Source organism: Bubalus kerabau, chromosome 6 (assembly GCF_029407905.1).
Source record: "Bubalus kerabau isolate K-KA32 ecotype Philippines breed swamp buffalo chromosome 6, PCC_UOA_SB_1v2, whole genome shotgun sequence".
Lineage (NCBI taxonomy): Eukaryota > Metazoa > Chordata > Mammalia > Artiodactyla > Bovidae > Bubalus > Bubalus kerabau.
This window is the reverse complement of record NC_073629.1, coordinates 38,970,329-39,114,507: the sequence shown is the minus strand read 5'-3', so window position 1 is coordinate 39,114,507 and position 144,179 is coordinate 38,970,329. Positions and strand designations below refer to the sequence as shown.

Here is a 144,179-nt window from a genome sequence, read left to right as displayed (position 1 = left end):
CCATAACAAACAGATGGTAACCACTCAGAGAGAGAGAAAGGAAAAGAAAAAGCGGGGAAAAAAACCACTTCATAAATTTTTAAAGCAGTGTAGAGCCAATTTGAAATATATTTTAGCCCAAAATTTAAATAAATGATCAGCCAACATCAATTAAACATGTCTGGCTCTCAAACTATGATGGCCCAAATGTGCCACAGAGCCTTCCTAAACCTCACTTGTCATGTGAGGTTTAGGATCTCAAGCATATTTTAAGAAAATATAACCACTTAAAACTTTTGTAAATTATATAAGATACTATAGTTATCTATTAATCTTCAAAAATATTCACAGGTAGAGTCAGCAAATTTAAAATGCTCAGATAATATTGTTATAATTTATATTTATAGGAAATATAATAAATGAAATGTGGTATAATACTTCTATAGCAAGATTTCTCCAAATAAACATTATTAGTTATATAAATATGATGCAAGCAGATGAGATAACAGTCAAATTCTTCCCTGTAGACTATTTTAAATCTCCATGAGCAGTAAGAAAAGTTATGACCAACCTACACAGCATATTAAAAAGCAGAGAAATTACTTTTCCAACAAAGTCCATCTAGTCAAAACTATGGTTTTTCCAATAGTCCTGTATGGAGCTATTCCAAATCCTGAAAGATGATGCTGTGAAAGTGCTGCACTCAATATGCCAGCACATTTGGAAAACTCAGCAGTGGCCACAGGACTGGAAAAGCTCAGTTTTCATTCCAATCCCAAAGAAAGGCAATGCCAAAGAATGCTCAAACTACCACACAGTTGCACTCATCTCACACGCTAGTAAAGTAATGCTCAAAATTCTCCAAGCCAGGCTTCAGCAATATGTGAACCGTGAACTTCCTGATGTTCAAGCTGGTTTTAGAAAAGGCAGAGGAAGCAGAGATCAAATTGCCAACATCTGCTTGATCATGGAAAAAGCAAGAGAGTTTCAGAAAAGCATCTATTTCTGCTTTATTGACTATTCCAAAGCCTTTGACTGTGTAGATTACAATAAACTGTGGGAAATTCATCAAGAGATGGGAATACCAGACCACCTGATCTGCCTCTTGAGAAATTTTTATGCAGGTCAGGAAGCAACAGTTAAAACTGGACATGGAACAACAGACTGGTTCCAAATAGGAAAAGGAGTTCGTCAAAGCTGTATATTGTCACCCTGTTTATTTAACTTATATGCAGAGTACATCATGAGAAACGCTGGACTGGAAGAAGCACAGGCTGGAATCAAGATTGCCGGGAGAAATATCAATAACCTCAGATATGCAGATGACACCACCCTTATGGCAGAAAGTGAAGAGGAACTCAAAAGCCTCTTGATGAAAGTGAAAGTGGAGAGTGAAAAGTTGTCCTAAAGCTCAACATTCAGAAAAGGAAGATCATGGCATCTGGTCTCGTCACTTCATGGCAAATAGATGGGGAAACAGTGGAAACAGTGTCTGACTTTATTTTTCTGGGCTCCAAAATCACTGAAGATGGTGACTGCAGCCATGAAATTAAAAGATGCTTACTCCTTCGAAGGAAAGTTATGACCAACCTAGATAGCATATTCAAAAGCAGAGACATTACTTTGCCAACAAAGGTTTGTCTAGTCAAGGCTATGGTTTTTCCTGTGGTCATGTATGGATGTGAGAGTTGGACTGTGAAAAAGGCTGAGCGCTGAAGAATTGATGCTTTTGAGCTGTGGTGTTGGAGAAGACTCTTGAGAGTCCCTTGGACTACAAGGAGATCCAATCAATCAATCCTAAAGGAAATCAGTCCTGAATATTCATTTTAAGGAAGGATGCTGAAGCTGCAAGTCCAGTACTTTGGCCACCTTATGCAAAGAACCGACTCATTGGAAATGACCGTGATGCTGCAGAAGATTGAAGGCTGAGAAGGGGACAGCAGAGGATGAGACGGTTGGATGATATCACCGACTCAGTGGACATGAGTTTGAGTAAACTCCAGTAGTTGGTGATGGAGAGGAAGGCCTGGCGTGCTGCAGTCCATGAGGTTGCAAGAGTTGGACATGACTGAGCGACTGAACTGAACCGAGCAGTAACACTAGATATGCACACAAGTACTTACTTTAATTTGGACTGCTTTTTTAATAATTGCATATTTATAGGACACAGGTCCTCAATTTAATTCTTAAAGCTTTAAAAAAACAGATGAGTGGCCACCATTATAAAATCTTGATTTATATTCTTGATTCCAGCTTTTGGATATATTTTAAGGAATTATATTTACAGTTTATTTTAATGAATCAGTTGGAATTGAAAATCACCTTATTGATTAATTACATTTCTATATATTATTGTCTGTTCAGTTTGTCAGCTTAGATTTTAAAAAGAAATATACCTTCCTCCAAATGATTTTATAGGTATTATTTTTAAAAAATAATTGAAATTTGTTTGCCTGACTTAAAGTAATACATAAAAGAAATAATTGTCAGTCAAATATAGTGGACGTAATAGTTCCATTTGTTTTTAATTTCTTCCTGAATCCCATAAGGATAGCAGTAAAGGTAATAAAATTGAAGAGATGTCAATGTAAATTGTGGTGTTGAAAATTAAATAGAAATTCTAAATGATTTATGTTTCAGCTTTCTCCATTTGGATAAATACCCTCAAAGGAGGAACCAACCAAAATCAAAATAATTTATAATGCAGTTTCTCAGAAAGATTCAGGAATTAGAGACATCAGTTATCTCTGAAGGCTGAAGTTTTGGGAATTGAAAATGAAGGATTTGAGTGAAATGTAAGAATCACCTAGTGAGACTCCCGATACCATTTCTCTACCTACACAGGCAGCAAGTGACTCTCATACTTAAGCAGAAGACAGAGGTTTTACTGCTTGAAAAGGTTGATACAGATGGTCTCTAAAATCAGCTCTGGGTAGAAAGGACCCTCACTCATTGAAGGATGAAGTGGATATTTGATATCACAGATTGAGATTAAAAGCTACTAGATTAACCCTATTCTTCCCTTTCACCCCCCTATCAAGATATTGGATAATTTCCACTGGAGTAATTTCCTGGTTCAGAAAGAAATTCCTATGGATATTTGGAAGCCCCCAAAAGACACAGCTTGATTCCCACCTGAACATCATTATAAAGATCTAACAATTAGTTCACCATGTCCACCAGTTTATACAGAATTTCATCTCAGTTTTAAGTTGATTCATTATTGAATATAGGAAGGTAACCAACAATCATCTGTCCTTTGAACAGAGGTTCTAAGATAAAGAGAAAGAATAAAATATCTAAAGAGAAGAATAATTGCATATAAAACTGAAACTTGTAATGTGGAAGAAAGTAGAAAAATAAATAAAATCTCCAAAATTAATTTATAGTTGTTAAGTCACTCAGTCATGTCCAACTCTTGGAGACCACATGGACTGCAGCATGGCAGGCTTCTCTGTCCTCCTCTATCCCTTGCAGTTTGTTGAAACTCATGTACATTGAGTTGATGATGCGATCCAACCATCTCATCCTCTGTTGTCCCCTCCTCCTGCCTTAATCTTTCCCAGTATCAGGGTCTTTTCCAGATCCCAGAAAAGGGTCTTTTGCATTTCCACATGCATTGGCTATTTGCATCAGGTGGCCAAAGTATTGGAGCTTCAGCTTCAGCATCGATCCTTAAGGTGAACATTTAGAGTTTTTCCTTACTATCCACTGGTTTGATCTTCTTGCTGTCTGAGGGACTCTCAAGAGTCTTCTCCAGCACCACAGCTCAAAAAGCATCAATTTTTTTGGTGCTCAGCCTTGTTTTTGATCCAACTCTCACATCTCTGCATGACTATTGGAAAAACCATAGCTTTGACTATACAGACCTTTGTTGGCAAAGGAACGTCTGCTTTTAATGCAGTGTCTAGGTTTGTCATAGCTTTTCTTCCAGTGAGCAGACATCTTTTAATTTCATGACTGCCGTTACCATCTGCAGTATTTTTGGAGCCCAAGAAGAGAGAATCTGTCACTGCTTCTACTTTTTATCTTCTATTTGCTATGAAGTGATGGGACTGGATGCCGTGATCTTAGTGTTTGAATGCTGAGTGTCAAGCCGATTTTTTTTTTTTTTTTCACTTTTCTCTATCACCTTCATCAACAGGCTCTTTCTTTAAGTTCTTCTTCACTTTCTACCGTTTGAATGGTATCATCTGCATATCTGAGGTTATTGGTATTTCTCCTGGCATTCATGCTTCCAGCTTGTGATTCATCCAGCCCAACATTTTGCATGATGTACCTTGCATATAAATTAAATAAGCAGGATGACAATAGAAAGCCTTGATGTACTCCTTTCCCAACTTTGAACCAGCCTATTGTTCCATGTCCAGTTCTAATTGTTGTTTCTTGACCTGCATACAGGTTTCTGAAGAGGCAGGTAAGGTGTTCTGTTTTTTCCATCTTTTTCAGAATTTTCCAGTTTGTTGTGATCCACACAGTCAAAGGCTTTAGTGTAGTCAGTGAAACAGAAGTAGATGTTTTTCTGGAATTCCCTTGTTTTTTTCTGTGATTCTCTGGTTGTTGGCATTTGATCTCTGGTTCCTCTGCCTTTTCTAAATCGAGCTTGTACCTGTGAAAGTTCTCAGTCCACGTACTGTTGAAGCCTAGGTTGAAGGATTTTGAGCATAACCTTACTAGCATGTGAAATGAGTGCAATCATACTGTAGTTTTAACATTCCTTGTCATTGTCCTTCTTTGGGATTAGAATAAATACTGACTTTTTCCAGGCCTGTGCTCACTGTTGACCAACAAATTTTCAAAATTTATTGGCATACTGAGGGTAGCACTTCAACAGCATCATTTTTTAGGATTTTAAATAGCTTAGCTAGAATCCTGTCATCTACACTAGCTTTGTTCATAGTGATGCTTCCTAAAACCCATTTCACTTCACATTCCAGGTTGTCTGACTCTAGATGACTGACCACACTGGGTCATTAAGATCTTTTTTGAGAATATCATTCAGTTCAGTTCAGTCACTCAGTCGTGTCTGACTCTTTGCAACCCCATGAATCGCAGCACACCAGGCCTCCCTGTCCATCACCAACTCCCAGAGTTCACCCAGACTCACATCCATCGAGTCAGTGATGCCATCTATCCATCTCATTCTCTGTCGTCCCCTTCTCCTCCTGCCCCCAAACCCTCCTAGCATCTGAGTCTTTTCCAGTGAGTCAACTCTTCGCATGAGGTGGCCAAAGTACTGGAGTTTCAGCTTTAGCATCATTCCTTCCAAAGAAATCCCAGAGCTGATCTCCCTCAGAATGGACTGGTTGGATCTCCTTGCAGTCCAAGAGACTCTCAGGAGTCTTCTTCAACACCACAGTTGGAAAGCATCAATTCTTTCAGCACTCAGTTCAAAAGCATCAATTCTTTGGCGCTCAGCCTTCTTCACAGTCCAACTCTCACATCTATACATGACCACAGGAAAAACCATAGCCTTGACTAGACGAACCTTTGTTGGCAAAGTAATGTCTCTGCTTTTGAATATGCTATCTAGGTTGGTCATAACTTTCCTTCCAATCATTACTCCATCATAAATGTAAAAGAAATGTTACATAAGAAAATTGAGGACATACTGGAGGAAGTAGATTGAGATTCAGTGTTAATGGTGAGTAAAATTAAAAGAGTAGTCCAGGACACATCACAGGGAACTTATATGTGTACCAGAAAAAGAAAACAAGGAAAATATAGGGATGAAGTGTCGAAGAAAAAAAATTAAGACATGCTGTATTTGACTTTTATAGAAAGAAAGTGTCCAATAAAAGCTGAACATGGTTTATGAAGACCACGTTGTATCCCTGTGATACTACAGAAAACTTGGAAATGATTGACAATGCTAAAAAGTTTCAATGGGGGAGAATGTATGATCACATACATCGGGAATCAGAATAGCACTGTGTATAAGCAGCGAAAAATAAGGCACAATAACAGTGTTGCTGAAATAATGAGAGAAAATAGGTTCCTTCCTGGAATTCTGTACCCAGCTAAACCATCACTAGCTCTTTATACACTTCTGCCTATACCATTTTACATTGTTCCTTGCCTAAACATAAAATTCAAGGTCTTTGAAGATGTTTAGTAACTATGTATTAATTTTTCCTTTGAATCTGCAAAAAATGCATAATAAGCTACTATTTTTTGTTGTTAATCTCCTAAACATCCCTTAAAACTATCTTTACCACATTTCCTCCTAACAGTAATGTCTAAAATAAAGCTAGATGTCTCTTCTTGGTTCTCACGTAGCTTATTGTTCATATTTCTATTACTATGTTTTCACATTAATTTGTAATTATTTTTTAAATATCAGTCTCTTCTGACTGACATAGTTATCTTAAATTGAGAAATTTGTACTTGTTTAATCACCACCATTATCTAAGGCAATGCCTACTGTATAGATTACAAACAAGTATTGAATGTAAATGTGCAAAGGCTTGAAGTTTAAACCAACATATTAAACAGATAAAAAGGTAGGTTTCTGGGGATGGAGGAAACTTTCTTTATTGACTTATTTATTTTAGAATCCAGATAAAAATTCAACTTGTCAATTCTATTTGTATCATTTTTTAAATGAAAAGTGTTAAATAAATTTTATTTGAAATTAATTTTTATTGGATTTTACGTACAAATGTCATAAGTGTGATAAAGCCTCACTTACCATTGATGATCCATATTGGATAGATACTATGCAAATACCATGAATGTGTGAAAGTCTTTTTTAAAAATTATTTATTTACTGTTATTTATAGTTGTTTTACAATGTTGTGTTAGGTTTTACTGTAGCGCAAAGTGAATGAGCTATATGCATACATATATCCCCTTGTTTCAAAATTGCTTCCCATTTAGGTCACCATAGAGCATGGAGTAGGGTTCTTTGAGCTGTACTACAGGTTCTCATTTTAAAGAGAAAAGAGAACTCTCAAACCATTAGCTGCAGGAAATGGAGCTCCGTGTTTCTACTAAAATCAAGTTGAGTCTCAAATTTTGAAATGAACAGATAGTGTTGTTCATTCATTTAAAAATATAATGAATAATTACCATGGAAAGGAATTAAAAGCAGGGCTAACATTTGTTTTCAATTTTATATATTCCAGAGCAGGTAGGGGATTGGAGAAAACAAACAACAGCACATAAGGGTTTTAGTGCAACAAAATTTTAATGTTATCTGTGACATTCACAGAAGTTATAAGTGCTGTTTTGAGAAAAGAACATTTTTCTAACCTATTAGCAGCATCATAAAAGCATCTGCCGGCACACATTCAGATAACTAGGACAATTCTACTATTGAAATGAGAAAGTGTGAAAGGCTTCTGGAAGCATGCAACACAACAATGTCCACCCCTATTATCCAGACATTCATGTCAATTCAGTGAAAGTAGTTTGGAATATTACGAGAAATTTTCAGTACTCTAGGTATGTTTTATACTACATTTTGCCAAATGAATTAATAGCCTGTTTGTTTGAAAATTATCTAAACTTTAACATTTTAAGTTGTGAAAACAGAGGAGCAATCCATAATAAAATGAATAATTCTCTCTCTTACAGTATTAAACCTAATGGCATAATTAAGTTAATGATTCCTCTTTATAAAAACATTGATAATTGCAAACAAAGCAGTAGAACAATAATTACCAAATTGTTAGTCAGTTAATTGTAAGTTCAGTTCAATTCAGTCGCTCATTCGTGTCCGACTCTTTGTGACCTCATGAAACGCAGCATGCGAGGCCTCCCTGTCTATAACCAGCTGCCAGAGTCTACCCAAACCCATGTCCATTGAGTCAGTGATGCCATCCAATGATTTCATCCTCTGTCTTCTTCTTCTCCTGCCTTCAATCTTTCCCAACATCAGGGTCTTTTGAAATGAGTCAGCTCTTCCCATCAGGTGGCCAAAATATAGGAGTTTCAGTTTCTTTTCTTTTTTTTTTTGCTGTTACCTATTTTATTTTATTTTTTTAAATTTTATTTTATTTTTAAACCTGAAACACTGTATTAGTTTTGCCAAACATTCAGTTTCAACATCAGTCCTTCCAGTAAACACCCAGGACTGATTTCCTTTAGGATGGACTGTTGGAACTCCTTGCAGTCCAAGGGACTCTCAAGAGTCTTTTCCAACACCACAATTCTAAAGCATCAATTGTTTGGTGCTCAGCTTTCTTTCAAGTCCAACTCTCACATCCATACTTAACTACTGGAAAAACCATAGCCTTGACTAGACGCAACTTTTTTGACAAAGTAATGTCTCTGCTTTTTAATATGCTATCTAGGTTGGTCATAACTTTCCTTCCAAGGAGTAAGCATCTTTTAATTTCATGGTGGCAGTCACCATCTGCAGTGATTTTAGAGCCCCCCCCCAAAGTAAAGTCAGCTACTGTGTCCACTGTTTTCCCATCTATTTGCCATGAAGTAATGGGATCAGATTCCGTGATCTTAGCTTTCTGAATGTTGAGCTTTAAGCCAACTTTTTCACTCTAGTCTTTCACTTTCATCAAGAGGCTCTTTAGTTCTTCTTCACTTTCTGCTATAAGAGTGGTGTCATCTGCATATCTGAGGTTATTGATATTTCTCCTGGCAATCTTCATTCCAGTTTGTGCTTCCTCCAGCCCAGCATTTCTCATGGTGTACTCTGCATGTAAGTTAAATAAGCAGGGAGAGAATATACAGCCTTGATGTACTCTGTTTCCTATTTGCAAATGGTCTGTTGTTCCATGTCCAATTCTAACTGTTGCTTCCTGATCTGCATACATATTTCTCAAGAGGTAGGTCAGGTGGTCTGGTATTCCCATCTCCTTCAGACTTTTCCACAGTTTATTGTGATCCACACAGTCAAAGGTTTTGGCATAGTCAATAGAGCAGAAGTAGGTGTTTTTCTGAAACTCGCTTGTTTTTTAAATGATCCAGCAGATGTTGGCAATTTTATCTCTGGTTCCTCTGCCTTGTCTAAAATCAGCTTGAACATCTGGAAGTTTACGGTTCACATATTGCTGAAACCTGACTTGAAGAATTTTGAGCATTACTTTACTAGCGTGTGAGATGAGTGCAATTGTGCAATAGTTTGAGCATTCTTTGACATTGCCTTTCTTTTGGATTGGAATGAAATCTGACCTTTTCCAGTCCTGTGGCCACTGCTGAGTATTCCAAATTTGCTATCAATATATTGAGTGCAGCACTTTCACAGCATCATCTTTCAGGATTTGAAATAGCTCAACTGGAATTCCATCACCTCCACTGGCTGTGTACATAGTGATGCTTCCTAAGGCCCACTTGACTTCACATTCCAGGATGTCTGACTCTAGGTGAGTGTGAGTGATCACACCATCATGATATCTGGGTCATGAAGATCTTCTTTGTACAGTTCTTCTGTGTATTCTTGCCACCTTTTCTTAATATATTTTGCTTCTGTTAGGTCTGTACCATTTCTGTCCTTTATTGAGCCCATCTTTGCATGAAATGTTCCTTGGTATCTCTGTTTTTCTTGAAGAGATCTATAGTCTTTCCCATTCTTTTGTTTCCCTCTATTTCTTTGCATTGATCCCTAAGGAAGGCTTTCTTATCTTTCCTTGCTATTCTTTGGAACTCTGCGTTGAAATGGGTATATCTTTCCTTTTCTCCTTTACTTTTTGCATCTCTTCTTTTCACAGCTATTTGTAAGGCTTCCTCAGACAGCGAGTTTGCTTTATTGCATTTCTTTTCCACGGGGATAGCCTTGATCCCTGTCTCCTGTACAATGTCACAAACCTCCGTCCATAGTTCATCAGATGCTCTATCATATCTAGTCCCTTAAATCTATTTCTCACTTCCACTGTATAGTCATAAGGGATTTGATTTAGGTCATACCTGAATGGTCTAGTGGTTTTCCCTACTTTATTCTATTTAAGTCTGAATTTGGCAATAAGGAGTTCATGATCTGATCCAGTCAGCTCCTGGTATTGTTTTTGCTGACTGTATAGAGCTTCTCTATCTTTGGTTGCAAAGAATATAATCAATCTGATTTCGGTGTTGACCATCTGGTGATGTCCATGTATAGAGTCTTCTCATGTGTTGTTGGAAGAGAGTGTTTGCTATGACCAGTGTATTCTCTTGGCAGAACTCTCTGATCCTTTGCCCTGCTTCATTTTGTACTCCAAGGCTAAATTTGCCTGTTACTCCAGGTGATTCTTGACTTCCTACTTTTGCATTCCAGTCCCCTATAATGAAAAGGACATCTTTTTTGAGTGTTAGTTCTAAAAGGCCTTATAGATCTTCATAGAACCGTTCAGCTTCTGCAGCATTACTGGACAGGGCATAGACTTGAATTACCCTGATACTGAATGGTTTGCCTTGGAAACAAACAGAGATCATTCTGTTGTTTTGAGATTGCATGCAAGTATTGCATTTAGGACCCCTTTGTTGACTATGATGGCTACTCCATTTTTTCTAAGAGATTCCTGCTCACAGTAGTTGATATAATGGTCATCTGAGTTAAATTCACCCATTTCAGTCCATCTTAGTTCGCAGTTTCCTAAAATGTTGGTGTTCATTCTTGCCATCTCCTGTTTAACTACTTCCAATTTGCCTTGATTCATGGACCTAGCATTCCAGGTTCCTATTCAATATTGCTCTTATAGCATTGGACTGTGCTTAATTAATTACTTAAATTGTAAATTTATACATTAAAATGTTTGTATAATTTGTCAACAAATGTTTATTTAACCCCTAGTTTGTGAAACAAAAATGTATATGGCATTTGATTTTGATTGGACTTTGTGAATACTGAAATATTGTATAGAAATTGAAGTTTTTGTAGTGTTGTTGTTCAATTGCTAAGTTGTATCTGAATCTTTGTGAACCCATGGACTTCAGCACACCAGGATTCCCTGTCTTTTACTCTCTCCCCGAGCTTGTTCAAACACATGACCACTGAGTCAGTGATGTCAACCAACCATCTCATCCTGTGACACCTTCTCCTTCTGCCCTCAGTCTTTCCCAGCATCAGGATCTTTTCCAGTGAGTCAGCTCTTTTCATCAGGTGGTCAAAATATTGAAGCTTCAGCTTCAACATTTGTCCTTCCAAAGAATATTCAGTGTTGCTCTTCTTTAGGGTTGACTGGTTTGATCTCTTTGCTGTACAAGGGACTGAGCGGGTGGTAATAGCTATTGCAAATAAATTGTTCAGACTTGGAAAATAATATTTTGCTACACGCTGATGGTGATATTTCTGTTATAAGGCACTGTAGAAAGAGCTAGTCAAGAACTGATCTCTAAGTACTAAGTCAAGAAAGAAGAGATTCATCCAAATTTCAACTCAGTTAATATTTGCTTGGGTATGCATAGGTTTTAACCTCCAGGACAAAAGAGAATGAAAGTTAGCAATTCCATATTAATCTGTGTGCATGTTAAATCACTTAAGTTGTGTTCAACTCTTTGCAACATAATGGGCTAAGCCCACCAGACTCCTCTATCCATAGGTTTTCCCAGCCAGGAATACTAGAGTGGGTTGTCATTTCCTTCTCCAGGGGATCTTCCTGACCCTGAGACTGAACCCGTGTCTCCTATGTCTCCTGCATTGGCAGGCAGGTTCTTTATCACCAGTGCTACCTGGGAAGCTCCATATCAATCTAAATGTAAATAAATATATAGCATATACTCATCTTGCTAGTGGTCTGTTTCATTTTTATGATATTTAGAGCTATTCTTTTATATTACATGAGATAATGTAAAAAAATCACAACCCAATTTAAGTGTTGCATGACCTGGGAAAAACTGTGAAGAATGGGATCTTGATTGTCACCACTGTTTGTCCTGGAGAAAGAAAAGGCAACCCACTGCAGTATTCTTGCCTTGAGAATCCCATGGACAGAGGAGTCTGGCAGGCTACAATCCATGGGGTCACAAGAGTCGGACATGACTTAGTGACTAAACCAGTTTCTCCATCAGCTGCTTTAATGCTGTTGTTGATGTCTAGTTCTCATTAGTTAGACAGTCTGTGCTAGGCAGACTCAGTAATGCTTTTCATGGAAGAGACACGTGCTCTGTAAACACTGTAGACTCATTCCCAGAATTCCTTGCTGCACTCCTCAGTGCTGTGACACATAGCATAAAATTTCTGTAAGTTATTCCTCGTCCTCCTTGTATTTGAAGCCATGTGTTTAAGTGGGGTATATGCCTCAGGTACGTTCAGAAAAAGACACTCTTCTCTGGGTTTCAGGGATACCCAGTCCTCTTAACTTGGAGTATTTCGCTTCTCATTTTCAATGCAGTTAGAGCAAACCACCACACACATCTCTAGGAAAACCCAGCCTATTATTCCTCAAATACCTTTCATTGAAATAAATTCCCTTATTTTACCAAGTTTTTTAGTATGTGGTTCTGAGAAGCAACTCTAAGGAAAAGAATAGTAACTCTTTATTCAAAGTAGGTCTAAGTAAAATTAACTATGATTCTTATTATATTTGTTTATGAGTTAATTGTTATGTATCGGGGTATTTCTTCACTGTATCATTTGTCTCATCTTTCTTTACAGTTTTTAGTCTCTAAGTACGTCTTCAAATATGTGAAATTGAAAATGTATCTTTTCTTCTCCAATCCTATTCTCACGTACTTCTATTTAAAATGTTTATAAATAAATATATATCCATACATTTTTTCTTTGTAAATCTGAAATTATACATGTATTCATTCATTTTTCTGTTTTTTTTTTTTAGCTATGTGAGGGAAACACTATATGTGACATTTTAGGTCTCTAAAGGAAAATAATATAACCTGTCTTCTAGGTGAGATTTTATTAATGACATGCACATTATCAGCATTTAGGTATAGCATTTTTCCAACTAAACTCCAAAATGATTTTTAGAAGTTTTAGTATGCCCTCACAGTCTTAGTCTCCTTTAATCACCATGATACATAGAAATATTTTAAGGAAAAAGTCATTCTTCCGCTATACCATTGGCCATATTCAAAATATTTCCCTCCACAGCATCTTTTTCCTTTACCTGTTCTTGTGAGATCTGGGCATTTTATGAGACTCCTCAAAAATGAGAAAAGGATTTAACCCTTAGATAATAGTTTAATACATATGGTATATTTTTGGGATCATCTCTAATTTTTAACACAAGCAGAAAAACTATATTTCAACAATGCAGAGATATTATGTGTGATAAAAAATAATTTAAGATAAAATAGTAAAGAATATCACTAGGTGCCTTCATATACTACTAAAGGAAGCATGGCATAAAAGAGAGTAACTTTAATATTATAAAGTTTGGAGTGCAATGTAAAAGCCTAGGTGAAAAATACTTTATGATTAAGTCAGAATAACATTCCATACCAAAGAAAGCCATTTTAACATACAAGAAATAGCATTATGCTGCACAAATATGATTTTTTCATATTCAAAGTAAATACTAAGTGTTGTTTTTCTCTAATCTATTAGTTGCTCAGTCGTGTTGACTTCATGGACTGTAGCCCACCAGGCTCCTCTGTCCATGAAATTCTCCAGGCAAGAATACCAGAGTGGGTTGCCTTGCCCTTCTCCAGGGGATCTCGCAGGAATTGAATCTGGTCTCCCGCATTGTGGGGGAATTCTTTAGCATTTGAGCTACCTAGGAAGAATGTTTTTCCCTAAGGCAATTTTAAATATCCTTCCTGTGACCACAGACGTGAATAATTTGGCAAAGGCACACTGATGGCTAGAGGACAGGGTCATATAACAGTGTGTTAAGGTTAAAGAGACAGAAAACTTGAGTCATTTGCAGGATTATCAAAGTCCAAGGAAATATCTTTAACAAATTAAAGCCATTCTTAAGAAATTAGAGTAATCCTAGTTCATTTTTATCAAGAGGGATGTACAAAATCTTCATACCAAAAGTGGAACTGTTTACCTTAGCTACACATTTAGAATTACCAGCAGCAGCTTCTTAACACTATAACCCAAGTTAAAAAGAACTTGTCTAGGTAGCAGAAAATAAATTAGTTCATGAGAAGCACACATAAACAAGCAAATTCTCAAGCAGTTGCAAATGGTACAATAGGATGGATATGAAAATACTTAAAATTTCCTTAGCTAGTTAAAGAAGGACTTCATAGATGAGTAGATATCTGAGATTTTTGTATAAACTGAACTATTTTAAATTCTAGAACTTGTGCAGACTCAGTTCTATTGAATAGCATGATACTTTTGGAATAATGCAAGTGGGATGATTTTGAGTACTCAAATACTATGTGTTTGAAAAAAATATATTTGAAATGTTGGTTCCCATATGAAATCTAAAACTGGTCTCTCTAGGCAGAGGGCAAGGAGAGACTGCAAGAAGATGCATGACATTCCAGATAGGTAGGTGGCAGGTTTATTAAGCAAAAGAATTCACATGAGGTGTGTCTTATGCTGCTGCAAGACTAGTGGATTGCTCCACCTGCCCTGCCAGATCTTAAAAGTTTATATAGACGACTTACCTGGGTCCAGTCACATGTAATGTCCATATGATCTCAGCAACATATTGATCTCTCAATACTGTGTCATTGTAAATGACTGACCATAAATTCCCAGGATAGTAAAAGGGGATGAGGAGCCTCTGATTGACCAGGCCCAGCTCAAGAGTCAACCAGCAGGTCACATCCTTTGGATGACCTTCTCCAACAGGAAGAAACAGAGAAAATGAGTTTTAAAGCTAAATAGAAAAAAAAAAAAGTTTTGTATATTATACAGAGTAATTTGAGCATAATTATCAGGGAATGGGCTTCCCAGGGGGCACAGTGGTAAAGAATTGGCCTGCCAGTGCAGGAGATGCAAAAGACATGGGTTCCATCCCTGGATCAGGAAGATCCCTTGGAGGAGGAAATGGCAACCCACTCTAGTATTCTTGCCTGGAAAATTCCATGGACAGAGGAACCTGGCAGGCTACAGTCCATGGAAGCACAAAGAGTCAGATGCAACTGAGCATGCATCAGGGACTAGGATACATTAGGGATACATTAAATAGTTATAGATCATGGTTCCATGTAGACCATGCATGTGTGCTCAGATTTGGAATAAAAATAATTTAAAAAAATTAAATTTTAGTATTATGATAAGAAATACCAGAAAGGATTTCACTTACAGTTATGAAGTAGTGACCATCTTAAGAACAATCTTAAAAGCCATACAATTTAAGAAAAGTCAAACTGTGAATGTTGAAGCATCAGATATTAGAATCTAAGATTTTGGAGAGTGAAGACCTGTAGCTGTGTGAGGGGACTGTAGGTACAATTTCTACCTGAGTACCTTTGACAATTATGAGCACAGAGCAAGAGGGCAAGTATCTGGGCTTTAATGTGGCCAGCAAGAGGCTACTTATAGGAGACAGAAAAACCAGCAGATTCCTGAAAAGTGGAACTTTGTTGTTGGCAGTCTCAGTAGGCCACAGAGACAAAGATTAGGAGATCTATACTTGCCAAGAGGATGGTAATGTCAAAAAACCAGGATCTCTGCTTTACATCCCTCGAGTGCTACAATTTAGATAAATAGAGATTTGGTAAAACCGCAAAGCCCTCTCCATCCATTCAGCTCAGTCTCTAACTTAATTACAATTATTATCCCCTATTTTAGCTGTCTAGCAGAGGAAATGATGAACCTCTCTAGAGAAAGATACCAAGACCAGCCTCTGCAATTTGTTAGATACCCAGAGTTCAAACAAAAGTTACTAATAAGTATGTCAAGAAATAAAAAAAAAAGAAAAACAATCATTCAAGATTACGTTTAAAAATTAAAAGATAGTAATACAAACATGGGTTATCCAGATGTTAGATTCAGTAGTCAAAGACCTTAAAAAGCTAATTGAAATGCTCAAGAAAATAGAGGAAAATTGGAGGAAAAAAATAAATTTAAAGAGATTCATCACCAAAGTACATTTTATGAAGTAATATTAGAGACAATGAAGAACTTAGCAAATTTATAAAATAATAAAACCAACAGGAAGAAAAATAACATCCCAAATGGACATAGAAATGTTAGCATTGCCTCAAAATACCCAAAGCAAAATTAGACCCAGCTAATGCCAATGGCTGATCAGTAAAGAAAGTGAAATGAAGTGAAAGTGTTAGTCCTCAGATGTGTCCAGCTTTTAGTGACCCCATGGAATGTAGCCTGGCAGACTCTTCTGTCCATGGACTTCTCCAGGCAAGAATACTGGAGTGGGTAGCCATTCGCTTCTCCAAAGGGTCTTCTAGATCCAGGGATGGAACCCAGGTCTCCTGCATTACATACAGATTGTTTACCATCTGAGCCACCAGGTAAATAATCGGCCGGCAAGGCAGAAGACACGGAAACATGAGTTTGATCCTTGGGTGGGGAAGATCCCCTGGAGGAGGAAATGGCAACCCACTCCAGTATTCTTGCCCTGAAAATACCATGGAAGAGGAGCCTGGTGGGTTACAGTTCATGGGTTCACAAAAGAACAGACATGACTGAACGACTAAACAACAATGAAATAGTCAAATTAGCAACTCTAGTGGAAACTTAAACATACTTCTTTCAGTAACTGGAAAAAGAAGCAAAAAAAATAATTAAACATATAGACATTCTGAAAAACATGGTTAACAAGTTTGACCCTTTTAATATATAGAATACAGAAGCCACAGACTGTGCATTCTGTGGAATAAATTGCACATGGTACATTTTCCAAATTTAATTGCCTCAGCAAATTTCCAAGAATTGGAATAATATAGAGAAGCCACAGACTATGCATTCTTTGAAATAAATTACACATTGTATATTTTGCCAATTGAATTGTCTGAACAAATTTCAAAAATTGGGATAATGTATACAACTCCCTGTAGCCAAAATGATGAAATGTGGCCCAAATTTTAAGCTCTTAAAATTTTATAAAAATTTAAATAACTGGAAATATTGCTAGCTTTAGAAATTAAAAAATGAAAACAATCAAATTTAGAACACATTTTTAACCAAATAATAATGAAAACCCTAAATGTCAAAACATCAGGAAATAGAGTTAAAATTGTGCTTTGAGAGACAAAGTAATATGAATATTGCTGTTCAGTCATTCAGTCATGTCTGACTCTTTGCAACCCTGTGAACTGCAGCACACAAGGCTTCCCTGTCCTTCAACATCTCCCAGAGCGTGCTGAAACTCATGTCCATCAAGTAGGTGATGCCATCCAAATATCACATCCTCTGCTGTTCCCTTCTCCTCTTGCCTTCAATCATTCTGAGCATCAGGGTCTTTTCTAATGAGTTAGCTCTTCCCATCAGGTGACCTAAGTATTGGAGCTTCAGCTTCAGCATCAGTTCTTTCAATGAATATTCAGTATTGATTTCCTTTAGGGTTGACTGGTTTGATTTCTTTACAGTCCAAGAGTCTTTTGAGAGTCTTCTCCAACACCACAATTCAAAAGCATCAATTCTTCGACACTCAGCCTTTATGGTCCAGCTCTCACATCCATACATGACTACTGGAAAAACCTTAGCTTTGACTAGACAGACCTTTATCGGCAAAGTAATATCTCTGTTTTTTAATATGCTGTCTAGGTTTGTCATAACTTTTATTCCAAGGAGCAAGCATCTTTTAATTTCATGTTTGCAGTCACTATCTGCAGTAATTTTGGAGCCCGAGAAAATAGGCTATCACGGTTTCCATTGTTTCCCCATCTATTTGCCATGAAGTAATGGGACCGGATGCCATGATTTTTGTTTTCTGAATGTTGAGTTTTAAGCCAGCTTTCTCACTCTCCTTTTTCACTTCCATCAAGAGGCTCTTAGCTCCTCTTCACTTTCTGCCATAAGGGTTGTGTCATTTGCATATCTGAGGTTATTGATATTTCTCCCAGCAATCTTGATTCCAGCTTGTGCTTCATCCAGTCCAGCATTTCTCATGACTTATTCTGCATATAAGTTGAATAAGCAGGCTAATATATAGCCTTGATGTACTCCTTTCCCTATTTGGAACCAGTCTGTTGTTCCATGTCCAGTTCTAACTGTTGCTTCCTGACCTGCATACAGGTTTCTCACGAGACAGTCAAGTGCTCTGGTATTCCCATCTCTTTCAGAATTTTCCAGAATTTGTTGAGATCCACACAGTCAAAGGCTTTGGCATAGTCAATAAAGTAGAAATAGATATTTTTCTGGAACTCTCTCTTGATACAAGGTCAGTATCCCCAAATTGATTACATTCAATAAATCATCCCAAAGCTAAAAAGGAATACTTATATCCTCTATAGTATCATCTACAATATTATTGAAAACACAAAATAACTGTGAATATAACAAAATATAAGATATTTTTCTGTACTAAAAGCCACTCACAAATTTGTGAGAAAAAATAAATTGGGGTAGCTAAAATTATACCATGTTCAAAGATGAGAGGACTCAATATTATAAACATCAATCACATCGAATCAATGAGACATCAATCAAAACCTCAGATAAACTTTATTGTTTAAATTGAACAGTTGATTTCAAAACTATTTCCAAAATAACAAGAGGTTAATATATTTGGGAAAGTCTATAACAAGAACAAATTTAGATGACTCATTCTATCAGAAAGCAAGACCTTTATTCCAAAACAAGTTATAACAATTAATAAAATGAAGTGATGCACTAACAAAACATTACTGGAATGACCAGTATACAGGGCCTTCTAATTTATGACAAAGCCTTTAATATAGTGAAATTAAAAAAAATTCAATAAATGCTTCTGGGAAAAAGTTAATCTCCTTTTATTCCATCACAAATATATAAACATTAATTCTAGGATTAATTGTTGGAGATAATGGACCTAAGAGAAGAAATGGAGGTAAAGAAATAATGTTAATGTAAGAATTTTTCCTAATTTAAAGACACTAATAAGAATAGTCCAGTTCAGAGATGGGGGAAAGATATTTGTAACACATCTATTCACAAGAATGCTTCAAAGTAGAATATATAAAGAACCTGAAGAAGTAAGAAAAAGGCAAGCAATTTAATATAAAAATAAATAAAATACTCAAATGACAATCCAAAAATATGAGTCTGAATTGTAAATCAACATGTGAATATTTATTTGCCTTCATTAATCAAGAAAAGTAAAATTTGGCAAAGCATGCTTGTAAATTTTTGTAATTTTAACTCTTGGCTGGTAAGAAATATACATTGAGACAACCACTATAAACCTATCTGGTGGTAATATTAACTAATAAATCTAATAACTAATAAATCTAAATATTGATATATTCTATGACCCAACCCCTAAGTGAATTATAATCAAATATAATCAAAAGAAATACATACTATTCATCAAAGAGAATACAAGGATTTTCATAGAGACATTATACAAAATAGCCCAAAACTAGCAACAACCCAACTGTCCATGAACAGAAGGATCAATAATAAATTGTAATATATTTAAATAATGGAATATACAATAGCACTGAGAAATAGTGTTTGAAATTACATACAATAATATGGATAGATTCAGTTCGGTTCAGTCGCTCAGTCATGTCCAACTCTTTGTGACCCTGTGAATCGCAGCATGCCAGGCCTCCCTGTCCATCACCATCTCCCGGAGTTTACTAAAACTCAATGTCCATCGAGTCGGTGATACCATCCAGCCATCTCCTCCTCTGTCGCTCCCTTTTCCTCCTGCCCCCAACCCTCCCAGCATCAGAGTCTTTTCCCAATGAGTCAATTCTTCCCATGAGATGGCCAAAGTACTGGAGTTTCAGCTTTAGCATCATTCCTTCCAAAGAACACCCAGGACTGATCTTCTTTAGAATGGACTGGTTGGATCTCCTTGCAGTGAAAGGGACTTTCAATTATACAAGTATAATATTGAATTCACAAATCCATTGAAATATATGATTATATTTTTCCACAATTCAAAAGCAAACAGAAGAAATACATGAGACTAGAAGTACATTTATGTCTCTTGGGTGACTGGTAAGAGGGAGTGGGCCCAAGAAGGCATTTTGAATTGCTGGAAATGCTGTGTTTCTTTATCGATGAGCTAGTTATATTTTGTGAACAGACTATGTACAGTTATACACTTTGTACACTTTCACTTTGTATACTTTCACTTTGTATACACTGTACTCACATTTTATATACTTCAGTGCAGATTCAGTGCTATATACTTCAATGCAAATACATGTTTAAAATTTGGTAAGTTTGCTTTAGATTATGATGGATCAAAGTAATCCTCCCACCAAGTATATCTATAAGAACAGGATGAAATTATTTGAAAGGAACCATGCATGTCAGGCAGAAATTTAAATGTCACCATCTCCAATAAGAATGCTTGGAGGAGAGAGTTTTACCTCTATGCTCATTTTCCCTTCAAGGGATTTGCCAATTTTCAACCTTCACAGGACTAGGGTGTAAATAGTCCAAATGGGAAGTACAGAAAACAGCCTAAGGGAATATGAGAAGCAGTTTTTAAAAAAATCTAACATTGCTAAATTCTTGAAAGAGAGAAGGAAAAAGTAATTCTGAAGGAGATATTTGGCACAAGTTTTCCAAAACTGACTTTAATAACATGCCACAGATTTAAGAAAGTATATGAATACCAGGCAGGGTAAAATGAACCAAACAAAACACACAAACATTTATGCAAACAAATAGACAAATGATTCTTGATTAGGACACAATACAAAACCATAAAGTAAAGATCCATGATTGAACCAATTAAAATGATGAACAACTATTCATTAAAAGATGTCATTTAGAAGATATTAGCAAACATATATCCAATAAAGAATTCATATCCACAATATGTAAAATGCATTATATTTGTTTCTTAGGACTACTGTAACAAATTACCATAAACTGACTGCCTTAAAAGAACAAAATTGCATTGACTTGTGGGCAAAACTCCAAAATCAAGATCTCTTCAGAGCCTCACTCCACTTTAGGGCCCTAGGGGAGAATCATCCCTTGCCCCTACCAGCATCTAATGGCTCTTGAATTTCTTGGCTTGGGGCTTTATTACTCAAATTGCTGCCTCTGTCTTCACACTGTCCTCTCTCTGTCTTCTCTTCTGTTTAAAATCTCTCTCTACCATCCTTTTACAAAGACACTTTTCACTGGATTTAGCACCTACCTAGGCAATCCAGAATTACCTCATCTCAAAGGTTTTCACTTAGTCACATCTGCACAGACCTTTTTTTTTTTTTTTTCTAAACAGGATAAATTAACACATTTCACAGATTTTAAGTGGATATCTTTTATCTGGCTGTGTGTCCTAGTACAAACATTTACAAGTTAACAAGAAAAAAGAAACAGTAAAAACTTAAGAAATCTTGAACACATATCTCCAAATAACCAGTTTTCTTGTGTTCATCCATAAAATAACAATGGCTGTGTAGGTAGTTTATTTTATGAAAGAATTCAAGAGAATATGATTAGGATCCTGGAAAGTGTGAAACAAGAAAGAGAAAGGAGGACGTTATTGAGTCTGTTATTGGTATGGCCAATTTGGGAACAGTTCTTAGGAGACATTCTGAAAAGCCAGGTAGATAGTATGTACCTGGGCATTGTTTGACCAAGTAAGAGGAAAGAAATATTTTTCCACCGACTCATGCCCCAATATGGTCAATGCCTTGCCCATGTGGTATTAACTTCCTTTCACATACTTCAAAATGGCTGATAAGGTTCTGGCAGACATATCTCTAGTAAACCAGGTCTATGATTGGAAACAAAAATATAGAATGCAGGTAAAGCAATGTGCTGCCAGATTAGTCCAGAAAATGTCTATTTTCAATGACAATGATTGAGATAAAAAGACGAGGTCAGTTTATGAGGTTGGACAAAAAGGGTCCAACATGTAAGGAAATTATAGAAGTCTTTTTTGAGATTCCTGGTGGCTCAGACAGTAAAGAATCTGCCTGCAATGCAGGAGACCCAGGTTCAATTCCTGGGTTGGGAAGATCCCCTGGAGAAGAAAATGGCAACCCAGTCCAGTATTCTTGCCTGGAAAATCGCCATGGACAAAGGAGCCTGATGGGCTATAGTCCCTGGGGTTGTAAAGAGTCTGGCATGACTGAGTGACTAACACTTTCTACGTCTTTTTAGTTAGGAAAACTTAAATTACGTCTTTATAAAGATGCAGAAGCCCTGAAATTCTCAATTCTCTGGTTTGACTATAAATGGGCACAGCTGTTTTTCAAAATGCTTTACCTATGTCTATTAAAGCTGAATTATGTATAGACTATGGCAATGCAGGTCCACTCTTAACGTATGTATGTAACATGAATACAAGTGAATACGTGACTAAATATATGCATACATGTATCACAATGGCGTCCATTAGTAACAGAGAATCAGTTCAGTTCAGTTCAGTTCAGTCACTCAGTCGTGTCTGACTCTTTGCGACCCCATGAATCGCAGCATGCCAGGCCTCCCTGTCCATCACCAACTCCCAGAGTTCACTGAGACTCACGTCCATCAAGTCAGTGATACCATCCAGCCATCTCATCCTCTGTCGTCCCCTTCTCCTCCTGCCCCCAATCCCTCCCAGCATCACAGTCTTTTCCAATGAGTCAACTCTTCGCATGAGGTGGCCAAAGTACTGGAGTTTCAGCTTCAGCATCATTCCCTCCAAAGAAATCCCAGGGCTGATTTCCTTCAGAATGGACTGGTTGGATCTCGTTGCAGTCCAAGGGACTCGCAAGAGTCTTCTCCAACACCGCAGTTCAAAGGCATCAATTCTTCAGCGCTCAGCCTTCTTCACAGTCCAACTCTCACATCCATACGTGACCACAGGAAAAACCATAGCCTTGACTAGACGGACCTTTGTTGGCAAAGTAATGTCTCTGCTTTTGAATATGCTATCTAGGTTGGTCATAACTTTCCTTCCAAGGAGTAAGCGTCTTTTAATTTCATGGCTGCAGTCACCATCTGCAGTGATTTTGGAGCCCCAAAAAATAAAATCCGACACTGTTTCCACTGTTTCTCCATCTGTTTCCCAAATGTAAAAAGGTACATCAGTATTAGAATACACAAGTAATTACAGCTTACTCATAGACTGATGAATAAGAACAAACTACAAAAAAAAACAAAAACAAAAAAACAAAAACCTTGACTTTAAAAAAAGAGCAAAATATAAGTATACAGCAATATAATGAGCAAAAGAAACCTGAAAAAGAGAGCATATATCACATGAATCTAGTGAATAAAGTTAAAATAGGTAAAACAAATATTCAGTGATAGACGTCAATGTATGTATTTTTTCAAGATTAGTAGTAGGGTAATATTTTATGTCTCATTCCATATTGTGGTAACAAAAGAATTTTCACCTTGTGAGAATATACTGAGCTCTATGTGTATCTGTACACTTCTCAGAATGCATGTTTTACTTCAGTAAAATTCATTCCTTAAAATTAGAATTTTTTTTCATACTGTGGAAAATTAAGAATATACAGAGAATACAAAAATAAGATAAATATTTCACTATTTAAATAACATTTATTTCCTTCTGTTATTTCACCTAAGCATATACAGGCAGCCCTTATTAGGATACTCATTAGCCTCTGTATGACTAGCAGTTTTCTTTTCCCACTCAGTGGAGATCCATAATTAGGCAAAGTGACTGCCAACCCTGGCATGTTTCCATGTAAAGGAGACAGGCTCCCAGCAGTGTCCATGGAGACAGCCTGTGAAGTTAAAATGGCTCAGCTGGGATCTTGTTTCCTCCATTAAGGTGTCAGAAATAGTTATAACCAGTTACTGATTTAACTTTTAACTCTGCCTGATCATAGGGTAACTTTTCTGTACTATACCTTAATATTTCCTAATTTTGAATATTTTTATATAGTCATTATTTGTGTTTTAGCTATAATTTGGGCTGTGGCCTACATTATTCTTATCCAGTTAATATGTAAAAACTACATTCATCCTAGATATTCCAGCACATAGAATAGTGTTCCAGTGTATACGTGTGTGTATGTTTGTGTGTGCTAAGTCGCTTCCGTTGTGTCTGACTCTGTGATCCTCTGGACTGTAGCCCTCCAAGCTCTTATGTCCATGTGGATTCTCCAGGCAAGGATACTAGAATGGGTTGCCATTTCCTTCTCCAGGGTGTCTTCCTGACCCAAGGATTGAACCTGCGTCTCGAATGTCTTATGTCTCCTGCATTGGAAGGCCCGTTCTTTGCCACTAGTCCTACCTGGTGTGTGTGTAGTTTGGCTTTTGTTCTTAAGGAGAAGAACCTTGAAGACAAGGTCAGAAATATGGATTGAAAATTCTTAGCAAGGTACCTCTTTTCTCCATAACCATTTTCTCTACTGTCTGAGTGTAGAAACACTGACTATACACCATTGAAATCATACTTCATCAATTACTGGAACATTAATCACAGATACAAAGCATCAGTCTTGGTAAACTGAGATTACATGTGGGTATCAGGAACTCAAGTCACTACTTCTTAAACCCTAATGTGTGTCATAATTATCTGGAAGGTTTGGTAAAACACAGATTAGTAAGCCCCACATTCAAAGTTACTGATTTCATAGGTCTGATGAAGCTTGAGAATTTATGTTGCTAACCAATTTCATTGACTGTGCTAAAGCCTTAGGCTGTGTGGATCACAACAAACTGGGGAAAATTCTTAAAGAGATGGGAATACCAGAGCATCTAACCTGTGTCCTGAGAAATCTATATGCAGGTCAAGAAGCAAAAGTTTAAGCAGGCATGGAATAACAGACTGGTTCCGCACTGGGGAAGGAGTACAACAAGGCTGTATATTGTCACCTGCTTATTCAACTTTTATGCAGAATACATCATGTGAAATGCTGGATTGGATGAAGCACAAGCCAGAATCCAGATTCTGAAATACCAATAACTAGTGTTGGGAGAACTACCAATAACCTCAGATATAGAGATGATATCACCCTTATGCCAGAAAGCAAGGAGGAATTAAAGAACCTCTTGGTGAAGGTGAAAGAGGAGAGCGGAAAAACTGACTTAAAACTTAGCATTCAAAATCTAAGATCATGGTATCCAGTCCTATCACTTCATGGCAAATAGATGGGGAAACATGGAAACAGTGACAAACTTCATTTTCTTGGTCTCCAAAATCATTTTGGACAGTAACCGCAGTCATGGAATTCAAAGATGCTTGCTCCTTGGAAGAAAAGCAATGACAAAAACAGACATGTGTTAAAAAGCAGAGACATTTCTTTGCTGACAAAGGTCTGTCTAGTCAAAACTATGGTTTATCCAGCAGTCACATACAAATGTGAGAACTGGATGATAAAAGAAAGGCTGAGTGCCAAAGAACTGACGCCTTAGAATTGTGCTGGAGAAGATGCTTGAGAGTCCCTTGGACTGCAAGGGGATCAAACCAGTAAATCCTAAGGGAATTTGATCCTGAATATTCATTGGAAGGACTGATGCTGAAGCTCCAATACTTTGGCCACATGATGCGAAGAACTGACTCATTGGAAAAGACCCTGATGGTGGGAAAGATTGAAGGCAGGAGAAGGGGATGATAGAGGATGAGTTGTCGGATGGCACCACCGACTCGATGGACTTGAGTTTAAGCAAGCTCTGGGAGTTGGTGATGGACAAGGAAGCTTGGTGTTCTGCAGTCCATGGAGTCACAAAAACCTGGATACTACTGAGCAACTGAACCACAACAACATCAAATTCCCAGGCAATGCCAGTGCTGCTGATCAGAAGTTTATGCTAAAGACTGCAGGCTCAAGGGGACCTACCTTTAGTACTCTGACCTATGTCCTGTCTTTGTTTTGGCTTCTTTTCTCTATTGATAGCTGCTGTTTTTGACTGTTCATCAGGTTTACAACCTCCCTTCCACTTGTTTTATAGTAATAGCAATTTTTAACTCCTTCACACTTACTGGGTATATCTGATGAATATTAGTGTTAGAATGAAGCTGTCACACAGGTTTAAGCATGCTAACCCAAATGAAAGAATAATCCCAGCCAAAAGTTTAGGACAGTGTAGGGATGTGACTGAAGCAGGGTCAATCAACACAGATGCATAGGTAGGTATGCAGTGTGAAATGGAATATCTTCTGCCATATCAATAAACAAGGATGTAATAGTCATCAGACTCTAAATGTGAATGAGGACTCCCAAAATGGAAAACAAAGCTTATGACCCAGCAGATGCCTTACCACCTCATAGTGATTGTTAAGGAGCTGGGAGAGACAGGTGGCAGAATGTGAGTGATGAAAAAAATACAACAGGAGCTGGCTCTACATAGCTGAGATGCCTTTGAATGGAATGACTTCGGTAATCCCAGATTCTTATATTTTCCCAAAACAGAATTCCTTAACTTGATAGCTGGTTTACCTTGTTGTTGTTCAGTCACTTGGTTGTATTCCACTATTCGCAACCCCATAGACTGCAGCAAGCCAGGTTGCCCTATCCTTCACCATTTCACAGAATTTGCTCAAACTCCTGTGCATTGAGTAGGTGATGCCATCCAATCATCTCATCCTCTGCCATCCCCTTCTCCTTCCTTCGGTCTGTGTCAGCATTAGGGTCTTTTCCAGTGAGTTGGCTTTTCCCATCAAGTGGCCAAAGTACTGGAACTTCAGCTTCAGCATCAGTCATTCAAATGAATATTCAGGACTGATTTCCTTTAGGATTGACTGGTTTTATCTTGCTGTCCAAGGGTTACTCAAGAGTCTTCTCCAGCACCACAGTTTGAAGGCATCAATTCTTTGGGACTCAGCCTTTTTTACTGTCCAGCTCTGAAGCATACATGACTACTGGAAAAGCCATAGCTTTGACTTTATAGACCTTTGTAGGCACAGTAATGACCTGTGTAGTCTCTGCTTTTTAATACACTATCTAGGTTTGTCATAGCTTTTCTTTCAAGGGGCAAGTGTCTTTTAATTTCATGGCTGCAGTCACCAATGCAGTGACTTTGGAACCCAAGAAAATAAATTTTGTCACTGTTTCCATTGTTTCCTCATCTATTTGACATGAAATGATGGGACTGGATGCATTATCTTAGTTTTTTGAATGTTGAGTTTTATGCCAGTTTTTCCACTCTCCTCTTTCACCATGCTCCAGCAAAGCGCAGCCTCTGCTCCTTACCTTGACCATGGCGTAGCTCCTCTCGGCCACCGCCCCTATAGAAGGATCTGTTCATTTCCAATGCAAACCATTCAATATCACGGTAATCCATGTCATTGTCCCGACCAGTAACACTGAAGAAACTGAAGTTGAATGTTTCTATGAAGACCTACAAGGCCTTTTAGAACTAACACCCAAAAAATGACTTTTTCATTATAGGGGACTAGAATGCAAAAGTAGGAAATAAATAAATACATGGAGTAACAGGCAAATTTGGCCTTGGAGTACAGAATGAAGCAGGGCAAAGACTAATAGTTTTGCAAAGAGAATGCACTGGTCATAGCAAATACCCTCTTCCAACAACACAAGAGAAGACTCGACACGTGGACATCACCACATGGTCAACAGAAATCAGATTGATTATATTCTTTGCAGCCAAAGATGGAGACCGGGAGGTGACGGTGGCTCCAATCATGAACTCCTTATTGCCAAATTCAGACTTAAATTGAAGAAAGTGAAGAAAACCACTAGACCATTCAGGTATGACTTAAAATCAAATCCCTTATGATTATACAGTGGAAGTGAGAAATAGTTTTAAGGGACTAGATCTGATAGACAGAGTGCCTGATGAACTACGGACGGAGGTTCATGACACTGGACAGGAGACAGGAATCAAGACCATCCTCAAGAAAAGAAATGCAAAAAAGCAAAATGGCTGTCTGAGGAGGCCTTACAAATAGTTATGAAAAGAAGAAGCAAAAAGCAAAGGAGAAAAGGAAAGATATACCCATTTGAATGCAAATTTCCAAAAAATAGCAAGGAAAGATAAGAAAGCCTTTATCAGCAATCAGTACAAAGATATAGAGGAAAACAATAGAATAGGAAAGACTAGTGACATCTTCCAGAAAATTAGAGATTCCAAGGGAACATTTCATGCAAAGATGGGCTCGATAAAGGACAGAAATGGTATGGACCTAACAGAAACAGAAGATATTAAGAAGAGGTGGCAAGAATACACAGAAGAATTATCCAAAAAAGATCTTCATGACCCAGATAATCATGATGGTATGATCACTCACCTAGAGCCAGACATCCTGGAATGTGAAGTCAAGTGGACCTTAGGAAACATCACTACAAACAAAGCTAGTGGAGGTGATGGAATTCCAGTTGAGCTATTTCAAATCCTGAAAGATGATGCTGTTAATGTGCTTCACTCAATATGCCAGCAAATTTGGAAAACTCAGCAGTGGCCACAGGGCTGGAAGAGGTCAGTTTTCATTCCAATCCCAAAGAAAGGCAATGCCAAAGAATGCTCAAACAACTGCACAATTGTACTCGTCTCACACACTAGTAAAGTAATGCTCAAAATTCTCCAAGCCAGGCTTCAGCAATATGTGAACCGTGAACTTCCTGATGTTCAAGCTGGTTTTAGAAAAGGCAGAGGAACCAGAGATCAAATTGCCAACATCTGCTTGATCATGGAAAAAGCAAGAGAGTTCCAAAAACATCTATTTCTTCTTTACTGACTATGCCAAAGCCTTTGACTGTGTGCATCATAATAAACTGTGGAAAATTCTGAAAGAGATGAGAATACCAGACCAGCTGACCTGCCTCTTGAGAAACCTGTGTGCAGGTCAGGAAGCAACAGTTAGAACTGGACATGAACCAACAGACTGGTTCCAAATAGGAAAAGGAGTACGTTGAGGCTGTATATTGTCACCTTGCTTATCTAACTTATATGCAGAGTACATCATGAGAAAAGCTGAGCAGCATGAAGCACAAGCTGGAATCTAGATTGCCAGGAGAAATATCAATAACCTCAGATATGCAGATGACACTACCCTCATGGCAGAAAGTGGAGAAGAACTAAAGAGACTCTTAATGAAATTGAAAGAGGAGAGTGAAAATGTTGGCTTAAAGTTCAACATTCAGAAAATTAAGATCATGGCATCGGGTCCCATCACTTCATGGCAAATAGATGGGGAAACAGTGGAAACAATGGCAGACTTTATTTTGGGGAGCTCCAAAATCACTGCAGATGGTGACTGCAGCCATGAAATTAGAAGATGCTTACTCCTTGGAAGGAAAGTTATGACCTACCTAGACAGCATTTTAAAAAGCAGAGACATTACTTTGTCAACAAATGTCTGTCTAGTCAAGTCTATGATTTTTCTGGTAGTCATGTATTGATGTGAGAGTTGGACTATAAAGAATGCTGAGTGCCGGAGAATTGATGCTTTTGAACTGTGATGTTGGAGAAGACTCTTGAAAGTCCCCTGAACTGCAAGGAGATCCAACCAGTCCTTCCTAAAGGAAATCAGTCCTGGGTGTTCATTGGAAGGACTAGTGTTGAAGCTGAAACTCCTGTATTTTGGCCACCTGATGGGAAGAGCTGACTCATTTGAAAAGACCCTGATGTTGGGAGAGATTGAAGACAGGAGGAGAAGGGGACAACCGAGGATGAGATGGTTGAATGGCATCACCGACTCAATGGACATGAGTTTGGGTGATCTCTGGGAGTTGGTGATGGACAAGGAGCCCTAGTATACTGTGGTTCATATGGTCACAAAGAGTCAAACACGACTGAGCGAGTGAAGTTAACTGAACTTTCACATTACTAATATGCCCTTTAAATCCTCTTTGTTTTCTAGCATAAGGGTGGTGCCATCTCTATATCTGAGGTTTATTGATATTTCTCCTGGTATTCTTGGTTCTAGCTTTTGCTTCATCCAGCCCACCATTTCGCATGATGTACTCTGATGTGAGGAACTGACTCATTTGAAAAGACCTTGATGCTGGGAAGGATTGAAGGTGGGAGGAGAAGGGGACAACAGAGGACGAGATTGTTGGACGGCACCACCAACTCAATGAACATAAGTTTGAGTAAACTTGAGGAGTTGTTGGTGGACAGGGAGGACTGGCATGCTGCAGTCCGTGGGGTTGCAAAGAGTTGGACATGACTGGGCAACTGAACTGAACTCTGCATTTAAGGTAAATAAGGGTGACACTATATAGCCTTAACGTACTCCTTTCCCGATTTGGAAGCAGTCCATTGTTCCACATTCAGTTATAACTGTTGCTTCTTAAGTTGCATACAGATTTCTCAAGAGCCAGGTAAGGTGGTCTGGTATTATCATCTCTTAAAGAAAGACTTTAACATAGCCAATGAAACAGTAGTAGAAGTAGTTTTTCAGGAAGTCTCTTGCTTTTTTCTTGGTCTAACAGATGTTGGCAATTTGATCTCTGGCTCCTCTGCCTTTTTTAAGTCTAGCTTGTACATCTGGAAGTGTTGGGTACACATACTAGAATGCTAGTTTCGAAGATTTGAGTATTACCTTTCTAGCCTGTTTAATGAGTGAAATTGTGCAGTAGTTTGAACATTCTTTGGCATTGTCCTTCTTGGATTGGAGTGAAAACTGACCTTTTCCAGTACTGCGGCCACTACTGAGCTTTCCAAACTTGCTGGCATATTGAGTGCAGCACTTTCACAGCACCAAATTTTAGGACTTGAAATAACTGAGCTGAAATTCCATCACCTACACTAGTTTTGTTCATAGGGATGCTTCCTAAGGCCCACTTATCTTCGCACTGCAAGATATCCGACTCCAGGTGAGTTATCACACCATTGTGGTTATCAGGGTCGTTAAGATCTTTTCTGTATAGTTCTTCTGTTACATCTTCTTAATATCTTCTGCTTCTGTTAGGTCCATGCTGTTTCTGCCCTTTATTGTGCTCATCTCTTCATGAAATGTTCCCTTAGCATCTCTAATGTTCTAGAAAAGAAATTAGAGAAGAGATCTCTAGTCTTTCCCATTCTCTTATTTTCCTCTCTTTCTTTGCATTATTCACTTAGGATGGCTTTCTTATCTCTCCTTGCTATTCTCTGAAACTCTGCATTCAGTTAGATATATCTTTCCTCTTCTCCTTTTCCTTTTGCTTCTTTATTCAGCTATTTATAAGGCCTCTTCTGACAATCATTTTACCTTTTTTCATTTCTCTTTTCTGGGAATAGTTTTGATCACTTCCTTTTGTACAGTGTTATGAACCTCCATCCTTAGTTCTTCAGTCACTCTTATCTGTCAGATCTATTTGTCACTTTCACTGTATAATTGTAAGAGATTTGATTTAGGTCATATCTGAAAGGTGTAGTAGTTTTCCCTACTTTCTTAAATTTAAGTCTAAATTTGGAAAGAGGGGGTTTATGATATGAGCCACAGTCAGCTCCCAGTCTTGTTTTTGCTGACTGTATAGAACTTTTCCATCTTTGGCTGTGAAGAATATAATCAGTCTAATTTTGGTATTGACCATCTGGTGATATCCATGTGCATCGTCTTCACTTGTGTTGTTGGAAGAGGGTGTTTGCTATGATCAGTGCGTTTTTTGGCAAAACTCTGTTAGCTTTTGCCCTGCTTCATTTTGTACTTCATGGTGAAACTTGCTTGTAACTCCAAGTATCTCTTGACATCCTACTTTTGCATTCCAGTCCCCTGTGATGAAAAGGACATATTTTTTGGGTGTCAGTTCTTGAAGGTCTTGTAGGTCTTCATGGCACAGTTCAATTTCAGCTTCTTTGGCATTAGTGGTTGGGGCATAGTCTTGGATTACTTTAATATTGAATGGTTTGCCTTGGAAACGAACAGAGATCATGCTGTCATTTTTTTTTTAATTTTATTTTATTTTTAGACTTCACAAAACTGTATTAGTTTTGCCAAATATCAAAATGAATCCGCCACAGGTATACCTTTGTTCCCCATCCATTGACTCATATACTGCCTTTCGGACTCTTCTGTTGACTATCAGGGCTACTCCATTTCTTTTAAGGGAGTCTTGCCCATAGTAGTAGATATAATGGTTGCCTGAATTAAATTCACCCATTCCTCTGCATTTTAGTTCACTGATTCCTAAAATGTCAGTGTTTACACTTGCCATCCAATTTACCTTGATTGATGGACCTAACATTCCAGGTTCCTATGTGGTGGTGTTCTTTACAGCATTGGAGTTTATTTGCACCACTAGACATATCCATAACTGGACATTGTTTACATTACTTAACAATAATCTTTGATGTTTAGACTGCCTGCTCCCTTTGTTGCAAACTTGTATATAGCCTGACTCCCTTTCCTGCCTTCTTAGAGCAGTCTCCCAGGGTTTCCTGAGATGCTGTTCCTGGATTTGAAATCCTCTAAGATTTTCCCACCAAAGTCTTTAAATCTTTATTTTCAGGCTGTGAATATTTTTTAGTTACCCGTAGATAGATATGTCATTATCATTGTCATGTCCACTAAGTTCTGTCTAAAACTTGTGACTTCTGACCCTATGGGCTGTAGCCTTTCAGGCTCTTCTCATGGATTTCCCAGTCAAGAATACTGAAGTAAGCTGCCATATCCTTCTCCAAGATAGATAGACATATAGGTAAGATGTCAGTCTTCTATCCAAAATTCTCCAGTGACTCCTTCTTTTATAAAGAATATAAAAGTATGTAAATTTAGTATATAAAACTAAAATTCTTTGAATTAAAATTCTTTGAACAGCATACATGTCCCTGAGTGATCTATAATTCACAACCTTCTATGCCTACAGATGACATTTCTTAACACTCTCTGTGTTATTTTCACTCTAGTCCAAATTGCCTCTTCCAGTATCCATGTTTTCCACTACCTGGAAATCTCATCAAATGGCTGTCTTTTCTAGATTCTTCACAAGCACCAGCTGGTCTGTCTGTCCTACCCTAATTATTGTACTTACCCTTTCAATTTTCCCTTGCCTGAGTGTCCTTTCTTCCTGCTGCTTCTTCATACTACTTATCAACTTCTGCTTCTGCTGCTGCTAAGGCTCTTCAGTCATATCCGACTCTGTGCAACCCCATAGACGGCAGCCCACCAGGCTTCCCCTTTCCTGGGATTCTCCAGGCAAGAACACTGGAGTGGGTTGCCATTTCCTTCTCCGATGCATGAAAGTGAAAAGTGAAAGTGAAGTCGTTCTAGTATACTGTTAAATATACTGCATTTTTGTGCATATTTTGCCTCTTGCTACTTCAGCTAATCATAACATTGTGAAAACAATGACTTTTGTTCATTTTATTCACTATTATGTCCTCAGTACCTATGCAGGCTGCTAGTTCTATTCAGTATATATTAATATTTATTGAATCACCTTTAACTCATAAATACATATAAATAATTAAAAATGGATTACAATATAGCTTATTTTCATAAAGTATGCCAAGTTTTACTTTAGTTAAATGTTGCTGGAGAAAATTAATCTGAAGTAAAAATGAGAAATTTGCTAACTTTTCAATAAATACTTCATTATAGGTGTTTAAATCATTCCTTTAAATTTTTCTCTTAAAAAGTTGAAGTCCTTATAAGCTCGATAGTACAATAATAAAGTTAAGAAACATAACATCTTTACACATTTCTGTACCTCTACTCCCCCAGCATATCTCTCTCCAGGTTTTATTACTTGCTATTTTTATATTTTTAAGATTGATATTTATATCCTTATATTTAACCATGATTTTTATTTTTATATTAAATTGGTGGTGGTGGTGGTGATTTAGTCACTAAGTTGCGACTTTTCCAGCACTAGTGACCCCATGGACTGTAGCCTCTCAGTCTTCTGTCCATGGGATCTCCCAGGCAAGTATACTGGCACTGGAGGCCATTTCCAAGGGATCTTTCTAACTTAATAATCAAACTGCATCTCCTGGGTCTCTTGCATTGGCAGCCAGATGTGGTAAAGACCACTGAGCCATCAGAGAAGCCTATGTTAAATTGGATTCACTGCCAATTGTTTTACTAAAAGCTCTCTTATTGGCTGAAATTCAATATAAGCAGCACCCCCTCAACCTGCCACTACCTGCCAGAGATAGCACATATGTGAATCCTTGTGAGCATATCTTATTACCTAATTTCTCTTAGAGTAAATGTCTCTTTCAAGTTATTATATATATAGGGAATAATTTTCTTTCAGATGGGTTTGGAAATGGAATATTACCTATGCTTGGAGGTTCTTGGTGACCAAGGGAGTAACAATAATTATTCAAGGCAAATATTTCTCTCTTTTCACATTACTCTGCATCTCCATGGAAACATTACTCTGAAGGAATTTCTGTATTTTTACTTTTTTTTGCTGTGGTTTCCTTTCATCAGTCTTAGTTTGTTATTTTTTGTTTGTTTGTTTATTCTTCCTTGTATAAATTTACATTTATATACCAATGATGTAGTAGCCTGAAAATTGGAGGATGAGGAGTAGGATGGAGTCAGCTCTGTAGTTGACTCCTAAATTAGCCCCCAGGCTTCCTATTTCCAGCATTTCAATTATGGCTGATTCCTGGTAGTAAAATAGGGTATTTTCTTCCATGTGTTACATATATCCTCATTAGCACACTTTACATTCTGTATTATGTTTCATTGCTTAACTTCTTATGGTGTTTTATGCTCCTACTTCTGTTAATATTACTGCTTCTCAGAGGGGTAATTACAAATCTAGTACTCATGTCTTCCATCTGACTCATCCTTAACTTTAACCTTCCCTAACTTTTAGTTTTGTTGAAAAGTTCTGACATTTTATATATAATCACTTTGTTCATTTCCTAGAATACAGAGGGAAAGAGTGTAACTAGGTAGAGAGAGAGAGCTGAGGTCAATGAGACATCTGTACTTTCTTTAAAAAAATATATGGAAATCTATAAGAGAGAAAATCTTTATTAATTTGCCTCTTCAAAAAACCCACATTCAGTAGCTAGCTATCAGGTGTTTATGTGTTACTCAGTGTATTTAGGAAATCTAGAAATAATAAAATTAAATTTACCCACTTGTATATCAGTTTTGACTTTATCAGAATTTCAGGTTATTTTTCTTGTGTCTCTAATCTAGATTCCATGTGTTTTTCAGACAAATTGATATATGTGATTTTTTTTTTCCAGAAAAGATTTGTCCTAGTTAGGACTCTCAAAATTAAAATGATTAAAGCATGGAATATAACATGAAGGTAGGTATCCTCAATGATCACTCTCCTCTATACTGGAGGAGGATTAAAGGGGTATTTTGGATGAGATATGAGTGATTTATGATAAATATTAATTTTCTTCTCTCCAGTCTATTCTATCTTGAACTACCCTAGACACCTCACATACAATAATGTATTGTGACATAATCATAGAAAATAAGTTAATATAGTCATTACAAAGAGATGATTTTGTGAACAGAAAAGCAACTTATTTAGTGTGATGTTGTAAACTGATGTTAGCTGCTATTTTAAGAAAAATAAAACTTACATTATAAGGCACAGTGAAATATAACTCTTAAAAACAGTGTATGTTGTGAATAGACAAAGAAATAAAAGTAAATACTACAGTTAAACATCCATAAATGAAAGAAGGCCACAGCTGCATAAAAACAGACCCTTTTCAAACAAACATTGTGTTATAATTGAATTGCCTGCTGAGGCAAACAAAAATCGTCTCTCTCAGAATCAGATTCTGACTGTCATGCACTTTAAGTAAAGGCAAGCAAAATGGCTCTCCACGTGTTCAGAGAGTGTTATGGCTTTCACATGGTTTTGGAAAGCTTTTCCACAGGGTTTTTCATAATTGTATTTTCCCCAGGTTAAAAGAAATCTCTAATCACAGTGCCTTTTTTATTCCCCAGGTACTTTCCTGCCTATATTACATGAGAGACCACTGTGATTCACAGGAGGAGCTCTCTTTGCAAGATTCAAACTAATTTTTACACAAACTTCATTTAAGTTTTAGAGTATTGAATTTTTTAAAGTAATTCAACTGGCCTTTAAGAACTTTTTCAATTAATGCTTATTCCTTTATCCTTTCTAACTGGCACAGTAAATTTTGTGCTGTATATTATGTGTGTGTTATATTCATACACCTCATATCATTTAATGTCAAATACTGTATACAAGTAGGGTAGGTATAATAAATATTAATAGATACGTAGGTATAATATGGGTGCAAATATAACACTTGCCTCTTTCACTTTATGAAAGCAGAGAGTGAAAAAGTTGGCTTAAAGCTCAACATTCTGAAAACTAAGGTCATGGCATCTGGTCCCATCACTTCATGGCAAATAGATGGGGAAACAATGGAAACAGTGACAGACTTCATTTTCTTGGGCTCCAAAATCACTGCAGATTGTGACTTCAGCCATGGAATTAAAAGACCCTTGTTCCTTGGAAGAAAAGCTATGACCAACCTAGATAGCATATTCAAAAGCAGAGACATTACTTTGCTGACAAAGGTCCATCTAGTCAAAGCTACGGTTTTTCCAGTAATCATGTATGGATGTGAGAGTTGGACTAGAAAGAAAGCTGAGTGCCGAAGAATTGATGCTTTTGAACTGTGGTGTTGGAGAAGACTCTAGAGAGTCCCCTGGACTGCAAGATCAAACCAGTCAATCCGAAAGGAAATCAACCCTGAATATTCATTGGAAGGACTCATGCTGAAGCTCCAATACTCCCAAGAAAGATAAAGCCCTGATCTTTATGAATGTATTAAGAAAAAATTTTAAATTCTGAAAGTTAGTCCATGAAAGAATACAGGATGTATATATAGAAAATTAAATAAGGCCAATGAGGCAATTGCTAATTCCCATAGTAATTGAACCATAAAGAAGGCTAAGCGCTGAAAAATTGTGACACTTTCAAATTGTGATGCTGGAGAAGACTCTTGAGAGTCCCTTGGACAGCATAGAGATCAAACCAGTCAGTCCTAAAGGAAATTAACCCTGAATACTCATTGGAAGAATTGATGCTTAAGCTGAAGCTCAAGTACTCTGGCCACCTGATGCAAAGAGCCAACTCACTAGAAAAGACCCTTATGCTGGGAAAGATTGAGGGCAGGAGGAGAAGGGGGCGACAGAGGAGGAGGTGGTTAAATGGCATTATTGACTCAATGGACATGAGTTTGAGCAAACTTCAGGAGATAGTGAAGGACAGGGAAGCCTTGCATGCCATAGTCCTTAGGGTGACGAATAGTCGAACACCACTTAGTGACTGAACGGAACAACAGATGAAAGAAAGCTATACAAAGTAATACATATATTTATTCAGTGTTATATAAGCCAACTATGAAATATTGCATAGTTATAGTGATATAGTAATTATTAAACTCAAATTAATTTTGTTGTTTGTTAAAGAAATGAGCATATATGCTTATCTTGCAAGTAGAGGTGTATAGAGATTGGTAGAGTGTTAAAAAGATAAACTGTGGCTTTCCACAAGAAGGAAACAATAGATAACATGTAACACCAACAACTCAATGCATTAAGATATAAGCACATTTTGTTTTTTTGGCCTACTGTGCAGCTTGCAGGGTCTTACTTCCCCAACCAGAGATAGAACCTGGGCCCCAGCAGTGAAATTGCAGAGTCCTAACCACTGGTACTCCAGGAAAACCCAGTATAAACACATTTTTAAGAGACATGGAAATAAATGCCAAAAGAAACAGTGAAAGAAATGAAAGCTTCTGGAAAGCAGAGATTGGAGAATGGTTAATAGTGGGACAATGACTGTCATTTTCTTTTTAAAAGATAATTAAGATTCTCAATTTTTAACTATACTCATGAATAACTCTAATAGAATTTTAAATATATATGTGTGTGTGTGTATATATATATATATATATATATATATATATAGAGAGAGAGAGAGAGAGAGAGAGAGATGTTTGTATGATTTATGTGTAGGTGTATATGATTTTAACTATTATCAAAGTGATTACATGTGTGCATACATGCTTAGTTGCTTCAGTCATGTCTGAGTCTTTGCGACGCTATGGACTGCAGCCAGCTAGGCTCCTCTGTCCATGGGATTCTTCAGACAAGAATACTGGAGTGTGTTGCCATACTCTCTTCCAAGGGATCTTCCCGACCCTGGGATTGAACCTGTGTCTCCTGCAGCTCCTGTGTTGCAGGCATATTCTTTTCCTCTGAGCCACCAGGGAAGCCCACCAAAATCATTTTATATAGTGGCTTATGCTGACAATCAGTAACAGCTAAATCCATAGCCCCATATCCACATCTCCACAATTAGTTTTACCATTTAGGAATTGATGTGAGAACCAAATCCCAGAAAGTTTAAGTCATATGTCCAAATCTAATACATAGGAATAAAAAGAGGAAAGAGTATAAATCATACCTCAGACTTTCTTTATGCTATATTTTACCTGGCCTATTTATATTAAAGAATACATTCTACTGTTCATATTTGTGTCTAGCAAGATAAGTAAAAACAAAGCCATATATTCCAAGGGAAAATATTCATCTAAACCTATTGTATTGTTTTCACTCTATAAGTGGGAGAGTACAGATAGATCCATGAGTGTATGTCTAATGATTTCAAATTGTCTATGACTCCTTTTTTCCCCTAATTTTCTATCTTTACATTTCATGATGGCATAAATAAAAAAGACATTGTCCAAATTTAATATATCTTACTGTCTTGAAGCCATAAAAGTGATAGGGAATGAGAATGGACTATTTTTTAATAGTTTTCAGATGACTTTGATAAATAATGAAATTCATCATTAAATCAAACATTTTTTTTGCTTCTGAGCAAACACATATGATATATAGTTCCAGATCCAATTTAAAATTCAACACGATGAAGACATACACAGCAATAAAAAATGCATTAACATCATGAATGTCTGTGAAAGAGCAAACTTGCAAAATAAAATGGACAGTGATGTCAAAATAAAATTATACTATGCGTTACTCCAAGTTTTACTGCTTCCATTACTCGCATGGAATTTGGGAGATTGTGGAGGAAGCATTAGTACCAAGTGATTTTTCATTTGAGTTGATGCATCCATGTTACCATACACATTTCAGAGAAATGAATATAGATTGTGGTTTAATACATAATAAATACTTATACTGTAGGCACAAATTTTATGCAGGGTAGTGTCTTCTCAACTGTGAATAATAAATAGCACATATTTTTAATTTTATGTGACTATTGTTCATGTTGTTAGTGAAAAAAGCATTGATGGTGTCAACCTGTGCTTGAGAAGGTGAAAATTTATATACTTATACTTAATATATTCCGTGTTCGTAAACTGCACATGATTTGTTTTTTATTACATTTCTACTGCTTAGAATAAAGTATGGTATAGTCCAGGGACTCATTGCCTCATTAATCCTTTAAATTTCATTAATCAATTCATTAAACAAATATTTATCATGAATATACAACAACTTCATTACATTTTTTGCACTGAGAGTAGAACATGGAACAAAATAAATAAAGACTTCTTCCCTCATGGAACTTAAAAGCTAGTAGGAGGAAACAGATAATAAACATTTAAAAATTGCTAAAATATATAGAATGAAGCTTGGTGGTATATATCACAAGGAAAAATAAATTAGGAAAAAGAAATAGAAAATGCCAAGTGCAATTCTAGATGGGTTGAATTGTGTCCATTAAGAAAATAGTCAAAGTCCAATCCTCAGAATGTGACCTTATTTAGAAATGGGGTTGTTGTGGATATAAGGACTTAAAATGAGATCATACAGGAGTATAGTGGAGCCTTAATCTAATATAATTTGTGTCCTTATAAGAAGAGGAGAAAGACATGGAGGGAATACAGCTATGGGAAGTAGTAGAAACACTGGGAAGATGCTGTGTGAAGATGGAGGCCCCAGCTGGACTGATACATCTATAAGCCAAGGAGTGCTGAAGGTCACTGGCTGTTACCATAAATTGAGAGAGAAAGAGATTCCTCCATTGTGCTCTCAGAAAAAATGAACCCTTGATTAGTCCCTTGATTTTTTTTTTTTTTTTTTTTGGATCTTACATTTTATTTATTTATTTATTTTTTAAATTTTATTTTATTTTTATTTTTTTATTTTTTTAATTTTATTTTATTTTTAAACTTTACATAATTGTATTAGTTTTGCCAAATATCAAAATGAATCCGCCACAGGTATACATGTATTCCCCATCCTGAACCCTCCTCCCTCCTCTCTTCTCCCTCCCCATACCATCCCTCTGGGTCGTCCCAGTGCACTAGCCCCAAGCATCCAGACTTGGAGCCTCCAGAACTGTAAGAGAATACATTTCTGTTCTTTTTAAGCTGCCCAGTTTGTGGAACTTGGTTATGGCAGCTCCAGAAAATGAATATAGTCAGAAAAAGCCACATAGAGAAGGTGACTGTGTCAGTAAAGACCTGAAAGAGGCAAGGGACAGATACGTGTGAAAATCAGTGGAAGAGATTCTAAGCAGGGGGAAAGGCAAATTCAAAGTTCTTGAGTTCAGTGGTGACTCCTGTGTGGCTGGAGCAGCATGTTTAAAAAAGAAGGTAATGGAAAATAATACTCCACTTTGGATATACCCAAAATGGAATATTAACTGTTTGTATATCTATCTACATCATATCTTCTTTATTTATTCATCTCTCAGTGGACATTTAGTCTTGACTATTGTAAATAGTGTTGCACTGATCATTGGGGTGTATATATCTTTTTGAATTACAGTTTTATCTTCCCTGGTGGCTCATCAGAATAGAGTCCTCCTACCAACGCAGGAGAGGCATGTTTGATCCCTGAATCAAGAAGATGCCCTGGAGAAGGAAATGACAACCCACTCCAGTATTCTTGCCTGGGAAATCCCATGGACAGAAGAGCCTGGTTAGGTACAGTCCATGAGGTCTCAAGGTTATACACGACTTAGCAACGAAACAACAGACAGTGCGCAGGAATGGGATTGCAATAACTCTGTTTTTAGAAGATGTGGTACACAAACACACACACACACACACTAAAATATTACTCAAGCATAAAAAAGAATGAAATGATGCTTTTTGCCCAGTGACATGGACGGACCTAGAGATTATCATAGTAAGTGAAGTAAACTGGACAAAGAAATTTACTCATTGTACTGCACACTTGAAACTAGTGCTTAGATTTTGTCTTTTACCATGGGTGGGAAGCAACAGTTGTGGTGGGTCCTGAGCAAAAGAGTCACTTGATCAGATTTTTAAAAAATTTTGTTGAAGTATTGTTGATTTACAATGTTGTGTTTAATATCTGCTATAGAACACAGTGACTCAGTGTACCAGTGGAGAGGTTGGCTTTGTTGTCAAAATATTGTGCACCTATAGAACTAAAGAACCTCTTAAGGAGGGTGAAAGAGGAGATTTAAAAAGCTGGCTTAAAACTCAACATTCAGACATCTAAGATCATGGCATTCATTCCCACCATTTATGGCAAACGGAGGAAAAGTGGAAACAGTGAGAGACTTTATTTTCTTGGGCTCCAAAATCACTGCAGACAGTGACTGCAGCCATAAAATTAAAAGATGCTTACTCCTTGGAAGAAAAGGTATGACAAACATAAACAGGGTATTAAAAAGCAGAGACATCACTTTGCCTTCAAAGGTCTGTAATAACGAAAGTGCTGGTTTTTCCAGTAGTCATGTATGGATGTGAGAGTTGGACCATAAAGAAGGTTGACTGCTGAAGAATTGATTCTTTTTAATTACCGTGTTGGAGAAGACTCTTGGGAGTCCCTTGGACTGCAAGGTGATCAAACCTAAGGGAAATCAGTCCTGAATATTCAGGACTGAAGCTGAAGCTCTAATACATTGGCTACCTGATGAGAAGAGCCAACTCATTGGAAAAGACCCTGATGCTGGGAAAGATTGAGGGCAAGAGGAGAAGGGGATGACAGAGGATGAGATGATTGGCTGGCATCATCTGCTCAGTGGACATGACTTTGAGCAAACTCTGGGAGATAGTGAAGGACTCAGAAAACTCGTGTGCTGTAGTCCATGGGGTCGCAACGAATTGGGATACAACTTATCAACCGAACAACCTACAGTAACGAGTGACTACAAAGCATATGAGAACAGGTGAAAGTGTTTGCATAGACAAGACAGTAGGACTTAGGGAAGTTTCCTTCTTAGAGTTTCAGTTTTCTGAAGTTGAAAGCAAGGTCAGGAGCTGAGAGTCTGAATAGGAAAGAAGGTGCTGTGAACTTGACAAAAGATAAAAGGCTATGAAATTAATGACCGGGAGGGTGAAACTGCGCACTGAGACAATATCGTGAGATTGGCAGGTAGCATTTGGGACACATTTGAGGTTAATGATAATGACTTTAAAGTGAGGCCGTCAGCATTGCTGCAGACTTTTTCTAGACACAGCAAGTTGCAAGGTTGTAGGCAAGAAGTAGATAGCAAGTTGGATTTAACTGACCAGAGTATAATTTAGCCTGATTGCCTTTCACATAATTGCCTATCACTCCCCTGACTCCTCGCTGTGTTGTAATTACAGAATATTTGGCCTGTTCCAGTTACAAGTTATCTTACTGTCTCTCAGTCAATGTTACTGTGACTTTAGGCATTAGTATTTTCTAGTTTCTTACTTGTTATTCATATGATTTGAATATTTGTCAACCGCCAAGTCTGGAGGAAGGTCTTCCTTGCCTATCCTAGCTAAACAGCTTTTCATGCCCACCACATGAGCCCTGTTTCCTTACCTTCTTATTTATCTATGTGCCTTTTATCACCAACTGCCTTTATTTTAAGATACTATGTAATGATTTACATGTTTAATATCTGTCTCACTTATTTTCCTTTAGATAGTATAAAGGGAATCCTGCTTACATATAGCTTAGAACTCTATGTAAAGACTTTAGATTTTATTTTGAATGATCAGTTCAGTTCAGTTAGGTTGCTCAGTCATGTCCGACTCTTTGCAACCCCATGAATCACAGCATGCCATGCCTCACTGTCCATCACCAACTTCCAGAGTTCACCCAAACTCATGTGCATCGAGTTGGTGATGCCATCCAGCCATCTCATCCTCTGTTGTCCCCTTCTCCTCCTGCCCCAAATCCCTCCCAGCATCAGAGTCTTTTCCAATGAGTCAACTTTTCGCATGAGGTGGCCAAAGTATTGGAGTTTCAGCTTCAGCATCAGTCCTTCCAGTGAACACCCAGGATTGGTCTCCTTTAGGATGGACTGGTTGTATCTCCTTGCAGTCCAAGGGACTCACAAGCGTCTTCTCCAACACCACAGTTCAAAAGCATCAATTCTTTGGTGCTCAGCTTTCTTCACAGTCCAACTCTCACATCCATACATGACCACTGGAAAAACCTACCCTAGATGGGCCTTTGTTGGAAAAGTAATATCTCTCCTTTTTAGTATGCTGCCTAGGTTGGTCATAACTTTCCTTCCAAGGAGTAGGTGTCTTCTAATTTCATGGTTGCAGTCACCATCTGCAGTGAGTTTGGAGCCCAAAAAAATAATGTCTGACACTGTTTCCCCATGTATTTTCCAAGAAGTGATGGGACCGGATGCCATGATCTTAGCTTTCTGAATGTTGAGCTTTAAGCCAACTTTTTCACTCTCCTCTTTCACTTTCATCAAGAGGCTTTTTAGTTCCTCTTCCCTTTCTGCCATAAGGTTGGTATCATCTGCATATCTGAGGTTATTGATATTTTGAACCACTAAATTATTTTGCAATAGATGTGGTATTTTTTGACTGATACATTTGAAAGTGACACTGAATACTGAGGTGGAAGCCCTGCAGGGGAGGAAAGGACTGCAGAAATTAGGGAAATCTATTTGGAAGCTGTTGAAATATTCTCAAAAATAAAGTTGTATGGAAAAAAAAATGTTGTCATTGATGAATAAGAAGGGAGTCAGAGACTTCTACGTGTTTGGCCTCATAAATTGAATATTTTGTGGCCATATTCACTGAAGTATTAGTATTTGTAGATTTCCACATTTTATTAAAGGTGACGAGGTTGAAGATGGGAAGCTAAAATGCTGTTCTCGACTATATACGTGTGTATAAAAATAACTGAATTACTTTGCTGCACACTTGAAACATTGTGAATCAGCTATACTTCAATTAAAAATTAGATAAAACATAGGGAGACAAAATAAACTTTGAGATTACAAAGCATTGATGAAAACAGTTTAAATATAACTGATATTTTTGTCATTATGAATGATGAGTAGTACTATGAGGTTTATATTAACTCATACATGATTCTCACAAGATATCTGAGGTAGGTTTTACTGTTGTCTTAATTTACAGATAAGAAATTTTGAGTAACTAGAAAGTGAAGAAGCTGCCTATTTTTGGCATCAAAATAGCATTGACCTTTTAGGTGTCCATAAAACTGCTTATTAATTTGCATATTCACTTTGGAGTAGAGATGATAAGTAACGTATTTGGCAACTTTTTTCACAAAAATTCTGAGAAGGAAACCACTCCAAAAACTCATAGGCTTAATACAGTACTTCTCTATCTTTTGTGAATTAGTGGGTATACTTGGATTCAGCTGATCTATACTGGGCTAGGCTAAGGGGTTCTGCTTTAGAATTAAGTCTGAAGTGGCTCTGATTTTTATTGTAGGCCTGTGAGCTAAATAGGCCTAGTTTACTGTGTCTGATACCAGGAGGTTAATCCAAACATATTCTTATGGCAAATAACAAAGCTGCAAGGGGAGTAAAGCCTAAGCACAGAACTGATGTACCAGCACTTTTATGCCATTGGCATTGATCAAGGGAAGACACATTAGGCAAATCCTAAGCCAAGACATAAAGAGCTGTATTATATAAAATAACAAGGCTATAGCAAGAATGTGAATATTAGAGCTAAAAAAATTGGAGAACAATTAGAGCTGATCATTAAATCTTCATTAAATAACAGTCTATGTTATATTGGAGAAGACTTTTGAGAGTCCCTTGGACAGCAAAGAGATCAAACCAGTCAATCCTAAAGGAAATCAACCCTGAATATTCATTGGAAGGACTGATGCTGAAGCTCAAGCTCCAGTACTTGGGCCACCTGATGCATCTGGAGTGGAGTTTGTTCCTTAGCACATATGTAATTTTTAAGCCATATTATATTATGGGGAAGCAAGAAAGTACAAATGAATAGAAAAGGGGTGTGCAGTGAAGAGTTAATTAAGCAGGCTTAGAATGTTCAAACCCTATACATTACAAAGAACAAGTAGCCCTTGAGCAGAATCTGGGATTTAACCTCTAAGCATTTTTTTTAAATTTTATTTTATTTTTAAACTTCACATAATTGTATTAGTTTTGCCAAACATCAAAATGAATCCGCCCGCCACAGGTATACATGTGTTCCCCATCCTGAACCCTCCTCCCCCCTCCCTCCCTCCCCATACCATCCCTCTGGGTCGTCCCAGTGCACCAGCCCCAAGCATCCAGTATCGTGCATCGAACCTGGGCTGGCAACTCGTTTCATACATGATATTTTACATGTTTCAATGCCATTCTCCCAAATCTTCCCACCCTCGCCCTCTCCCACAGAGTCCATAAGACTGTTCTATACATCAGTGTCTCTTTTGCTGAAATGTCTTGTGTGACAAGAATTTCTTTGGTGTGGAGCTTCATCAACCAGTTTATTCTTATCACTTATGGTAGCCTTGGGTCATGCTGTGTCAGTTTGACCTCTGGAGAAGCTGGAGACTGAGTGACTAAGGTCAGTTACCCCAGCACTTCATGCCTATCAGACTATTCTCCGATAGAAATCCTAGACACCAAGGCTCAGGTGAGCTTCTCCCTGGTAAGCCGTACTCATATATGTTATTATACATGGCTGTGGGGAAAATTAAGCATTACCTGTAGGACTGCACTTAGATAACTGGAATCTTATGCTTGGATTTCACCCTATGTGCCTTTGGTCTTTATTAATCTAAATCTGTATCCTTTTCCTGTAAGAAACCATAATCATGAGTATAACAGTTTTTCTGAGTTGTGTGAATTGTTCTTGTGAATCACTGCATCTGAGAGTGGTCTGGGGAAATCTAATGCATAGGAGCAAGAACAAATTCTGAGAATCCAAAGTTTAGTAGATAAGAATGAAAAGCCAGACAAAAATCGGACATGTTTTTGTTCAGTTGCTCAGTTGTGTCCAACACTTGGAGACCCCATGGACTGTAGCACACCAGGTTTCCCTGTCCTTCACTGTCTCCCGGAGTTTGCTCAAACTCATGTCCATTGAGTTGATGATGCCATCCAACCATTTCATCCTCGAGCCCCCTTCTCCTTCCTTCCTTCAATCTTTCCCAGCATCAGGGTCTTTTCAAACGAGTTAGCTCTTTGCATCTGGTGGCCAAAGCCATCAGTACTTCCAATGAATATCTAGGACTGATTTCCTTTAAGATTGACTGGTTTGGTCTCATTGCAGTCCAAGGGTCCCTCAAAAGTCTTCTCCGGCACCACAATTTGAAAGCATCAATTCCTCGGTGCTCAGCCTCTTCATGGCTCAACTCTGACATCCATACATGACTACTGGGGAAACCATAGCTCTGACTATAGGGACCTTTGTTGGAAAAGTGATGTCTCTGCTTTTTAATATGTTGTATAGGTTTGTGATAGCTTTTCTTTCAGGGAGCAAGTGTCTTTTAATTTCATGGCTGCAGTCACCATCTACAGTGATTTTGGAGCCCCAAAAAATAAAGTCTGTCACTTTTTCCATTGTTTCCCCATCTATTTGCCATGAAGTGATGGGCCTGGATGTCAAGATCTTAGTTTTTTGAATGTTGGCTTTTAAGCCAACTTCTTCAACTTACAGATTGTATAAAAATCTGATAGATTGTATAAAAGCTGCCAGTGAAATTGACAGAAAAACAGAAGTGTGTAGTGTTCTATCCTCCATGGGAATAATCTTTCCCAAGATGAAGGAAAGTGTCACATGGGTCACAGGCTATGAGAGAGAGAGAAAAATGAATTAATTTATTTAAGAAGAGAAAAGCCATTACAGGTGTGAAGAAGAGAATCTCTTCTTTGGAGGGATTAAAAGAGAATTTGGTATGAAAAAAATTAAGAGTAGTGATTATTGACAGTACGTATTGAGTTGCTTATCAAAGGAGCAGAAAAATAGAGTAGTAGCTGAAGTGGAAGATACTCTTACAAGCTTTGTTCTATTTTCTGATGTAATGGTAGCACTAGAATACAGTTCTATGTTGATGACAAAAAACAAAATAGGAAATTGTGTGATATATGAAATAGTGAAATAATTTTTAGAATGAAGTCTGTCATAGGAGGTGTTGAGATTAAGTGAACATACGTAAAATTTGCCTTAGAAAGGAGACAGGGTAGATTAACTGTTTAATAGAAGGAAAGTGAGTATTCTATAAATAAAGGTACTGGTAAGTTTCTGGTTTGAAGATAATACGACTAGATAGTTATTGTACAGTTGCTTCTATTTTAATCAGGAAATAAGTGAAGATGTTATAAAAATATTGAGGTAGGAAAGGTAAATGGAAGTTTAAGTATAGTGAACAAAGTGTAAAATATTCAGTTCAAAGACTAAAAATTAAGTCTATTAAGCAAATTGAAATTAGATTTCAACACATGATCCCTTGAAATGTGTAATCATATATTTAAAATAGAGTCAGTTAATATGGCTTGAATTTATTCCATTTGTGTTCAGTTGCCAGAGTTCAAATTTCATGTTTATAAAAATGAGTTTCGCCAGATGTGGAGATTGTTAAAGTAAATAAGACTTATAACAAAGTTGGGAATAAAGATAAAGTGGTGAAAATAATGATGAACTAAAATATTTAAGAATAAAGTAGGTAGTGAGCTCACAGCAGAGGTAATAAACAGTGAAAATGTAGTATACATGGTTTTAAGTGAAGTGACATTACTTGTAATTAGAAAGTACAGTATATATATTATTGGCATATTTTAGGAGTTTAATTTTTCTTCTAAAAACAAGCAAATGGAATTGAAAAACAGTTATGAAAAGTCTTTGATAATATTAAATAATGTAAAAGTATCTTCATGTAGTGAAATTATGCCACATATACATACTGAATCTGTTTCCAGGTTAACTGTGCAATCACAAGAGAATTACAATAAGCTGCCTTAAAGAAATCATAGTTGTCAGCAACAGCAAACTCCATTTACTGATTAGAAGTGTTTGTTTTTTTAATTAGTAACATCAGATCACAAAACCCTCAAGCCATGGGATGTTAAATTTCTTTTTTTTTTTTTGATGAAATATGCATATGATATATTTGTGCAAATGCTAGAATTCAGATCATGGATTATTTTCCATATATAAAAAATAATAAAATACAGTAATACTGACAGATAAAATAATTCACGTAGGACCTAAATGTTGTTTTTATCACCTAAGTAGTCTCCTTTTCTTGTCATTTCTGTACTGCAAGTCTGGCTAATAACAGTGTGAGCTTTTGCCTCCACAGTTATATTGGTTATTTTTCTAATGGGCTTCCCAGGTGGCCCTAGTTTTAAAGAACCTGCCTGCAAGTGCAGGAGACCTAAGAGACAAGAATTCAATCCCTGGGTTGGAAAGATCCCCTGAAAGAAGGCATAGCAACCCACTTCAGTATTCTTACCTGGAGAATCCCATGGGCAGAGGACCCTCTCAGGCTGTTTTTCTAATACTTTTGTGAAATTTGGATCCTTTAACTCTTTGTTTCAGTGCCAGTACACAGACCCTTGGTTAATTTATTGAAAGTGAAGTCACTCAGTTGTTTCCGACTCTTTTCAACTGTATGGACTGTAGCCTGCCAGGCTCCTCCGCCCATGTCCATGGGATTTTCCAGGCAAAAATACTGGAGTGATTTCCATTACCTTCTCCGGGGGATCTTCCCATCCCAGGGATTGAACTTGAGTCTCCCACATTGCAGGTACACTCTTTATCATCAGAGCCACCAGAGAATCCCAGTTAATTTATTATGTAAATTATAATTACACTCCTGACTAATGCTTTGTTCATGTGCTTAGTTCTTGTTATTGTTGATTTGTGAGGAGGGAGGCAGAGTTTCATTCCATTGCCCTTCTCACATCTTTAATTATTCTCTTCTTATTCATGTAGACAGTTTCTTGCGACCCTGGGCTTGTAGGTAGCTGCTGCTGCTGCTGCTGCTGCTGCGGCTAAGTCGCTTCAGTCGTGTCCGACTCTGTGCGACCCCATAGGCAGCAGCCCACCAAGCTCCGCTATCCCTGGGATTCTCCGGGCAAGAACACTGGAGTGGGTTGCCATTTCCTTCTCCAATGCGTGAAAGTTAAAAGTGAAAGTGAAGTCGCTCAGTCCTATCCAACTGTTAGCGACCCCATGGACTGCAGCCTACCAGGCTCCTCCGTCTGTAGGATTTTCCAGGTAGGAGTACTGGAGTGGGTTGCCATTGCCTTCTCAAGCCCATTATTATAAAGCTAATGATTTTACTTTCACATTATATAACTAATATTCTGCACAATTTAATATTTCGCCATATTAAAATGTTTAAAGTGAATCGAATGTCTTCTACATTCCTTTGTGTCAAATTGCTCAGTGATATGAACAAACTCCAAACAGCTGTCTGCCTCAGATTATGCTGGTGAGTCAGGATCCTTTATCCTCTTTTATTTACCACCCTTTCAGTCAAAATGACTTTATTCACAACTCTATTCCTAGAACCATTTGTCAAATTTCTCCTGTCTAACATTAACAATTAGCCCACATGTATAGACCGGTTTCTGACTTATAAGCTATTGGCATCACAGATAGTTTCTACCATTTAAGAAATATGTAGCTAGCAGAGTTCTCTCAATTGTCCTGGAATAATTCACATGCACCTCATACGAGGTGGATTCCTCTGACATAAAAAAAGCAATCATGACTTTGAGGCGTTCCTCTATTTCAGTTGAGGCTTTTAATGTCGTTCATATGTACTGTTCTCTGGGACTCTGTATTAGTTAATATTTCCATTTAATAATCTCAAGAATAATCTCTGAAGAAAAAGCATAGAAGATCATTTCCAGTATTGCAAAGGAATTGCTTTCAGGAATGCCAGAAAAAAACTAGAACAACTTCTGAGTTTTAAAGACAATGAGAACATATCAATGCCTACATAATTTTTTGACATTCGCTGCCTTGGAAGCACATTTCTTTCTATCCCCAGCTGCATCTACCTAAAAATAGAAATGGAGCAATGCTAATTCAGAAAATAACTTTTTTTTCAATAGTAGGTACACATCTTTGAGTCTAGTTCAGGATACAGTGAACTATATTAAAGCAAACAAGTGAAAATAATATGTGATTACTCTCTTGAGTTTCTACTACAGTTTTTTCACCTTAAAGCAGAGTTTATTTCCCCAATTTTGTATAAAGCTTATTGGAAATTCTTTTATATATAAATTATATACAAAGCCCTTAGGACATCTAGAATATAGTAAGTGATCAATAAGATAGTGGCAGTGACTGTTATTTAGTACTTTTCCCTTTCCTGTTACACATTGAGGAAGAATCAAGATTTGAAGTCAATTTTGTCTAACTCGAAAATCAGAATTTTCTCTCATGTCATATTATCACCAAATATTAAAATAATAGTATATTTAAAATATCTCATATTTCCATTGCTTTAGCAATTGTCATTTTTGGACAAATTGTTATAAATAAATTTAGCAGCACACTATAATGAATCCTCTGAAGGCTCCTAGATTCTTTAATTAGTAGGATTCATTACAGGAGATTGTTCTATCCTGAATAGCTATAGTAAACGCTTTGGTCCCACAATACTTTGTTATGCTTTAGCCCACTTAAATTTCATTATATCAATTCACCAATTTAAATGAACACAAATAATCTTAATGAAATTAGCTTCATCTAGATTCTTCCAGGTAAAAGAATTTGGCAATTAATCATGCCTAAGAATTTTTTCCTTAGATCACCCAGTGTTTGCATATTTGATTAGCTAAAACCTATAACTTTTAACAGAATGAAAATCCATAGTAGTTAGTGACTATTTGAGATAATTTGCATACATTTTAATATATTAACACTTTAAAACTAACATCTAATTTTGCAGAAAGAAGCCTTATAATGTAAATGTTGCAACATTTTTGTGGCAGACTGAATTAATTAGCTCCTGCAAGATTTCCCTAGAGCCTTTTGTTTCACACCTTTCTAAAGGAAGTTATGTGTTTTTTGATTTTTAGTTCCATAGAGATCAGGATAATGCCCGATACTTTCTAATCATTTTTCCAATGTACAAATTACCAGTAGGTGTTGAATTATGAGTTGAATAAATTGTAAGACTGATGCATGTACAGAGAACGTTTAGGTGGATTTTAGAACTCACTATTTTTTTAAAGCTAAAGAAAATTTTCTAATTAGAAAATATTGTGATTTAACCTTTATTATGCAATTTGAGAATGCTTTGTCAAATATCTGATCAAGTTATTTCTGAAGTATCTCCTTCATAAAAAAGGCAGGGTTTGTCATATTTTAGGTTAATCAAATGGAATTGGATTTGTCAAATAGTAGAATTTATTAAATTGTGCCTTCAACATGCTTTTAACAAGAACATTCAGTCTGTCAGTGTAACACATCTACTCTTTTTTCCAACGGGTAAATAATTAAGCACATACTATCTTTTTTTTTTTTCCTTAAGTATATATGATCTTGACACAAACTGACAAAACACAGCCCTCTTCGATCACTAGCTTCCTTATTGGAGGTGTTATCTAATATCTCTAGATTTCAGGGTCCTCCCTTGCAACATGAGAAATAACAGTAGTACTAATCTCATTCCATTATTGTGAGAAATAACTGACCAAAACATGCAATCCCTTTGAACAGAGGTCAGCAAATATTAGCTATTATCAATTTAATGGGATTAAACTTTTATAATGGTCCATATTCAGATATCAAGTGATGTCATATCTATAACATGCAGATTTTATTTTAGCTATTTTGTTTTCAGAATAAACAGTCATGTTTTTAACTTTCATCTATCAGTTCAGTATTATTCTCAGATCTATATCTTCACTATCTTTACCTGTACTGAAATAGTCTTCTTACTTATTTCATTCTGCTTACTTTTGACTCATCAAAGGTAGATACTGGATCTTGTCCACTGCTATCTTCCAGAGCGTAGATTAAGCCTAACGCAGCGTAAATGCTCAATTAATATTTTTGAAATAAATGATTATATGAATATCAGTTCAGTTCAGTTCGGTCGCTCAATCCTGTCTGACTCTTTGTGACCCCGTGAATCGCAGCACGCCAGGCCTCCCTGTTCATCACCAACTCCCGGAGTTCACTCAAACTCATGTCCATCGAGTCAGTGATGCCATCCAGCCATCTCATCCTCTGTCATCCCCTTCTTCTCCTGCCCCCAATCCCTCCCAGCATCAAGGTCTTTTCCAATGAGTCAACTCTTCGCATGAGGTGGCCAAAGTACTGGCGTTTCAGCTTTAGCATCATTTCTTCCAAAGAACACCCAGGACTGATCTCCTTTAGAATGGACTGGTTGGATCTCCTTGCAGTCCAAGGGACTCTCAAGAGTCTTCTCCAACACCACAGTTCAAAAGCACCAATTCTTGGGCGCTCATCCTTCTTCACAGTCCAACTCTCACATCCATACATGACCAGTGGAAAAACCATAGCCTTGACTAGACAGACCTTTGTTGGCAAAGTAATGTCTCTCCTTTTGAATATGCTATCAAGGTTGGTCAGAACTTTCCTTCCAAGGAGTAAGCGTCTTCTAATTTCATGGCTGCAGTCACCATCTTCAGTGTTTCTGGAGCCCAGAAAAATGAAGTCTGACACTGTTTCCACTGTTTCCCCATCTATTTGCCATGAAGTGATGGGACCAGATGCCATGATCTTCATTTTCTGAATGTTGAGCTTAAGGCCAACTTTTTCACTCTCCACTTTCACTTTCATCAAGAGGCTTTTTAGTTCCTCTTCACTTTCTGCCATAAGGGTAGTGTCATCTGCGTATCTGAGGTTAGTGATATTTCTCCCGGCAATCTTGATTCCAGCTTGTGCTTCCTCCAGCCCAGTGTTTCTCATGATGTACTCTGCATATAAGTTAAATAAGCAGGGTGACAATATACAGCCTTGACGTACTCCTTTTCCTATTTGGAACCAGTCTGTTGTTCCATGTCCAGTTCTAACTGTTGCTTCCTGACCTGCATATAGATTTCTCAAGAGGCAGGTCATGTGGTCTGGTATTCCCATCTCTTTCAGAATTTTCCACAGTTTATTCTGATCCACACAGTCAAGGTTTTTCAATTTTTAACATATATAAAGAGAGGCTTCACTGTGTGGTCAGTAACAAAATATATTAAACCAATTGATTATAATTAAAATAATCAATTAAAAATAATTTTATAGAAGATACATGTCCTATTTGCAGATTATATAATATATTATGTTTCAGGAATTCCTGAACAATGAGCTTATTAGAAAGCATTTCCTGAAAACCTGATTCTCCTTTCCTTTATCTCAACTAATATGATAGGGGGTAAGTTGTGTAGATAAAATTAATCATTAGTATTCCTCAAAATGTTACATCAGTTATCCTTAGAATTTCTTGCTGGGAAAGATAGAAAATAAATAAAGATAAGCCTAGAGAACAGTATGTTTTCATGTGTTAAATACCTATAGTATCATGGTTTATACCATGAAATCAGTATATGTTCTTACAGTAAAAATTACCTCTTAACATTTACATACATGATTTTTAAAATCATTTTTAAATAACTATGCAGTTAGAGCCATTTAAAAATTATGTTATGAATAAATCTGTCAAAAATTTGTTTATTCAGTCAATTAAGCATTATGACATTCTATTCTAAGTACTAGTCTAAGGTGAAGACAGAATTAAATAATTGCATTGTTTAGATTGCATTATGTTAAAAAGGCATTTTTAACATAATCCTGACTAAATATATGAATTCAATAAATTTTCAGCCTGGTATAGAAAAGTGTATGATGCTATATTTGTAAATTAAATATACCATGGCTCATCATTTCTATGTGTTAATTAAATTTTCTCATAATTAGCAGGTAAAATAGGAAAATACCATCTTAAAAGGTTTTGTCAATATTGTTACTAAGTGTAATACATATATACTCATTAACTCTTTATTATATTTTTATGACTATATTCATTGCTTAATAGAAAACTAAACTAAACTCCTACAGGCCAACACCTGCTGTCTAAGGAAATTAATTTATATAAACATAATCAATATCATAAATTAAATTTTAATTAAAAGGTCAATGGTAAGCCAACACACAAGCATTTTAAATCATTTCAGTGTGAGAAAGGTAGGTTGTGTTTCTTTGTCTGTTAAAAATAAAATAAGGAAAAACTGCACGTAAAAGGAAAGACCCTAAATAAATAATGCTTATACGTAAGATGGGTGCTTTGCTATTATGTGTCCCCCAGTGTCACTGGTATAAAATACACTTCACTAGTTATCCTTATTTCAGTTTATTCATTTTCCAATCTATCATCTACAAAATCAATGGGCTCATCTTTAAGAACACACTTCCCTGCTTACACATTTTGGATAGCTCACTCATCATCATGAGGAATATAATCGAAGCTCTTGAATCTGTAATATAAATATTTTTCTCTCCTGCTTTAACTCTACAATTCCCTGTTATAGTTGTGATAAGAATATTTTAACTCCTCTCATATATCAAGGTCTGAAGCCCTTTCATGCCTGTGTTCTGTTCTGACAGTCTCTTCTTTCTTTCATGCTCTCTGATTTGGACCGAGGCTCACGGGCTTCACTCACCCAGCGGAGCTAGAATTTTTAAGGGAAGCCTCACGCTGCTACGTCAGCTTTACACAGAAGTCTGCACTGCTTAGCTCATGCTTCAGCTGTCTCTTTACTTGTCTGTCTTAATGGATTATGAATCCCTCAAGATCAGGGCAAAAGGCTTATTCATACTTATAGCTGGCTTCCTTAGCACAGTCCTGAACACACACAGTTTATACTTCCCCAAGTTTCTATTTGCACAAAATTGGGAAAATGTTTACCTCTTTTAAGCTTTTCTTTGCCTAAAGATGAAGTTAAAGTTATTTTCCTCCGCAAGATGATCAAGGGAAATTACATTTTGGGAAATTTAACTTTGTTATGTAAAATTAACCACTCCTTCCTTCTTGAAACATATAATAAGAGTTGAATAAATATAATCTATTATAATTTTACTTAACATTCACTGTATAATAGCTATTGTTATACTGTTGTTGAGCAATAATGAATGATGATAATATTATATAAATTAAAAGTAAAAAGGAATAAGCTCTTCCCAGGTGGCTCAGTGGTGAAGAATCTGCCTGCCAAGCAGAAAACACAGTTTGCTCCCTGGGTTGGGAAAATCCCCTGGAGAAGGAAGTGGCAACCCATTCCAGTATTCTTGCTTGGGAAATCCCATGGACAGAGGAACCTGGTGGGCTATAACCCATAGTGTCATGAAAAGAGTCAGCCATGACTTAGCTATTAAACCCCCTCCCCCCCCCACACACACAGGAATAATATCTTTCAGGTGAAAAATGCAACTCCACGAGTCAATTCTTCACTAATTAGAGAGGAAAGGAGAAGAGACATTTTAGAGGTTTTACAGGACAATCTTTCCAAATGTAATACATGCTCCCACACAAACCTTCACTGTTTCTACTGCAGGGCAGTAGGAAGTGAGTCCTACAGTACTCACTCTTTCTTTTGCAGGGCATCTTATCCTCCAGATGTCTGCATGGCTCAGAGATCTTTGCTTTTTCGAATCTCTACTCAAATAACTGCCCTTGAGAGGTGATTCATTTAAAATAAATATCTTTCCCATTTCTCACCATCTCTGTACTTTTCTTTTTTTTTTCCTTTATACCACAATTATCAGCTAATATTGATTTTTATGTATTGTGTCTATCTCAGACTGAAGTGAAATGAAAGTTGCTCAGTTTAGTTTAGTTCAGTTGCTCAGTCCTGTCCAATTCTTTGCAACCCCATGAATCGCAGCATGACAGGCCTCCCTGTCAATCACCAACTCCCGGAGTTCACTCAGACTCACGTCCATCAAGTAAGTGATGCCATCCAGCCATCTCATCCTCTGTCGTCCCCTTCTCCTCCTGCCCCCAACCCCTCCCAGCTTCAGAGTTTTTTCCATTGAGTCAAGTCTTCTCATGAGGTGGCCAAAGTCCTAGAGTTTCAGCTTTAGCATCATTTCTTCCACAGAAATCCCAGGGCTGATCTCCTTCAGAATGGACTGGTTAGATCTCCTAGCAGTCCAAGAGACTCTCAAGAGTCTTCTCCAACACCACAGTTCAAAAGCATCAATTCTTTAGCACTCAGCTTTCTTCACAGACCACCTCTCACATCCATAATGATCACTGGAAAAACCATAGCTTTGACTAGACGGAACTTTGTTGGCAAAGTAATGTCTCTGCTTTTGAATATGCTATCTAGGTTGGTCATAACTTTCCTTCCAAGGAGTAAGTGTCTTTTAATTTCATGGCTGCAGTCACCATCTGCAGTGATTTTGGAGCCCCCAAAAATAAAGTCTGACACTGTTTCCACTCTTTCCCTGTGTATTTCCTATGAAGTGATGTGACCAGATGCCATGATCTTTGTTTTCTAAATGTTGAGCTTTAAGCAAACTTTTTTACTCTCCACTTTCACTTTCATCAAGAGGCTTTTTAGTTCCTCTTCACTTTCTGCCATAAGTGTGGTGTCATCTGCATATCGGAGGTTAGTGATATTTCTCCTGCAATCCTGATTCCAGCTTGTGCTTTTTCCAGCCCAGCGTTTCTCATGATGTACTCTGCATATAAGTTAAATAAGCAGGGTGACAATATACAGCCTTGACGTACTCCTTTTCCTATTTGGAACCAGTCTGTTGTTCCATGTCCAGTTCTAACTGTTGCTTCCTGACCTGCATATAGATTTCTCAAGAGGGAGGTCATGTGGTCTGGTATTCCCATCTCTTTCAGAATTTTCCACAGTTTATTGTGATCCACACAGTCAAAGGCTTTGGCATAGTCAATAAAGCAGAAATAGAAGTTTTTCTGAAACTCGCTTGCTTTTTCAATGATCCAGCAGATGTTGGCAATTTGATCTCTCGTTCCTCTGCCTTTTCTAAAACCAGCTTGAACATCAGGAAGTTCATGGTTCATGTATTGCTGAAGCCTGGCTTGGAGAATTTTGAGCATTATTTTACTAGCGTGTGAGATGAGTGCAACTGTGTGGTAGTTTGAGCATTCTTGGGCATTGCCTTTCTTTGGGATTGGGATGCAAACTGACCTTTTCCAGTCTTGTGTCCACTGCTGAGTTTTCCAAATTTGCTGGCATATTGAGTGCAGCACTTTCACAGCATCATCTTTCAGGATTTGAAATAGCTCAACTGGAATTCCATCACCTCCACCAGCTTTGTTTATAGTGATGCTTTCTAAGGCCCACTTGACTTCACATTCCAGGATGTCTGGCTCTAGGTCAGTGATCACACCATCGTGATTATCTTGGGCATGAAGATCCTTTTTGTTCTGTTATTCTGCGTATCTGTCCACCTCTTCTTAATATCTTCTGCTTCTGTTAAGTCCATACCATTTCTCTCCTTAATCGAGCCCATTTTTGCATGAAATGTTCCCTTGGTATCTCTAATTTTCTTGAAGAAATCTCTCGTCTTTCCTATTCTGTTGTTTTCCTCTATTTCTTTGCATTGATTGCTGAGGAAGGCTTTCTTATCTCTCCTTACTATTCTTTGGAACTCTGCATTCAGATGCTTATATCTTTCCTTTTCTCCTTTGCTTTTCGCTTCTCTTCTTTTCACAGCTCTTTGTAAGGCCTCCCCAGACAGTCATTTTACTTTTTTGCCTTTCTTTTCCATGCGGATGGTCTTGATCCCTGTCTCCTGTACAATGTCAGGAACCTCCATCCATAGTTCATCAGGCACTCTATCTATCAGATCTCGTCCCTTAAATCTATTTCTCACTTCCACTAGACCATTCAGGTATGACCTAAATCATAAGGGATTTGATTTAGGTCATACTGAATGGCCTAGTGGTTTTCCCTACTTTCTTCAATTTAAGTCTCAATTTGGTAATAAGCAGTTCATGATCTGAGCCACAGTCAGCTCCCGGTCTTGTTTTTGCTGACTGTATAGAGCTTCTCCATCTTTGGCTGCAAAGAATATAATCAGTCTGATTTTGGTGTTGACCATCTGGTGATATCCATGTGTAGAGTCTTTTCTTGTGTTGTTGGAGAGGGTGTTTGGTATGACCAGTGCATTTTCTTGGCAAAACTCTCTTAGTCTTTGCCCTGCTGCATTCCGTATTCCAAGGCCAAATTGCCTGTTACCCCAGGTGTTTCTTGACTTCCTACTTTTGCATTCCAGTCCCCTAAAATGAAAAGGACATCTTTTTTGGGTGTTAGTTCTAAAAGGTCTTTTAGGTCTTCATAGAACTCTTCAACTTCAGCTTCTTCAGCGTTATTGTTCGGGGCATGGACTTGGATTACTGTGATAATGAATGGTTTGCCTTGGAAACGAACAGAGATCATTCTGTAGTTTTTGAGATTGCATCCAAGTATTGCATTTCGGACTCTTTTGTTGACAGTGATGGCTACTCCATTTCTTCTAAGGGATTCCTGCCCACAGTAGTCGATATAATGGTCATCTGAGTTAAATTTACCCATTCCAGTCCATTTTTGTTCGCTGATTCCTAGAATGTCGAGGTTCACTCTTGCCATCTCCTGTTTGACCACTTCCAGTTTGCCTTGGTTCATGGACCTGACATTCCAGGTTCCTACGCAATATTGCTCTTTACAGCATCAGAACTTGCTTCTATCGCCAGTCACATCCACAGCTCGGTATTGTTTTGGCTTTGGCTCCATCCCTTCATTCTTTCTGGAGTTATTTCTCCACTGATCTCCAGTAGCATATTGGGCACCTACCAATCTGGGGAGTTCCTCTTTCAGTATTCTATCATTTTTCCTTCTCATACTTTTCATGGGGTTCTCAAGGCAAGAATACTGAAGTGGTTTACCATTCCCTTCTCCAGTGGACCACATTCTGTCAGACCTCTCCACCATGCCCGCGTGTCTTGGGTTGCCCCATGGGCATGGCTTAGTTTCATTGAGTTAGACAAGGCTGTGGTCCTAGTGTGATTAGATTGACTAGTTTTCTGTGAGTATGGTTTCAGTGTGTCTGCCCTCTGATGCCCTCTTGCAACATCAACCGTCTTACTTGGGTTTCTCTTACCTTGGATGTGGGGTATATCTTCACATCTGCTCCAGCAAAGCGCAGCCACTGCTCCTTACCTTGGACGAGGGATATCTTCTCACCACCGCCCCTCCTGACCTTGAATGTGGAATAGCTCCTCTAGGCCCTTCTGCGCTGCACAGCCACCGCTCCTTGGACATGGGGTTGCCCCTCCTGGCCGCCACCTCTGGCCTAGGATGTGGGGTAGCTCCTCTTGGCTTCTCCTGCGCTGTCACAGCCTGGCACTCTTGGCCACCGCCCCTGACCTTGGACACGGGGTAGCTCCTCTCTGCTGCCGCCCCTGACCTCGGACGTGGGGTAGCTCCTCTTAGCTGCTCCTGTGCTGTCGCAGCCTGGCACTCTAGGCCGCTGCCCCTGACCTTGACGTGGGGTGACTCCTCTTGCCACCGCCCCTTGGACATGCGGTCCTCCTGGCTTCTGCCCCTGACCTCTGACGTGGAGTAGCTCCTCTCCGCCGTGCTCTGTGTGCCGTCGCAGACACCCGTGCTCTGTGGGCCATCCTAGTTGCTCAGTTGTGTCCAATTCTTTGCAACCCCATGGACTGTATAATCCGTGAAATTCTCCATCCCAGAATACTGGAGTGGGTAGCCATTCCATTCTCCAATGGGGATTTTCCCAACCCATCTCAGACTTGAATGCTGTATGTATGAAGGCAAAAAGTTGTGTGTTAAATTCACATCCTTATCACCAGCTAGGAGGGTGTGTATCTTTTTTTTTTTTAATTAAAGTATAGTTGATGTACAACATCATGTGCTACACATGTACCATATAGTGATTCACAGTTTTTAAAATTATATTCCATTTGTAGTTTTTATAAAATATTGGTTATATTCACTGTGTTGTATATAATATATCCTTGTAGCTTACCACTCAGTCTGCTATAACAAAATACTACAGGCTGAGTAGCTACAGGCTGAGTAGCATGTTAACAACAAAAATTTATTGCTCACAATTCTGTAGCCTGAAAGTCTGAGATCAGACTGCCAGTATAGTCAGTTGAGAGCCCTCTTTTAGACTTAGGGCTGCCAGCTTCTCATTGTGTTATTAGTGTGGTAGAATGAGGCTAGCAAGCTCCTGGGCTTTACTTTATAAGGGCACTAATCCCGTCATGAGGGCTCCACCCTTGTATCCTAAGCATTTCCCAAAGGCCTCTCCTCCTAATGCTGTCAGGTATTAGAATTTCAACATACAAATTCTGAAGAGACACAAGCAATCAGACCATAGCGGTGCCTAACATGTAGTAGATGTCAAATAACTTACTGAATAAATGCATTTGAAGAGGATTTAAAAGTATTCAATTCCTAAATATATTTTCACCACCAACTTTCAAAGTGTTAGAAATTCTTTCTTTGTTTTAAGCTATAGTAAAGGCACTTTTGTTTAGTAGATGCTTTCAAGTAATATAGAAACATAAAGGAAGGGAGACTAGAGTCCACTCTCTCTGGGCTCCCACTCCCATCCAGAGGAAAGGCCATGTGAGAACACAGTGAGAAGGTCCCATCTGCAAGCTGGACATAATTGATTTTCATTATTTTGATTACTATGTGTTTTGATGTGCTCCTCCTTGGGTTTATCCTGCCAGGGATTCTGTGCTTCCTGAATTTGGTTGGCTATTTCCTTTCTGATGTTAGGGAAGTTTTCAACTATTATTTCTTGGGTCCTTTCTCTCTCTTCTCCTTCTGGGACCCCTATAATGTGACGTTGGTGTGGTTGATCTGTCCTAGAGGTCTCTTAGGCTATCTTCGTTTTTTAATTCTTTTTTCTATATTCTGTTCTGCAACGGTGATTTCTACCATTCTGTCCTCTAGGTCACTTAGCTATTCTTCTGCATCAGTTATTCTGCTATTGATTCCTTCTTCCTATTGCTCATCTTTGTTTTTTAGTTCTTCTAGTTCTTTGGTAAACATTTCTTGCAACTTCTCAATCTTTGCCTCTGTTTTTTTTTTTTTTTTTTCCCCCCCAAGATCTTGAATCATCTTTACTATTATTATTCTGAATTCTTTTTTTCTGGAAACTTGCATATTTCTACTTTATTTATAAATCTCCCACCCCCAGGGTTTTATTTTGTCCCTTTATCTGGGATGAAACCCTCTGCTTTTTCATCCTGGTTAACTTGCTGTTGATGTGGTTTTGGTTTTAGCCAATGTGAGATTGTGGTTCTTCTTGCTTCTGCTGTCTGCCCTCTGGTGGTTGAGTCTAAGTGGCTTGTATAAATTTCCTGATAGGAGGGACTGGTGGTGGGAATAACTGGGTCTTGCTCTAGTGGGCAGGACCATGCTCATGCTCAGTAAAACTTTAATCCAATTACCATTGATGGGTGGGCTTCCCAGCTGGCGCTAGTGGTAAAGAACCTGCTTGCCAGTGCAGGGTGACATAAGACACAAAGGTTCGATCCCTGAGTGAGGAAGATTTCCTGGAAGAAAATGGCCTGGCAACCCACTTAGAATACCCTGAGTATTCTTGCCTAGAGAATCCCATGGACAGTAGAGCCTCGTGGGCTAGAGTCCATACAGTTGCAAAGAGCTGGATATGACTGAAGCAACTGAGCAAGCAGCACACTGCTAATGGGTGACTTTGCTCTCCCTTCCTGTTATTTGTCTGACCTGAGGCAAGCCAGCTCTGGAGTCTGTGGACCTTATGGTAGATTCAATGATGACCTCCAAGAGGGCTCACACCAAGGGGTACCTCCCAGAATTGCTCCTGCCAGTGCCCCTGTGGCAAGCCACTGCCAACCCTTGCCCTCACATAAGACCCTCCAACACTACAGGTAGGTCTGATTCAGTCTCCTGTGGCGTCACTGGTCCTTTCCTCTGGGTTCTCATACATGCAGGATTTTGGTTTTGGCCTCCAAGAGTGGAGTCTCGGTTTCTGTAATCAAATCCCACTGGCCCTTAAGGTCAGATTTCCTGGGGATTCCCTTTGCCTTGACTGGATCCCCAAGCTGAAGAGCGTGACGTGGGGCTCAGGACCTTCACAACATTGGGTATTGTGTTGTATTAATGTTGGCATTATTGTTCTCCAGTTTTTGGGTTGCCCACCTGCTGGGTATGGGTTTTGGTTTATTGTTTGTATCCTTCCTACCACTTCACTCTAGCTTCTTCTTTGTCTTTGAACACAAGTTATCTTTTTTTTTGGTAGTCCTGTTGATCATTGTTAAACTGCTAGGGGTTGGGTAGTTTTAACTTGTTATTTCACTTGGCATACTCTATGCATATCTTTATAATTTTAAAATAAATACATCATTTCTTAAAACAGAAAACAATAAAATCTCTTAGTTTAGTTGCATATCAGATATATAAGAGAACCAAATGAATCTGAATGATTGAGATGTTGATGAACTATCAGGGCATGTAAGAGTTTTGGAGTCAGAGATTGGCAGGGACCTACCTGAGAGTTATACCATGAGAAGAATGAGAAACTACATCTCAATTTTAAGACAGATATTTGGTATGTACATATTAGATACATATGTAGCCAAATGCCAATGTTGCATTATTAACTTCTGCTAAATTTTAGTGATTGAATTAGAGAAAAATTCTTTGGAAAGCAAAGGACAGAAAAAAATCAAATTGATAGTGGCTTAATTAAAGATTAATTAATGTGGTGTTGGAGAAGACTCTTGAGAGTCCCTTGGACTGCAAGGAGATCCAACCAGTCCATGCTGAAGAAGATCAGCCCTGGGATTTCTTTGGAAGGAATGATGCTAAAGCTGAAACTCCAGTACTTTGGCCACCTTGTGTGAAGAGTTGACTCATTGGAAAAGACTCTGATGCTGGGAGGGATAGGGGGCAGTAGGAGAAGGGGACGACAGAGGATGAGATGGCTGGATGGCATCACTGACTCGATGGACGTGAGTCTGAGTGAACTCCGGGAGTTGGTGATGGACAGGGAGGCCTGGCATGCTGCGATTCATGGGGTCGCAAAGAGTTGGACACGACTGAGCGACTGAACTGGGCTAATTAAAGATTAATATTTCCAAATTTCAAGAAACCTGTCTGTCTGTGCCTCAGTGATACTCATTCAGCAGTTCAACAATATATTTGCAAATGACTTAAACTTATATTACTTGTGTTTGCTACATATATGTATATTAAATGTCTCTGGATGTTTATAGCTCATGTAGCTATTTAAGGCAGGAATAACAGGTACATAGAGAAAGTGATGCTAGCATGTCCATTTCTTTTGCTAGGAAAGCAAAAGTTTGCCAAGAGAACCACCTTCTTTCTAAAAGAGTTCCCTTTACATGTCATTAGCTAGAACTGGGCCACGTGGTTACTCCTAGCAGCAAGGAATAAAAGGAAAAGGAAGAATGTCAGAATCTTAGGTGGCTTAGACCAGTCGTAATCCATTGTCAAAGTATAAGCCTTGTATTGCTTAAACATGTCAAAATTCTGTTAGCAAAAAAAATCAGGAAAATTGGGAAGGCTACTAACGTTTTTTTGCCCAGTGATTCATTGCAACAAGTTTGATGTTAGACATTATATATCTTAAATATCCAGATAATGAACATGATATTTTAAAAATTAAATACTTTTGCAAAATTTCTTTCATATTGGGTGAATAAAGAAAAAAATCTAAATAAAATATATTTCCACTATTTTTTATACTATAAAATCCATGTCACTTTTTAAAATTTAGCACAAAAATTATATTAATACATATTTAAGTGTTTGGAAAATTTTATTAAAGGCTAGTGATAGTGAAATTTTGAATATGATGTCTTTGTTACTTTTGAAAGAAACGAGTAAATTTATTTCTGTTCATTTTTACATTAAATTTTTCATCACCAATCTAGAAATAGATATCATTAGGAAAGCTTTAGGAGTAATATGTCTCAGTTAATATCACTCTATGATTTTATCCTCTTTCCCGCCATTTTACTTACATGCATTGTCAGTGTGGATAAATTAATATGAATAAGACTGGAATAAAAATAGCCTGCCTATTTTTATTTTTAAAATTTTTTATTATAATTATTATTTTTTTAACTTTACAGTATTGTATTGGTTTTGCCATACATCAACATGCATCCACCACAGGTGTACACGTGTTCCCCATCCTGAACCCCCCTCCCACCTCCCTCCCCATACCCACAAGATAGAATTGTGGCAGATTCATGTTGATGTATGGCAAAACCAATATGATATTGTAAAGTTAAAAAAAAAAAAAGAATTCCTTTTAAGAAATGAATTATAATGCTTAAGGTAATGTAATTTTCATACCCATCTAAAACAAGTTGAATGAGTTAATTAATTGATGAGACAACTTCTGGCATGTATGTGAAAGTTGGCTCACCTGGTAAAGAATCCGCCTGCAATAATGCAGGAGACCTGGGTTCAATCCCTGGATTAGGAAGATCCCCTGGAGAAGGGAACAGCTACCCACTCCAAGATTCTGGCCTGGAGAATTCCATGGACTATAGTCCATGGGGTTGCAAAGAGTCGGACACGACCAAGTGACTTTCACTTTCAACATATAAACAGTTATTTACTTTGTCATACACAGATGCATTAATAACGATATTTCAGGACCATAGCAGCACCTATAATCACTTGGAAAACAGACCAAAGAAATATTTAACCGAGGTTAACTGAGTTCTATACATGTCAGTTTAAAACCACTGCTAGGTATGATCTGTCTCAAATTGATTTTCCATTTGTTTTCTTTTTTTTTCTTTTTGATACTTCAGGTCATCAGTCTCCTCTGGAGTTATTCTGATTCAGTTAAATGACACAAAGAGATGTGTTTTGTATTTTTTTTTTTTTCATTCCAAACCTGACTGTTCCTTTCCTTTTTCTTCTGTTCTCCCTCTCAACTCTCTCTCCTCCCGAAACTTCTTTCATTTTATATTTTTTTCCATTTTTAAACAACAAAATAACCATTTAATTTTTTCTGACATACAGTTTTCAAATGCTGGGGCCCTTGAAAAAGCTGCATTCTAGTTCCTATAGAATCTGTGGATCACTGGTATATGATTATCAGTGGCTTCTGATATGGCTGCTACTCTTACGATACAATACTTTGCATATGCACACAGAGAGTGGAAGTCAACCCTTAGAAGTTATTTGAGGATTATCTGGAAGTTTTTAAATGATATTCATAAATGATTGTGTTAAAATTATCTTCCAGGGGAAAAAGTGAATTATAACATTCATTTTCCGGTTATTTCCTGCACTTCCAACCATGACAGTGTAAAATTGTTCAAATAGGATTGGTTTTAAATGTGATCCAGTTTTACTTTACTGGAGATGTGCTGAATTTGAAATATTAGGTAGTAAACACAGGGAAGTACTGAATTAATCTGCTTTGCTAATGCTAAGGCAAAGCTCTGTTGGAAAGGTGTAGATAAAAGATGAGATTCATTTACCCAAGTAGTATAAGGAGAGCTGCCATGATTCAATTATGTGAAAAAAAGTTTTAATTTCTCCCTTAGTCTACATTCACATTAAATCAAATAAATATTTTATAACATTTAAATGAATATAATTTTCAGTATTGAATTTAAGCATGACTTTTTAAAGGATCCTTTGGACATTTGTTTGATTTTTTTTGGGGGGGGGTGTTGCAAATAATTTGACTCCAATCTTTTCATAAGCAGAATTACAAAAGTTTAGATCTGGAAGAAATATTTGAAGCCATCTAAGACATTTGTTCTTCTCTCAAATGAGGTCATTAAAGTCCATGAGAGTTAATTTCACAGGGATTCTTGATTAAATGGTGGCAAAGCTGCAATAATAATTTATATACTATTGTATCCAGACTTTGAAATTTTATTTTGTTGTTCTAAAATAAAGTAAAAAAATCCTTAATATGAAACAGCTGCTGGAGATGACAATTTTTAAAATTTTTTAATTGGAGGAAGATTGCTTTACAATGTTGTGTTGGTTTCTGCCATATGACAATGTGGATCAGTCATAATTATACATATATTCCCTCCCTCTTGATCCTTCCTCCCCTACCCCTTCCCACTGAAAAGGTTATCACAGAGTTCTAGGCTGGATTCCCTGTGTTCTATAGCAGCTTCCCACTAGTTATGCATTTTACACATGATAGTGTATATCAGAGATGACACATTTTAAACTGCCTTACATACCATAACTCATGGTAATATTCAGTTATTATTACTACAATTTACAGTGTTAATCCTGTGTGTAAAAAAAGATTTAAGTATTAAAGAAAATATAATATTTGGGCATTATTTACAGAATAAAAGTGTAAGCAAAAAAACCCAAACTTTCCAACAAGTACAAGGCCAGGTTTGTAATTATAATTCAGAAATTTAACAAAAGTCCTGCAAAATTGATGGGAGTCTAACTTAAGCAGTGAGCAGAAAAACAAGGAGATGGATATGAAAGATGTTAAAAAATGAGAATTGCAGCACTTAGTCAATCAGGATGGGGAAAGAGGAAAATAATTTTTGAAGACAGCAAAATGGCACAATTAAATGTATTAAGTTTGAGATGCTTATCCACATGTCAAGTCTACTTTATGGATTTTAATGTTTGGAGGGTACAGTAGCAATATGATTTGAGCTTTTACATAAACTTTGTTGTGATCGTTATTTCGTGAGTTTATATATAGGGAACCTACACAGTCGTGTAAAGAAAAAAAAAATAGAGATTTCTGAGGAACACTGACTAGATGGAGACTGAGGAAACAGGGGAGGAGTCTGAGGTTGAAGAAACAGAGAAGAAAACTAAGAAAGGTGGAAAGATACAAATATCTTAAGGAAAGAGTTCTCTCCAATTCTCAACAGGCAGAAAAATACAAAGAATGACAGGAAATGAGATATAGTTTCTTATTAGCTCTAAAATTATGTCTGTTGAGATGGTTACTTGGAGTTATTACAGTTTTTATTCCTTATAATCATTTAGGACCTCACTGATGATTCAGTGGTAAAGAATCCTCCTGCCAATGCAGGTGACATAGTTCGATCCCTGGGTCAGAAAGATCCCCTGGAGAAGGAAATAGCAATGCACTCTAATGTTCTTACCTGGGAAATCCCATGGACAGATGAATCTGGTGGGATACAGTCCATGGAATCGCAAACAGTTGGACACAGCTTAGCGACTAAACAACATAATCTTCTATGACCACTATTTGGAGATTTAGGAATTTTGAATACAAATCTCTGATTCCTGCTCTAGTAGAAATTTATCTATATTCTGGATACTTCAAGACAATTATTAGTATGCCAGCTAAGCTGCTGCATGTTATTATCTGAAAAAATGTGTTGAAAAAATTGTAATTTCTTGACAGTACAATGTTTTAAAGGGCTTCCCTCATGGTTCAGTGGGTAGATAGATAATCTACCTGCAATGCAAGAGATGTGGGTTCAAGTCCTGGGTCAGGAAGATACCCTGGAGAAGGAAATGTTGGCAACCCACTCCAGTATTCTTACCTGGGAAATCCCATGGACAGAGGAGTCTGGCAGGCTGCAGTCTAAAGAGTTAGACATGACTTAGTGACTAAACCACACACAATGTTTAAAAAAATTTTAAAAATTACAATTTTGTCTTTTATTTAAAACTTAAATATAGTGGTTATTCTATAACTAATTTTATATTAAATGATTTAGATTTGAGGAAATGTTTTCATTTTCAGAATATGTATTATCTGAAATTATGAACTGCATAAGAAATTATTTCTTTTTTTTTTAATTTTTTTTTAACTTTACAATATTGTATTGGTTTTGCCATATATCAACATGAATCCACCACAGGTATACACGTGTTCCCCATCCTGAACCTTCCTCCCTCCTCCCTCCCCATACCATCCCTCTGGGTCGTCCCAGTGCACCAGCCCCAAGCATCCAGTATCGTGCATCGAACCTGGACTGGCAACTCGTTTCACATGATAATATAAGGAGAACTTGTTCATATAGATCATATTTATAATGAATAACATTTTTTTGTTTTAAATAATAGTCATTACAATTTTAATAATAATCAGTTTCAAATGTGTTAACGCTTCTCAAATGCAAAGCATTTGTAATTGAGGAAAGTACTTGTGTTTGTATATAAGCAGAAAAGTATATAAAAGAGCCCCTTTTCTTTTGAAGAGTATCTTCACCAAGTTAAAGTGATTCTCCTAAACTCTGTTGATACCTATCAATGCAATTCATTAAGTAAGTTAATAAGCTGGTTCTTTGAATTAACCTTGACCAAAGCAAATAATCATATTTCATTTTTCACAGTTTAATTACTTATATGTTTCAGCATTTATTAATTTAAATCACAGTATATACATAGTGAGACATTTAACATATATTTTACATCATTTTCACGTGTCCCATCCATATAGTGAAATCAATACATACATTCAATACATTTAATTACTTGGTAACCATAATAGTTAATTTTCTGTGTCAACTTTCTGGGCCACCAACTCTCCAGGTATTTGGTTAAATATTATTCTGGGTAAGTCTATGAGGGTACCTCTGGAACAGAATAATATTTGTGTCTGTAAACTGAGTAAAGCAGATACCCCTACCCAATGTCTGATTGGGGAAGGCAGGGTGGCCATTCAGACACTGAAGACTTGAACAGAACAATAAGATTGAGTAAGATAGAATCTATTGTTTTGGCTTGACTGTCTTCCAGCTGGAAATTCTCTGGCCTTCAGACTAGGACTCATATTGGAACTCATACCATCAGCTTGCCTGCTTCTCAAGCCTTCTGATTCAGACTGAAACTATACCATTGGCTCTCCTGGGTCGCCCACTTGCTGACTGCAGATCTTGGGATGTCTCAGCTTCCATAACTAAGTAAGTCTATTTCTTCCAATAGAGAAATTTATATACTCAGATATATATTAATTATTTATGTATATATTAGTATGTGTATATATATGTGTGTATATGTGTATTCACCTATGTCTATATCTATGCCTTCAGTTCAGTCACTCAGTCATGTTCAACTCTTTGCAACCCCGTAGACTGCAGCACGCCAGGCTTCCCTGTCCCTTACCAACTCCTGAAGTTTACTCAAACTCATGTCCATCAAGTCGATGATGCCATCCAACCATCTCATCCTCTGTCATCCCCTTCTCCTCCCGCCTTCTATCTTTCCCAACATCCGGGTCTTTTCAAATGAGTCAGTTCTTCACATCAAATGGCCAAAGTATTGGAGTTTAAGCTTCAACATCAGTCCTTCCAGTGAATATTCAGGACCAATTTCCTTTAGGATTTACTGGTTGGATCTCCTTGCAGTCCAAGGGACTCTCAAGAGTCTTCTCCAATAACACAGTTCAAAAGCATCAATTCTTCGGCAGCATTCTCTATAGTGCAACTCTCACATCTAGACATGTCTATTGGAAAAACCATAGCTTTGACTAGATGGATCTTTGTTGGCAAAATAATGTCTGCTGTTTAATATGCTGTCTAGGTTAGTCATAGCTTTGCTTCCAAGGAGCAAGCATCTTTTAATTTCATGGCTGCAGCCACCATCTTCAATGATTTTGGAGCCCCAAAAAGTCTGTCACTGTTTCCATTGTCTCCCCATCTATTTGCCATGAAGTGATGGGACTGGATGCCATGATTTTTTTGAATGTTGAAAAATTCAGAATGTTTTCTGAATGTTGAAATTGAAGACAGTCTTTTCCCTCTCCCCTTTCACTTTCATCAGGAGGCTCTTTAGTTCCTCTTCCATTTCTGCCATAAGAGCTGTATCATCTATATATCTGAGGTTACTGATATTTCTCCCAGCAATCTTGATTCCAGCTTGTGCTTCATCCCTGGCATTTCGCATGATGTACTCTATATAGAAGTTAAATAAGCAGGATGACAATATACAGCCTTGACATACTCCTTTCCTGATTTGTAACCAGTCTGTTGTTCCATGTCTAGTTCTAACTGTTGCTTCTTGACCTGCATACAGATTTCTCAAGAGACAGGTCAGGTGGTCTGGTATTCCCATCTCTTGAAGAATTTTCCAGAGTTTGTTTTGATCCACACAGTCAAAGGCTTTGGTGTAGTCAATGAAGTGAAAGTAGATGCTTTTCTGGTACTCTCTTGCTTTTTCAATAATCCAACAGATGTTGGCTATTTGATCTCTGGTTCCTCTGCCTTTTCTGAATGCAGCTTGAAAACCTGGAAGTTCACAGTTCACGTACTTTTGAAGCCTGGCTTGGAGAATTTTGATCATTACTTTCCTAGCATGTGATATGAATGCAATTGTGTGGTAGTTTGAACATTCTTTGGCATTGCCTTTCTTTGGGATTGGAATGAAATCTGACCTTTCCCAGTCCTGTGGGCCACTGCTGAGTTTTCAAAATTTCCATATGTAATGTCTATGTTATTTCTATGTCCATCTTTGTCTGTATCTATATTTATGTCTCAGAGAAGGCAATGGCACCCCACTCCAGTACTCCTGCCTGGAAAACCCCATGGACGGAGGAGCCTGGTAGGCTGTAGTCCATGGGGTCGCGAAGAGTCGGACACGACAGTGACTTCACTTTCACTTTTCATTTTCATGCATTGGAGAAGGAAATGGCAACCCACTCCAGTATTCTTGCCTGGAGAATCCCAGGGACGGGGGAGCCTGGCGGGCTGCTGTCTATGGGGTTGCACAGAATCGGACACAACTGAAGCGACTTAGCAGCATACTTATGTCTATGTCTGTCCATGTCTTTTATCTATGTCTGTCTATAGCTCTATCTATATCTAGACAAATATCTATGTCTATATCTATCGATATTCTACTGATTCTGCTACTCTCGAGAATTCAATTACATATTTTGGTACTGAAGTATTTTAGAAGAAAATACTTTAATTTTGAGGACAAGTTTTCTGAATTAGTTTTATAGTTTCTAAAATAGACCCTATAATCTGATTAGATTTAAAGGTGTTAAAAACTCTGTCTCCAATGATAGTGGTTTCATGAGTATTTGCAAATATCAAAACTCTCTAAATTGCATACATTAAATATTTGTAGTTTATTGTACAGCAGTTCCACATTGGTAATGCTATTAACGTTACTTTCACAGTGAGGCCTTCTTATGCCATGTATAAAATGTAATTACCTTTTTGACTTTTCTAGTCCCCCTTTCTTTCTTTTGCTTATTTCTTATTACCCTTATATTTATCACCATCTAAAAATATCTACTTTGTTATTTCAATTTGCTTACAAGTAGGCATATTTTTATTTGTTTTAAGCACTGTTTATTTCTACTGACTAGAAAATTCCTCTCCTAGATAAATGCAAACTAAATATTCATTTAATAAATAAATGGTTGAATGGGAGACTATGAGAAGTTGATGATATTAATAATATGCCTCAGTGCAGTCAGTGGATGGTTGGAGTAGTGTTACTAGAAGAATTGCCAATGAAAACTAAAAGAAAGTGCCTCGAAAACATGTGCTTGCATTGAATTATTGGAGACATTATATTTACTAGCACAGGTGTGTCTAAATTTGAACCACTCGGTCAACTTTCTAGGTAAGCTAGGGGAAGCAGTATTTGAGGATGAAAGATGGAAAGATGGATTACAAAAAGGCATGAACAGATATTTGGGAGTATCAGATCAGATCAGATCAGTTGCTCAGTCATGTCCGACTCTTTGTGACCCCATGAATCGCAGCACGCCAAGCCTCCCTGTCCATCACCAGCTCCTGGAGTTCACTCAGACTCACGTCCATTGAGTCAGTGATGCCATCCAGCCATCTCATCCTCTGTCGTCCCCTTCTCCTCCTGCCCCCAATCCCTCCCAGCATCAGAGTCTTTTCCAATGAGTCAACTCTTCGCATGAGGTGGCCAAAGTACTGGAGTTTCAGCTTTAGCATCATTCCTTCCAAAGAAATCCCAGGGCTGATCTCCTTCAGAATGGACTGGTTGGATCTCCTTGCAGTCCAAGGGACTCTCAAGAGTCTTCTCCAACACCGCAGTTCAAAAGCATCAATTCTTCGGCACTCAGCCTTCTTCACAGTCTAACTCTCACATCCATACATGACCACAGGAAAAACCATAGCCTTGACTAGATGAACCTTTTTTGGCAAAGTAATGTCTCTGCTTTTGAATATGCTATCTAGGTTGGTCATAACTTTCTTTCCAAGGAGTAAGCGTCTTTTAATTTCATGGCTGCAGTCACCATCTGTAGTGATTTTGGAGCCCAGAAAAATAAAGTCTGATACTGTTTCCACTGTTTCCCCATCTATTTCCCATGAAGTGATGGGACCGTATGCCATGATCTTCGTTTTCTGAATGTTGAGCTTTAAGCAACTTTTTCACTCTCCTCTTTCACTTTCATCAAGAGGCTTTTGAGTTCCTCTTCACTTTCTGCCATAAGGGTAGTGTCATCTGCATATCTGAGGTTATTGATATTTCTCCCGGCAATCTTGATTCCAGCTTGTGTTTCTTCCAGTCCAGCGTTTCTCATGATGTACTCTGCACATAAGTTAAATAAACAGGGTGACAACATACAGCCTTGACGTACTCCTTTTCCTATTTGGAACCAGTCTGTTATTCCATGTCCATAGAATGTCTTAATTGTTTTGACTGTGATAGTGGTTTCATGTGTATCTGCAAATATTGAAACTCACTTAAATTGCATACATTAAATATATGCAGTTTTTTTGTTCAACAGTTACACATTATTAAAGCTGTTAAAGTTATTTTCACAGTGAAAGGGAAATAAGAAAGTAAGACACCAGAGTTTTAAATATATTTGTTGCTATTGATGTCAAATTTAAGGTTTATTTAGTTGGAGAGAATATATAGTATGCCAAGAGCCAATAACTTGAAAAGAACAAAGTAAACTCTGTGATGACAGATTCCTGCAATAATTAGGTAATTGGTGGGTAAAGTGATATCATGGGATTCAAAGTGTCCTGTTTTTAGGAAGAAGAAACATCTACAAACAAAATTTAGCTGTTAGAAACAACCTACTCACATTTTAGATAGTGAGAAAAGAACTAGTCACATCCTGAGAAAGTTGCAGGGGAAACAGTATTCTAAAGAAACAAGCCAGAGCACAGTTAAAGGCAGAAAGCCAAGGGATCATTCTAAAAAGAGGTTAACAGTATAGGAGATTTGGTTGATGACTGTGAAGAGTATATAGAGTTCTGCTCAGATATAAGGGAACTGAAAGGGCAACGTGATCTAACAGATACTGTAACCCCATCTAAGCCATCACTGTCGGAGTAGCCTGTCCAACAGGAGCTGTGGCCTTCGGTAGAGGAATGAGGGCAAATATCATCCCTCAAGGTCATAGCCAGAGGATTGTATCTCCCAGCCTCTTTTGTTCACACAGTCTGATTTTCAGATGGTGGCTCCTAATGACAAGATCGAAACAGAAACAGAGCAAAATATCCTGGTTTCTGAACTACATAAAAGTCAGCCTCCTGAGATGGATAAAAGTACTGCAAGGTAGAGAGTGAATTTGGAGGAGCAAGTGATATCTTTCTAGCCGAGAACCTTTCTATGTCCCTCAGTCATATGACTTAAACTTTAAAAGATATTCATTATTCCCAAATTGTTTTATAAATCAATAGAGTTTACCTTAAAATTATACGTGTACTTTGTTTTGAATAACACAATGTATTTATGCAACAACTTTTTTTAGGAAAGGATTGTTTCCTGACTTGGGAAAATAGGAGCAAACACTATTTGCCTTATTAACGACATTCTATGAAGTTACAGCAACAAAAATATTTTAGGGCCATTTAAGAACATACGGTAGATGCCACAATGTTAGAATAGAGAAGTCAGAGATAGACCATGTGTATGTGAAAACTTGATTATGATAAATTTGGATTGTCTGATAAATGAGGAAGAAAGGAATGTGTTTTACTCAGTGCTTAAAAAATTGCTCACCCAATGTGGAAAAATTAATGTTAACACTGATAAGCCTTCAGCTTCTGCTTAGATTGCAGAAAGCTTGAAAATGGTGTTGCCCTCATATTTACAAGTTGAAAAGCCAGACAGTGCACAAAACATAACTCTTCGTAAATGCGTCAGAAAGCTGAGAGTACTGGACAACTAACTAACCTGAAACTTAGGGGACGACTGGTGACTACAAAGGAGAGATGGTATGAGTATTGCCTGGGGCAGATATTGAAAATCCAGGCAGCATGAAAGTCGTTAAATAGAATCCAGCTAACATTTGTAGTAAATTGTTAAAAACCAAGCGTAGACTAGAATGACAGTATAGAAGTCGGGAAGTCACAGACACAGAGAGAATTTATACTTATTTTGGGTTTCTACACTGCAAACTTTAGCTTGTTTAAGACTGGAAGTTGAATAGGAGTCTAAGAAAGTCTCCATTATGGTTACTCCCAGGGAAGCAAACAGCAGCTGTAGAAGGCAGGACCCATTTGGGCTCTCCAGTATTCCCTGTGGGAAAAAAGCCTTAAGCTGTGTGTGGAAGGGCAGCAAACATATTGCTTGCGTATAGGGCACAGGTGAAGACCCAATGAAATGTGGATAGGTTCTAGGCCCAGTACATTAGAGATCTCCTTTAGCAGGGAGAAAGAGTAGTCACTTAGAAAGCCCCATCCCAGGTATCAGAGCCAGAGTGCCAAGAAAAGGCTGAACGTGAAACATGGAAACAGAGAGTGCATCCTCTCTTTACACTCCATATCAACTCCAGTCTAGTAAGTGTAAAGTAACAAGTACCAGCAGTGTATTGTTGGGGAAGTTAAAGAAGACCAGAGATACTCTCTGAAGAGGAATTACGAAGATAAAACCTGAAACTGAGGGGAGAGAAAACACTAAGAACAATTTACTGCAAGCCAGCCCCTATACACGTTACAAGGGAACTCTAGAAACATTTAAAGCCTGTGGTGCTGCTCTGAGGGTTGTAAGAGAAAGAACAAAATCTAAATGGTGCTCAAATCCTAACTTAATTGACTAAACCCTCAGACTGACAATATTTATAAATAGGAATAAAGCCAAATGGGATATGACAACACAGAAATTTGGAATTCTCCAGGAAAGATTACTGGAGTGGTTAGCCATTTCCTTCTTCAGGGAATCTTTCTGACCCAGGGATTGGACTTGGGTCTTCTGCATTGCAGTAAGATTCTTTAACATCTGAGCCATCAGGGAAGCCCATTTTTTAAAATGCCTACTGGTAGGCATATTGATCGGAGAAGGCAATGGCACCCCACTCCAGTACTCTTGCCTGGAAAATCCCATGGATGGAGGAGCCTTGTGGGCTACAGTCCATGGGGTCGCTAAGAGTCGGACACGACTGAGCGACTTCACTTTCACTCTTCGCTTTCATGCATTGGAGAAGGAAATGGCAACCCAGTCCAGTGTTCTAGCCTTCAGAATCCCAGGGACAGGGAAGCCTGGTTGGGCTGCTGTCTATGGGATTGCACAGAGTTGGACACGACTGAAGCGACTTAGCAGCAGCAGCAGCAGCAGGCATATTGATGTTTGCATTAATCGCAACACTATGTTCTTCCTCTGAGAAAAAGTCTCACCAAGGTGCATAAAAAGGATGTTCACGAATTGTTTTATAGTAACATGGAGTTGATAAAGACTGTTTTCTATCATTAGGGAAATTGACAAGGAAAGTGGATTCCTTTTACCCTATAAACAATATGTACTTGTTTGTTCAAAGCAAAATATTATATAATGTGCCTATAAAGATCGGTGTTCAACTCTTAAAGGTATGGGGCTGAGAGATAAAGAAAAAGACATCCATAGCACAGTGTCACTTTTAAATAAGAATATATGCACGAAAACTAATTCAGTACAAAAAATAAATATTTAACAAGGATATGTCAGTAAAAGGATACTCACTAAAGACTTTAGAATGGATTAACACATACAAGTATGAGATAGAAAGAATAACGTGAATAAATAGATAAATATACAAGTAAAATAAGATTCAGCCTTTATGAAGACTGATGTCAATTCATTGTTATGAATACAGAAAAAAATTTTGAATCTTTCATCTTGAGTGAAACAGTCAAATCAAATAAAACCTGCAGTGGCACTAAATGTATTGGGTTTTCTAGTTCAATTACAGAAGAATATTTAGAAGCACTTAGGTCACTGTGTATGAGGGGGCGGAAGAGGGGAGAGAAAACAAGAGAGCTATCACTCATCTACTTTTTTCCCCCACTTTAGTCTAATTTCATTTATTTAGCTCAAAGGCATGATGCAAATTCAACTTAACAGGATTTATGTTGAAAAATAAGAAATAATTAAACAACATAAATAGTGTTTTCAATTTTTTTTCCTGACGCTAGTCTATGGGGTCACACAGAGTCAGACACGACTGAAGTGACTTAGCAGCAGCAGCAGCAGAAACCCTGAAGAGTGAATCACAATCTTCCTCTCAGGCCAAAAGCAGTAAAGTGACGAATCTGATGAGTGTTACAATAAAAATAAAAGTTTTAATAGTATAAATGAAATCCATAAAATGAAATTCATATCTCCCTTTGGAGATAATTCATGGAAAGTTTCATAGACTGTTCCAGCTTGCTTTTAGGCTTATTTGTACAAAATAGTAACATTTGGAACTGGGCAGTCCTAGATAATAGACTCAATTTTTATTCACAAGTCTGACGGCAGAAAAATGTTGTTTCCCAAATAAGAATGTCTGGACATGCCAAAGTTCCAGAATATTTATCTTGAAGTTTTGTAGGAAAACATTCTTTCAATCCAATTTTTATAATACCGTCATCCAACCTTCTATTATCATATAAGACTGAACCTCTTTCATTGTTTACCCAATAGCTACTTGTAATCATTTAAATTAATTAAAAGTAAATAAAACTTAGTAGTCAGTTCCCCATTACGCTAGAAGCATTTCAAATGCTCAGTAGTTACTTGTGGCTAGGGGCATGCGACTGCCGCTGACAGTGCAGCTTTAGGGCATTTCCATCATCACCGAAATGCTGTCGGTATAAAGAATATACAGCATTACACTTCATATTGCTATTGGTTGCTAAAATAAGATAGAATAAACTTCTTACTTCAAAAGACATCTATCATACTAATAATGTAAAGACGTATTCTTAGAACCTGTGGTCTCTAAATTTTAGTGCCAGAGCTATACAAAACAAAGGTGGTGACATAGATGTAAATAGCACATAAAATTCAATGAAAACTGATCAAAGGAAGATGAAATGTACAAAGAAGCTTGTCTTACGACATAAAAGTATGTAAGTCATTTTGTTTCCTGACATAAAGTATGTGTACAAATGGTCTCTAGCTCTCTAGCTTTATGTATTCCAACCAAAATCTTCAAATATGTATCCTAGAAAGAGACAGTACGCAAATCTGTTTAACACCAAAAACAGATAAAACTTTTTATAACAGAACATTTTTAAAACAAATTTCACTTTGAAAGTACCATTGTTAAAGACTTTTCACACCTTGATGAAACTTTTTAACATTATTAATTCTCTAATGTATTTCCCAGTGAGTTGGTATCATTAATGTATTGGCAACAATACCACATAAAATAAGAAAAAGAAATAACACAAAATGAAACTAGCCTGACAAGGGAACAACGTAAAGACTTATAATTAGTAGGACACACATGATGATATCTCAATTAAAATAAAAACACTCTACTGAAGATAAAAAATAATTTCTATTCTAGAATGCTCAGATGAAATATTAATAAATCAAGTTATTTAAAAAAATCCAAACTCTTCCCTAAGAGATCAATTATCATTGTCTTTCAGCCTTCTGAAACATTAAATACTCTATGACATATTTTTGTGTTTGGTACTTTTTTCAGATATAACAGGTTACTGTAAAGGTGTGCACTTGACTCTGGCTGGATTTTGACATGGAATACAGCATAATAGAGGAGGTTGGAGAGTTTTCCTAAAGATATTTTTTGACCAAGGGAGAAGTGTATCTAAATTAACCATGATAATTATAATTTTAAAATTACTAGAGATATAAGCATCCAATCACATTTCAGGGTGATTGACTTAGTCCAGAGGTAAATTCTGTTTTGTCCAGATCCAGACAACTGTCTGACAAGTGAAATTAAATGAAAAGATATGGTCATCTCAACCATACTCTCATTGATATTAAGAAAAGAGATTCACAATGAGCTGACTACTAACCAATCATATTCATTTTTATAAAACACATTTATAAGTATAATCCTTAAATATCTATTTTAGTTACATAATATAAGAAGTTATTATACGAATATTTAATGGAAAATCTATAAGAATCACAAGAGAAACAAAGGAGATTAGTTTTAAATGCAGAGATAGGCATTAAAGAGAGTGTATATACTGCATGTATCTGCATTCCGACATTGTAAAAGAGAGTGATTATGCAGTGCAAAATTTGTGGGAGTGTGTATATAGCATTTCCCTTTTAGTTTTCTTCTCTTCCCCTTCCTTCCCCTAGTACCCATAATCAAATCTCTTCATTACAAGTAGAAAATTATCTCATAAAGAAGAGCAAGCAGAAATTCATCATAATTGAATAAATATATTGATTAAACACTTGCATAAAGTACTATCAAGTCAAAATATATAAATGGGGACTGGTTTCCTATTGCTAAACAAGATAATTTAAATTCCTGGAATCAGATATACCCTTAAGGAGTCTGGATAATTCCCAGCTTCTTTGCAGTGGATTTTATTCCACTTAATATTTCACAAATTTGTATTTTTAAGGATAAAATAAAATTTGAAATTCCTATGTGTATTACCCTACTCAGTATTACATAATGAATAATAACATATCAAGGACTTTTTAAAGACTTACAGTGCTTATAGTAAAGCATTTTAAAATATGTTTACCAGTATTTTGATTTATAACATTTATGAAGAACACATATTGGAAAACACTTTGTTTGCTTAAATGATTTGATTTTAAAATGAGAATTTTGAGTTGCAAAGGATAGGCTCATTGAATTCTCCAACACACAACAAAATCTGTTAACAAGGAAGTTTTAAGAAAAAATACCACTGTAGCAGAGCTGTATCTCTGAAAGGGGACAATTTCTCTGAAAGGGGAAGTTACATATATACACAAAGTTTATAAGGCTTTGGAGTCTGAGCTCAAGTTGTTTACCTTGGGACTTTCAAGGCAAAACCATATTGAAATTAAGCAGTTATGATATGACAGTTTAGAATCAGAAGGCTAAGGATTTTGATGTAAATGGAAAAATACTTTTGTTTTATACATGAACTGTTTGCCTAGATGACTAGAATATTGATCTTTATGGATTTCCTCAATCACACATTGAAATTATTTATAGTCTCAGTTTCAATTCTCTGTGGTAGAATTTTCCTGAAACAGGTAAGTAATATTGACTTAAGTAGTCCAGAGTTGTATTTAAGTCATATTGACAGGTATAATCTTGATTCTCAATCACCTATCATCATCATTCTTCACTGAGTTCTAAGATAGATCATTATGAACTAGCTGCTGCTGCTGCTGCTCCTGCTAAGTCTCTTCAGTCGTGTCCGACTCTTTGTGACCACATGGACAGCAGCCCACCAGAGTGAAAAGAGAAAGTGAAGTTGCTCAGTCATGTCTGACTCCTAGCGACCCCATGGACTGTAGCCTACCAGGTTCCTCCATCCATGGGATTTTCCAGGCAAGAGTAATGGAGTGGGTTGCTATTGCCTTCTCTGTTATCAAGTAGAGAAGTGGCCATTTCAGATCTCCCCCACTCTTTGAATATACCAGACCTTTGGTGGCAGTTATGTGATCTTTTAAATGAAGATCATTATTTACTTATTTGTTTATGTTGAAGTATAGACGATTTTAGAGATAATTTAGTCGAAATTAGAGATACCAAGGGAACATTTCATGCAAAGATGGGCTCGATAAAGGACAGAAATGGTATGGGCCTAACAGAAGCAGAAGATATTAAGAAGAGGTGGCAAGAATTCATAGAAGAACTGTACAAAAAAGATCTTCATGACCCAGATAATCATGATGGTGTGATCACTCACCTAGAGCCAGACATCCTGGAATCTGAAGTCAAGCGGGCCTTAGAAAGCATCACTACAAACAAAGCTAGTGGAGGTGACGGAATTCCAGTTGAGCTATTTCAAATCCTGAAAGATGATGCTGTGAAAGTGTTGCACTCAATATGCCAGCAAATTTGGAAAACTCAGCAGTGGCCACAGGACTGGAAAAGGTCAGTTTTCATTCCAATCCCAAAGAAAGGCAATGCCAAAGAATGCTCAAACTACCGCACAATTGCACTCATCTCACACGCTAGTAAAGTAATGCTCAAAATTCTCCAAGCTAGGCTTCAGCAATATGTGAACCGGGAACTTCCCGATGTTCAAGCTGGTTTTAGAAAAGGCAGAGGAACCAGAGACCAAATTGCCAACATCTGTTGGATCATGGAAAAATCAAGAGAGTTCCAGAAAAACATCTATTTCTGCTTTATTGACTATGCCAAAGCCTTTATTGTGTGGATCACAATAAACTGTGGAGAATTCTGAAAGAGATGGGAATACCACACCACCTGACCCGCCTCTTGAGAAATTTGTATGCAGGTCAGGAAGCAACAGTTAGAACTAGACATGGAACAACAGACTGGTTCCAAATAGGAAAAGGAGTACGTCAAGGCTGTATATTGTCACCCTGCTTATTTAACTTATATGCAGAGTATGTCATGAGAAACGCTGGGCTGGAAGAAGCACAAGCTGGAATCAAGATTGCCTGGAGAAATATCACTAACCTCAGATATGCAGATGACACCAACCTTATGGCAGAAAGTGAAGAGGAACTAAAAAGCCTCTTGATGAAAGTGAAAGAGGAGAGTGAAAAAGTTGGCTGAAAGCTCAACATTCAGAAAACTAAGATCATGGCATCAGGTCCCATCACTTCATGGCAAATAGATGGGGAAACAGTGGCTGACTATTTCTGGTGGCTCTAAAATCACTGCAGATGATGACTGCAGCCATGAAATTAAAAGACACTTACTCCTTGGAAGGAAAGTTATGACCAACCTAGACAGCATATTAAAAAGCAGAGAATTTACTTTGTCAACAATGGTCCCTCTAGTCAAGGCTGTGGTTTTTCCAGTACTCATGTATGGATGTGAGAGTTTGACTATAAAGAAAGCTGAGTGCAGAATTGATGTTTTTGAACTGTGGTGTAGGAAAAGATTCTTGAGAATCCCTTGGAGTCCAAGGAGCTCCAACCAGTCCATCCTAAAGGAAATCAGTCCTGAGCGTTCATTGGAAGGACTGATGTTGAAGCTGAAACTCCAGTACTTTGGCCACCTGATGTGAGGGGCTGACCCTTTTGAAAAGACCCTGATGCTGGGAAAGATTGAGGGCAGGAGGAGAAGGGGACGACAGATGATGAGATGGTTAGATGGCATCACCGACTCAATGAATACGAGTTTGGGTAAACTCCGGGAGTTGGTGATGGACAGGGAGGCCTGGTGTGCTGTGGTTCATGGGGTCACAAAGAGTTGGACATGACTGAGTGACTGAACTGGATTCTAACTTACGTGATGTGGTACCTCAATGTAGTTTTTTTTGCATATCTCTAATAATTAGCAATATTGAGCATCTTTTCATGTGTCTGTTGGCCATCTAAAAGTGAGAACTGTTTACTGAGTCATTTGATAAAGTGTCTGAAAAATAAAAGTAAAGATTCTAAAATCAAATATTTGAACACTGCAACAAAGAAAGTGATTATTTATGCTCAAAGTTTGTAGATATCTTCTAAACCAGAAATCAAGAATGTCCAAACTAAACCAAGAGAAGAAATCCTTTCTTCAATTTGCAGTCCTCACAGAACCAGATATCACTTAATTGCTTAATTCCTTTCTTTTTTCTGAATCTTGTTATTAATACTAAGATCTGAGAGAGTTCAGTGGGTGTTTACATACACTATTCTCGTTAAATGATAGATAACCTTTTGCAAAGACAATATCATTTTTACTTCTGCTCGTCCTTATTTCTGGCCATTATTGTTAACTATTAGAGTGAGAAGTTAAAGCACTTCAGTGACATTTCTAGTACCAGTAAATATATGAACTATTGCGTGTAAGATTTTTCACTTTTCTCATGATTCTTTCATAGTGTTATATGAGGAGATTTAAGTATAGGAAAAAAAAAGTCATATAGAGTTTCTTAGGAATCTCAACTAGAATCTAATTTTTATGCTTGATTTAAGTTTTCTAGCAAATATCTCTCAATCTCTTAACATCTCTCTCTTTTGCTTGATAAAAAGAAAAATACTGAACCTAAATGAACTAGAATTGACATCACAGCATTAGTTCAGTTCAGTCGCTCAGTTGTGTCCAACTCTTTGCAACCCCATGGACTGCAGCATGCCAGGCCTCCCTGTCCATCACCAACTCCTGGAGTTTGCTCAAACTCATGTCCATTGAGTTGGTGATGTCATCTAACAGTCATCCTCTGCCGTCCCCTTCTCCTTCTGCCTTCAATCTTTCCCAGCACAAGGGTTTTTTTCAAATCAATCAGTTCTTCACATCACATGGCTGAAGTATTGGAGTTTCACCTTAAACATCAGTACTTTCAATGAATAGTCAGGACTGATTTGCATTAGGATGGAATGGTTGTATCTCCTTGTAGTCAAAGAGCCTCTCAAGAGTCTCGCGAACACCACAGTTCAAGAGCATCGATTCTTTGGCACTCAGCTGTGTGTATAGTCCAACTCTCACATCCATACATGACTACTGGAAAAACCATAGCTTTGACTAGATGGACTTTGTTGGCAAAGTGTCCCTGCCTTCTAATATGCTGTCGAGGTTGGTCATAGCTTTTCTTCCAAGGAGCAAGCGTGTTTTAATTTCATGGCTGCAGTCACCATCTGCAGTGATTTTAGAGCCCCCCAAAATAAAGTCAGCCACTGTTTCCCCATCTATTTGCCATGATCTTAGTTTTCTGAATGTTGAATATTAAGCCGACTTTTTTACTCTCCTCTTTCACGGTGAGTCAGGAGGCTCCTTAGTTCTTCTCTTTCTGCCATAAGGGTGGTGTCATCTGCATATCTGAGCTTATTGATATTTCTCCCGGCAATCTTGATTCCAGCTTGTGCTTCTTCCAGCCCAGCATTTCTCATGATGTACTCTGCATATAAGTTAAATAAGCAAGTGACAATATACAGCCTTGAAATACTCCGTTTCCTATTTGGAACCAGTCTGTTGTTCCATGTCCAGTTCTGTTGCTTTCTGACCTGCATACAGATTTCTCAGGAGGCAGGTTATGTGGTCTGGTATTCCCATGTCTTTCAGAATTTTCCAGCATTTGTTGTGATCTGCACAGTCAAAGGCTCTGGCACAGTCAATGAAGCAGAAGTATATGTTTTTCTGGAACTCACTTGCTTTTTCGATGATCCAGCGGATGTTTGCAATTTGATCTCTGGTTCCTTTGTCTTTTCTAAAACCAGCTTGAACATCTGGAAGTTTATGGTTCACATACTGTTGAATCCTGACTTGGAGAATTATTTTCATTACTTTACTAGCATGTGAGATGAGTGCAGTTGTGCGGTATTTGAATATTCTTTGGCATTGCCTTTCTTTGGGATTGGAATGAAAACTGACCTTTTCCAGTCTGGTGTCCACTGCTGAGTTTTCCAAATGTGTTAACATATAGAGTGCCGCACTTTCGTGGCCTCATGTTTTAGGATTTCAAATAGCTCAACTGGAATTCCATCACTGCCACTAGCTTTGTTCATAGTGATGCTTCCTAAGGCCCACTTGACTTCACATTCCAGAATCTCTGGCTTTAGGTGAATGATCATACCATCATGATTATCTGGGTCATGAAGATCCTTTCTGTATAGTTCTTCTGTGTATTCTTGCCACCTCTTCTTAATATCTTCTGTTTCTGTTATGTCCATACCATTTTCTGTCCTTTATTGTGCCCATCTTTGCATGAAATGTTCCCTTGGTATCTCTTATTTTCTTGAAAAGATCTCTAGTTTTTCCCATTCTATTGTTTTCCTCTGTTTCTTTGCATTGATCAATGAGGAAGGCTTTCTTATCTCTCCTTGTTATTCTTTGGAACTCTGCATTCAAATAGGTATATCTTTCCTTTTCTCCTTTACATTTCACTTCTCTTCTATTCACAGCTATATGTGAGGCCTGCTCAGACAACCATTTGGCCTTTTTGCATTTCTTTTTCTTCAGGATGGTCTTGATCCCTTCCTCCTGTACAATGTCATGAACCTCATCCATAGTTCTTCAGGCACTTTGTCTATCAGATCTAATCCCCTGAATCTATTTGTCACTTCCACTGTTTAATCATAAGGGACTTGTTTTAGGTCAAACCTGAATGGTGTAGTGGTTTTCCCTACTTTCTTCAATTTAAGTCTGAATTTGGCAATAAGGAGTTCATGTTCTGAGCCACAGTCAGCTCCTGGTCTTGTTTTTGCTGACTGTATAGAACTTCTTCATCTTTGGCTGCAAAGAATATAATCAGTCTGATTTTGGTATTGACCATCTGGTGATGTCCATGTGTAGAGTCTTCTCTTGTGTTGTTGCAAGAGGGTGTTTGGTTGGACCAGTGCGTTCTCTTGGCCAAACTCTATTAGCCTTTGCCCTTCTTCATTCTGTACTCCAAGGCCAAATTTGCCTGTTGCTCCAGGTACTTCTTGACTTCCTAGTTTTGCATTCCATGCCCCTATAATGAAAAGGACATTTTTTGGGTGTTAGTTTTAGAAGGTCTTCACAGAACTGTTCATGTTCTTCAGCATTACTGCTCAGTGCATAGACTTGGATTACTGTGATATTGAATGGTTTGCCTTGGAAATGAATAGAGATCATTCTGTCATTTTTGAGATTGCATCCAAGTACTGCATTTTGGGCTCTTTTGTTTACTGTGATGGCTACTCAATTTCTTCTAAGGGATTCATGCCCACAGTAGTATATATAATGGTCATCTGAGTTAAATTCACCCATTCCAGTCCATTTTAGTTCACTGATTCCTAAAATGTCAATGTTCACTCTTGCTGTCTCCTGTTTGCCTTGATTCATGGACCTAACATTCCAGCTTCCTATGCAATATTGCTCTTTACAGCATCGAACTTTACTTCCATCACTAGTCACATCCACAACTGGGTGTTATTTTTGCTTTGGCTGTGTCTCTTCATTGTTTCTGGAATTATTTCTCCATGTTTCCACTGATCTCCAGTAGCATATTGGGCACCTGGGGAGTTCATCTTTCACTGTCCTATCTTTTTGCCTTTTCATACTGTTCATGGGGTCTCAAGGCAATAATATTGAAGTGGTTTGCCATTCCCTTCTCCAGTAAACCACATTTTGTCAGAACTCTCCACCATGACCTGTCTTTCTTGGGTGGCTCTACATAGCAATGGCTATTTTTTCAGACCAGTAGCAGTTTACCAAATAATTGGTGCATACTTAATTTGAATTTAGTACCAAATATTTTTTGTGTGTGCCAAAAACCTAATACTAACTGTTGAAGGCTATGCACAAAAAACTATTTTAGGAATCAGCAAACAAAACTGGACTGGAATGAGCCTAGTTAGGTATGCAGAATATAAAAAGGAGAAATAATCAACTAGATGAAGGATATGATCTGAAGATAATAATTGAAAACTTATATACTACACATTAACACTTCTGTGTAAGATTGTTATTAAATATATGTCATCATTCTATTTCCTTTCTAAACCTTGCCTTAAATAAAGTTTGATCACAAAGGCAAATTCCTACAAATGACTCTTTGGTATTGTTTTTGTTATAGAAATGACATGAAAATGGTTTTATATTGTTGCTTACTGGGTATTTTTTTGCTATATTACATATAAAAAATCTAATAGTTGAATTCTGTTACTTATGACATTTTTTAAAGAATTGATTCTAGAAAAAATGGATTGTAACTTAGAAAAATATGTTCAAATGAATACCCTTTGAAATAATCTTTAATCAAATCATTAAAAAATTCTATAAGTCTATACATAGACTCATACCAAGTGTTGACTCAATACATAAAAGATAATTTTAAGTTAGAGACTTTGTAAATATGTGGTTAAAATTCTTTAAAAATTGCTAACAGCAAAGGTTAAAATGGAAATATAAAAGAATAAGAATATGCCAATTAAAGCATGAAGCTTGTGATTAACATTTCATAGGTTTTGTTTGGTAGATCTTATATGGATCTGTCCGTGTAATGCAATTGTTTTCTTGATACAAAGTTCTTGTCAAACCTGTCACTTTCTGTGCCAGTTACCTGTTATTGTCTCAGTTCAGATTTGCTTTTCATTTCCTCCTTTGTGAAGTAGGGTCTGGGTCCTTTAAATATTTTTTTGTCAGCTGGCATAACGTTAAGCATTGTCAATAAAGGTTATTACAGGGATATAGCAAGAAGGTTTTCTTTCCTGTTTCCAATCACTCTGTTTGACTGGCTTCTGCAACACCCACATTTCTTACCATCCAACTCCCACTGTGTGTGTGGTTTCTCCAACATCCAGCGCTTTCAGTGCATGGTACCCTGCTGTACCTAAAGACAGACAGCTTCCCCCAGGACTACCTCCTTTCAAGGCAGTTTTGTAGTGGAGTACCTCTAGCTTTCTCTAGGTACTATGTGGATATATAGCACTCTACAGAGAATTGATTTCTAGGAAGTTCAGTTATCAACATCACAGCAGTATCTTTGCCCCTCAGAGAACTACTACCTATCCTCCACCAATAATTTCTGATTCTGAGCTTTGTTATATATTTTATATAGTTATTTTTACTTTATCAGCCAATTCCATATTCCTCCTATCCCCTGTAATGGTGAATAATTCTTTTTACTGAGCTTTCCCTGTTCAAATTACTTTGTAGTTTCTTTCTCCTGGCTAAACTCTGACTGATATACAAGCTAAAATTATTTATTTATGGAGGATTATTAAGACTCTTAGTTTTACATTTCCTGATATAATGATAGCCCATGTCTTATATCTTTTTAGCTAGGACACATTTAGCCATGGATCAATACTCGGAAGATTGAGTGCAGCTTTAGTGTTCAAAAGTATTTAATAGAGTTGTTTTCCAACATGATTCTCAGACATGTTCCTCTTCTGGTATATTTTCCAGGAGATGAATTCTTTAGTCTTAGTCCATTTAGAGGCTATTTTAAGAATATAAGGAAAGAAAGTTTGTACCTGTAGATGATAAGACTAGATATATATGAATGAATATTTTGCATAATTTGTGATACCTTCTTTAGGTAACTTAGGATTTGAAATCAAGAGTGAAATATCCAAGCCCGTAAGTGACCTGCACTAAACTTGGTTAAAGTCACGAGTTCTTTGGTGTGGGCCTCCCGTACATGAAGGCCAGAGGCAAAACTCTTGTCTAAGGAAGTCCAAATGTCACCTAACTTTGCTAATATAGATTTAAAATGTCATTGGCCCTCTTTTTCTTTTCCTAAGTATTAAGAATGATAGAGACAACAATGTCTCTTAGTGAGTAATCAGACTTTCAAATTTCCCTATTAAAAATCCCTATAAAATTAATGTCTCTGTCTTTGAAGATGTAGGTTGGAACTACCCAGCCACACACAAAATCAAGCCAGATTTTTGCTTCAGTTAGAGCCATAGCTCTTTGAAAAAGAAAAGTTTCATGTTCCTAAAGATAGGCAGGAAGAAAAGCACATTTTTCAAAACCCATTGCAAGTAATTAGTGGTATGAAGTCTATTCAGAGATGTTCAAGGGATACTGGAGTGTGCATTTTTGTCCAGGTTCTGTCTTTACACTTCTCCCAGGATGGTCATTGTGACAGATTAGACATATACTGAGACATTCAGAAGTATCAGTACAATGTGTTCACTATTATTGACCATGCATAGTGGCAATGTTTTGAAAGTTTCTATTAAAGATCTCTGTCCCACTATGAAGTTTATGGTATATTCTGCTTAATATATCTCATATAAATTTTAAGTTATGACCTACCAAAGAACCAGATAAAGTCTGGATTTTCTAAGGGGAAGGGAGTAATATTAAACTTTATTTGGTCATATTTCATCCACAACAGAGATGATAAACAGTCATGGATTTACCTTTCTTTTGGAGAAAGGAATGATAGCAGGATATGGTTTATACAAATAAATAGACATGTTTGAGGGGAAAATGAACACTTATTAATAAATATTTTTTATTTTCAGTAACAAGTACTGACAATATGAAAGACCATCAGGTTTAGATTTTAAAGTCAAATATGGAAAAGACTTCCCTAGTTTAGTTGCTGCTACAATTTCTCTTTGAAAATATGGGTAGGTCTCTGTCACGAGGTTTGTGGAACACTCTAATAAGAAATTGATTTTGATTATTCACATGAGTTTGATTCTGAATTCTAAGAACTTGCCACTAGTATTTATGTACAGAATAGATTTATAGGTTCACAGTAATTAAAAAGGCACAGAGTATTGGAGCTCTTAAAGATTGTATTTAAATTACAAGTTTTTTCAGGGAAGTTTCAGTCATAAGGTAATATAAAAGTAGAGAGAGAAGATGACACAAATGAATTTATAAAACAGAAATAGACTCACAGACATCAAAATGAATTTATGGTTACAAAAGGGGGAAGGGGTCGGGGAGAGATAAGTTAGGATTAGCAGACACAAATCAGTATATATAATATAGATAAATAACAAGGTTCTACTGTATAGCACAAATAAATATATTCAATATTCTATAATAAACCATAATGGAAAAATATGAAAAATAGTAAGTATATATATATATATGTATATATATATATATATATATTTTACAAGTGTGTGTGTGTGTATATATATAAATGAATCATTTTGCTGTATACCATAAATTAAAACAACATTGTAAATCAACTATACTTCAATTAAAAAAAAAATAACTTGAGATTTTGTTGCCTACAATACAAAGTGATACTCAGAAAAATACTATCATTTGTCTCTTGGTAACATTTTGAATGGATTGTTATCTGTTGGGAGTATTCAGTCTTGGGACAAATCATGTCCAAAAAAATCAACTTTGTTCTCACAAACTTCTAACTTTTCTTTGGAAGCTTTTTTTTTATGTCCTAAGAGTAACTATATTGATGGAGTCAGTTTATCACTAGTATTTCTTATGTCTATACATGCAAAAATTCTCATAAAATATAGACAAACTGCATTTATGCTTTACATTCTGACATTAATGGGACTTCAGAGTTCACAGTCCTGTGTACTCATGATGAGAAAAGGTTGAACAAACAGAAAATTAACAACTCTTCTTAGATCCATCAGGGAATTGAAGTTTGTGGAAAACCATGGTCCTGAAAACTGGACAGGCAGACAGAAACAGAGAGTCACAGCTTAGCAAGACAAAAGCTACAGAAAGCATAAATGAGTAAGAATACATACAGTAATTGACAAGTTACCAGAGGCTGAGTGCAGACTAGCTTGCGTTAAAATTCCCGAGGGCTCCCTGTGTCAGTGGGTGTATGGAGGAAATATTTTTTGTGAATTTTACTTCAGGAACCTCACCAGGTTCTCAGAGTGAAGGATGGAGAAATATACTTCAATCTTTGCAATAGATATCAGTGCAAATCAATTTTTTAAAAATTTATAGCAATTTTAATAATAATTTTTGAACACGTAGCAATGTCTATGACTTTTTTTTTATTTGTAGCAATTTTTTAATAAGACACTGTAAAAGAAATGAAGAAGGCTTTTGATGAACCCATCAGTATATTAGAAAAGGTCAAAGGAAAAAATAAATAAGTGAGCTTGAAGGTATGAAAAGCAGAAAGTAAAAGGAACGAAAAAACAAAAAAAAAATTTTCAAGACTTGTGAGACAATTATAAAATGTGTACATATGTGTCATGAGACTAGTAAAAGGGGAAATAAGACAACAGAAGAAAATATTTGAAGTAATAATGTCTGAGAATTGTCCAAAATTCATCAGGGACACCAAAAACCATACATCTGGAAAAGCTCAGATTTAACAAAAGACAAGGACCAAAAAATATAATACACATACCATACTCAAATGACCAAAAATCAAAGAGAGAAAATCTTGAAGAAGGCAGAGAGAAATAGAGATTTACTTAAATAAAGGGATAATGATAAAAATTTATATTATGCTTTTTCAGAAAGTATAGAAGCAAGAAAAGCATAAAATACTTAATGTGTTAGACACATAAACACACACATAACTAAAAACAAAATAACAACCTAGAATTCTGTGTCCAGCAAAATTACTTCAAAAAGTGACTGAGGAATAAAGACTTTCTCAGACAACCAAAAACTGAGGAGTTTGCCACCTGTAGACCTACTTAAAAGTTCTTCAGGGAGAAGGAAAAATTTATTCACTTTAAAAACTCCCCAAAGTGAAATTGGTTAAATTATGAAATTTTTGTCATTGTGAAATATGCCTTCTAAGGTAGTCATTTAATGAATGACCGTCTGTACTGGAAAGGTCACAGAGTTACGTTTAAACTAAGACTAACCCAAAAGAGCTTAACAAAGTTCATATTTCTTCTCCAGCTCTGGAATGCCAGCCATGAAGTCCAATTCTTAACTTCTTATCTTAGAATCTCTGCTATCATCACCAACTTCAAATTGTTGTTTTTCAAATATACCACTCTTATTGGCCTATTAATTTCTTAACTGCCAATTCCCATAGCTCAAACCACTTGTATTGTTACAGATGTCTTCAGTCTAAAGGAATCCACATTACCAGAATCTATCTGGTAGGGATTGTGGCTTGCACCTAGTTCTGCAAAGAAAGGTGTATACTCTTGGTCTTCCAAAGTGGGATTTCTAAATTTGTTTTCCTACACATATGCTATTACATAATGCTGTACAGATCCATGCAAATAATAACTGGTGAGTGTTATGTCAGTCACACAGAAGGAGTGGCTTTTTGCATGTAGCCAGGAATCTTAGCTTCAGGTATAACATTCTTGCTCAGATGAATCCTGAGTTCTAACTAAAGGGAACTTAATTTAGGAACTCCCCTGTGGCTATGCATTTGACAGCCAACTTTCTCAGCATTTGAAGAAGTAAAAGAATGAATCAAAATCATACATATAGAGACCTGGTATATAAATATCATCACAAATGCATCAAGAACTTTTACTCAGAAAAAATGAGTATCTAGAATAAAGCCTATTATTCACGTCAAATAGGATGTCACTTTCAGCCATTCAAGAATACAGTTGAGTATTGATTACTTTATAAATGACAGGAGCTAACCATTCAGATAAGAAGACGAAGAAGGAATTTTTGCTGTGGCAAATGAGCAGAGTGCAGCAAGTTTTGGGAGGCAGACATATAAACCATCAATCATTATACTATCTCACAAGGAGAGTTTCTGTAGCATAATGATATCTCAGTAGGATTATCAGGTACACGAATGAACTCAGTCTTTTATTTGGGAGGAAGTTGGAAAGCATGAAGGGTGTGTGGTGTGCTTATCCTTTCACAGAGAATGTAATTTTTTACTAAATTGTGGCTTAAATGGTATGTAAAATATCCACAGGCTAAGACTGTTCTTTCTGAAAAAGTATCAGGGGAGTAAGTCCAAGGAGTGAGTTCAAAGGCAGTGGGGATGGCTGACCAAGATGCCCAGAGGGAGCAGAAGGGTGAGAAAACCCAGTTGTGGGGCTGAGTAGGGTCGGCCAGGCTGGCATGAAGGGCCCTGTGTGCTTAGTGAGCTGTGAAGGGCCCCTGAGGAGAGGAGTCTGAAAGGCTTAAGAGATGTTCAGCACACCCTGTTCCCCCAACCCCTGCCCCTTCCTTACTCTCCCTCCTCTTGGATTAAGCTCCCTTGTCTGTGAAACCCATTGGCAGGTTTTCTGGGCTAAGATGAGCCACCCTTGACCGAGGCCTGTCTACTCTCACACACCTCCAGCTCCCAGGGTTGCTGCCCCATCTGTCTGTCTGTCACTCCTCACCTCCAGGACAGGTTGTACAGCCTGAGACTCCAACTCCATTGTCCCTGTGTGCACCCTTCTCTTGGAGGAACCCTTCATGCCTTCTGCGTGCTGCTCATTAGTCATGTTGGGCGTGTCTTGGAGCCTCTGTTTGTGTGGAGTTCTGTAAATATGATGGGTTCACACAAGGAAGTGATTTTGATTGGGGGAATGTTGATTTGCTACATGTGAAATGGGAGTTAAGAAAAACCTAGACTCGGTAATGACCTGTAAAAGACTTAATGATTTGTATTGTATAGTGAACTAAATGTCTGTACTTTTGTACTTTATATGCCTTCCCACCATATGACCAATAGCCTCTAAATAATGTTCAGGTACCAGTGTTGCTTAGTATGTGTGCAGGATATGTGTATGATACTTTATGCAGAAAACCAAGATTCACCTCCCAGAAACTAAAAGATGTTATAAAATTTGACACAACTCTGCTTGACTTGACATTGTTATTCAGATTTCATGTCCATAAAAATTATCTACAGAAAAATTCACTCAATTTTAGCTATGAACCTTCTTCAGTAATATAAGTTTTCTGGCTGTGTTTAGTTAATTTTTTTTTTTTTTTTTATTGCTTGGAACAGAGGGATCCACTTACTTCTTAATGTTTTTCTCTAAGCATTATATTACTTAATTTCAAATTATTTTGTAAGGATTGAGGTTTACATAGCATTATGAAGAATTTAAACATTCATCTCTGGATTCACTGCCCAGTGTACGAAATGATACTTAAATTCTAAAATTAATCACAAATGGGAATTTGATAGTTATGAGAGTCCCTTGGACTGCAAGGAGATCCAGCCAGTCCATTCTGAAGGAGATCAGCCCTGGGATTTCTTTGGAAGGAATGATGCTAAAGCTGAAACGCCATTACTTTGGCCACCTCATGTGAGGAGTTGACTCATTGGAAAAGACTCTGATGCTGGGAGGGATTGGGGGCAAGAGGAGAAGGGGACAGCAGAGGATGAGATGGCTGGATGGCATCACTGACTCGATGGATGTGAGTCTGGGTGAACTCCGGGAGTTGGTGATGGACAGGGAGGCCTGGTGTGCTGCGATTCATGGGGTCACAAAGAGTCAGACACAACTGAGTGACTGAACTGAACTGAACTGAACTGAATGTGTTAAGAGGTTAAATTATGTTGCCCCCCAAACTCAAATGTTCAAGTCCTAATTTCTAGTACTTCTGAATGGAACTTATTTGAAGAGTCTTTACAGAGATAATTAAATTAAAATGAAGTCATTAGCATAGGACTTCCCTGGTGGCTCAGATGGTAAAAGCACCTGCCTATAATGCAGGGGACCCAGGTTCAATCCCTGGCTCAGGAAGATCCCCTGGAGAAGGAAATGGCAACCCACTCCAGTACTCTTGCCTGGAAAATCCCATGGACGGAAGAGCCTTGTAGGCTTCAGTCCATAGGGTCGCAAAGAGTCGGACATGACTGAGCGACTTCACTTCATGGAATATGATTGATAACTATATAAAAAGGGGAAGTTTGGACATAGAAAGGAAAGACAATATGAGGAGACACAGGAGGAAGACAGCCATTTAAAAGTGAAGGAAAGAGAGACTTAGAACAGATCCTTCCCTCACAGCCCTCAGAAGGAACCAACCTTTCAGTATCTTGACTTTAGTCTTTTAACCTTCAGAACTGTGAGACAATAAATTTGTGTTGTTTATAGCCACCTAGACTATAGTATTTTGTTATGAAGTCCTCTATCAAATACCATGTATGTATTTCTAGTTCACTACATATGTTGTGATCAATAATAGTACATAATCTGCTTTGCACATTTTAAACAACTATAAAAATGGTGTCATACTCATTTGCTTTTCTCTTTTTGTGGTTCGGTTGCTAAGTAGTGTTTGACTCTGCAACCTGTAGCATGCCAGGCTCCTCAGTCCTTCAACTTGTCTCCCAGCGTTTGCTCAGATTTACATCATTGGCATCACTGACTGAATGGACATGGATTTGGGTGGACTCTGGGAGTTGGTGATGGACAGAGAGGCCTGGCATGCAGCGGTTCATGGGGTCGCAGAGTCGGACACAACTGAGCGATTGAACTGAACATCCATTAGTTGGTGATGCTATCTAACCATTTATCCTCTGCTGACCCTTTCTGTTTTGCCTTCAGTCTTTCCCAGCATCAGGGTGTTTTCCAATGAATTGACTGTTGTATCAGGTGGCCAAAGTATTGGAGTGCTAGTTTCAGCAACAGTCCTTCCAGTAAATATTCAGGGTTGATTTCCTTTCGGATTGACTGGTTTGATCTCCTTGCAGTCCAAGGGGCTTTCAGAAGTCTTCTCTAGCACCACAGTTTGAAAGCATCAGTTCTTTGGCCTTCAGCCTTATTTATGGTTCAATTCTCACATCTGTACATGACCACTGTTGTTAGTTAATGTTATATTTGAGAGATACATCTTTGAGTAATGTTTTGGTTATATATTCTCAATGCTGTACAGAATATTTCTTCACTTTCTCTGTACTACTTGCCCCACTTCTAACACCCCACTCTCAGCCTTGACCCAACCCTTTCTTGTGTGGAGAGGTTGTAGGCATAGTCAGGTAAGTGAGGGTCAATTCAATTGCATCAGCATACAATCCTTACAGGCATTTATGGGCTATCTACCTGCCCTCCACATAGAAAACCTGGAGAATGTTGATTTTGTGTGTAACTCTCTCTCCAGTATGAAAAATCCCATACTTTCCATAGGAATTGTTTGTAAACAGATCCTCTTGCAGCAGTCGAGGGGTGGGCGTGGGAGGTATAATCCCAGCCCTCAGGTAACCTATTTACAGGTAAACCTGAAATAATTCACTATGAGTTTATAGCAGATAATCCTGCTATCCCTCCACATGCTTATAAATAGAAAAATAAAATAGGCCTGAATGCCTCTTAGAATTGTTAATATTATTTAAAATTTAAAAGCCTTCTCTTCCTGTTGACTATACAGCGTAAAACTTGTCCGTGATACAATGTAAACAATCAGTAGTTTACTTCTACATCTCCTATTACTTCAGGAGACTTATCTTGCTCTGTAATGATTTTCTTCTTTATGCATTCAAAATTCTGATTTGATCTCTTTTGTGTTTTTTTTTTATTGCTAACTTTTGTTTTCATTTCATTATTCTTCTCATTAATAGCTTAGTCAGTAAAGAATCTGCCTGCAGTGCAGAAGACCCAGGTTCGATCCCTGGGTTGGGAAGATCACCTGGAGAAGGAAATGGCAACCCACTCCAGTATCCTTGCCTGAAAAATCTCATGGACAGAGGAGCCTGGTGGGCTGTAGTCCATGGGGTCGCAAAGAGTCAGGCATGACTGAGAGACTAACACTTATTTACTCTGTGGTGCTATCTTTTTCATTTCTTTTAAAAAAATCTTTGTATTTACCATTATGTCAATTACATTTTTTTTCTGATTCTTATTACATTATATCACCTTCTGTTTTCCCCAATTTTAAATCTTTCTCGTATTTGAGTCATTGGGCTTTCTGTTTTTTCTACATAGTGGTTAAGTGTTCCACTGATTATTTTATTCATGCTGCAATTTTGTCTCCATTTTCATCCATTTGTCCTGAGTGTTCTTTAGCTGCTGTTTGTTTTGCATGTTAGTTTTGTACTCTAAAATATATTTATATGGATCATTTTATTTTTTCCTTTTAAAAATAATCATCCTTGAGGCAGTAGAGACTTACTCAGATCATGCATTCTCAACCTTCTTGAGTAAGGATAAAGTAAAAATCAGATTTTGTAAAGATTAGTGTTTTCATATTGTCCTACATTTTTATTTCTGCAAGAGTTTACATTTTATTTCTTCCTAAACAATTGAGATATGAACTGAACACTTTACCCAGTAAAAAATTTCTTTCTCTCTCTCTCTTTCTGCCCCCACCCCTTTCTGCCATGAAAATGTGGTACTGTAGAGACTGATACTTTGTGAAAATATGGCTAGCTGGCCTCTCAGTGCTCTTCTCATTTGGCCTACCCCTGTGTTTCTCAAATTTAATGTAAATACACATCCATTAATCATCTTGCTGCCATATAGATTTGGGTTCAGAAAATATGACTCAGAGCTTGCGATTTTGAATTTCTAACAATCTCTAGAGAGAGTGATGCTAATACTTTGTTCTTCAGACCAAACTTTAAATAGCAAGAGCCCATCCAAGTATGGTTTTTCAAACCAACTGATCCCGCAGAAGATGCTGCAAAAACATTTCACACCCCATTCTCACCAGTGACAAATAAACATTTTGGCAATTGTATCTCACTACTTTTAATGCCTTTGGTAGGTTTATTTCTTGAGATTTTTCTAAAAGCGGAACCCATGATATTTGTGCTCCATTTCCTTCAATGCACATTATCTGTTCTTTGGCTAGTCTTGTACAGTACTTTCCCTTTAAATTAACTCCACATTAGCTTAAATGAGGAATTTTTGTTTTTTTCTCTTTTATTATTTGCCTAAATTTGAGCGAGAATAAGGGAAATGCCTAATCATCTATATTGTTTGAATTTTTTAAATGGTTGAAATTTACCATACAGCATGGTCAATAGACAGTATTCTTTGATTATTAAGTTGAACTTTTAAATTATGTTTTCAAATTTTATATCCATGTTAATTTTTGTTTGCTTGAGCTATTAAATCTTGAGCCAGGACTGATAAAATCTTTGAAAGGAATTATAGAGTGTTTTTAATATTCACTGGTCAGTTTGCTAGTTTTGGTGTATATATGTTGAGAATTTTCACATGAATGTAGAAGATTATTCCACATAAATTCATTATGATTATTGCTTTATTTGTGATTATTTATAGCATTATTTTAATTTTTTCATGACTTACTATGCTTGTCATTCTTTATTATATACATCATATATTATTTTCCTATAGTGGTTTATGGGCTTTCTTGGTAGCATAGTCAGTAAATAATCCACCTGCAATGCAGGAGACCAGGGTTTATAAAATATACACTTGATTTTTATTATTTTAGTGCTCACCCCTTAAAGCTAAACATAAATGTTTGATGTAAAATATAAAGAAAAAGATAAATTAAGTCACACATTTATATATCTGTCATTAACAGTGCCATCAAATATTTTAATTTCAATTAATAGCTGTATTAGTTTGCTAGGGCTCCCAGAATGAGGTAGCACTGACTGGGTGGTTTAAATAACAGGAATTCATTTATTCACACTTATGGAGGCAAGAAGTCCAAAGTCAAGGTATTGGCAGGATTGGTGCCTTCTAAGGGTCATGAAGTAAGGGTCTGTCCCAGGCATCTCTCCATGGCTTTTGGATGATTGTCTTTGCCCTGTGTTGTCTCCAGATTGTCTTCCTTTTGTATCCATGTCCAGATTTCTTCTTCTTAGGAATTAGTCACATTGCATTATGGACTCGGAGAGAGAGGGAGAGGGTGGGAAGATTTGGGAGAATGGCATTGAAACATGTAAAATATCATGTATGAAACGAGTTGCCAGTCCAGGTTCGATGCACGATACTGGATGCTTGGGGCTGGTGCACTGGGACGACCCAGAGGGATGGAATGGGGAGGGACGAGGGAGGAGGGTTCAGGATGGGGAACACATGTATACCTGTGGCGGATTCATTTGGATATTTGGCAAAACTAATACAATTATGTAAAGTTTAAAAATAAAATAAAATTAAAAAAATAAATAAGTAAAATAAAATCAAAAGACAAAAAAAAAAAAAAAAGTAATTCTAACGAACTCATTTTTTCTTAGGTATCTCTGTCAAAACTGTCCCCAATTACAGTCACACATAGATAGAAATAAAAGTTTAATACTTCAACATTTGAATTTTGAGGGGGCACAAATCAGCCAATGAAATGATCCTCACCCCTTTGCTCTTTCTACCTAGAAAATCAATTCTGTACATTGTTATTAAAATAAATTAGATATTATCCTTATTTATAAATTTGATGTAACCACTAATTTACCTACTTGTTTATATATGACAAAAGTTATTCATTGAGAAATTGGCTATCAATAGACTTGTCCTTGATTGTTTTTTTTTCTTTGTTGGTTATCCATTTTATTTTTTTACTTTTATGTTTTTAATTTAAATTTATTTATTTTAATTGGAGTCTAATTACTTTACAATATTGTATTGGTTTTGCCATACGTTGACATGAATCTGCCACGGGTGTACACGTGTTCCCCATCCTGAACCCCCTCCCACGCTTAAGAAAGTTTTATTATATTTTGAGTTCTGTAGATGTATTATTATGTATCTAATACACTCTGAGTAAATTGAATGATGTAATCCTACATTTTATATGCTATATCTGATGCTAAGCAGTCCTTTTTTTTTTTTAAAGAAGCCATCAATTATCTTATTACATAGTATTTCTCCTTTATTATTATTACTTTCTCCTAAATTTGAATAGATATATAATAGTCCACCTTATTTCTAACCTCCAGGTACCCATCCTTCTCTTTAACATCTTTTATTTCTCATATATTTTTTTTTGCTGCATTTGAATATTTTCTAAAACTCCACTATCTAGTTCACTCACTTTCTTTAAATATTTATAATTTCAAGTTTTAACTTTTAAAAAAATTTAAATATTTTTTATTAAGGCATTAATTAAGTACAAAAAGTTACCTATTTAGATTATATAAATTATTTAATTTTGATAACAATGACAACACCATAACAATAAACATATAGAATACTGCTGTCATCCAATATTTTCCTGTTTTTTTTTTTTCCCCAGATAATCTCCTTCTGCTCTTGAATTAAGAAATGCATTGATCTTCTACTTTGAATTTTCTAGAATGTCATATACATGGAATCAGAGCACACTTACACTTTTGTGCCTGTTTTATTTTTTTGAGATTTAACCGTGTTGCTGAATATGTCAAAAGTGTGTATCTTTTTAATACTGATATTACAAAGTTTATTTATTCACCTGTTGGTAATTAGTAACATGAAAAAGATGATTATGATCCACCCATTTTCTAATTTCTAATGGCCAATATTAAAAAAAGACTAATAGTGACAAAATTGATGCAGATGTGGAATGACTAAAGCACACATATTATTGGGAAGAATGCAGAATTGCACAACAATTTTGGAGACAAGTTAGTAATATAAAATTTTTAATTTCTCATAAAATCAAGTATAAATATATTATGACCCAAGAAATGTCATTTTAAGTGTTTAACCAGGGGAGATAAAAACATGAAAATATGAGCAAATATATGCATATATATATATACACACACACACAAATGTATATCTTTAGGTGAGAATATTTACAGGATTATCTATAATAATAGCTAAAAACCAGAATTAGTTGTTTTACATTTGCTTATTTTTAACTACAAGAAGTAATATTTGATTTAATTTCAAATTTTTCTAATTTTTTATATCTTTTAAATCCCTTACAGTTATACAGAGGAAGTGACAAATAGATTCAAAGGATTAGATATGATATAGACAGAGTGCCTGAAAAACTATGGACAGAGGTCCGAACATTGTACAGGAGACTGTGATCAATACCACCCCCAAAAAAAGAAATGCAAAAGGGCAAAATGATTGTCTGAGCTGGCCTTACAAATAGCTGAGAAAAGAAGCAAAGGCAAAGGGGAAAAGGAAAGATATATCCATCTGAATGCAGAGTTCCAAAGAATATCAAGGAGAGAGATAAGAAAGCCTCCCTAAGTGATCAATGCAAAGAAATAGAGGAAAACAATAAAATGGGAAAGACTAGAGATCTCTTCAAGAAAATTAGAGGTACCAAGGGAACATTTCTTTCAAAGATGGGCACAATAAAGGACAGAAAGCTATGGACCTAAGAGAAGCAGAAGATATTAAGAAGAGGTGGTGGCAAGAATACACAGAAGAACTATACTAAAAAGATTTTAATGAGCCAGATAACCATGATGGTATGATCACTCGCCTAGAGCCAGACATCCTGGAGTTTGAAGTCAAGTGCGCCTTAGGAAGCATTACTATGAACACAGTCAGTGGAGGTGATGGAATTCCAGCTGAGCTATTTGAAATCCTGAAAGATGATGCTGTGAAAGTGCTGTACTGAATGTGCCAGCAAACTGGGAAAACTCAGCAGAGCCCACAGGACTGGAAAAGTTCAGTTTTCATCCCTATTCCAAAGAAAGGCAATGCCAAAAATGTTCAAATTACTGCACAATGGCACTCATCTCATACACTTGCAAAGTAATGCTGAAAATTCTCCAAGCTAGGCTTCAACAGTATGTGAACCAGAACTTCCAGGTGTTCAAGCTGGATTTAGAAAAGGTAGAGAAACCAGAGATCAAATTACCAACATCTGCTGGATCATAGAAAAAGCAAGAGAGTTCCAAAAAAGAAATCTACTTCTGCTTCATTGAGTACGCTAAATAAAGCCTTTAACTGTATGGATCACAACAAACTCTGGAAATATTCTTCAAGAGATGAGAATACTAGACCATCTGACCTGCCTGCTGAGAAATCTGTATGCAAGTCAAGAAGCAACAGTTAGTACCGTACATGGAACAATGGACTGGTTCCAAACTGGGAAAGGAAAATGTCAAGGCTGTATTTTGTCACTCTGTTTATTTAACTTATGCGTAGAGTACAGCATGTGAGATGCATGGCTGGATGAAGTACAAACTGAAATCACAATTGCTGGGAGAAATATCAGTAACCTCGGACATGTAGAGGACACCTCCCTTATGGCAGAAAGGGAAGAGTAACTAAAGAGCCACTTGATGAAAGTGAAAGACAAGAGTGAAAAAGCTGAACTCATGTTAAAACTCAACATTCAAAAAACTAATATCATGGCATCTGGTCCCATCACTTTATGGCAAATAGATTGGGAAACAATGGAAATAGTGACAGAATTTATTTTTTTGGGCTCCAGAATCACTGCACAGAGTGACTGCAGCCATGAAATTAAAAGATGCTTGCTCCTTGGCAGAAAAACTATGACCAACCTAGAGAACATAAGAAAAAGCAGAGATATTACTTTGCCAACAGATGTCTGTCTAGTCAAAGCTCTGGTTTTTCTGTTAGTCATGAATGTATGTGAGAGTTGGACCCTAGAGAAAGCTGAGGGCCAACAAATTGATGCTTTTGAACTGTGGTGTTGGAGAAGACTCTTTATAGTCCCTTGGACTGCAAGGAGATCAACCAGTCAATCCTAAAGAAAATTAGTCCTGAATATTCATTGGAAGAACTGATGCTGAGCTTAACCTCCAATACTTTGGCCACCTGATGTGAAGAACTGACTCATTTGAAAAGACCCTGAATGCTTGGAAATATTGAAGACGGGAGGAGAAGGGGACGACAGAAAATGGGACAGTTGGATGGCATCACCAACTCAATGGACATGAGTTTGAGTATGCTCTGGGAGTTGTTGATGGGCAGGGAAGCCTGGTGTTCTGCAGTCCATGGGGTTGCAAAGAGTTGGGCATGACTGAGCGACTGATCTGAACTGATTTTTAGATTTTAAGCCTTTTAGTTTTAAATAATTTTAAGTCTGTCTTATTTTACCTTTTGATCATTCTGTTTGAAGTCCATATAATTGGGGCATTTCTTCGTTTTGTTTGATTTTCATGGTGGTTTGTTTTGGTTTTAGTTGTATAATTTATTTAAGCTCTGTTAGTGAGAATATTGTTAGGTATATCTGAAAGTGTCCCCCTTCTACTACATAGGGCCACCTCATTCGACAGGACCAGGTTATAATAATGTCCAAGTAATGTGATAATACATATCATGCAATAATGTCTGGCTAGAGCAGTGATTTTAAATTCTCAGAGGACTGTTTATTTTTTAAACTCAGAGCCTAAACTTAAGGAAATGTTTCCTTAGTTACTTTCCCAGCAGCTCCGTTACTTTGTAGCTGTGTTTTTCTTTCAGTGGGTATCTTTTCCTTGTCTGTGAGGGTCTAAAGTACAGCTCTGTTAGTTGGTTAGACCCACGTATTTGTCTTTAATAATCTATATGGTTATTAAAGCCCAAGTTTCTGGATCTCAAAATTTGAGAATTTCCCAAGGTCAGTTTACCTTTAGTATTAGCTTATTGGTATCAGTTCACTCTTTATTTGGGGGGTTCTGAATTTTGTCCTTTGTTGTTCTTTAGTCGCTAAATTGTGTCTGACTCTTTTGCGACCCCATGGACTGTAGCCCACCAGGCTTCTCTATCCATGGAATTTCCCAGGCAAGAAGACTGGAATGAGTTGCCTTTTCCTTCTCTAGGGGATCTTTCTGACCCAGGGAATATCCCACATCTTCTGTCTTGGCAGGTGAGTTCTTTATCACTGAGCCATCAGGGAAGCCTGGCTAGTGCCTACCACATTGCTTAGCTGACATTGCTTAGCTGTTTAGTCTTAGTTTTATTCCTAACTGTGGAAATCAATCAGAACTTTTGTAGATGTGAAAGGGAAAATGAGCTCTGAGTTTTGTCTCTTGAAAGCCTATTTCTTTTTCTCAATCAACCCCACCAGTTGAATAGTACAGAGTAAAGTCTTTTACAATAAGGCTTTTTCATTGCACAGGTCAGATCCGTGTAGTTCAGGCAGTTCTGAGGTTGAGTGATTTATTAGAGGCTGAGGAAATCCATTTCAGCTAGCTCATATGAAATCAATACTGTCCATGAAAAATGGAAACCTTTGGAAAACTGCAGCAGATTCTAACTCAGATCTTTTTGGCAAGAGATGGGTCATGTTCACACTGAAACCACTAGGGGGTAGAGAATGAGGATCACCAGTGGATTCATATCATTCATGATTACCCCTAGGAAATAGGACAGATTGTCAGTCTGCCTCACCTGAGTACACTGGGGTCAGAGACACACAGTGCATGGCCCATCTGCTGGTAGAAGTGGGAGTTTTTCAGTAGACACCAGCAATGATACACCTCAGGGCATGGGACAGTTCTGGGAAGGTTAGAAAATATAAAGTAGCTTCAGAAAGCATCCCACATACCTGGTATTTGAAATATCTCCCCTGTGTGGATGTATGAAGTTCAACTTCCAGTTGGTGGTTCCATTGCAAAGTCTATTTTCAGAGTTTTTCTCTTTTATGAGTCATACTATGTGGAGCAAGGATAAAGAATGTTTCCCGCTACTCTCTTAGGCCTCTCTCTAGAGTGAAGGTTCTGGTCCAAATTAACTTAGTAAATGTAGGCAAACTTCATTCATGAGGCCTCTTTTCATTGTGAACTTTCATGGGCCAAGGAAGGAGGGAGAGCCTATAGAAGGCTGAATTTTCTGAACACATAAGGCCTTGCTTCAGTGTGATGTCTTTGGTCTTTAATGAGGCTGGCATTATCAACACATTTCCCACATTCAGTTCATCCACAGACTTTACTATGGTGTGAACTTTCTTGTGTTGACTAAGGTATGGCTTACTGATGTATGCTCTCCACATTCACTGCATACAAAAGGCTTTGTTACCCTGTGAATTACTTTATGTATTTTAATGTAAGAACTGTGGCTAAAGAATTTCCCACATTCATCACACTCACAAGACTTCCGTCTAGTGTAGATTTTCTGGTGCTCAACAAGTACATCTTTATGCATAAAAGCTTTCCCACAACTGCCACACATAGAAGGCTTTTCTCCACTGAGAATTTTCTGTTGCTGTGTAAGTGTGTCTTTGCAACCGAAGGCTTTCCTAGATGTGTTGCATTCATAAAGTTTTGCTCCAGTGTGAATTCTCTGATGCTGAATGAAGTGAGATTTCCTGTCAAAAGGATTTCCCACATTGAGCACACTCAAAACACCTTGAATCTGTGTAAGTTCTCTGGAACTTTTGAGGCTGGAGTTGTAGCTGAAATCTTTCCCACCGTCATTGCACTAATAAGGCATTACTCTGCTGTGAATTTTCCTGTGTGATAGAAAGTAGGAGCTGTGGCTAAAGAGCATCTCATGTTCATCACACTCATAAGCCTTTTCTCCTGTGTGTATTTCCTGGTACTGAACGTAATCCTCTTTGTGGCTATAAGCTTCCCCACTTTCACTGCATTGGTAATCCCTTTGCCTGGTGTGAAGGGCCTCCTAACACTCAGCACTCTTGTATGGATTCTCCCAGTTGTGAGTGGCACAGTTCTGGACAAGTCCAGAGCCAGCCAAGAAGTCTTCCTTATGTTCCCTGCACATACAGGCCTTCCCTAACGTGGCATCTGCAGCTATCCACAGAGGATGCCCAGACCTTTTTTTTTCTGGGGACTGACTCTCCACAGAGAGATAAATCCGCTGCCGCTGGATTTGGTCAAGGTTTACACTGAACCAGAGGGCTTTCCCACATGATTTACATAGATATGGTTGCTGCCCAGGAGGTGCTCCCTGTTGGCCAGCCAGCTGCAAAATGCCTTTGAAGATCAGGTTACACGTGTCACATGGGTGGCTCTTTTGGATTGAAAGACCCACCTGGAGAGTTCGCACATCTGATATTCTTATAGAAACACGCTGATCAGAATATGCCTCTCTATCCTTTGCTAAAGAGCCTCTTGATGCCGGTGAAAGAAGAGAGTGAAAAAGCTGGCTTAAAACTCAGCATTGAAAAAATGAAGATCATAGCATCCAGTCCCATCACTTCATGGCAAATAGATGGGGGTAAAAATGGAAACAATGACAGATTTTATTTTTCTGGGCTCCAGAACCAGTATGGATGGTGACTCCAGCCATAAAATTAAAAGATGTTTGCTCCTCATAAGAAAAGCTATGACAAACTTAGCATATTGAAAAGCAGAGATGTCAGTTTGCCAACAAAGGTCCATATAGTCAAAGCTATGGTTTTTTCATTAGTCATGTATGGATGTGAGAGTTGGACTGTAAAGAAGGCTTAGCACTGGCGATTTTTTGCTTTTGAACTTTGGTGTTGGAGAATACTTTTGAGAGTCTCTTGTATTGCAAGGAGATCAAACCAGTCAGTCCTAAAGGAAATCAACCCTGAATATTCATGGGAAGGACTGATGTTGAAGCTGAAGTTCCAATACTTTGGGTACCTGATGCAAAGAGTCAGCTCATTGGAAAAGATTCTGATGTTGGGAAAGATTGAGTGCAAGAGGAGAAGGGGGCAACAGAGGAGGAGATTATTGGATGGAATCACTGACTCAGGGACATAGTAATGGAAAAGGAAACCTGGTGTTCTACAGTTCATGGGGTCACAAAGAGTCAGATATGACTTAGTGGATGAACAAATTATTCACACTATACCTACAAGTAAGGCCAGAGCTTTCCTGATCACCTCTGTCTTGACTGGAGCTATGTCTACCCTGTCAAGGACCCTGGGCTCTCTCTCTGGTTCAAGTTGAGAAATCAAACGGTGTCTGAAAATTGCAAGTTACCCTTTATTTTATGGGTGTTGGATTTTGTCCTTAACTTTTGATAAATTTAACTGTGTATTTAAAAGCATGCTGAGTTTGGGGTGTCCTTTCTGTATTCTGGCAGTTTGTGGAATTCTCTTTATTGTGGAGTTTCCTCACTGTGTGTGGGTTTGTACAGGTGGCTTGTCAAGGTTTCTTGGTTAGGGAAGCTTGTGTCGGCGTTCTGGTGGGTGGAGCTGGATTTCTTCTCTCTGGAGTGCAATGAAGTGTCCAGTAATGAGTTATGAGGTGTCTGTGGTTTTGGAGTAACTTTGGGCAGCCTGTATATTGGAGCTCAGGGCTGTGTTCCTGTGTTGCTGGAGAATTTGCAGGGTATGTCTTGCTCTGGAACTTGTTGGCCCTGGTGTGGTGCTTGGTTTCAGTGTAGGTATGGAGGCGTTTGATGAGCTCCTGTCAATTAATGGTCCCTGGAGTCAGGAGTTTCCTGGAGTCAGGGTTTGGACTTAAGCCTCCTGCTTCTGGTTTTCAGTCTTATTTTTGTGGGAGAGGGAGAGGGAGAGGGTGGGATGATTTGGGAGAATGGCACTGAAACATGTATAAGATCATATATGAAATGAGTTGCCAGTCCAGGTTCAATGCACGATACTGGATGCTTGGGGCTGGTGCACTGGGATGATCCAGAGGGGTGGTACGGGGAGGGAGGAGGGACAAGGGTTCAGGATGGAGAACACATGTAAACCTGTGGCAGATTCATGTTGATATATGGCAAAACCAATACAATATTGTAAAGTTAAAAATAAAATAAAATACATATAAAAAAATAAAAGCATGCTTGTTATATCAATTAAACATTTATAGTATTTTTTTATTTTAATTATTTTAGAGGAAGAGTGTATCAGGTATCTATTCTGTATGTGCCAGAAAATGTAACTTTCTACTCCTCTCTTAATTCAGGTTTTGGTAAAGTGTATTATTTTTTCACAACTATATTCTCTCTCATTGCTCTTGGTGTAGACAGAGTATATTTTCCAAATTTAGTACATTTGAATTTGTGATTGTGAATTTGGCGATTGTGATCTGTTTTGATCATGGACTGTGAACAAAACAGGTTGTACTCTAAATCTGTGAAAAGATTTTAAATTAACTTGAGTGGTTGGACAGCTCCTTCATTTCAAGTCCCAAAATGAGATGACCTAAAGAAAGGATGAAAAAGCTGCTTGTTATCGTTATCCGTAATCAATTTGGGATTTTGTGTTTCCATAGCAAATATTGAGTAATACACCAATGAGTCTGACTTTCATTCCACCTTGTTTCTTTCACTATTGATGAGACTGAGACTGATACAGGGCTATGCTTTCCTGACTGTCTTCTTTGTATTTGATAAGTAAAAACCTAAAAATAAGACAAGAAAAGAGGAAAGCAGAATATAAAACTGATAAACTGATTAAAAAATTGTAATATGATAGTCATAAACTCAACAGTGCAATTGCATTAAATATAGATTCAACAAATTATCCATGTAAAGATTAATATTGTCAAACTTGATTAAAGAAAAGTCAAACTAACTATGTGCTGCTTTCAAGAGATATATTTTAAATATAATGATGTTACATAAAGATGAAAGGAAAAGGATGGAAAGAGATACTTTGTGAACACTAAAGAAAGCTAATGTGGCAATACTAATATCAAATAAAAAGATGTTAAAGTAAGTAGCAATGTTAAAGATAAATATTGTATCCTCAGTATTATTTTTTTTTTCTTTACCTGGTTCTTTTTAAGTTACTTGAACATTTTTTGAAAATTAGTTTAACACTAAATTACAAAGTGCACATATTAATTAGATCAAAAGTGAACCATAATATGTTACATTATATTAAAAGATACAAAATAATGATTGTCAGCTAATTTGCATTGTGCAAGTCTCATTCTCTCAAGATACCTCACTACACATGGATTTCTACTATATAGGGCTTTCCTGGTGGTTCAGATGGTAAAGAATCTACCTGCAATGTGCGAGACAGGAGTTTGGTCCCTGGGTCAGGAAGATCTCCTGGAGAAGGGAATGGCTACCCACTACAGCATTCTTGCCTGGAGAATTCCATGGACAGAGGAGCCTGGCAGGCTACAGTCCATGGGGTTGCAATGAGTTGAACCAAGCAACTATGTAGTGAAATTTGATAATTATTAGTACAAGTGAATTTCTCTTAAAATCATAACATTGAATTAAAGAAAACAATGATTAAATCTGGATAGAATTATAGAACTGGCAAAATGAATCTATGTAGATTTAGAAATAAGGATATTAGTTACCCTTGGCGAGAGGACTTGTAACAGGAAAGAAATATAAGGGAGCTTTGAAGGTTCTGTTAAGTATGTTGTTTCTTGATCTAGGTGATTGCTTAACAGATGAATTCACTTTGTGAAAGTTCATCAAGCTTTACAATTATGAACCATACACTTTTCTGTGTATGCAATAATTCATTTTCAATAGAAATACAATGCTAATAGAATATTTTGATAAAACAAAAATATCACTAAACAATATTTTGACTATATACATTTTACATATTTTCTAAGCATTATTACCATAAAATAAAGCTTTCATTTACTTTTGATTATTACTGTTTTTTTCACCATTTCAAGAAAAATATTAATACTGTTTCTAAAGCATTTTGTAGTATCTGCAAGATTTAACATAAGGTATTTGCATAAACCCTGAGAACACACAATATAGAGTACTAAAAAAATAACAGGGTAAATATTGTTTCTTATCTATCCTTTTAAACAGTAAAGTGTAAATTACATGAAGAAATGTGTTGCTTTTTTTTTTTTAAATCAGACTGAATAGGAACAATTTTCCAGTGGAATTTTTTTTTTAAAGAGATCAAATGAAATAAAAGCGAAACATCTGAAGGAGGTAAATACATTAAAAAAAATGAAAACAATGCATTGCTTTGGCAGGATTAATATCCACAGCTTCAGTGTCAAAAAGAAATATGGGAAAGAATTAACAATACATGAAGCATGAGTATAAACTGCCTGAAACAAATGCTCCACAAGAGAATAAATGGAACATGAAACACCCTGTCCTTAGTCTCAGAGATAGAGAGAATAATTGAGAAGATTATGCTTTGTGATCCACTGTGATAAATTCTGTTGATAGATGCAATAGGATTGGTATGGAACAGAAGCAAAACTGCTGCTGCTGCTGCTGCTGCTAAGTCGCTTCAGTCGTGTCTGACTCTGTGCGACCCCGTAGATGGCAGCCCACCAGGCTCCCCCGTCCCTGGGATTCTCCAGGCAAGAAGACTGGAGTGGGTTGCCATTTCCTTCTCCAATGCATGAAAGTGAAAGTGAAGTCGCTCAGTCCTGTCGGACTCCTAGCGACCCCATGGACTGCAGCCTAGCAGGCTCCTCCGTCCATGGGATTTTCCAGGCAAGAGTACTGGAGTCGGTTGCCATTGCCTTCTCCGAAACTTCTGCTACAAAAAGGATAATGAAAACTACAGATATGGTACTTTAAATAGTATGACCAATTTAAACCTTACAGTCAGTTAGGTATGCTTGAATTTATAGTATATAAAGCTAAAGAAAATCTAAAATTGTCGTTGTACATAATGCATTACAGATATACATATAAAAACCTCTTTGTTTTAAGACATACTTTAACATACATATAAAAACCTATATGTTTTAACATATATATACACACATAAAAACATATGTTTTAACATATATATACATATAAAAACCTATATGTTTTAACATATATATATATACACACACACACACATACATATAAAAACCTTCTGAAAAGTATTATGTACAACCACGATTTTAGATTTTCTTTAGCTTTATATACTGTAAATTCAAGCCTGCCTGGCTATAAGGTTTAAATTGGTCATCCTATTTAAAGTACCATATCTGTAGTTTTCATTATCCTTGTAGCAGAAGTTATATATATATCTATTGAATATATATAATCATAAACATTTGTTGTTTAATCATAAACAGCAATGGTTTAACTATATATATATAAAATCATAAACATAAATATTTGCTGCAGATTTTGATTCTGACTAATGATTTAATTGTTAATATTTTAAAGATACTACAAGGGAAAGTTCTGTAGAATTATTAATATTGCAAGAACTTATTCTCACAACCTATATTTTTTCTTTTCAAAAGTGATTGCAAGTTTTAATCAATTGTTATATGCATAGGAACTGAAAATCTTACATATATTAAAAGTTTAAGTGCACACTGATCTATAGATGCCCAGGATGAGAAGTCTTTAGATGTAAAAATATTTATTAGAGCAAGTGAAAAATATGAAATTCATATAAGTGTGAAATGAATTTAAAATAGTGTATTTTAACATAAAGTAAAAATTGCCTAATGTTTACCTAGTAGATAAAGTGCAATAAAGGATAAATTTAATCTAATTTCACCATGTGTTCTAAGAGCACGAACACAGAAATGAACAAATGTAACTATAGGAATACACATGCAGTTTCTTCCTTTCACCATACAATAGTGGAAACAAAAATAAAAATTCAATTTGATAAATTTTATAGTAACATTAAAATTATGTTGCAAAGGGAGCAGAGGAAGGCAATATATTCTGAGACATAACACAGGAGAGTTATAAAGGGTAAGGACTCAGAGGAAGGTGTACTTCAGCAGGGAGTCTATTACAAGTAGAGGGCAACAGGGTGTGAAGAGAATTTCCAGAATGACTGAAGAATAATAGGCATAGTGAGGTGGATGAGACCAAAGCCTAAAAATAGCACTACTCCAGTAAGATTGTATTGTCATGACAATAAAATTAAAATACAAATTTTATTCCTGGAAAGTGGAGAAACCCATGTACGGATTTTAATCAAGAGTGAGAGAATATTTTATGCTTTAAATGGATTATCCTAGAAGGATTCTTGAAATTTTGGCTTACAATATTTCTAGAAAACAAACAGACATTATATTATATGGTTCAGTTCAGCTTAGTTCAGTTGTTCAGTCATGTCCGACTCATTGCAACCCCATGAATCGCAGCACGCCAGGCCTCCCTGTCCATCACCGACTCCTGGAGTTCACCTAGACTCACGTCCATCAAGTCAGTGATGCCATCCAGCCATCTCATCCTCTGTCGTCCCCTTCTCCTCCTGCCCCCAGTCCCTCCCGGCATCAGAGTCTTTTCCAGTGAGTCAACTCTTCGCATGAGGTGGCCAAAGTACTGGAGTTTCAGCTTCAGCATCATTCCTTCCAAAGAAATCCCAGGGCTGATCTCCTTCAGAATGGACTGGTTGGATCTCCTTGCAGTCCAAGGGACTCTCAAGAGTCTTCTCCAACACCACAGTTCAAAAGCATCAATTCTTGGGCGCTCAGCCTTCTTCACAGTCCAACTCTCACATCCATACATGACCACAGGAAAAACCATAGCCTTGACTAGACGGACCTTTGTTGGCAAAGTAACGCCTCTGCTTTTCAATATGCTTATATGGTTAAAGCTTACTATTTTTTTAATTCATTTATTTTAATTAGAGGCTAATTACTTTACAATATTGTATTGGTTTTGCCATTGTATGCTTCTGAGCGTGCTCAGTCGTGTCTGACTCTTTGCGACTCCATAGACTGTAGCTGGCCAGGCACCTTTGTCCGTGGTATCCTCCAGGCAAGAATACTGGAGTGGGTTGCCATGCTCTCTTCCAGGTAATCTTTCTAATCCAGGAATTGAACATTCATCTTTTTTGTCTCCTGCATTGGCAGGTAAGTTCTTTACCACTGAGCTACCTGGGAAGCCATGAAGTGTGCCATATCAGCAAGAAATTCAAGATTGGTAATTCTCACCCTTTATTTTAATTTTTCCTTTCCAGTATTACAATAGTGACTTAAAATGACTTTTAAAGGGCCATTCAAGATGGTCAGTTAACACATAAATTTTCTTTGGTGGTTTTCTCTTTGTATTGCATGCAAAATTTCCCAAGGTGGAGTTAGACTGACTGAGGAAATACATAAAGTATTTTATGAGATGCATGGAGGTTTTTTTTAATTGATTCACTAAACAAGCATATTCGGATTATTAAGGAGAGTGAGTGTGTTTTGTTTTAAGAGGTGTATTAGTTTACATTGGTCACCTCAAAAACCAGGCAGTCTATGTTTAATAAACTTCTTTGCTGTAAAAACTTCAAATCCTGTATGTTAGGATTAATATCAGCAACATTGTAAAATTGAGAAATTCAAATGTTTGGTATCACCATTGCCAAAAATGTTTTCAAAGATACATTCCCCCTTGTCCGTAAATATTTTAGGTTTACCCTAGAATCTTGCAACACTAACTAATTTCTTCAGAACAACAGTTAATAAGAACCAGATGAACAAATACCAAGAACTATTTATGTCCCAGTGACTCGATGGGCGTGAGTCTGAGTGAACTCCGGGAGTTGGTGAAAGACAGGGAGGCCTGGCATGCTGCGATTCATGGGGTCGCAAAGAGTCGGACCCAACTGAGCAACTGAACTGAACTGAACTGATGCAAAACTGAATGAGTAGTAGTTCTCATCAAGGTTGTGTTCTCTTAATAATGAATGCCTTGTTTCAAAAATTTGTAAATCATATTCTGGGGTGTTTGTATTTATGTATAAGAGATCAAGAATAATGAGCAATTCTATCTTATGTATCCCTTCATATTCTACTCATAATTCATATAAAATTAGATTTATTAAATGTATGTTACAGAAGATATCCTGTATTTCACTCTGTTTCTCTTTTTCTCTAATAAAGGCTCTCTTGCCTCACCTTTAATTAGATTAACTGAAGACTTTGACATACAAAGTAGGTGGAGTGTTTCTTATGTAATTATAGGAATAAAGAGCCAATTTTAGGACTGCTCATGGAATGGAAGTCAAGTTTCCCAGTGAGAATAGATAATTGTTTACATTACATACACCACACAGTTTCCAGGATTGCCACTGAAATGTAGTTAAAGCCTTTGAATTCTGGGTTGTGGTAAGTATGACACAAGGCTGATTTTCTATAGTTTCTTGCTAGAGGCCTGTTCAGTTTTTTGACAAGTAGTTTTACCATTCAACCCATTTACTACCCTTTTTCAGAATGAGTTACAGATGCTTTTCCATAGCATGTGAGAAATGGCATGTGTAGGAAGAATTGAAAAAGTAACTGGGAGAATGGAAGATATATCTCTTGAGTAACAGACTATATCTTTTTTATTTTACCTCCAAAAACCAAGGCACCCAGAGCTTCAAGCTGGTTACTAGAATAGACACTGCACAGTTCAGCTACCTCAAGGTCCTTATCTTTTGCCATTAACCCTTGTATTTTCAGGTTAAATATTGCTTTTTCTAAATTGCCACAGTTGATTGAATTACCTACATGAACTTCCCCTGAAGAATTTCTCCCCTTCTCCAGGCTTACATATTATCTTGAGGTGAATGACTTTAGAACTGACCAGTACCTATGTACTGGGGTGTGTGTGTGTGTGTGTGTGTGTGTGTGTGTGTGTGTGTGTGTATGTATCAGTTAAACATTATTTCTCTAGTCTAGAATCTCTATAGACTACAACTGACTAAGACTTTCATATATTACACAGTCTTTCTACAGAGAAATGTTATTCTATAATATGCTGATTTATTTGATCCCCTACTCTAGGACTTAGTTTCAATAACTAATGATACCTTTATATCTCCATCATTTTCATCTTCTAAACTGGATAAGTCCCATAGTTATAAAAGAAGTCTCTATGTTTCCCACAAAAGAAAGTTGACATTATATTTTCTTTTAATTGCTATTTTATATGTTTACCATACCTTGAAAAGTAAGGGGTCTATCTCATATCTTATTCCCTATCTACAGTCTTCCTAGTGAGTACCCAATGAAGGCCTATAACAGTTTGTGAATGGACAGATAAGTGGATTTCAATAGAAACTACGAAACGGGGACTTCCTTAGTGGTCCGGTGGTTAAGACTCTGCAGTTCCAATGCTGGGGCCCCAGTTGATTCCTGATCATGGAACTGAAGATCCTGCATGCCACACAGAGTGGCAGGGGGGTGGAGGGGGTGGGGGGATTATAGGAGGGAACTATGCAACATAAAATCAGATCTAAAGACAAAAAAAAAACTACAAGACTTAATAGCTAGTGATTTAAAAAAATGTGTGACTAGACTCCCAGAAAAGAAGGGGAGCAGAAAATTATTTTAAAAAGAAACTTAAAATTCTTCCCAAATTGGATGAAAAGTGTAAATCCACACACCCAAGTTATTAAACTTCAAATAGAATAAACATAAATGAGCTATATATCAAAATTAAGTTGCTAATAAAGCAGTGATAAGGATAATATCTTTTTAAAAAGCCAAAGGAAAAAAATATGCACCATATAAATGACTACAGATAGAATGACAGAAAATCTATTAGAAACTAAGAATCTCCAAAAATGGAGTTATTTTATCAAGGTTTTAAAATAAGAAAAACTGTCCACCTAGATTTCCATAGCTAGGTTACCTGTATTTAAAGACAAAAACATTTTCACACCAACTAACACTAATATTTGGATGGTTAAATATTAAAACTAAGATCACTTGACAGTATATTTGCTGAAGATGACAAGTACTCTCATTTTTTCAAAATGATGTAGCTGCTTTGGAAGTCAATTTCACAGTTTCTGATAAAACTAAATATAGTATTCCATACAGTTAATACAAAGTACTTAATCCAAGTCTATATCCCACCCTGTAATGCTGAACAAGCTGAAGTTGAACAGTTCTATGAAGACCTACAAGACCTCTGCATTATCTTTGCAGTTTTTCTGTAAATCTAAAAGTATTTTAAAATAAAAAGTTATAAGGAAAAAATATATATATTATATATGTATGCAAGACTAGGAGCAGAGAAGGAAATGGCAACCCACTCCAATGTTCTTGCCTAGAGAATCCTGTGGACAGAGGAGCCTGGTGGGCTGCTGTCCATAGGGTTGCACAGAGTCAGACATGACTACGCATGCCTACATTGGAGAAGGAAATGGCAACCCACTCTAGTATTCTTGCCTGGAGAATCCCAGGGACAGAGAATCCTGGTGGTCTGCCATCTATTGGGTCGCACAGAGTCAGACACGACTGAAGCGACTTAGCAGCAGCAGCAGCAGCAACAAGCACTAGGAGAAGCTCCAGAAAGCTGGAATGGATAGATTACTAGGCATGAAGAGAAATGTTTCAAAATGATAAGTTATATTTGTCAAAAGATAATAAGCATGTTAAAGTAACCTAATAGAGCCTCAAAATACTCAAAACCCAGAAACATACAGAAATTCAAAGAAGAATAACAAGTCTAAAAATAAGTAATAGATTTTGATTCCTTTCTCTCAGTAACTGATGTAACAAGTATGAAAAAAAAGATCAGTGTGACTACGGAATACCTAAGAAAATGTGACTACTAAAACTGACCTAATTGATATTCATACATCATCCAACCCTAAAATACCAAAATGTATTTTGTTTTCAGATGCATAAGAAATACTATAAAAGTGAGATCATATTCTGGGCCATAAAACAAGCTTCAATGAAAAAAAAAAATACTGAAATTATACAATATATGTACTTTGACCATAATGGAATCAAAGTAAAAATCATTAACAGATATGCAGAAAATTGCCAAATATTTAGAAATGTCAAGATATTCTGAAATAATTCATGTGTTAATGTGTCATAAGAGAAATAACTAATGAAGTTAGAAAATACAGGTTTGAGTGAAAAAGGAAACACAATATATCAAAATGTGTGGGATATACCTAAAGCAGTACCTACAGAGAAATTTTTATATTTAAAGACTGACATTGCAAGAAAATAGAAGTTCTCAGTTCAATGAACTATGTATATACCTTAATAAGCTAGTAAAGAAAGCAAATTAAATCCTAAGGAGTAGGAATAAGGAAATAGTAATGGAAAAGTAATGGAAGAAGAGAACATTAAAGTAGAAAAAGCAAAATCTCATTTCACAAAAAAAGATTTATAAACGATAAATATCTAGCTCGATTAATCAGTTAAAAAAGAAGAAAGAAACTAGTATATCAGGCATGAAAGAGGAGACATTACTACCAACCCAAAAGACATTAAAGTAATAGAAGTCTATTATAAAAAGTTTTTAATTGAATATAGATGAACTAGAAAAGTTCCTTACAATCACACTATGAAAGTTTCCTCAAGAAGAAGTAGATAATCACAATTGACTATATCTGCTAAAGAAATAGACTTCAAGTGTTTAATATGAGAGAACTCTGTTTTAAAGACGTAATCAAGTGAAAAATGAAAGTGAAGTCGCTCAGTTGTGTCCAACTCTTTGCCACTCCTTGGACTGTAGCCTATCAGGCTCCTCCGTCCATGGGCTTTCCCAGGCAAGAGTGCTGGAGTGGATTGCCATTTCCTTCTTCAGGGGATCTTCCCAACCCAGGAATCGAACCCGGGTCTCCTGCATTGCAGGCAGACACTCTACTATCTGAGCCACCAGGGAAGCCCAAGAATGTCACTGAAACCCATCAAAGTAAAAGTTTATTGATTGGCTTTTATTGTATGAAAAATATAGTTCCTTAAAGCTGCTTTATTGCTATAATATTAAATATAGATGTGTTTTTCCCTCAAGGGAATACAACTGAGTCCAGAAATAGATGAATCAACTGATTTTTTGACAGTGATCCAAGATAATTTAATGGAAATAGGGTGATTGAAACATCTTTCAATCTTCAATGTGATGATATTAGGAGGTGAGACCTTTGAGAGGTAATTAGGTTTAGATGGTGAAGACCATGGAGCTCCCATGATGGGATTAGTGTCTCTGTAAGAAAAGGAAGAGACTAGACTTCTTTCTGTCATCCTGCCATGTGAGGATACAGCAAGAAAGTGGCCATCTTTAAGCTAGGAAAAATGTTCAAAAATTGGATATGCTGGAATCTTGATCTTGGACTTCCAGGTCTCCAGAACTGAGAAATATCTGTTGTTTAAGCCTTACAGTATATAGCATTTTGCTATAGCAGACTGAGCTAAGAATTTACCTTTTACCATATAAAAAAGGGAGAAGGCAATGGCAACCCACTCCAGTCTTCTTGCCTGGAGAATCCCAGGGATGGGGGAGCCTTGTGGGCTGCCGTCTATGGGGTCGTGTGGAGTCAGACACGACTGAAGCAACTTAGCAGCAGCAGCAGCATATAAAAAAGAATACATTGAAATTGATGGTAGATCTAAATGTAAAAGCCAAATCTATAAAAATTCTAGAAGAGCATGCAAGAAAATTGTTGTGAATTTGGTTAGGGAAATAATTCTTAGTATACAAAAAATATTAACCATATATAGAAAGAAATATATGGTATAGACATTGACTTAGTGGCTGAAAAACAATAAACATCAAAAATACTTTTAATTATTTTATTTTTAATTGGAAGATAACTTTTTACAATATTGTGTTGATTTCTGCTGTACAGCAATGTGAACCAGCCATAAGTATACAAATATTCTCTACCTCATGAGCCTCCCTGCCACACACACACACCACCGCCATCCCATCCCTCTAGATGGTCACAGAGCACCAGGCTGAGCTCCATGTGCTACACAGTAACTTCCCAGTACTTACTTGTTTTACATATGGTAATGTATATATTTCAATGCTATTCTCTCAGTTCATCCCATCCTATTCTTTCCCCACTGGGTCCACAAGTCTCTTCTTTACATCTCTGTCTCTACTCCTGCCCTGAAAATTGGTTCATCAATACCATTTTTCTAGATCCATATGTGTCAATATATGATACTAAACATTATTCAGCCATTAAAAAGAATACATTTGAATCAGTTCTAATGAGGTGGATGAAACTGGAGCCTATTATACAGAGTGAAGTAAGCCAGAAAGAAAAACACCAATACAGTATACTAATGCATATATATGGAATTTAGAAAGATGGTAACAATAACCCTGTGTACGAGACAGCAAAAGAGACACTGATGTATAGAACAGTCTTATGGACTCTGTGGGAGAGGGAGAGGGTGGGAAGATTTGGGAGAATGGCATTGAAACATGTAAAATATCATGTATGAAATGAGTTGCCAGTCCAGGTTCGAAGCACGATACTGGATGCTTGGGGCTGGTGCACTGGGACGACCTAGAGGGATGGAATGGGAAGGGAGGAGGGAGGAGGGTTCAGGATGGGGAACACATGTATACCTGTGGCGGATTCATTTTGATATTTGGCAAATCTAATACAGTTATGTTTAAAAATAAAATAAAATTAAAAAAAAATTAAAAAAAAATTGTGAAAAAAAAATTTAATACTTGGAAATATTACTAACAAAGTGAAAACCAAGATATGTACTAGGAGACTAGCATTTATTTATATTTATGTAACATGTATCTATATTTATTTATATTCACATCGAGAATTCTTACAACTCTACAATAAGAAGAAACCCAATTTCTAATGTGTGTAAAAGATTTAGGATACTTTAATCAAATGGTATAATTCGATGGCCAATGAGAGAATTTTATGTAGCTCACCATTATCAAGTGTTCCAGGCAAGAATACTTGAGTGGGTTGCCATTTCCTTCTCCATAGATTGAGTCATTTCTAAATTAAGTTTAGGTAGATGTCTATAAAAGTGTTTCTCCATTTTCTTCTTTACGACCATCACCTGTACCCACATATACCCAATACCACCTTCCAACCCTATCTCTATCATTTCTCCCATAAAATAAACAGATTTGAGGATATTTAGTTTAACTAAAGAAACTGCCATCTTCTCCATTTTGCCTTGTTAAAAAAAAAGTAATAGGGCAGGACATCCAAGAATCAGTGAGATGAAAGAAGATGTGATAAAAGCAACTGAAAGACTAATTAATACTAGAAGAGCTAAAATTTAAAAAGAAGTAGAAAACCAGTATTAACAAGGATACCAAGCAACTGGGAATCTTATGTGTCTGGTATGGGAATGGAAAGTGGAATAGCCATTTTAAAATACTCTGTAGGTTTTTATATAATTAAGCACACATTTCCAAGTCAGTCAATACTCTGATACTTGATATTTGCCCAAGAAAAAAAGAAAACATAGGCCTATGCAATGTACTGTATGCAAATGTTCATATAAGCTATTTCATACTACCTCAAAACCGAAAACAATCCAAATGTCCACCAAATGATGAATGGGTAAGCACATTTTGTTATATTCTTATAATAAAATACCGTTCAGTGATTAAAAATGAGTGAACTGCTGATGCAAAGCCCAACATAAATGAACCTTCAAAGCATTATGCTATGTGAATAAAGGCAGACAGAACTGACTACATACTGTTTTGTGCTATTTATATAGGATTCTAGAAAGGCAAAATTATAGTGTCACAAAGCAAATCAGATTTTGTTAGAGGTTTGGATTGGAGGGGGAGAGGGTCTAGACTGCAAACAGGTCTTAAGGGAATTTTTGAGGCTGAAGAAAATGTTTTGTTGCTTGATTGTGATTAGTATTACACAACTGTATTCATTTGTCAAAATCCATCAAAGTATAAACTTTAGTAAGTAAATTTTATTGAATGAAAACTATACTCAGCTCATTTTATGGAAATGCTTAGCACTGGAAAAGATCAGTTTTCATTCCAATCCCAAAGAAAGGCAATGCCAAAGAATGTCCAAACTACTGCACAATTGCACTCATCTCACAGGCTAGTAAAGTAATGCTCAAAATTCTCCAAGCCAGGCTTCAACAGCATGTGAACTATGAACTTCCAGATGTTCAAGCTGGATTTAGAAAAAGAAGAACCAGAGATCAAATTTCCAACATCTGTAGGGTCATTGGAAAAGCAAGAGAATACCAGAAAAACATCTACTTCTGCTTTATTGACTATGCCAAAGCCTTTGACTGTGTAGATCACAGCAAACTGGAAAATTCTTAAAGAGATGGGAATACCAGACCACCTCACCTGCCTCCAGAGATATCTGTGTTCTGGTCAAGAAGCAACAGTTAGAACTGGACATGGAACAATGGACTGGTTCCAAATTGGGAAAGGAGTATGTCAAGGCTGTATATTGTCACCCTGCTTATTTAACATATATGCAGAGTATATTATGCAAAATTCACCATTCGATGAAGCAAAAGCTGGAATCAAGATGGCCAGGAGAAATATCAATAACCTCAGATAAGCAGATGACACCACCCTTATGGCAGAAAGCAAAGAAAAACTAAAGATCCTCTTGATGAACATGAAAGAGGAGAGTGAAAAAGCTAGTTTAAAACTCAACATTCAGAAAACGAAATTGTGGCGTCCAGTCCCATCACTTCATGTCAAGCAGATGGGGAAACAATGGAAACAGTGAGAGACTATATTTTTGGGCTCCAGAATCACTGCAGAGGGTGATTGTAGCCATGAAATTAAAAGACCTTTGCTCCTTGGAAGAAAAGCTTGACCAACCTAAACAGCATATTAAAAAGCAGAGACATTACTTTGCCAACAAAGGATCATCTAGTCAAAGCTAAGATTTTTAAATTAGTCATGTGTAGATGTGATCGTTGGACTATAAGGAAAGGTAAGTGAAGAAGAATTGACACTTTTGAACTGTGGTGTTTGAGAAAACTTGAGAGTCCCTTGGACTGCAAGGAGATCAAACCTGTCAATCCTAAAGTAAATCAGTCCTGAATGTTCTTTGAAAGGACTGATGCTGAGGCTGAAACTCCAATACTTTGGCCACCTAATGCGAAGAACTTACTCCTTGAAAAAGACCATAATTGCCTTTTGCCATAAAAAGGCAAAATTGAAAGCAGGAGCAGAAGGAGACTACAGGATGAGAGGGTTGGATGGCATCACCAACTCGGTGGACATGAATTTGAGCATGCTCTGGGAGTTGGTGATGGTCAGAGAAGCCAGTTGTGTGCAGTCAATGGGTTGCAAAGAGTTGGACATGACTAAGCGATTGAACTGCCTGGATAAAAATATGAAAAATATAGTCTCTAATGGGTAGTACATTGTATACATTAGAAATAAATATATTTTCATGGCTTAACATTTCCCATGCTTTCACAATTCTGACAGAATAAAAGTTTCCGTAGCCTTTCAAAGCCGGCTGCAAACATTAAACCTACTTTGCCAAATACAAGGGAGTAAGAAAGCATGCTACTGCCCAGTGTAATCACCCTTCTCTTCAGTAGCATCAAAATATTTGGACTGCCAGTTGCAGAGAACTATTTAGCAATTATGAAGTGAATGTTGGAGCCATGCCATATCATTTTGATCAGTACCAGCTCCCTAAAATGGCACCACTTAAGGAAATGGCATTATAACACTGTGGGTGAGTGAGAAGGTTCTGCATTTTCTAACACCTGGGCATAATGGGGGGGCGTAGTTAATGATCTTCACTATATTCCCTTGGATGGTAGGCTATATTTCTTACCACTTGTAGCATTCTAGCTTTCTCCATTTTCTAATATTTTCCGGTGAACTGTTAAAATGAAATCAAGTCTTTGTCTGATTTTCAAAGTTACTACTTAAATAAAGACATAAAAAAAAAAAAAAAAAAAGAAATTCACCATAACTTTCATCATTCAGCATTATTATCTTTAAGACATTTTCAAACAGAAACCATCATGTACATCTCATTCAAAATTTCTGCTCATCTTATAGAATTAGTAGAATGAAATTAGGCTGTATATTTCCTGTCATTGGCAAACTTCTCTTAATATTTGTTCAGAATACTGGAGCAAGGACTCATCTAGTACTTCTGTGACTTTTAGAAAAGTGCTTGATCACATTTATTTCTGTCCATTTGAAACTAATATGCTTTTCAGTTCAGTTCAGTTCAGTTGTTCAGTCGTGTCCGACTTTTTGTGATCCCATCAACCGCAGCACGCCAGGCCTCCCTGTCCATCACCAACTCACGGAGTTCACCCAAAACCATGTCCATTGGGTCGGTGATGCCATCCAACCATCTCATCCTCTGCCATCTCCTTCTCCTCCTGAACTCAGTCTTTCCGAGCATCAGGGTCTTTTCAAATGAGTCAGCTCTTCACATCAGGTGGCCAAATATTGGAGTTTCAGCTTCAGCATCAGTCCTTCCAATAAACACCCAGGACTGTTCTCCTTTAGGATGGACTGGTTGGATCTCCTTGCAGTCCAAGGGACTCTCAAGAGTCTTCTCTAACACCGCAGTTCAAAAGCATCAATTCTTTGGTGCTCAGCTTTCTTCACAGTCCAACTCTCACATCCATACATGACTACTGGAAAAACCATAGCCTTAACTAGATGGACCTTTGTTGGCAAAGTAATGTCTCTGCTTTTCAATATGCTATCTAGGTTGGTCATAACTTTCCTCCCAAGGAGTAAGCGTCTTTTAATTTCCTGGCTGCAATCACCATCTGCAGTGATTTTGGAGCCCTGAAAAACAAAGTCAGCCACTGTTGCCACTGTTGCTTCCTCTCTATTTGCAAGTGTGAATAGAAAAATGAAAGGGGGCAAAAACTGATCATCAGGAAACTGTATCAGCAGTTAACTATGAACCTCTTGCTGCATTAATAATTATACTAAACAATACACATTTGTATACTGTTTTCTACTTTACAAATATTTTACATGCATTATCTCATTTGGTTCTCATGAAAACTCAGTACAGATCAGGTATTATATCTTCACAGATAGGAAATAAGTTATTTTATCTTAAAGACAGGAAAACTGAGGGATTCAAGTATATGTCTAGCATCAATTATTACATAATGTCAAAGGAAATAGTATCAAATCACTTCTTTACAAACTTATTAGTGTTCTACAATAACATAAAAATGAAATCTAGGTGGAAAGGTAGAGAAATCTGCTCACATTATCAAATATACAATGGAGACTAATTTCAATAATTAGAATAAAGGTGAAAATATTATGTATTGTCTGTGAATCCAAGGAATTTTTCTATATTTTGATCATAGTGATTTTTTCACGGCTATATAATTTGTCAAAACTTATCTAACTATACACTTTAAATGGGTGTTTCATGTAAATTAGACTTCAAAATTTGATTATATGTTACATCTGAAAACAGTGATATTTATATCTATAACTTTAATATTCTTAATTAGCACATATATAGATGATATGTAAGCATAATTACTGGCACATAAATTATGCAACTATTTTGATGATTTTATATATGATTGCTGAATTAAGTAATTATTTTTTGAATCAACCAATTATTATATATGTATTTTTGATGTACTGACTTGGGTTTTCTTTCAATATCTACACTTTATATCCTCCAATAATAGTTTTTAAAATACATATTCTATATTTTAAAATTTATGATAGTAGAATTTGCATTCAGCATTCTACTAACCACTTCTGCTTCATTGACTATGCTAAAGCCTTTGACTGTGTGGATCACAACAAACTATAAAATTCTTAAAGAGATGAGAATACCAGACCACCTTACCTGTCTCCTGAGAAACTTGTATATGGGTCAGGGAGCAACAGTTAGAATTTTACACAGAACAACTGACTGTTTCAAAATTGGGAAAGGAGTATGATAAGGCTGTATATTTTCACCCTGATTATCTAATTTCTGTGCAGAGTACATCATATGAAATGTCTGGCTGGATGAATCACAAGAGGGAGAAATATCAACAACCTCAGACACGCAGACAATACCACACTAATGGCAGAAAGTGAAGAGCAACTAAAGACCTTCTTGATGAGGGTGAAACAGGAGAGTGAAAAAAACTGGCTTAAAACTCTGCATTCAAAAAACTTAAGAGCATGGTATCTTTTCCCAACACTTCTTGGCAAATAGATGGGGAAAATGTAGATGCAGTGACAGATTTTATTGGGCTCCAAAATCACTGTGGATGGTGATGGCAGCCATGAAATTAAAAGACACTTGATCCCTGAAAGAAAAGCTATGACAAAACTACACAGCATATTAAAAAGCAAAGAAATCACTTTTCCAACAAAAGGACCTTATAGTCAAAGCTGTGTTTTTTTTCAGTAGTCGTGTATGGGTGTCAAAGTTGGATCATAAAGAAGGCTGAGTGCTAAAGAATTGATGCTTTCGAATTGTTGAGTTGGAGAAGACTCTCCAGAGTCCGTTGGACTGCAAGGAGATCAAACCAGTCCATCCTAAAGGAAATCAATCCTTAATATTAACTGGAAGAACTGATGCTGGAGCTGAAGCTCCAATACCTTGGCCACTTGATATGAAGAGCCAACTCCTTGGAAAAGACCCTGATGTTGGGAAAGATTGAAGGCAAAGGGAGAAGAGGGCAGGGGGAGTCGGGGGTGGGGTGGGGGTCGGGGGGGGGATGGGAGTTGGGCTGAGCGGGGAGGCTTAAGGGTGTCAAATGGTTAGCAAGCTTCACGGACTCAATGGACATGAATTTGAGCCAATTCCGAGAAATAGTGAAGGACAGGGAAGCCTGGTGTGCTGCAGTCCATGGAGTCACAAACAGTTGTTCACTTAGCGACTGAACAACAACGACATAAGATATAACGAGAAACAATTATTTAACTTATCTACACTTTTTCCAAATTATTTTCAGAATAAGATCTCTCAAATGCATATCTGCTTGTCTAATAATAGTACATTATAGTACACATTATAGTTATAGTACATTAAAAACATACACCCACTTTAGTTTAACTACAAGAAACAATGAAAAAATAATGATTGTGATGAAAAGCATGGTAAGTTCTCCACCTTCACACCCCGTCCCCCTACCCCATTCCCCGCCACCAGTGGATCAATTATACCAGCATCAGGTCAGCCCTGGCTCTCATAGATTCATACAGATGTAAGAAGTGTGATGAGGCACAGGGTGGGGGCAGGGGGAACCTGCTGCACATGGTCACAAGTCAGCCAGTGCCTACACACTCAACCGACTGGTCCAGAAGGAGCCTTTCACTCCCACCGGGTACTTCTAGCAGAGAAGGCAATGGCAACCCACTCCAGTACTCTTGCCTGGAAAATCCCATGGACAGAGGAGCCTGGTAGGCTGCAGTCCTAAGAGTCCGACACGACTGAGCGACTTCACTTTCACTTTTTACTTTCAGGCATTGGAGAAGGAAAGGGCAACCCACTCCAGTGTTCTTGCCTGGAGAATCCCAGGGCCGAGGGAGCCTGGTGGGCTGCCGTTTCTGGGGTCACACAAAGTCGGACACGACTGAAGCGACTTAGCAGCAGCAGCAGCAGGTACTTCTAGATTAACAGTGTACTCCTGTACCAGATGTTGGACACCAGGCACCTCTCCGAGTTCCACTAGATTGAGAGGTTGTGGCTGACCATGGCCTCATCCTGGGCCATCTCATGGGCATCATGTGGGAGTTCTTCACCAAGCCAAGTGACACTGGGCTTTGCTTCCAGCCGGCATAATAGCTGACATGGAACCCAGCCTGGGGGTGTTCAGTTTCCACCAAGGCCTGAAGAAGTGGAAGGAGGCCAGGAACTTCTGATTCTTCTGCCTGAGGTGCTGCTACCCTGGGGGCCTCCAGAGAATCTGTTGGTCATTGCTTGGCGCCTCTCCCTTGAGCACCCAATGATGATCAGGTATGGCATTAATATCCTGGAGCTGGTGGAACAAAAGGTAAACCTGTAGATAGTAGACACCGAACACAGATTCTGGTATAGATGAACTTGTGGGGTATAAATGAAATTTTGTGTGTGTGTTTAGAGAAGGAGCAAAAGGGATAGAAAGCGAGAGGGACGAAGAGCCAGAGATGCATCCAATGTATTGCTTTATAACGCTGTTAAAAAAATCAGTTAACTAAATTTTGGGAGTTCAGTATATCTATTTTATTCCATCAATCTGTGGATCTGTCTTTTCACCAATATCCCACTGTCTTGATTGCTGTAGCTTTCAAGTAAATGTTTAAATTAAGATGTGTGAATCTTTCAGATTTGTTCTGCAGGTTCAAAATCATTTTTGTCTATCACTTTTTTTTGTTTGTTTGTTTTGTTTTTTTTTTTAATGTATAAAATCTGCAGTCAGCTAACAGATACCTATAAAAATCCCGCTGGAATTTTAATTAGGATTGCGTTGAATCTACAGATCAAATTGGGAATGATTTATTCCTTGATGAAGTTCAGCCTTTCAGTCTGAGACTATCTTCCCTTATTTGTTGTTTCTCATTCATTTTTGTAGTTTTCAATAAATAGGTCCTGGACATATTTCATTAGGTTTTTAACCTAGTATTTCAGTTTTATTTAGTGCTGTGGTTAATGATGTTAATTTTTTAACTCCAATTGGTCACTGCTGGTTAGTAGAAATAAAATTGATGTTGACTTTGTATTTTGACTTCATAAATTAATTTATGTATTCTAGAAAACATTCTGAGTTTTTCAGATTTTCCATATAGAAAGTCATTTCATCTGTGAACATAGAAAGTTTTATTTCCACTTTTTTGTTCTGTATGTTTTTAATTTATTTCATTTAATTGGCTAGCATATTGTACTGTGTTGAATAGGAATCAGGAGAGATCATGTTGTTGCATTGTTCCTGGTCTTAGGGATAAAGCATATAGACCTTCACTATTAAGCATAGTGTTGACAGTAGGTTATCACAGATACTATTGTCAAATGGTGGAATTCCCTTTTATTCCAAATCTACCTGGAATTTATCATAAATCGATGTTTCTTTTTTTATTTTTTTTTAATGCTTTCTTTGCATCTATTGATCAGATCTTCAGTTTTTTTTTTTTCTTAGATCTGTTAATATGATGAATCACATAGAACCTCCCATGAATTATTGGAATGAATTCCATTTTTTGATGTATTATCCTTTGTATTTAGTGCTTGATTCCATTTGCTAATGTTTTTGAGGAGGGCATTTGAGTCTATGTTCATGATAAGTTGTTTCTAAAGCTGCCAAGCTTTTGTCAGTAAAGCCAGTAATGACCAAAAAAATTCACATAGACTGTGTGGTTATGAGAAATTGTGTCTTACTAAGGAGATGCCTTTATTTTTACTTTTGAAAAGTAATTATTTCTCTTGAATTTTCCTTGTAGCATTATGTTTTTATTTACTGTTAATAGTAAAATTAATGGTCATTAGAGAGGATGTTGTTTATTTAATACTAGTATTAAGAAGAGGCTTTCTTTATAACTTGCAGGCACACTTGGGATTTTTGCCCCAGTTTTCAAGAATGACAGCGAAAGCACCATTATATGACATTTAGGATGATTAAATTTTGAAAAATCACTTGGCATATTCAGCATGACTCCACAGGGTGCTCTAGCTTTATAAGGCAATGGATCATGTTAGCTTAACTTATATTTAAGATTTGCTGGCCTGATATTATTGTGTTAGGCAGTATTGCTGAAATGGAAACATAAAATTTTGCTGCCATGAGATCAAGTTTGTGCCTGCCCTACACTATAAATTAGTTCCATAAAGTTTTAAAATGCAGTGTTTATTCTGGTTCTAGTAGTATTGTGAAATGGCAAACTGTGCTTAAATGTGTAAAATTAAGCCTATTTTGTCTGAAAATAGATTTTGTTTTTATTCATGTACAAATGAAACTCAGAATTAAGGTTACTTAACCATCAAGAAGAGTTTATATGAAGCTAAAGGAAAGGAGCCAAATGTATTTGAGAGTTCATTTTTGAAAGCACCATCTTTCTGGGCCATATGCCTAATTTTTATGAGCCTAAGTATATATAGGTTACTACTGCCGAGTAACAAGAAACGTAATGAGACATGCAAGGAAAGAGATTATAATAGTTACAATGTTCATAAAAGTGTGCCATCAATGATATCCTACTTTGAAAATATATATATTCAAGAAATATTAAATAAAATGTAATAACCAGTCTAAATCAATCTTAAGAGCACAAAATTGGTTTGTTGAATGTGTTAATTAAGCCATTTGACAAAAAAAATTCACAAATGTGACCAAAAAATCAGTTATCATTGAAAAATACCTTGATCAATATGGATGAGGCAAAGTATCATTTTGACAAAGAAAAAAGTAAGCAAAACAATGTATATAGCGCCTTTGTTTTTTCTATCCTACAATAATAAGAAAAGTCAACAAATAGTGTTTTTTCTAAACAAAACATGAAACTTTTGAAAGAGTAGATCATTACCTGCTAACTGTGAAATGATCTTGTGGTTAACTACTTACAGAATATTATTGAACACATGAAATTTGTCAAAGTTTACATAACCATTTAATTTCCTTGTTTAACAATTATATGTAGTTCCGTGGAAGTATTTTTTGATTTGTATCTTTTCAAGCACTTAATTTTCTTGCCAATACAGGACCAATTAAGTAAAATAGTAACTTTTTCTTCCCTTAATATTATACTCCTGTAAAAGGGAAACTAGTAATAAAATATACTTTTGATATTTAGTAAAAGTAACTGTTACTATTCTGAAGTTTGTATATAGAAGAGATAATTTGTATGAGTAAAAAAATATTTTTAATTGTATTTATTGAACCAGGCTCACTTACTGAGTAATGTAAAATAAGCAATTAAACCTCAAATGACAGTGAAATAAATGTTAGAAAACATTTATTTTAACCTTTACACATTTTTCCCTAAATTGTTTTAATATACTAGAGAGATAAAATAGTATCTATCACACATGAAGTACTTGGAAAAGGGAATTTGATATTACTTATTTGGCAGTCCTATAGATTTATAAGCACCAAGTCTTATAAGGGATATTGATAATTATCAATATTTATTGAAGGATTGTGACTATCACAGGTCAAATAAAAGGGAATTTTCTATAGATAATGATCAATCTCCTCCCCCTCCCCCCTTTTTAAATTGTACTTAAATCTTAATATACATATGTGGTGAATTTTTAAAGTTATCCAGGCTTAAAAATTTTTGTTTTGTGACTATGCCAACGCTTTTGACTGTGCGGATCACAATAAAATGTGGAAAATTCTGAAGGAGATGCCAATACCAGACCACCTGACCTGCTTCTTGAGAAACCTGTATGCAAAACAGGAAGCAACAATTAGAACTGGACATGGAACAACAGACTGGTTCCACATAGGAAAAGGAATATGTCAAGGCTGTATATTGTCACCCTGCTTATTTAATTTATATGCAGAGTACATCATGAGAAATGCTGGGCTGGAAGAAGCACAAGCTGATATCAAGATTGCCAGGAGAAATATCAATAACCTCAGATATGCAAATGACACCACCCCTATGGCAGAAAGTGAAGAAAAACTAAAGAGCATCTTGATGAAAGTGAAAGAGGAGAATGAAAAAGTTGGCTTAAAGCTCAACATTCAGAAAACTAAGATCATGGCACTAGTTCTATCACTTCATGGCAAATAGATGGGAAAACAGTGGAAACAGTGGCTGACTTTATTTTTCTGGGCTCCAAAATCACTGCAGATGGTGATTGCAGCCATGAAATTAAAAGATGCTTACTCCTTGGAAGGAAAGTTATGACCAACCTAGATAGCATATTCAAAAGCAGAGACATTACTTTGCCAACAAAGGTCCATATAGTCAAGGCTATGGTTTTTCCAGTGGTCTTGTATAGATGTGAGAGTTGGACTATAAAGAAAGCTGAGCGCCGAAGAATTGATGCTTTTGAACTGTGGTGTTGGAGAAGACTCTTGAGAGTCCCTTGGACTGCAAGGAGATCCAACCAGTCCATCCTAAAGGAGATCAGTCCTGGGTGTTCATTAGAAGGACTGATGTTGAAGCTGAAACTCCAATACTTTGGCTACCTGATGTAAAGACCTGACTCATTTGAAAAGACCCTGATGCTGGAAAAGATTGATGACAGGAAAGATTGAGTTCAGGAGGAGAAGGGGACAACAGAAGTTGAGATGGTTGGATGGCATCACCAACTCAATGGACATGGGTTTGGGTAGACTCTGGCATTTGGTGATGGACCGGGAGGCCTGGTGTGCTTCAGTTCATGGGGTCACAAAGAGTTGGACATGACTGAGCGACTCAACTGAACTGAACTAATCTGATAGTCATTTAATTATTCTTTTAAAGAAAAATGAAAAATATTCCAAATTTTGTCAGTCGACTACAGTTGAAAAGTATTGCGTCCATAAAGTTAAGGGCTATTTAAAAATATTGACTCTTTGATCATAATATCAACTGAGCATAACTAATTGTCTTGGCAATTATCTTGCAGTGATAACTACTAGCCAGAATTTTAGTTGTGTACATTTAATGTATAGCTTGGAAATTATTCTAAAGTTATCTATTACTTTAAGACTTAGAGGTGACAAACTAAATTTATGAAAATTCATAGATCAAGAGTAACATTTTATGTTACTCTACCTGATCATTAAGTATTATCGCAACATATAGATGCTGTCCAGAGTGTTGTGAAGAGAGGTTTCACCCTAAAATCTATTATCAATGCAGAAAAACAGACACATTCAATGTTAATATTTTAATAAAACATTCCTCTTGGGTAAATTATTTGCACTTTTTTTTCTATATTCAATTTAAACCTTTATTCAATGTTTACTATAATTAGGTGTAGTGAGTATAAATAAGGTCATTGGTGGCTCAGACGGTAAAGCATCTGTCTACAATGCGGGAGACCTGGGTTCAATCCCTGGGTTGGGAAGATCCCCTGGAGAAGGAAATGGCAATCTGCTCCAGTACTATTGCCTGGAAAATCCCATGGACAGAGGAGCCTGATAGGCTACAGTCCACGGTGTTGCAAAGAGTCGGACACGACTGAGAGACTTCACTTCATAGTTAATATAAACTGTAGTGATTTTTCCAGCCTTCTTAAAATGTCATGCAACTTTATTTAGATTTTCCAGAAAAAAATGCTTTATATGTGTCTCTGAAAATTATTTGTTTTCTGTAATTATCACATAGTATCCATTATGTTAGTTGTTAAAGGAAGAGATATGTATGTGTAAGTGGTGTATGTGTATATGTGTGTGTGTATGTGTGTAACTAACACTCGTAAATAAAGCAAGAATTTGACTTAATGTCCTTCCACTGGAGCATTATTTAACAGACTTCCTGATCTTTGTTATATGGGAAAATGCATTTGTATTTATCTTTGCTATTTCTTATGTGATTAGCACCCTGACATTATGGAGTTAAACATTAACTAATGGATTTCTGTCTAAGAGAAGAGCTAACTTCAAAGCAGTGTATTTAATGTTTAGGATCTTAATCTGTTTTTTTGGTCTACTAACATATTTAACTGAGCATTCCTTTGGGTGATTATATAAATTTCCATTTCTCAAATAATTTTTAAACCAGCTTTACCATCTTACTAGTTCCTTAATTGATTAATGTTTTTAATAAGTATCTTTGACATGTATTTGTTCTGTATTTGTGTAAGGATCATGGTTTTAAATTTAGAAAATTGTATTTTATAGATACTACCTACAGTAATTCCAAAAATGTGATAAGTAGGAAGCCTATGTTTTTAAAATTTTTATTTGGATAATAATTTGCACTAGATCATGATTAAAGGCCAAATCTGATGGCACACCTGTAGATTTCTTCTGGAGGCTGACTCAGCCATTATCGTTGTTTAGTTAACAACTGAATTGTGTCTGACTCTTTTGTAACCCGATGGACTGTAGCCCACCAGGCTCCTCTGTCCATCGAATTCTCCAGGCAAGAATACTGGAATTGGTAGCCATTTCCTTCTCTAGGGGATCCTCCTGACCCAAGGATTGAATCCATATGTCCTACATTTGCTGGCAGAGTTTTACCACTGAGCCACCAGGAAAGTTGCCAGTCATTATCACAAAGCATTTAATTAAGCTTTTTAAAAAATAAAGTGGATTTTCTCTAGTGATTTAATACATTTGATCCCTTATAAGGCCCTTCATTTATGCTTTAGAATTTTACATTTGAAATATGTTCAGGAAGACATGAATTGTGCTGTATCTCTGCAGCTTCAAGGCAAACATTTATACAAGCCATCAAAAGCTTAAAAGAGCTTATCTATCTTCTTGGAAACAATCTTTTCAAAATACATAACTTTGCTGTTATGTGTATGAGAGATGGAATAGAAAAGAAATGGCTCAGTTTAGAGAAGATAATATTCCCATAGAACACTGACTACCTAAATGTGATAGTGCATTAATCTGTTTGTGATTATGTTGAAAATATTGACAAGCAGTCTCCTCTAACTGATGTTTCTTTTCCCAATGGCTCATTTGCAGACTAAACGTACAGATTTCTGCTGTCTCTTTGCATATTTCCTGACAAAGCAATTCCTAGTCATGTGGGTTGTATATCTTGCCATTCTTGTTCTAAAACAAGTATTTCTGTGGGTTAAGAGAAGATAAGAAATTTTTAGGGACACAAATAGGATTCTGCTTCAGATTCTCAAATGCTTTATGTTGTTTAAGGACTTAAATAAATGTACACTGCAAATGATCACTAATTTGTAGACTTAAAAATATGTAATTGTTTCTTAGGTCAAGCTCCAGAGTTCCTTTGCATCACTACCATAGATAATATTATTACTTGATAGTTTGGTAATCATATATTTCTGAATGTTAACTAAGAAAATATATTTGATTTTGAGTCATTCTACCATGCCATTGTATCTTCTTTAATCTTTCATTTTTAAGCCTTAATAGACAAAAATTTTCTCCAGTAATGTTTAATTTACATTATTATCAAGGCTGATTATACCACTCATAATGGAAAAATGATAAATCAAGTTTCTATACTTTCTCACATTGTTTAATTTTAAAACACATAATTGAAATGTTTTTTTAAAGCATTTGCTATCAGATTGGATGTTCTTAAAATGTGTCTAATTTCTTTTTGTTTTATATTGAATCAGGGATGAAGCTACTGTTATGAAATTTATAACACTAGTTTAATTGTAATGTTTTTGACATTTGTATAAATGATTTTTTTCTTTTTAGCACAAACCCCTGAGCTCTAGCTTATAAAAGTGAGTCAGAAAGAAAAATTTGGAGTCTCACATGATTTCTATCAAGATAACAATTACTGCATATATTGAGAACTATGAATATTTATAGATTTTGGGGGAAATTCCTGATCATCTATTATAGATAAATAAAACACAACAATTATTAGCAGAGATTTTTTTTATACAGCCAATAGCATGTTTCTCAGTTTATTTGACCTCTAAGTTTACTTGGCAAAAATAGAAAATGCAATACTATTTTAGGCATTTCTCTGTAATATACTAAGCAATTAAGTAGTATTAAGTACCTGACCAAGGAACTAATTTTTGGTGAAAAACACAATCTTCCATTCTTAAAATTATTAGAAACTATCACTTGTCAGGTGTATTACCTTGTAAAAAAGTATCATTTCCTTCATCTGTGAAACTGGGGTAATAATGGTACTTTCTTTTCTTCATAGGGTTATAATGAAAGTAGAACATTTGTAAAGCACATAAAATATTTCAGGGCATGTTGGACAAACTTTATTTTAATAATGATGGTAATTATATTTGGATAAAAATATCTCTATGAAATACGACTATGTATTTTCATACTTTAAGAAAAAATATTCTCACATATTTTATCTTGTATATAATTAATGTAGTCTTGACAGATAAAATGACTGTTATCCAGACTTTATGAATAAGGAAATTAAATTGAAATTCTCCTAAAATACTATTAAATGGCCACAGAGCTGATACTTAAGTTGATACTTAAATGGCAAGGCCTCAAATCCAGATCTTCTGATTTCAAATAAAAAATTCCTCCCATTACACTAAAATGAAAGAACTCCAATCTTATGAGCGAGAAAAAGCAATATCCCTCCCTTCCCCTAAGGAGTCTCCTTTTTTCCCACTACTTATGGAAACATTTGCTTTTTTAGAACCTCAACAAATACAAGAATCATTAGACATATAAGCAGATTTTTTTTAAAATTTAATTAGAAAATCACAATAGTAAATATGAGCTATAAACTTATTAACCCACAAAATATATAGAGTGGGCATCAGAGAGTATTGAAAGTAAAGCTGTCAGTGCTAACCGACACAGCCCAATGGTGGATCAATCCTAATCAATCCCAGACCTGTCTGGGTATCCCAGAACAACACATAAATAAAACACATAACAGATAACTAGTCACAGAAAGAAATTGTTACATTGTCCATTTTGGTAATGGCAGCAAGGAATCTCACAGTTTTTCTAGGAATAATCATGATTTTCCAGTATAAGCACTACTGTGCTTAAAGTAGCAGAGTTGCATCATTTTTATCAGAATTTGAAACTAAATATTCCAAGATGATCTCAGTGTTTGTGTTAGTAGTAGAATAATGTTGCATCAAGGGATACACGTTTAAAAAACATATAAAAGTTTTACATTATTTGAATAATTCCCTCAGCTTGAATTGATGGGATTATATAAATTATGTAGTTCTTATTCAGTTCAGTTCAGTTCAGTCACTCAGTCGTGTCTGACTCTTTGTGATCCCATGAAGCACAGCACTGCAGGGCTCCCTGTCCATTACCAACTCCCGGAGTTCACTCAAACTCATGTCCGTAGAGTCGGTGATGCCATCCAGCCATCCCATCCTCTGTTGTCTCCCTGTCCTCCTGCCCCCAATCCCTCCCAGCATCAGAGTCTTTTCCAATGAGTCAACTCTTCGCATGAGGTGGCAAAATATTGGAGTTTCAGCTCAAACATCAGTCCTTCCAATGAACACCCAGGACTGATCTCCTTTAGGATGGACTGGTTGGATCTCCTTGCAGTCCAAGGGACTCTCAAGAGTTTTCTCCAACACCACAGTTCACCTGAGCAAAAACCCAGTTAAAGAAATAACAGTTTACTTATGACTTGTTTCAGTAACAGTTTATCTATGATTTGTTTCCTTCTTTGCTCTGTCCACCAATTTGAAATTGTTCTTTCAAAACATTTGTTAAAGTACATTCATTTCTCTACTTAGAACCTCAAGACATTTAAGCTCAGACCTCAGAGTACTGTATCATTTCTACTTTCCCTTTCTGAAATACAGCAAAGAACTGTGAAATAAATGTATTGGTCAGGGTTCAACTACAGAAAAACAACGTCTTAGAGGATACACACACAGAAACACACATATACCCAAGTACACATACAAACATATATATATAGGTAATAAATACATATTATAAGTCATGTGCATTAATTGCATGTATTTATTATAAGCAGTGTATCTATTTTATATGTGTGCATATATTTTAAAGAACTGGCTTATAATTGTTTTACTGGTTAAGTAAATCTAAAATCCACAGGGAAGGCAGTCAGGAAGGGAAGAAAAAGTCATGAGGAGGGCAGACCCTCAAATGTAAAGGCTGAAACTTGTCCATAGGCTACTTAATTTATTAAAGCTGTAATGTTTAAGGTGTTCCAGCTGATGAAGTCAGGCTCTTTTGATTCACTGAAAGTCAACTGATTAGAAACTTCAGTCCTGTCTACCACATTGCTTCTCACCTCTGTATAGTAATGTTTCAGTGAAAAATGGGGAAGCTGTTTGCCTTTTACAAAAGGTCTGCTGCCTTTGTCCTCCAGCTTATTTAAGAGACTATTATTTGTAGATACCCTAAGCAGAAGCATACTATAAAGGAATTCTGTGTACTGCAGTTCAGCTTAGCCACACTGACATATTAAAATTCATTTTAGTGGCATTCTTTACTTATGTAATTCTAATATGGTTAACTTTGGTAACAGATTTTATCATGATGCTTTGGGAAATTCAACAATTTGGAGGTTATACCAAGATCCATTTAAGACTCCCTAACTGTGGCAACCCAAGACTCTTTACTCAAAAGCAGTGTTTTCTAATGAGGTGGCTTGAGATTTACTCAGGGGTCTGTTCAACTGGGAAAAAAAGGCTACCTTTGAATTCTTCCTTTTCATTGAAGTCAGACGAAATGTGAGACTCTATCGTTTCCAGTTTATTGTGATCCACACAGTCAAAGGCTTTGGCATAGTCAATAAAGCAGAAATAGATGTTTTTCTGGAACTCTCTTGCTTTTTCCATGATCCAGCAGATGTTGGAAATTTGATCTCTGGTTCCTCTGCCTTTTCTAAAACCAGCTTGAGCATCAGGAAGTTCATGGTTCACATATTGCTGAAGCCTGGTTTGTAGAATTTTGAGCATTACTTTACTAGCGTGTGAGATGAGTGCAATTGTGCGGTAGTTTGAGCATTTTTTGGTATTGCCTTTCTTTGGGATTGGAATCAGGAAGCAACAGTTAGAACTGGACATGGAACAACAGACTGATTCCAAATGGGAAAAGGATTACGTCAAGGCTGTATATTGTCACCTGCTTATTTAACTTATATGCAGAGTACATCATGAGAAATGCTGGGCTGGAAGAAGCACAAGCTGGAATCAAGATTGCCGGGAGAAATATCACTAACCTCAGATATGCAGATGACACCACCCTTATGGCAGAAAGTGAAGAGGAACTAAAAAGCCTCTTGATGAAAGTGAAAGAGGATAGTGAAAATGTTGGCTTAAAGCTCAACATTTAGAAAACTAAGATCATGGCATCCGGTCCCATCACTTCATGGGAAATAGATGGGGAGACAGTGGAAACAGTGTCAGACTTTATTTTTGGGGGCTAAAAAACCACTGCAGATGGTGATTGCAGCCATGAAATTAAAAGACGCTTACTCCTTGGAAGGAAAGTTATGACCAACCTAGATAGCATATCCAAAATCAGAGACATTACTTTGCCAACAAAGGTCTGTCTAGTCAAGGCTATGGTTTTTCCAGTGGTCATGTATGAATATGAGAGTTGGACTGTGAAGAAAGCTGAGCGCCGAAGAATTGATGCTTTTGAACTGTGGTGTTGGAGAAGACTCTTGAGAGTCCCTTGGACTGCAAGGAGATCCAACCAGTCCATTCTAAAGGAGATCGGTCCTGGGTGTTCATTGGAAGGACTGATGTTGAAACTGAAACTCCAATACTTTGGCCACCTCATGGGAAGAGATGACTCATTGGAAAAGACTCTGATGCTGGGAGGGATTTGGGGCAGGGGGAGAAGGGGACGACAGTGGATGAGATGGCTGGATGGCATCACCGACTCAATGGACATGAGTTTGAGTGAACTCCGGGAGTTGGTGATGGACAGGGAGGCCTGGTGTGCTGCAATTCATGGGGTCGCAAAGATTCAGACAGGACTGAGTGACTGAAATGAACTGACCTGAACTTATTGTCTTCAGTGAAGTAAGATCTCTTGTGGGAATCCTTGGCTTTCTATTCTTATTTGGAAAACCTTTGTCCTTGGTAGGAAATGGTCTTGGTACTGACAGTATTACTACTTGTCGATCTTCATCACTTTTTTAGTGTTAAGTCTGTAAGATGTTCCTAGGGAAAAATGTTGATCTTGATGAGTTTATTTCTTGAACTGGCTCTGGGTCTGAGGATTTTAATATGAAACACTTCAGAATGTCTAGACCTTTAGGCTCAGATGGTAAAGAATCTGTCTGTGATGTGGGAGACCCGGGTTTGATCCCTGGGTTGGGAAGATCCCCTGAAGAAGGAAATGGCAACCCACTCCAGTATTCTTGCCTGGCGAATTCCATGGCCAAGGAGCCTGGTGGGCTACAGTCCATGTGTCGAAATTAGTTGTACATGACTAAGTGACTAACAGTTTTACACTTTCAACCCTTCAGAACAGCAACTTTTGGACAAAAGTTGTCTCAGCCCACTTATTAAAAACCTGGGGGAATTTTTCAAAGGCAGTCTTGTTTTGTCTATGAGACTCCTGTTCTGTGAAAAACCTCCCTTCGGAAACTTCCATACACAGGAGTCTGTGATTGTGAAGCCGGGGTTGAATGCCCACGTTGCACAAGAAACTATTAGACTGACCTTTCCCAGACTCTCATGAGTTTTTCTCAGTTAAATAGAACTCCATGCCCTCTCCAAGCTAAGTTGTTTAAATTATAATTGTTATTCATTGAATTATCACTCTAAATAGTATAATTCCACAAAAAATAATTTAGAATTACAGTGTCCACTCGCAGAAGTTTTTGAGCTCAATAATTTATGTCTATATGAGTTTCCATGAAATTTAAATTAAGTACATTCCAAAATACTCAGAAGTCTCTACTTCCTGTTCGGTATGAAGAAGCTAAACTGTTTTATAAACTGTAACAATTTACATTGTAATCAGCTATGTATGACGTCTCTTTGCCAACACTTCAGAGTGTCAATATTTTTATTTTAAATAAGCTAGTTGGTATGGTTAGTGCGGTTTTAATTTGCAGTTTTCTAAAGTATACTTTGTCCAGTTTTAAATTGGTGTGGTTTTCTACTAGGTAGGAATATAGTCAACTTGTCTGTTACAGTCCTGGGTCCTGAAACAGTATTTTGCTTTTTTTTTTTTACCAGACACTGATACTTCAATCACCACTGGCTTTGCTGGATCATACCAGCCAAGTGGCAGAGCAGCTTGCACTCAGCTTGGATCTGTTGCAGAGCATCTTCCTCTTCTGGGCTTCACACAGAACAAGTAGCTTGTCAGGTTCCTCTGTAAATGGACTGGAGTAGAACAATGAAATGAGGAATATGTTGTCTCCAGAATATAATGAAGCCCACTAAGCATTCTGCCTCTGTCTTGGTTGTTTGAGGGCACAGATGCAATATTTTAACCTATCACTTAAAAGGAATATCTTCACATGCTACAGGCTTGACCTTCTGGATCCTTAGAAATTTCCTGAGGTGGAGGCCTTCTAAATTTTTCAGATTTATTTCTCACCCTCTGGCATCCAAATGTCTTACCAATAAGTCTATAGTAGTTGCACTTCATGCTATCTAGGTCCTATCAGCATAATGCTATCAAATTAATTGACCAATGTGATGTCTTGTAGAAGATAAAGGTAATTAAGAGCTTCCAAACTGAATTATGACATAGGGGTGGAGAGTTGATATGACCCTGAGGTAGAACAGTGATGATATATTGCTGGCTTTGGAGCTGAAATAAACTGAACCTGGTGGTTTTTATTAACGAGCATTAAGGGAAAAGTATTTGCCAGATTATTGACTACATATTAAGTACCAGAGGATGTATTATAAACCACATCTGGTTCAGTAGCTACATTTGGAGTCACTATTTGGTTAAATTTACAAAAATCCACTGTCATTCATCTGTTTTCTTCACTGGCCAGATAGGCTAGTTAAATGGGAATGTGGTAGAAATCCCTGCTTCCTTCAAGTCTTTGGTGGCTTTAAACTCTGCAGTCTCTACAGGAATGAGGTATTGTTTCAATTTACTGTTTTCCTAAGTAGTAACAGTATAATTTTGGATCTCTTGGAATTACTGTCAGTTCAGAGATGGTGTACAATAGTCCCTGAAATTTCTGATTATTTCCTTTTCCCTATAGCACTGTTACCCTGGTGAAAAACTGTAGATCCCTTTGGGGAAATATTAAAGCATGGACTTGTACTAGTACACTGGAATCCTTAAATTTTAAGGATCCTACATTTAATATAGGATCTCATCCTATCCTACATTAAAGGGGTTCTGGGTATGTAGTTAAGTTTTTTCTTCATTTTCTAGTACCTAGGGTTATAAAATTCTGTGTCCGTGGTGTATCCATTTAACATCTTAAAACTATTACACTCCAAATTGAATTTATACAGTCTTAGGTTCAATAGCATAAAAAATTGCTCCATTATAGCTCTCTCTGCACTGTTTTCATTTCTTAACATCACAAGATTACACTTAAATAATTGTATGTCCAAAAACAAAAATAATAATTGTTTTTAAATGTATATCTTAAATTATGTAGAAAACAAAATGTGGAGTTACAAATCAAAGTTAAAATAATACTACCTTTGGAATAATAATTGTTTTTCTAAATGTATCGGTCCCATAAACCATTTAGAAAACAAACAGTACAGCTACAAGCCATTGTTAAAATAAAACCATTTTATAAACACCCGCATATTTACTTTTGCTTAGATCTTTATTTCTTTTTATGACTTTGAGTTTCCATCTACTATCCTTTCATTTCAACCAGTAGAAATGCATTAAACATTTCTACCAGGATGGGCCAGACACTTAGAACTCCCTTAGCATTTTTTAAATCTGCAATGTCTTAATTTCACCCTCACATTTGTTTTTTTTTTTTTAATTTTTTATTGATGTGTAGTTGATTTACAATATTATATTTGTTTTATGTGTAGAACACAGGGATTTGGTATTTCTATAGATTATACTCTGTTTAAAGTTGTTAAAACAATGACTGTATTTCCCTACGCTGTAATGATTATTGCAGTCATAGTTGATTTTACAATTTTTTGTCTTTTAATATTTATACTAGCTTATTTAAGTAGTTGATCTTCAGCCTTTACTATATAGTTGCCTTTATTTGTGGGATTTTTCCTTCCCTATAGATTCTTTCTTTTTATGGCCTTTTCTTTACTGATTAGAGAAGATCCTTTAACATTTTTTTAGGGTGAGTTTAGTGTTAATTAACTCTTTTCATTTTTGCTTATCTGAAAAATTCTTTATCTTTCCTTTAATTAAAAATGATGGTCTTGCTGGTTAGAATATTCTAGGTTACAGGTTTTTCCCTTTGAGGTTTGAATATATCATGCCACTCCCATCTGGGGTGCCAAGTTTCTGTACAAAAATATGTTGATAGCATTATGGTGGTGCCCTTTTATATGGCTCTGTTTTTCTCTTGCAACCTTTAGAATTCTTTCTTTTTCCTTAACTTTGGCCATTTTAATTATGATATGTCATAGTGTGAGTTTGTTTGGATTCATTTTGTTTGGGACTCTCTGTGCTTCCTATACCTGGGTATCTATTTCCTCCCTCAGGTTTGGAAGTTTTTAGCAATAATTTTAGCCATATATCAAATATATTTTTGACTCTCTTCTCCTTTTGGGACATATATCATATAAATGTTGGCAGGCATGATATTATCCCAAAGATCCTTAAACCATTCTCATTTTTTTTCTTTTTTACTATTTTGATTGGGTGATTTTTATTATTCTGTCTTCCTAATCACTTACAAATTCTTATGTATCACCTGCTGCTGCCGCTGCTGCTAAGTCACTTCAGTCGTGTCCAACTCTGTGCGACCCCATAGACAGCAGCCCACTAGGTTCCTCTGTCCCTGGGATTCTCCAGGCAAGAATACTGGAGTGGGTTGCCATTTCCTTCTCCAATGCATGAAAGTGAAAAGGGAAAGTGAAGTTGCTCAGTCATGTCCGACTCTTCGCGACCCCATGGACTGCAACCTACCAGGCTCCTCTGTCCATGGGATTTTCCAGGCAAGAGTACTGGAGTGGGTATATATCACCTAGTCTGCTATTAATTTCTTCTAGTGCCTTTTTCATTTCAGTTATTGTATTCTTCAGTTTGACTGGTTCTTTTTTATATTTTCTAGTTCCTTATTAAAATCTCACTCTGTTCATGTATTCTTTCCCCTAATTCAGTTAACTTTCTTATCAGTAATGCCTTGACTTTTTATCTGGTACATTGTATATTTCTATTTTATTGTTTATTTTTTTAGGTTTTCTTTGTTGCTCTTGCAACTGAGACCACTTTCTGTCTTATACACTTGGTTAGCTTTCTCTGTCCCTGTGAAATTAGATGAAAAAGCTACATATTGTGGTCATGAAGGAGTCTTTATGTGGGAGCATCTCTATACAGTCTGAGTGTGCCCAGAGGCTTTGGTGGGATAGCTAATTTAATATGACCATAAGTCATATCTTCCCTAAGGATGTGCTGACAGCTATCACATTGGTAGGAGATAGACCTGGAGATGGAGAAACTAAAGCAAGAGCCAGTTTTAAGCAAAGTCCTCTCCTCTGCTCAGTGGTCATCACTGCTCTCTCAGACCAAGGTTGGGTCCTAAGTTGCTGGACCAGAAGCCCTGAGAGTTGGGTCCAAGCTAGCTACATTCTCTTTAAGTGTTTGCTCTCTCTCCTCTCAGAATGATACCCTTGCCCCAAAGTGGGTCAGTGCTGTAATAAGAGGGGCTGGTGTGGGCACTTGATGTGTATTGTATTGCGGTACAGGCTGTGGTGATCTGGGTAGGGTTTGAAATCTGGACTCCTTCTGATGAGCTACATATTATAAGTACCATAGACTGCTGCCCATGCCCTGCCCAGACACTGCTTTAGGGTCTGAGCCTCCTTTGTCCTTACAGCAGGGCTCTTCCCTTGGTCTTTGCCACCCTTGTTCTGGCGTACAGCTGTACCACAGGACAGGCAGGGCATGTCTTGGCTTTTTACACGGGTCTAGGCACAGGCTGTGGTGGTCTGGCCACAAATAGAAATGAAGCTACTTCTCCTATGCTTCCAGTAATGACCGACCCTACCCTACTTAGACACTGCTTTAGATGTGAGCTGCCTCTATGTCTCACATGTGGGCCCTTGCCCCAGTGTGGAGTTGCATCAAGAAGCAAGTAGGGCTAGAACATTCACTCAGATCTGGCTGGGGCATGTACAATGGCAGTGGGAGGAAGCTGGCCAGCCTCTTTTCTCTTTTGTGGTTTCAGTTCACCCTCTCCACCCTGTTTTGAGAGCAAGTGTGTGTACACACACAAAGAAGCAGAACCCAGGCTTTCCTCAACCCTCCTGTTAATCCCACCAGCCCTCCAACAAGCAAAGGGGACTTGTGTTTCCTGTGTTAAACCCCAGGACTGGGGCACCCAATATGTGGATTGAAATGCTCACTCCCCATGGAGGATCTCTCCTCATGTAATTTCCCTTTTCCTCCGAGTTCCCTGCCAGGGGCACAGGTTAAACCTGATTACTTCCCTTCCTGCCCAGTTGCATGTGGCTTTTTCTTACATCCCTGGTTGTACAGGAGTCTTTCTGCCAGTTTCCATTTAGTTTTCAGTTAAAATTGCTCCACATGTAGATATTTTTGAAGTGTTCATTGGGGGAGATAAGCTCCACATCCACCATCTGATCTCAACCTCTCCCTCATTTTGAAGAAAAGTTTTGCCAGGTATAGGATTCTTGATTGACAGTGTTTTTATTTTTTTTTAAACACTTTGAATACATAGATCAGCCTGCTGCCTTATGGCCTCCAACGTTTCTGATGAGAAATCTGCTGAGAATCTTACTGAGGATGCTTTATATGTGATAAGCCACTTTTCTTTTCCTTCTTTCAGGTTTCTTTCTTTGTCATTATCTTTCAACAGTTTGATTATAAGTGTATTTTGGGATGAATCTCTTTAAGTTCATCCTGTTTGGATGTTGTTGAGTTATTGGATGCTATATTCATGTCTTTCATAAAACTTGGTGTATCTCAGCCATTATTTCTTCAGGTAATATCTTTCCCCTTTTTATCTTCTCATTGTAGGTCTTCAAATTCACTGGTTCATTCTACCTGGTCAAATCTGCCTTTCAATCTTTCTAGTAAATTTTTTTAATTATTGTACTTTTCAAATCTATAACTTCTTTTTGACTTCTTTTTAGGTTTTCTGTTTTTATTAATATTTTAATTTGTTCATATATCATTTTCTTAACATTCTCCACATCTTCCATTAGTTCTTTGTGCATCTTTAAGCTAGTTGTTTTCAAAACTATCTGGTTGAGTGTTCATCTGGTTTTTCTCAGAGTTAGTTTCTGTTGGTATTTTTTTTTTAAATGGGCCATGTTTTTCCTCTTTCATGTGTACCTTGTGATTTTCTGTTGAACATTGGACATTTTAATCTAATAATGTGGTAATCAAATTCTTCTTGATCCCACAGGCTTGTTGTGTTTTGTGTATGTTATTTTTTGTTTTCAATCATTGTAGACTGTCTTTATGCTGAGAATAAGCCTGAGGTATAGATTAAAGTCTTCTCTAGGTTATTTTGATCCTGCACCTTTTCCTGCATATATGCAGAGGATTTTTTAGTTTCCTCTCTATATGCAGTTGATTTTGAAGTCCCTAGTATTTAATCTCTGGGAAATGAAGAGTGAAGGTAGAGATAATAAGGCTCAGCCCTAGAATCCGTTGAAGTTTCTTCAGCCTGAGAAGGAGAGGCTTGCAACAATGAAGGAGTAATGGAACAAGGGCTACTTCTCTGTCTGCACATCCTTGATTGGAAGCAGTAATCATGGATCAGGAGACTTCCCTGGTGACTCAGTCAGTAACGAATTCACCTGCAATGCACCAGACCTGGGTTTAATCCCTGGTCAAGGAATATGCTCTAAAGAAGGAAATGGCAACCCACTCCAGTATTCTTGCCTGGGAAATCCCATAGACAGAGGAGCCTTGCGGGTTACAGTCCATGGGGTCACAAAGAGTCAGACACAACTTAGCAATTAAACCATCGCCACCACCACCATCACTAATCAAAGCACATTCCCTCTGGTATTTGGAGAATAGGGTGATCGCCTGTCTTGATCCTGAAATCTTTGTACAAGTTACTCTAGGAACATGTGCATGGATCCCTGCTGTAGGAATGGAAGGTGAGGAATGGGTGGCAACTACAGAGCTGATATAATTGACCAAAGTTAACCCAGTTTACTTTCCAAAGTTTATTTTGAAAGTTGCAAAGCTTATTAACTCCAGAGCTCCAACATAATGACATCAATAGATTCTGCCAGTGCACTTGTCTAGGTGGGGAAATAGATTCTTGGTGCTTCCTATTCTGCAGTCTTCCCAAAGTTCTCCGGTCCTTCATTGTTTTTCTTCCATGTTAATTACTCTGAATGATTTTGTGTATCAAAACATCAGATATCCTTCCCTGATGATACTGTAGGTTCTTCCACTGTATTTACTCAAACATACTTATTTAAATTGTGCTATTTTTGCAAATATTCCCATTCTGAATATCATTTAAGTATTACTCTGATCTCCCTTCCTAGAACTAGTATAAAATTAAATAAGAGTTCTACAACTAATTAGATTTTTGCTTTGATAAATGATTGCCCCAATAGAAGTGTTTTAAAAGTGTTTAGCATCCAAATAAGGCAAATACCAGTTTTCCTCAGAAAATTTGGCTTTGAGGTTTCTCTAGTAAAATGCCATTCATTCAAAAAATATTGAAATATTCATGGTTGGTAATCAAATGGTAAATGAGTTTAAAGAATTTATAAAGCTTTTATCAAATCCAATATTTTTTTCAGGATCATAAACTGACTAGAAAAAGCATTAACAAAGCCT

The 144,179-nt window shown here is 37.0% G+C and overlaps 1 long non-coding RNA gene and 1 other non-coding gene across 3 annotated transcripts; both read left to right on the top strand.

Moving 5' to 3' along the window:
* Positions 1 to 48,935: 48,935 nt before the first annotated feature.
* Positions 48,936 to 100,217, top strand: LOC129655043 (uncharacterized). 2 transcript variants are annotated; one of them, XR_008715723.1, is made up of 3 exons: positions 48,936 to 49,129; positions 68,626 to 68,789; positions 99,267 to 100,217. It is a non-coding gene; the product is annotated as an uncharacterized LOC129655043 (long non-coding RNA). The 2 variants fall into 2 exon arrangements; XR_008715722.1 differs by lacking the exon at positions 48,936 to 49,129 and adding an exon at positions 61,433 to 61,591.
* Positions 93,114 to 93,187, top strand: TRNAY-AUA (transfer RNA tyrosine (anticodon AUA)). The gene has a single exon. It is a non-coding gene; the product is annotated as a tRNA-Tyr (tRNA).
* Positions 100,218 to 144,179: the final 43,962 nt, after the last annotated feature.